Source organism: Setaria viridis, chromosome 2 (genome assembly GCF_005286985.2).
Source record: "Setaria viridis chromosome 2, Setaria_viridis_v4.0, whole genome shotgun sequence".
NCBI lineage: Eukaryota > Viridiplantae > Streptophyta > Magnoliopsida > Poales > Poaceae > Setaria > Setaria viridis.
Window position 1 is genome coordinate 39,185,203 of NC_048264.2, and position 131,082 is coordinate 39,316,284.

The window sequence follows — 131,082 nt, forward strand, 5'->3', positions numbered from 1 at the left end:
ATAGATTGAAAACATATGATTGGTATTGCTAGATCAATTAGGAAAAGTATTTCTATAATATATAACTCTTTTATTCCAATATAATATATTTCTATACATACTATTAATCAAGTATCGTATTAGGGACCATGTCGATGTCCTAATGAACTTATATTTCTGATCGGAGAAAGTACTATGATTAGCTAATTTGCTCTGTTGATTATGAGGTATTTAAATAATTAAGGACAAACCAGGAATCCAAAATCCAGGCAGGGCAGAAAGATTTTGCAATACGATGCATGGAATACGGAATTGCATTTGAATTCAAGTTTACAAGCAATACAGCAGTTTTGCGCAGACTGCTACATCTTGGTAAATATAGTGATGCATTGATACTCATATATAGGGTTCCGACTTTATCGTTTATCCACATCTGATCACCATGTTCTTTGGACCCATACATATGATCTATTCTATTCAGCTTAGAATAGGAGGGGTGCAGTATGGGCCGTTGAGCCAGGCGTCGGCGATCATCTTGTTCGCCGCCTCCGTTGGGTGGACGCCGTCCCAGATCAGGCGAGCCGACGGGTCTCGGCAGGCCGTGGTCGCGCCCGGCATGCCGCACCTGGCGCCGACGTCGAAGTTGTACTTCCCTCCTCCTGCTCCACAGCAAGTCTCAAAAGGATTGCTGAATCCTACAGAAATCATCCGGCTGTTTAGTTTCAAAATCTGCCACTGTGTATCTTAATTTCTGTGATCTTGGGGAGTAGAGTGGGAAAAGATTACCAAACTTTCGAGGCTGCTGGACCATTTTGTACACCTGGGAGTAGTAATCTGCGTACATGATCCTTGTCGACCTGTACTTCCCTTGGAGGATTTGCACTTGTTTTCGGAGCATCGAGTTGTGGTACTCTGTCAGACGGTTGTAACTTTTCAAGCAGCCGTACTGGTCAAAGTCAGACTCGCTGGAGGAACTAGCAAAGAACGTCAGGAAGAGTGGGAGACAGCCCGTTGGGAGGATGCCCGGGACAACGATGTGAACTGCACCAAGTGCAATCAATCTCTGCATGACAAGACGGCGAGCTTAGTTTCATGGATATTCTGAATAACTTGCACATAGTTTTTACGATGATGCATCATACCTCAATACCGTTGATAGTTGCATTGATAATCATTGGGGTGTTCTTCATTGCCTGCTCTGGGGTAAATCCAAGCTCAAGAAGCTGGATATTGTAGTCATTTCCTCCAAATCCACCAAACTGAAACATCGATTTCGCTAGGAATTCTTTGCAGTCTAGCATGAGACAACAAGCAGCTTAATTATATTGAATAGAGTGCTTGAGAGCTGTCCATCCGGCAAAATCGAACAGTGGAAACAAAGGAAGTACCATTAAGTATCTAAAGAGAATATAAGTCTTTACATTTTCGTATTTTACAAATAGAAAGATCTATAGTGGGCAAGATTAAGTTTTTATGAAGAAAATAGTGATCGAACTGCTCACTTTGTTTCGTCCCACACAAGGAAGGAATCAACTCCATGAACCACTGGATTTGCATGTATAGCGAGCCATGATTCCACACTGGGTCTTCAATTCCAAGTGATTGGTAGAAGGAGAAGTTCATCGCGGTACCACCAGTGATTGCCATATTTGCGCCACGACGGAAATCTTTGCCTTTGGATTTTGATGGTGGAAGTAGTGGCAGCCCAAGTGATTGTGCTGGCATGTGTGGTAAAAGTAAAACATGAAGCAAATTAACTTCTACCTAAACAAATGAAAATCAGCACCCCATTGGTTGTGACTGCGGGGTTCTGATTTTTTTTCTAGAAATGAGAGAATCTTTTAGTTCATTATATTCTTCCCTTTTCAAATAGCTAATGTCAGAGTTTGGGGAGCTCTTAATTTAACCCCATTCTTTGAAGCTATCATAATCCTACATTAAATATATAATTTCAATTACTTCAATGTCACAAGTGATGAAATCGAACAACTGATTTCAGTCTTTCAAATTACATATTAGTATAAATTACCTGCAAAATACATGGAAACATTTTTTATAACAATCACATGTATGGTTTTCTATACTTGTATGATTGTATAAATATTGTGTATTTGTTAGGAGTATAGTTAACTCTTGAAGAAGTATCTGCTTGCATTCTAAAATACTCTACTACATGGTCTTGTTTGGATCAGCTAGAGAATGTAAAAAAACTGGCTTGTGGCTTGTTTGTGAATTGTAAAAGTTGGATGTTGAAAGTAGGACTGGAAAAGCCGAGGGAAATTTGATCCCTGGAATGAATATAATGGGGTCTAGATTGCACCTTTCAGATGTTAATTGTCTATAATGCCCTTAGGTTTTTGTGTGGGGGTTGTTAATGCTATTGGTGTGTGATTTAGAGTAAAGTTCGGAGGGTATTTTGATTCTTTTGCAGAACCACTATATAAAAACTAGGAGGAAGTACCTTATCGGATTGTTACAATCTAGATTGGTGGATTAATTCTAGATCAAAAGCTAGCCTATTTGGATCAGCTAAAGATTATAAAAACAAGATTTCATGGTTTAGGATAGATCCAAACAATACCTAGATTCTAACTATTGCGGTATGTATCCCAACCGTATATAAATAAGATGTTCAATTTTTTTACATGTCCCCATTAATTTTTTCAGTTTTGACTATTGATATGTTAGTTACAACAATTTGCCACATAATTAGACATTAGAGGAGCATCTGATCTAGCTACCTTGCTAGCTGTAAACTTTTCGTCTAAATAAGCAATAAGATAGTATAAGATATATAGTAGCATCTCCAATGGACTAACTAAAGCATGTTCTTCCAAACTAATATGGGTACGTTTTAAAGTGTGTAGCTAAATTAGTAACTTCTCTCTTTTCTTTATTTCCTTCTCGATCTCCTCCTCTACATACTCCCTCCGTCCCACAAAGACTGTTTGTTTAGCCTTTAAAACTTGTCCCACAAAGAGTGTCCATATAACTTTCAGACAATCCAACAAAGGCTCCCATAATATCTTCTGGCCCAGTTAACGAATCAATCATTTACTCCCAACATCGATGCCTAAGCCAGACTCGCTAAATAAGGAAGGCTAATAGGTCCGACAATTACTGCAAGCGTGCATGCATAATTAATTATGCTCGGTAATCCATTCGATTAAGAAAAGTTATTAGGGGTACTTTGGACTTTTAGCATTGCTACTATCTCGTCTAAATTTTTCTAAACGAATAGTCTTTTGAGGTCAGGGATAATTGAGCCTCATCAACACTGAAGTAGACTGACAATATATTGATTTGTTTTGAAACACAACAGGAATAGCATTAATTTGCTCCAGAATGAGAATATACAGCTCCCAATGACCGATAGAGATGCTGGTAAATAATAATTGGCCATTGATATTAATTCTATAAGACTATTCTCAGTGAAAGTTCCATTCTCCATAAATAAAGTACCACACATAAGCAAATACTCTTTCTATCCGCAAATATAATCATTTATGGGTTTCTCAGAATAAACTTTTTTAACTTTAACTGTCAGTAGAAAGAATATTATAAGGTTTACTAACGTATATATGATATGTAACTCTTTGTATTTGAAATAATTTATTTTTATAGATATTATTGATCAAAGTAGCATATTTGAAGAATATGACAATAATGTTCTAATAAAATGCTTATATTTGTGGAAGGAGTATTTCTACAACTAGACTATTGGAGAAATATCCTTTATATGGTATCTGTTATTATTGACATGGGCAATCTTATAATTAACTAGGAAGCTAGCTGCTTTGTTCTCTGTTGTGGACACTTTACGAGAGAAGGAAATGCATGCATGCATGCATGCATGCATGTGTCTACCAATGAAGTCAACGACGACACGGCCATCGCTCCACCGGCAAGACGGCCTGCCGAAGTAGGTGGTACCGTACGGAGGATGCGTGCAGGTGAGCACGTCGAGCTCCGTCGCGTTCCTGCTGCTGACGACGCAGATGTTGCCGGTTTCGGCCACCGAGTCACCGAAGCTGAACATGGCATTGTATTTGGTGGCCTGCAAATTGCTACTGGTGCTTGCACTAACAGTGCTACAGCTCCCGATCACCGCGACCAGCAGCAAGAAGGAGGAGGAGGAGGCAACAAGGGGTGAGCAAAAGGAGCTGCGTAGGAACCTCATGTTGGCCTCACATGTATAGATGCTTATCAAAGGGCGATGATGGTATACACATATATAGCTCGCAAGTTTAGCTGCAGCTTTGATGATGGCGGCCCGGGTTAATGAGGACATGACAGGTCAACCTGGGGTGGTTAAGTTGTTGGCCTTCACTAATCAATTAACTGTTCTCAACCAACACCGTCAAATGATATAATATAATTAATGCATCCTCTGATGGTCGTTGATCTAATAGTCTAATAGTGTAGGGTGTTAAGAAAACGTGTTGGTGTAGGACTTTGTTAAAGACCTGCTCAAGTACAGCGCATGGCAATCCTGTCAAGGTACGTCGTACAACAAGGATTAGGCGCATGAAGCTATCTGGTTCAACGAGATAAAGACGTAGAATATTGTAACAATCTTGTAACAGATAAGAAGATAGTTAGAGATAGGGAGGTTTAACTGTGTACTTGAAAGACAAGCTGTAATCTATCTCCATGTAATTGTGACAGCCTCCGGCACTATATAAACGCGGAACCGTGGGATGCGAGTTTGCTAACCACGTTTACCAAATAGCTTTACATCGTTACATGGCAATCAGAGCCATCTTCATCTAAGAAGCGTCGACGTCATGGCGACATCCTCTTCCTCGACGACAGCATTGGCGCCGCTTGGTCCCCAAGTCACCGAGAAGCTTACCAGAGATAATTACGTGTTGTGGAAGGCGCAAGTTCTTCCACCCATCAGAGGGGCGCAGCTATTGGGAATCCTAGAGGGATCCGTCAAAGCCCCATCTGAGTTTCTGGAGATCGTCAGGGAGGACAAATCCAAGGAGATTGTCAGCAACCCGGCGTATTCCTCATGGCTGGCGCAAGACAAGCAAATTCTCGCGTTCTTGTTCAACTCAGTTACAAAGGACGTGCTCGGACATGTTGCAACCCTGTCCTCATCTGCAAAAGTGTGGGCGGCGCTGGAAAATATGTTTTCCGCCCAATCCCGAGCAAGAGTGACTCATCTACGGATGCAATTGTCAACTCTCAAGAAGGGAAGCATGACGACATCAGTCTACTTCAACAAGATGAAAGCCCTCGCCGACGAGCTTGCCGGCGCTGGAAAGAAAGTCGAAGATGATGAGATGATATCCTTCATTCTTTCTGGTTTGGACAGTGAGTATAATCCTATTGTTACTTCTGTCATGGGTCGTACTGATCAGATTCCTTTGAGCGAATTATATGCTCAGGTGATGGCATATGAAACAAGGCTGGAGATGTTGCGTGACAACTCTGGCAGCCAGTACATGTCGTCTGCCAATTCTGCATCCAGGGGTCACGGTGGTGGCTATAACCCACGTGGTCGTGGGAACTTTGGCCGTGGCCGTGGAGGAAATCGTGACGGCCGAAGCTATGGTGGTGCCGATGATGCTCGTCAATCTTTCAAGAGTGGCGGCCAGGGAAACAACAAGCCAAAGTGCCAAATTTGTGATCGGTCAAATCACACAGCAAGGGTGTGTTGGTATAGATATGATGATGACAATCAAGCGAACAGCAACAAGACATCCAACTTTGGCCCTGCTGCAGCATATGGGATTGGTACAAATTGGTATGCAGATAGTGGCGCCTCAGATCACATCACTTCCAACTTGGAGAAGCTGACTGTGCAAGAAAAGTACGGCAGTCGAGATCAAGTATACTCTGCAAGTGGTCAAGGTACGAGGATTAATAATATCGGTCATTCTATTTTGCAAACCCCTCTCGCAATCTGGTCTTGAGAAATATTCTTCATGTTCCAAGCTCACATAAAAATCTTGCATCTGTCCATCGCCTCACCCTTGACAATAATGTTCTTTTTGAATTTCATCCAAACTTTTTCCTTATCAAGGATCGGGCAACGAGGAAAATTCTTCATCGAGGAAGATGTGAAGGGGGTCTCTATCCCTTGGTGCCGCACAACTCAGATGGCAGCCCAAGCAAAGAAGTCCTCGCCGCAGTTAAACCGACGATAGAACGGTGGCATAGTCATCTAGGACATCCTGCTTTTCCTATAGTATCTCGTGTTCTTAGAGATCATAACCTACCTTTTATTAGCAATAATATTATCGATTCAGTGTGTGATTCTTGCCAAAGAGCTAAAAGTCATCAGCTACCTTATTCCACATCTGAGAATTCCGCTCCTGCTCCTCTTGTTTTGATCCACTCCGATGTATGGGGGTCGGTGCCTACATCTGTTGGGATGTTCACCTATTATGTCAGCTTCATTGATGATTTTAGTCGCTACACCTGGATTTACCACCTTAAAAACAAATCAGATGTGTTTAGTGTGTTTCTGGACTTTCAAAAATTAGTCGAAAGACAATTTGATAAGAAAATCCTCTCTATGTGAAGCGTCCCCACATAAGTAGAGACTAAATGTGATACAAATATCAGTCCTAGGAGGCTGATAACACATTTATTCGACAGATAATTCAGTTACCGTACAACTCCCGTGGGAGTGGGCGTGAAAGCCACGCAGCGATAAACAGTAAATAGATAACGGCGGCTAACCAAGCGACTGCCAAAAGACAGCACTCGGGACTACACGGCAGCAGCAGCATCTTGGGCAGGGCAACACCACAGGCAGCGTCGGGTGCGGACACAACCTCTACTCGAGGTCTTCTGCGACGAACTCAGGGTCTTCCTCTGTAGCAATGAAGCAAGGGTGAGTACTAACGTACTCAACAAGTCCAACCCCATCCACGGAGGGGATACAAGCAAGTTTATGCACAAGTATAACAAGGGTAGGCTAGGGTTTATTTTGCGGAAAAGCTAATTTTTAACACATGCAGGGGATCGTTTTCGAAAGGGTTTTGTAAAGTTTCCTTTAATACCCGAAACACTGAGTGGGGTTGATCCTACACAAAGGATCCAAGTTTTTATCGCTATCGGACTCCCCGTCCGTCATAGCGCACGGCACAACTGCCGGATTCCTCCAAAATTCCACACACACACACCCACACACGCACACGCACACCTGACATTCTTGCCCAATTGCTAGTTATGTGACCAAGCCGCAACTCGTCCAATGCCGTGGACACGGCTACCCGGATAGGTTTTAACTCTGCAGAGGGTGTACACTTTTCCCACAAGTAGGGTACCGTAGCACAATCACCTTAGTGACTGTACGGATCCTAACAAAGCCATTACCCACCTTAGCTAAGACTGGCTAGTTCTCACGGAAACACCCAAGGGGTTCACGGCTCGTTCTGGAGACCGTAACCGGGACTTAAGTCACCAAGATCTTACTCTTTTTCCATGGGTTCCCGTTGCTCACCAGCACTCTTGAGGACTAACCATCCAGCTAGTGGGATTTATGCTAAGCCGTTGCCCATACAACGGTCGAGTGGTTGCACGATAGTGGAATTAGGCAAGATGACACATCAACTCGGTCCTTAATCACGACAGGATGGATATCTCCCGACACTGCTCAACCACCAAGGTACGAGCACAACAACATGGCATCCCACACGAGGAACACCTCATCCATCCCGTCTACACATCCTTTTTTTCCCAACCCCAAAGCCATCTTTCTTGCGTGGACACACACACACATTCATTTTCCGAATACACTATTGTAATAATGATTGCAGTTGAGTAATAATTTCCTAAGCGTTCTAGCAGCGGCTATCATCTAAACAGAGCGAGTCATATTTAGAGATAAGCACAGGACAACAAGGAATGTTCATAACAATCAAGGGGTGGCTATCCAACCATGTCTTGCGGTGAAATAATATGCATTTTGTAAAACAGGGCAATAGGTTGTGTTTGAAAAACTAGGTATTAAGTATGCATCAAAGGGTGAGATTGGACTTGCCGTCTTCAAAGCCTTCCGGGAGTTCCGGCTCGCGGTACTGGTCCTCGGGCTCGGGCTCGCGGTCAAATTCCTCCTCGGGCTCCTCCTCGGGCAATCCACGATCTACGGCACACACAAACAGGCACACGAATAAATAAAAGAGAAAACGATTTTTAACCGTGAGCTCCGAACAGGAAACGCGAACGGAAAATAGGTAGAGGGATTATTTTTGGGAAGTTTGGATATGGATCGGCGAAAGTATTCTGGAGGATGACGTGGTGAATTTTGGGATTAATTGGAGGAAGTTTGGCGCATGAAATGACGGGTCAAACGTGCATTAGGGGCTTAAACGGGGCTTAAGGGCTGATTTACAGTAACCAGGGACCTATTTGTAATTTCTTTCGGAAGTGGAGGGGCCTATGTGTAATTTGGGGAAACTTGGGGGTCGGATCTAAAATCAAAGGTAATTTCCTTCTTCTTCTCCAGGAACTTGGAGAGAGAGAGGGAGAGAGAGGATGGGCCGGCGGCCGGCCGGCCGGGCGTCGCCGGCGGCGAGCCGGGGGTGGCGGGTGGTGTAGGAAGAGGAGGGGGCCCCGTTTTGCCCCTCACCTTGGGGAGGAGTGGACCGGGCGCCGGTCTTCGGGCGAAGGAAGGCGGCGGCGGCGGCTCACGGCAGCGGCGGTGGCTCACGGCGGCGGCGGTGGCGCACGGCGGCGGCGGCTTGTAGTGGGTGCGGTGGTGGTGATGGTGGGTGGGGAGGTTGGCCGGGTGCCGGGCCTTTTATAGGCCGGCGAGGGGGAGGTGGCCGGCGTGGGGTGGGGCCGGCGATGGCGTGCGGCGGTGGCGGGCGGCGCCGGGGAATCAGTAGGGGCCGGCGGTGGCGTGCTCCAACGGATGGCGGGCGGCGCCGGGAATCGGTAGGGGCCGGACGTTGGCGTGCTCCAGCGGGTGGCCGGGGCGAGCGGCCACTCCGGCGCTGGCGTCGCGCGGCGCCTGCTGGGGCCGGGCGGCCGGAGCTGGCGGCCACGCGCCGGGCGCGGGCGCGGCAGGGCCCGGGCGGCCGGTACGGCCGGCGGCCGGAGGAGTTAAGGCCGGGGAGGGGGGGCGGTCGAGGGAGTGGAATCCGGCCGGAGGGAGTGGCGCCAGTAACCAGGAAGAAGAAGGAGAGAGGAAAGAGAAGAAGGAAGAAAGGAGAAGGAAGAAAGGAAAAGAAAAGGGGAAAAAGGAGAAAGAGAAAGAGAGGGACCGGCGGTGATTTCGGCACGCGGTCGGAGCACGCGCGCGGCGGTCAGACGACGGCGCGCGGCGAGATTTACGGCACAGATAAAAAAAAGATAGGTGGGGGTCGGCATGGGTACCGGGACGGCGAAATCGCCGGGAAGGGTTCCGATTTCCTGGAGCTCAGCGGTAAAAGATTTTAAAGACGGTTTTTAACGGGTGATTTTAGTTAGTGATTTTTGCGTACGTTACAAACCTACCCCACTTAAATTGAATCTCGTCCTCGAGATTCGACTGAGTCCTGAAGAGATGGGGAAATTCTTTCTTTAACGCATCCTCGCGTTCCCACGTGGCCTCTTCTTCGCCATGCCTGCTCCATTGTACTCTGCAGATCCGGACTGCTGTATTCCTTGTCCTTCTGGTGACCGTGTCTAAGATCTTGACAGGTACTTCTTGATACCGAAGGTCCGGTTGTAGGTCTATTGTTTCCATCGGTACTTGTTCCTCCGGTACTCGCAAGCATTTTCTTAGCTGGGAGACATGGAATACCGGGTGTATATCCGACATTTCTTCAGGCAGTTGGATGCGGTATGCTACGGCTCCAACTCTTTTTAACACCTGGTATGGTCCAATATACCGAGGGGCTAGCTTTCCTTGTACTTGAAACCTTCGAGTACCCCGAATCGGGGATACCTTGAGGTAGACAAAATCTCCTTCTTTGAAGCACAATTCTCGTCTTCTTTTGTCAGAGTAGCTCTTCTGTCTGGACTGTGCAGCCCTTAACTTCTCTCGGATTTCTGCTACACGGTCTTCTGCTTTCTTGATAAAAGCTGGTCCGACCAGAGAACGCTCTCCCACTTCCGACCACATCAAAGGGGTCCGACACTTTCTACCATAAAGGGCCTCAAATGGTGACATGCTTAGACTGGCTTGGTAACTATTGTTGTATGAGAATTCTGCATAGGGTAGACTTTGTTCCCAATCCTTTCCATAGGTGAGGACACACGCCCTTAACATATCTTCCATGATCTGATTCACCCGTTCGGTTTGGCCATCGGTCTGGGGGTGATAAGCTAAACTAAAATCCAGTTTGGTACCCATGGCTTTGTGTAAGCTCCTCCAAAACCTAGAGGGGAACTGAGTTCCTCTATCCGAGACGATTCGGCTGGGCACACCATGCAGCTTCACTATGTTGTCGACGTAGAGTCGAGCCAATTTTTCTCCACCGTAAGTGGTCCGTACGGGCAGGTAGTGAGCAACCTTGGTGAGTCGGTCCACTATTACCCATATGGAGTCATTTCCCTTCTGGGTTCTGGGCAAGCCTACTACAAAATCCATGCCGATCTCATCCCACTTCCAAACCGGGATAGGCAAGGGTTGTAGCAAGCCGGCTGGCTTCTGGTGCTCGGCCTTGACTCTTTGGCAGGTATCGCACCGGGCGACAAACTGAGCTATGTCTGCCTTCATCCCGTTCCACCAGTATTTCTGTTTTAGGTCCATGTACATCTTGGTGGATCCGGGGTGAATGGAGTATGCTAAGTTATGGGCTTCATCCATGATGGCCTGCCGGAATTCCCCGTCCTTAGGGACACAAATTCTGTTCTTATACCATAAGGTTCCCATGTCATCTACCCTGAAATCCGGGGCTTTATTTTCTCCGGTCTGCTTGCGGATTTTTACTAGATCTTGGTCTGAAACCTGGGCTTCTCGGATTTTATCCTCCAATGTGGGCTGGACGCTTAGCCTACGGCTAGCATTTTGGGGAACGATATGCACATTCAACCGGGCTACTTCCTCTCGTAGACGGGCATTCTCGGGTCCGGGCTGTCCATAGGACTTTCTGCTTAGGGCATCAGCTACCACATTAGCTTTGCCGGGGTGGTAATGGATTTCCAGGTTGTAGTCCTTTACCAGCTCTAGCCACCTCCTCTGCCTTAAGTTCAGATCGGGTTGGGTAAAGATGTACTTTAGGCTTTTATGGTCGGTGTAGATTTCACACTTATTCCCAATCAGATAATGTCTCCAGATCTTGAGGGCATGCACTACGGCTGCAAATTCTAGGTCATGGGTTGGGTAGTTCTGCTCATGGGGCTTAAGCTGTCGGGAAGCATATGCCACGACCTTCCCATCCTGCATGAGGACACAGCCTAATCCTTGTCGAGATGCATCGCAGTAGATGACGAAGTCTCGCTGGATATCTGGCAAGATCAACACTGGGGCTGTTGTCAATCTTTTCTTCAGCTCCTGGAAACTCCGCTCGCATGACTCGGTCCAGGTGAACTTTTTGTCCTTTCTGAGCAACTCTGTCATGGGACGGGCTATCTTGGAGAATCCCTCAATAAACCTCCGATAGTATCCGGCTAAACCCAGGAAACTCCTGATCTCACTAACATTAGTGGGCTGCTGACAGTTGGAGACGGCTTCCACCTTCTCAGGGTCAACTGCTACTCCTTCCGCGGTCAAGATATGACCAAGGAATGCCACTTTCTCAAGCCAAAATTCGCACTTGCTGAATTTAGCATAGAGTCGGTGGGCTCTCAATTTTTCCAAGACCACCCGTAAGTGGTGTTCATGTTCTTGAACACTCTTGGAATAGATGAGTATGTCGTCAATAAAGACTACGACAAACTTATCTAACTCGTCCATAAACACCTTGTTCATAAGGTTCATGAAGTAAGCAGGTGCATTGGTCAATCCAAAGAACATCACTGTAAACTCAAATTGACCATAGCGGGTGACAAAGGCGGTCTTCGGAATGTCGCCCTCCTTGATCTTGAGTTGATGATACCCCGATCTCAGGTCTATCTTGGAGAAATATTTGGCTCCCTTTAATTGGTCAAACAGGTCATCTATTCTAGGGAGGGGGTACTTGTTCTTAATGGTGACCTCATTTAATGCGCGATAATCCACGCACATACTCATACTCCCGTCTTTCTTTTTGACAAAAAGCACGGGGGCTCCCCACGGGGATGAGCTGGGCCTGATAAAACCACTCTGTTGCAACTCTCCCAATTGTTTCTTCAGCTCGGCTAACTCTGGGGCTGCCATTCTATAGGGTCTCTTGGCTATAGGGGAGGTTCCGGGGACAAGGTCAATCACGAACTCTATGTCTCTGTCAGGGGGCATTCCAGGTAGTTCCTCAGGAAAAACGTCCGGGTATTCACTCACTACCGGGACTTCTTCTATGGTCTTGGTCTCCATGCTGAACACCATGGGGTCTGGGCCACTCCCCTTAGTGTGACAGGTAACTTGCACACCGTCTTGATTGGTCAAGTGCACTACCTTATCAGCACACCCTATATGACCATCATGCAGGCTTAACCAATCCATTCCAAGGATCACATCTATTCCCTTGGACTTAAGTACTACTAGATCCGCTAGAAACTCTACCCCACTTAAATTGATCCTTACCCGAAAACAGCCTAGTCGACACTGAATATCGGCTCCAGGGGTCCGGGTTAATAGGGGTAACTTTAGTAGTACTGTAGGTATATGATGTTTCTCCACAAAACTTGAGGATATGAAGGAATGTGATGCTCCAGAATCAAAAAGTACTGTTGCCAAGACTGAGCTGACTAGGAACTCACCGAGTACCACGCCCTGAGCGTCGCGAGCCTCCTGCGCGCCGATGTGGTTGACGCGGGCTCGACCAAATGACTGCTGGGGCGGCCTCATCTGCTGGCTATTGTTGTTGCTGGGGTTGCCACTGCTGCGGACTGGCACACGGTTGGCTCCTGACAATACGGCCCTGGGCCCAGCTACTGAGTTGGACAAGGCTGATGCTGCTGGCTTGTTGGCATAGGGGCAGTTGGCGATGAAATGCCCTGGCTCTCTGCAGTTGAAGCATGCCCTACCATTGTTGGTGACCTGGCTGGCGCTGCTCTGTGGGGTCTTGACAGAGTTCTGGCTCCTGAATGGGGCAGCAGTCTGATGCGAACCAGATGCTTGGGACTGGGTCCGATAATGCATGGGAGCTTGGGATCTGGGCAAGGGATGACCGAAGCTCCTTGGCTTCTGGAAGCGGTCCTGCTGGTGTGTCTTGTTTTCCAGGAACCGACGCTTGTTGTCCCTCCGCTCCTCTGCCTTGGCCCTCTCAGTCAAGATGGCCATGTTCATCAAGGTGTTGAAGTCGGGGTAGATCTGAGGAGTGAGCAGGGTCCTTAGCTCTGCGTTCAAGCCTTTCTTGAACATGTCTTGCTTCTTCTCATCCTTGTCCACCTCCTCTGGAGCATAACGGGCCAGCTCCATGAACTGGAAAGTGTACTCCTCCACAGATCGGTTGCCCTGGCGGAGTTCACGGAACTCATCCGCCTTGCGCTTCATGGTGGCTGCGGGAATGTGGTAGCGACGGAATTCCATCACGAACTCATCCCAGGTGATAGTGGAGGCATCCTGGGCAGCCGAGCAGTAGTTCTCCCACCAGGCTAGGGCAGTCCCAGTGAGCTGGTGGGCAGCCAAGAGAACCTTGTCCCTGCCCTCACACCCAAAGGGCTCCAGCTTCCTCTGGATGACGCGCAGCCAGTCATCCGCGTCCAGGGGGTTGACAGACCCGCCAAAAGTGGGTGGCTTGGTCCGGAGGAAGTCCGTCAACTTCTCATTCATATTCTGCCCGCGGGGCCTCTGGCGAGTCACGGCGTTGGCTAAAGCTTCTAGCAGAAGGGTCTGGTTGTTCATCACTTGAACCAGATCGATGACCGGTGGGGGCGGTGGCTGCTGCGTTCCCACTTGGCTTTCTCCCCTTCCTTCTGGCTGGCTTACTTCCTGCTCCTCAGGGAGTACCGCCGGGGGCGGCTCCTGCCTTTCAGGCTGCCTCTCTGCACTGGGGGAGGCATGAGCCTGACTTGGGGAAGTCCTGGTGGCACGCTTGGGCGGCATCTGCAGATTGAGTGAGACCTTTTTATGAGAGTATGATTTGGATTTTAGTGATCTTTAAAGTGGTTATTTCGTATTTTCGAAGAGACAGAATCCACCTCCTGTCGACAAACACACAGACTAACAAGCAACAAACACAAACGACTTTATTTATTTTGCCACGGGGGTACAACACTGCTGGGGTAAGGCCAAAACACGCACTACATGACCGGTTACAACAACACAACTGGAGGGTACAACTCTAAACTGCGGACCATGACGGCTTCATTCCTCGGGCAATACTGGCTGGGCACACTACTCGCGGGGCGAGTCTTCTCCCTGGACTGAGTGATCTTCTAATGGAATGAGAAGGGCCAGCACCTCATCCTTCATAGTCCCGCCCGTGGGAGGGGTCTCGGGAACCACTCCTTCCGACACCTCGGAGTTCCTTTCCGAAGGTGGTGGTGCCGGGGTGGCATCCGGGCTTTTCCGTTTACTGGGCCCTGGGACAATGGGAATCCCTTCAAGGATCGGAGCCTCGTCGTCCTCGATGGCCACCATCCTCCTTCTGGCACGAACGGTGAGGTGGGCATCCTTCAGCTCCTTGGAGTGCCGATCCTCAGCCTCCTTGAGAGCCTCAATGGCAATGGCCTCATTGCTTTGAGCGGCCGCGGCTCGGGCTTCGGCAGCGGCTAACTTCACCTGAAGCCTCCTTACCATAATTTCTGCGTCCTCGGCCCTACGGATTTGCTTCTTCAACTTAGCAGCCTGCTCGTCGTAGAGCTCATCCAAGGTGAGAAGGTAGGCAGCCATGTGTAGCACAGTGGGGTCGTCCTCGCGTTGTCCACGTCCTTCCAAGGTCCGTACCCGGGCCAGCCAAACCGGGCGGTTTTTCTTGACAGGCGGGTAGAACCTCATCGGAGTGCGGCCAATGTGCCTCTTATAAATCTGGCACAGGAAACGGAGGGCCTTCCGGGCTGCCACTTGATAGGTATCCTTGTGCCGGAAGCCGGTGGCAGTCACATTCCAAGGCTGGATGTCCGGATAGCGGTTACTCCGCCCGATGTAGATAATCATCTCACACCGAGGGGTCCCGCGGTCCTCGTACTCCCTGCTGGTGTACTCCGGACGCTCGTAAATCCCAAGGCGGTCCATGCAGGCGAACAGCAATCTGGGAAAACCAGGCTCCTCCAGGCAGTGGCTGTTGACCCATCCTTCCTCGGCCATCTGGAAAAGATCCGGGGCACAAATTAGTTTTACAATAGAGCCAAGGTAGGAAGAAATTTTGTAATTCTTTTGTTTTGGTCAAAAAGGGCTAATCCGGTCCTAAGGTTGCGTCCTACAGCCAACGACGGCTCTGATACCACCTGAAGCGTCCCCACATAAGTAGAGACTAAATGTGATACAAATATCAGTCCCAGGAGGCTGATAACACATTTATTCGACAGATAATTCAGTTACCGTACAACTCCCGTGGGAGTGGGCGTGAAAGCCACGCAGCGATAAACAGTAAATAGATAACGGCGGCTAACCAAGCGACTGCCAAAAGACAGCACTCGGGACTACACGGCAGTAGCAGCATCTTGGGCAGGGCAACACCACAGGCAGCGTCGGGTGCGGACACAACCTCTACTCGAGGTCTTCTGCGACGAACTCAGGGTCTTCCTCTGTAGCAATGAAGCAAGGGTGAGTACTAACGTACTCAACAAGTCCAACCCCATCCACGGAGGGGATACAAGCAAGTTTATGCACAAGTATAACAAGGGTAGGCTAGGGTTTATTTTGCGGAAAAGCTAATTTTTAACACATGCAGGGGATCGTTTTCGAAAGGGTTTTGTAAAGTTTCCTTTAATACCCGAAACACTGAGTGGGGTTGATCCTACACAAAGGATCCAAGTTTTTATCGCTATCGGACTTCCCGTCCGTCATAGCGCACGGCACAACTGCCGGATTCCTCCAAAATTCCACACACACACACCCACACACGCACACGCACACCTGACATTCTTGCCCAATTGCTAGTTATGTGACCAAGCCGCAACTCGTCCAATGCCGTGGACACGGCTACCCGGATAGGTTTTAACTCTGCAGAGGGTGTACACTTTTCCCACAAGTAGGGTACCGTAGCACAATCACCTTAGTGACGGTACGGATCCTAACAAAGCCATTACCCACCTTAGCTAAGACTGGCTAGTTCTCACGGAAACACCCAAGGGGTTCACGGCTCGTTCTGGAGACCGTAACCGGGACTTAAGTCACCAAGATCTTACTCTTTTTCCATGGGTTCCCGTTGCTCACCAGCACTCTTGAGGACTAACCATCCAGCTAGTGGGATTTATGCTAAGCCGTTGCCCATACAACGGTCGAGTGGTTGCACGATAGTGGAATTAGGCAAGATGACACATCAACTCGGTCCTTAATCACGACAGGATGGATATCTCCCGACACTGCTCAACCACCAAGGTACGAGCACAACAACATGGCATCCCACACGAGGAACACCTCATCCATCCCGTCTACACATCCTTTTTTTCCCAACCCCAAAGCCATCTTTCTTGCGTGGACACACACACACATTCATTTTCCGAATACACTATTGTAATAATGATTGCAGTTGAGTAATAATTTCCTAAGCGTTCTAGCAGCGGCTATCATCTAAACAGAGCGAGTCATATTTAGAGATAAGCACAGGACAACAAGGAATGTTCATAACAATCAAGGGGTGGCTATCCAACCATGTCTTGCGGTGAAATAATATGCATTTTGTAAAACAGGGCAATAGGTTGTGTTTGAAAAACTAGGTATTAAGTATGCATCAAAGGGTGAGATTGGACTTGCCGTCTTCAAAGCCTTCCGGGAGTTCCGGCTCGCGGTACTGGTCCTCGGGCTCGGGCTCGCGGTCAAATTCCTCCTCGGGCTCCTCCTCGGGCAATCCACGATCTACGGCACACACAAACAGGCACACGAATAAATAAAAGAGAAAACGATTTTTAACCGTGAGCTCCGAACAGGAAACGCGAACGGAAAATAGGTAGAGGGATTATTTTTGGGAAGTTTGGATATGGATCGGCGAAAGTATTCTGGAGGATGACGTGGTGAATTTTGGGATTAATTGGAGGAAGTTTGGCGCATGAAATGACGGGTCAAACGTGCATTAGGGGCTTAAACGGGGCTTAAGGGCTGATTTACAGTAACCAGGGACCTATTTGTAATTTCTTTCGGAAGTGGAGGGGCCTATGTGTAATTTGGGGAAACTTGGGGGTCGGATCTAAAATCAAAGGTAATTTCCTTCTTCTTCTCCAGGAACTTGGAGAGAGAGAGGGAGAGAGAGGATGGGCCGGCGGCCGGCCGGCCGGGCGTCGCCGGCGGCGAGCCGGGGGTGGCGGGTGGTGTAGGAAGAGGAGGGGGCCCCGTTTTGCCCCTCACCTTGGGGAGGAGTGGACCGGGCGCCGGTCTTCGGGCGAAGGAAGGCGGCGGCGGCGGCTCACGGCAGCGGCGGTGGCTCACGGCGGCGGCGGTGGCGCACGGCGGCGGCGGCTTGTAGTGGGTGCGGTGGTGGTGATGGTGGGTGGGGAGGTTGGCCGGGTGCCGGGCCTTTTATAGGCCGGCGAGGGGGAGGTGGCCGGCGTGGGGTGGGGCCGGCGATGGCGTGCGGCGGTGGCGGGCGGCGCCGGGGAATCAGTAGGGGCCGGCGGTGGCGTGCTCCAACGGATGGCGGGCGGCGCCGGGAATCGGTAGGGGCCGGACGTTGGCGTGCTCCAGCGGGTGGCCGGGGCGAGCGGCCACTCCGGCGCTGGCGTCGCGCGGCGCCTGCTGGGGCCGGGCGGCCGGAGCTGGCGGCCACGCGCCGGGCGCGGGCGCGGCAGGGCCCGGGCGGCCGGTACGGCCGGCGGCCGGAGGAGTTAAGGCCAGGGAGGGGGGGGGCGGTCGAGGGAGTGGAATCCGGCCGGAGGGAGTGGCGCCAGTAACCAGGAAGAAGAAGGAGAGAGGAAAGAGAAGAAGGAAGAAAGGAGAAGGAAGAAAGGAAAAGAAAAGGGGAAAAAGGAGAAAGAGAAAGAGAGGGACCGGCGGTGATTTCGGCACGCGGTCGGAGCACGTGCGCGGCGGTCAGACGACGGCGCGCGGCGAGATTTACGGCACAGATAAAAAAAAGATAGGTGGGGGTCGGCATGGGTACCGGGACGGCGAAATCGCCGGGAAGGGTTCCGATTTCCTGGAGCTCAGCGGTAAAAGATTTTAAAGACGGTTTTTAACGGGTGATTTTAGTTAGTGATTTTTGCGTACGTTACAAACCTACCCCACTTAAATTGAATCTCGTCCTCGAGATTCGACTGAGTCCTGAAGAGATGGGGAAATTCTTTCTTTAACGCGTCCTCGCGTTCCCACGTGGCCTCTTCTTCGCCATGCCTGCTCCATTGTACTCTGCAGATCCGGACTGCTGTATTCCTTGTCCTTCTGGTGACCGTGTCTAAGATCTTGACAGGTACTTCTTGATACCGAAGGTCCGGTTGTAGGTCTATTGTTTCCATCGGTACTTGTTCCTCCGGTACTCGCAAGCATTTTCTTAGCTGGGAGACATGGAATACCGGGTGTATATCCGACATTTCTTCAGGCAGTTGGATGCGGTATGCTACGGCTCCAACTCTTTTTAACACCTGGTATGGTCCAATATACCGAGGGGCTAGCTTTCCTTGTACTTGAAACCTTCGAGTACCCCGAATCGGGGATACCTTGAGGTAGACAAAATCTCCTTCTTTGAAGCACAATTCTCGTCTTCTTTTGTCAGAGTAGCTCTTCTGTCTGGACTGTGCAGCCCTTAACTTCTCTCGGATTTCTGCTACACGGTCTTCTGCTTCCTTGATAAAAGCTGGTCCGACCAGAGAACGCTCTCCCACTTCCGACCACATCAAAGGGGTCCGACACTTTCTACCATAAAGGGCCTCAAATGGTGACATGCTTAGACTGGCTTGGTAACTATTGTTGTATGAGAATTCTGCATAGGGTAGACTTTGTTCCCAATCCTTTCCATAGGTGAGGACACACGCCCTTAACATATCTTCCATGATCTGATTCACCCGTTCGGTTTGGCCATCGGTCTGGGGGTGATAAGCTGAACTAAAATCCAGTTTGGTACCCATGGCTTTGTGTAAGCTCCTCCAAAACCTAGAGGTGAACTGAGTTCCTCTATCCAAGACGATTAGGCTGTGCACACCATGCAGCTTCACTATGTTGTCGACGTAGAGTCGAGCCAATTTTTCTCCACCGTAAGTGGTCCGTACGGGCAGGTAGTGAGCAACCTTGGTGAGTCGGTCCACTATTACCCATATGGAGTCATTTCCCTTCTGGGTTCTGGGCAAGCCTACTACAAAATCCATGCCGATCTCATCCCACTTCCAAACCGGTATAGGCAAGGGTTGTAGCAAGCCGGCTGGCTTCTGGTGCTCGGCCTTGACTCTTTGGCAGGTATCGCACCGGGCGACAAACTGAGCTATGTCTGCCTTCATCCCATTCCACCAGTATTTCTGTTTTAGGTCCATGTACATCTTGGTGGATCCGGGGTGAATGGAGTATGCTGAGTTATGGGCTTCATCCATGATGGCCTGCCGGAATTCCCCGTCCTTAGGGACACAAATTCTGTTCTTATACCACAAGGTTCCCTTGTCATCTACCCTGAAATCCGGGGCTTTATTTTCTCCGGTCTGCTTGCGGATTTTTACTAGATCTTGGTCTGAAACCTGGGCTTCTCGGATTTTATCCTCCAATGTGGGCTGGACGCTTAGCCTACGGCTAGCATTCTGGGAACGATATGCACATTCAACCGGGCCACTTCCTCTCGTAGACGGGCATTCTCGGGTCCGGGCTGTCCATAGGACTTTCTGCTTAGGGCATCAGCTACCACATTAGCTTTGCCGGGGTGGTAATGGATTTCCAGGTTGTAGTCCTTTACCAGCTCTAGCCACCTCCTCTGCCTTAAGTTCAGATCGGGTTGGGTAAAGATGTACTTTAGGCTTTTATGGTCGGTGTAGATTTCACACTTATTCCCAATCAGATAATGTCTCCAGATCTTGAGGGCATGCACTACGGCTGCAAATTCTAGGTCATGGGTTGGGTAGTTCTGCTCATGGGGCTTAAGCTGTCGGGAAGCATATGCCACGACCTTCCCATCCTGCATGAGGACACAGCCTAATCCTTGTCGAGATGCATCGCAGTAGATGACGAAGTCTCGCTGGATATCTGGCAAGATCAACACTGGGGCTGTTGTCAATCTTTTCTTCAGCTCCTGGAAACTCCGCTCGCATGACTCGGTCCAGGTGAACTTTTTGTCCTTTCTGAGCAACTCTGTCATGGGACGGGCTATCTTGGAGAATCCCTCAATAAACCTCCGATAGTATCCGGCTAAACCCAGGAAACTCCTGATCTCACTAACATTAGTGGGCTGCTGACAGTTGGAGACGGCTTCCACCTTCTCAGGGTCAACTGCTACTCCTTCCGCGGTCAAGATATGACCAAGGAATGCCACTTTCTCAAGCCAAAATTCGCACTTGCTGAATTTAGCATAGAGTCGGTGGGCTCTCAATTTTTCCAAGACCACCCGTAAGTGGTGTTCATGTTCTTGAACACTCTTGGAATAGATGAGTATGTCGTCAATAAAGACTACGACAAACTTATCTAACTCGTCCATAAACACCTTGTTCATAAGGTTCATGAAGTAAGCAGGTGCATTGGTCAATCCAAAGAACATCACTGTAAACTCAAATTGACCATAGCGGGTGACAAAGGCGGTCTTCGGAATGTCGCCCTCCTTGATCTTGAGTTGATGATACCCCGATCTCAGGTCTATCTTGGAGAAATATTTGGCTCCCTTTAATTGGTCAAACAGGTCATCTATTCTAGGGAGGGGGTACTTGTTCTTAATGGTGACCTCATTTAATGCGCGATAATCCACGCACATCCTCATACTCCCGTCTTTCTTTTTGACAAAAAGCACGGGGGCTCCCCACGGGGATGAGCTGGGCCTGATAAAACCACTCTGTTGCAACTCTCCCAATTGTTTCTTCAGCTCGGCTAACTCTGGGGCTGCCATTCTATAGGGTCTCTTGGCTATAGGGGAGGTTCCGGGGACAAGGTCAATCACGAACTCTATGTCTCTGTCAGGGGGCATTCCAGGTAGTTCCTCAGGAAAAACGTCCGGGTATTCACTCACTACCGGGACTTCTTCTATGGTCTTGGTCTCCATGCTGAACACCATGGGGTCTGGGCCACTCCCCTTAGTGTGACAGGTAACTTGCACACCGTCTTGATTGGTCAAGTGCACTACCTTATCAGCACACCCTATATGACCGTCATGCAGGCTTAACCAATCCATTCCAAGGATCACATCTATTCCCTTGGACTTAAGTACTACTAGATCCGCTAGAAACTCTACCCCACTTAAATTGATCCTTACCCGAAAACAGCCTAGTCGACACTGAATATCGGCTCCAGGGGTCCGGGTTAATAGGGGTAACTTTAGTAGTACTGTAGGTATATGATGTTTCTCCACAAAACTTGAGGATATGAAGGAATGTGATGCTCCAGAATCAAAAAGTACTGTTGCCAAGACTGAGCTGACTAGGAACTCACCGAGTACCACGCCCTGAGCGTCGCGAGCCTCCTGCGCGCCGATGTGGTTGACGCGGGCTCGACCAAATGACTGCTGGGGCGGCCTCATCTGCTGGCTATTGTTGTTGCTGGGGTTGCCACTGCTGCGGACTGGCACACGGTTGGCTCCTGACAATACGGCCCTGGGCCCAGCTACTGAGTTGGACAAGGCTGATGCTGCTGGCTTGTTGGCATAGGGGCAGTTGGCGATGAAATGCCCTGGCTCTCTGCAGTTGAAGCATGCCCTACCATTGTTGGTGACCTGGCTGGCGCTGCTCTGTGGGGTCTTGACAGAGTTCTGGCTCCTGAATGGGGCAGCAGTCTGATGCGAACCAGATGCTTGGGACTGGGTCTGATAATGCATGGGAGCTTGGGATCTGGGCAAGGGATGACCGAAGCTCCTTGGCTTCTGGAAGCGGTCCTGCTGGTGTGTCTTGTTTTCCAGGAACCGACGCTTGTTGTCCCTCCGCTCCTCTGCCTTGGCCCTCTCAGTCAAGATGGCCATGTTCATCAAGGTGTTGAAGTCGGGGTAGATCTGAGGAGTGAGCAGGGTCCTTAGCTCTGCGTTCAAGCCTTTCTTGAACATGTCCTGCTTCTTCTCATCCTTGTCCACCTCCTCTGGAGCATAACGGGCCAGCTCCATGAACTGGAAAGTGTACTCCTCCACAGATCGGTTGCCCTGGCGGAGTTCACGGAACTCATCCGCCTTGCGCTTCATGGTGGCTGCGGGAATGTGGTAGCGACGGAATTCCATCACGAACTCATCCCAGGTGATAGTGGAGGCATCCTGGGCAGCCGAGCAGTAGTTCTCCCACCAGGCTAGGGCAGTCCCAGTGAGCTGGTGGGCAGCCAAGAGAACCTTGTCCCTGCCCTCACACCCAAAGGGCTCCAGCTTCCTCTGGATGACGCGCAGCCAGTCATCCGCGTCCAGGGGGTTGACAGACCCGCCAAAAGTGGGTGGCTTGGTCCGGAGGAAGTCCGTCAACTTCTCATTCATATTCTGCCCGCGGGGCCTCTGGCGAGTCACGGCGTTGGCTAAAGCTTCCAGCAGAAGGGTCTGGTTGTTCATCACTTGAACCAGATCGATGACCGGTGGGGGCGGTGGCTGCTGCGTTCCCACTTGGCTTTCTCCCCTTCCTTCTGGCTGGCTTACTTCCTGCTCCTCAGGGAGTACCGCCGGGGGCGGCTCCTGCCTTTCAGGCTGCCTCTCTGCACTGGGGGAGGCATGAGCCTGACTTGGGGAAGTCCTGGTGGCACGCTTGGGCGGCATCTGCAGATTGAGTGAGACCTTTTTATGAGAGTATGATTTGGATTTTAGTGATCTTTAAAGTGGTTATTTCGTATTTTCGAAGAGACAGAATCCACCTCCTGTCGACAAACACACAGACTAACAAGCAACAAACACAAACGACTTTATTTATTTTGCCACGGGGGTACAACACTGCTGGGGTAAGGCCAAAACACGCACTACACGACCGGTTACAACAACACAACTGGAGGGTACAACTCTAAACTGCGGACCATGACGGCTTCATTCCTCGGGCAATACTGGCTGGGCACACTACTCGCGGGGCGAGTCTTCTCCCTGGACTGAGTGATCTTCTAATGGAATGAGAAGGGCCAGCACCTCATCCTTCAGAGTCCCGCCCGTGGGAGGGGTCTCGGGAACCACTCCTTCCGACACCTCGGAGTTCCTTTCCGAAGGTGGTGGTGCTGGGGTGGCATCCGGGCTTTTCCGTTTACTGGGCCCTGGGACAATGGGAATCCCTTCAAGGATCGGAGCCTCGTCGTCCTCGATGGCCACCATCCTCCTTCTGGCACGAACGGTGAGGTGGGCATCCTTCAGCTCCTTGGAGTGCCGATCCTCAGCCTCCTTGAGAGCTGATAACACATTTATTCGACAGATAATTCAGCTACCGTACAACTCCCGTGGGAGTGGGCGTGAAAGCCACGCAGCGATAAACAGTAAATAGATAACGGCGGCTAACCAAGCGACTGCCAAAAGACAGCACTCGGGACTACACGGCAGCAGCAGCATCTTGGGCAGGGCAACACCACAGGCAGCGTCGGGTGCGGACACAACCTCTACTCGAGGTCTTCTGCGATGAACTCAGGGTCTTCCTCCGTAGCAATGAAGCAAGGGTGAGTACTAATGTACTCAACAAGTCCAACCCCATCCACGGAGGGGATACAAGCAAGTTTATGCACAAGTATAACAAGGGTAGGCTAGGGTTTATTTTGCGGAAAAGCTAATTTTTAACACATGCAGGGGATCGTTTTCGAAAGGGTTTTGTAAAGCTTCCTTTAATACCCGAAACACTGAGTGGGGTTGATCCTACACAAAGGATCCAAGGTTTTATCGCTATCGGACTCCCCGTCCGTCATAGCGCACGGCACAACTGCCGGATTCCTCCAAAATTCCACACACACACACCCACACACGCACACGCACACCTGACATTCTTGCCCAATTGCTAGTTATGTGACCAAGCCGTAACTCGTCCAATGCCGTGGACACGGCTACCCGGATAGGTTTTAACTCTGCAGAGGGTGTACACTTTTCCCACAAGTAGGGTACCGTAGCACAATCACCTTAGTGACGGTACGGATCCTAACAAAGCCATTACCCACCTTAGCTAAGACTGGCTAGTTCTCACGGAAACACCCAAGGGGTTCACGGCTCGTTCTAGAGACCGTAACCGGGACTTAAGTCACCAAGATCTTACTCCTTTTCCATGGGTTCCCGTTGCTCACCAGCACTCCTGAGGACTAACCATCCAGCTAGTGGGATTTATGCTAAGCCGTTGCCCATACAACGGTCGAGTGGTTGCACGATAGTGGAATTAGGCAAGATGACACATCAACTCGGTCCTTAATCACGACAGGATGGATATCTCCCGACACTGCTCAACCACCAAGGTACGAGCACAACAACATGGCATCCCACACGAGGAACACCTCATCCATCCCGTCTACACATCCTTTTTTTTCCCAACCCCAAAGCCATCTTTCTTGCGTGGACACACACACACATTCATTTTCCGAATACACTATTGTAATAATGATTGCAGTTGAGTAATAATTTCCTAAGCGTTCTAGCAGCGGCTATCATCTAAACAGAGCGAGTCATATTTAGAGATAAGCACAGGACAACAAGGAATGTTCATAACAATCAAGGGGTGGCTATCCAACCATGTCTTGCGGTGAAATAATATGCATTTTGTAAAACAGGGCAATAGGTTGTGTTTGAAAAACTAGGTATTAAGTATGCATCAAAGGGTGAGATTGGACTTGCCGTCTTCAAAGCCTTCCGGGAGTTCCGGCTCGCGGTACTGGTCCTCGGGCTCGGGCTCGCGGTCAAATTACTCCTCGGGCTCCTCCTCGGGCAATCCGCGATCTACGGCACACACAAACAGGCACACGAATAAATAAAAGAGAAAACGATTTTTAACCGTGAGCTCCGAACAGGAAACGCGAACGGAAAATAGGTAGAGGGATTATTTTTGGGAAGTTTGGATATGGATCGGCGAAAGTATTCTGGAGGATGACGTGGTGAATTTTGGGATTAATTGGAGGAAGTTTGGCGCATGAAATGACGGGTTAAACGTGCATTAGGGGCTTAAACGGGGCTTAAGGGCTGATTTACAGTAACCAGGGACCTATTTGTAATTTCTTTCGAAAGTGGAGGGGCCTATGTGTAATTTGGGGAAACTTGGGGGTCGGATCTAAAATCAAAGGTAATTTCCTTCTTCTTCTCCAGGAACTTGGAGAGAGAGAGGGAGAGAGAGGATGGGCCGGCGGCCGGCCGGCCGGGCGTCGCCGGCGGCGAGCCGGGGGTGGCGGGTGGTGTAGGAAGAGGAGGGGGCCCCGTTTTGCCCCTCACCTTGGGGAGGAGTGGACCGGGCGCCGGTCTTCGGGCGAAGGAAGGCGGCGGCGGCGGCTCACGGCAGCGGCGGTGGCTCACGGCGGCGGCGGTGGCGCACGGCGGCGGCGGCGGCTTGTAGTGGGTGCGGTGGTGGTGATGGTGGGTGGGGAGGTTGGCCGGGTGCCGGGCCTTTTATAGGCCGGCGAGGGGGAGGTGGCCGGCGTGGGGTGGGGCCGGCGATGGCGTGCGGCGGTGGCGGGCGGCGCCGGGGAATCAGTAGGGGCCGGCGGTGGCGTGCTCCAACGGATGGCGGACGGCGCCGGGAATCGGTAGGGTCGGACGTTGGCGTGCTCCAGCGGGTGGCCGGGGCGAGCGGCCACTCCGGCGCTGGCGTCGCGCGGCGCCTGCTGGGGCCGGGCGGCCGGAGCTGGCGGCCACGCGCCGGGCGCGGGCGCGGCAGGGCCCGGGTGGCCGGTACGGCCGGCGGCCGGAGGAGTTAAGGCCGGGGAGGGGGGGGCCGGTCGAGGGAGTGGAATCCGGCCGGAGGGAGTGGCGCCAGTAACCAGGAAGAAGAAGGAGAGAGGAAAGAGAAGAAGGAAGAAAGGAGAAGGAAGAAAGGAAAAGAAAAGGGGAAAAAGGAGAAAGAGAAAGAGAGGGACCGGCGGTGATTTCGGCACGCGGTCGGAGCACGCGCGCGGCGGTCAGACGACGGCGCGCGGTGAGATTTACGGCACAGATAAAAAAAAAGATAGGTGGGGGTCGGCATGGGTACCGGGACGGCGAAATCGCCGGGAAGGGTTCCGATTTCCTGGAGCTCAGCGGTAAAAGATTTTAAAGACGGTTTTTAACGGGTGATTTTAGTTAGTGATTTTTGCGGACGTTACACTATGCAAACAGATTGGGGTGGTGAGTATAAAAAGTTAAACGCCTTCTTTCAGAGGAGTGGGATAACCCATCGGGTCCATGTCCCCATGCGCATCAACAGAATAGATCTGTTGAAAGAAAACATCATCACATAGTAGAAGTTGGGCTAGCTCTCCTTGCTAAAGCATCTATGCCTTTGAAATTTTGGGATGAGGCGTTCCTCGCTGCCACCTATCTTATAAATCACCTCCCTAGCAAGGTCACTGATTATCAATCTCCTCTTGAGCTTTTATGTTGTGAACAACCAAACTATTCCTTTCTTCGTATATTTGGGTGTGCCTGCTAGCCGAACCTTAGACCCTTTAATGCTAAAAAGCTAGCTTTCCGCTCTGTCCGATGTGCTTTCCTTAGTTATAGTGCCTCTCCTCTTGAGCTTTTATGTCGTGAACAACCAAACTATTCCTTTCTTCGTATATTTGGGTGTGCCTGCTAGCCGAACCTTAGACCCTTTAATGCTAAAAAGCTAGCTTTCCGCTCTGTCCGATGTGCTTTCCTTAGTTATAGTGCCTCGATATATTGCTTGGGCGAGAGTATATCTCTCGGGATGTCATATTTGATGAAGCAGTGTTCCCCTTCGAAGCTTCGAAGCTTTACATGAAAGTGCCGAAGCAAGGCTCCGTCAAGAAATATTACTCCTTCCTTCACATCTTCGTTCTAGCTATGGGGAAGCAAATAGTGATGATCTGATATTATCTAATCCTCATAACAATTATTTCAGTGATGATTGTGATGCGAAGGAAGTCTCCGGGAATCAAACAAAGGCATCAGATCCTGTTTCAGGCACTGGATTGCCGTTTCTGGTTAACAGCCAGGGGGGCACGGAAGGCTAGATGGATCCGCTGGCGGACGGCTCCAGCTTCCAAGCGGATATGCCGTACCCGGCCGGCGTAGCGCCAGCGGATACTCCCGCTTCATCTGTTGGGCACGCTGGCATCGAGCGATTGGCGCCGAGCGTGCCTGTGCGGGACACAGCTGCCCCTACGTCAGCTTCTGCATCAACGCTAGGGGGGAACGACTCCGGATTCGCTGCGGAGCCTCCTGCAGACGACAGACCATCTGCGGACGGCGGATTTTCTACGGCTGACGGGCAACAGCGAGTTACAACCAGATCGCAGCGTGGAATATTCAAACCCAAAACATATAGAGATGGTACCATTTGGTATACAGGATTTTGCTCGACAGGAGAGCCTGATGGCCTAGTTGAGGCACTTGGTCATCCTCGCTGGACTCAAGCTATGAAGGAGGAGATTGGTGCATTACACCAAAATAAAACATGGCGATTAGTTCCACCCAAGCAAGGCGTAAATCTCATTGATTGCAAATGGGTCTACAAGGTGAAAAGGAAGTCTGATGGAAGCATTGATAGATACAAAGCTCGGCTCGTAGCAAAAGGGTTTAAACAAAGGTATGGAATTGATTATGAAGATACTTTTAGTCCTGTTGTAAAAATTGCTACGGTTCGATTGGTCTTGTCTATAGCTGTTGCCAGAGGATGGTGCCTACGACAGTTGGACATTCAGAATGCGTTTTTACATGGCGTTCTTGAAGAAGAGGTGTACATGAGACAGCCGCCACGCTTTGAGGATCCAAAACATCCCGATTTTGTGTGCAGGTTAGACAAAGCATTATATGGATTGAAACAAGCTCCTAGAGCCTGGTATGCTCGGCTCAGCTCAAAGTTGTATGATCTTGGGTTCAAAGCTTCAAAATCAGATACGTCGCTATTTATCTATTCAAAAGGAGGTGGCTCAATTTTCATGCTTATATATGTGGATGACATTATTGTGACTAGCTCGTCACCCAAGGCTATCACAGCACTGCTGACGGATTTGAAAGAGGAGTTTGCTCTCAAGGATCTTGGAAGCTTAAATTATTTTCTTGGTATTGAAGTGCAGCCAATGTGAGGTGGTATTCAATTATGCTAAGAAAAATATGCAAGAGATATCTTGACAAGAGTTGGTATGCTGACATGCAAAGAGTCACCAACTCCCTTGTCATCAATCGAAAAGATGTCAAGGGAAGATGGTGAGCTCCTGTCGCCGGGTGACTCAACTCGATATCGAAGTATAGTTGGAGCGTTGCAGTATTTGACTGACTCGGTCAGATATAGCGTTTGCTGTAAATAAAGTTTGTCAGTTCTTGCATGCGCCGCCGACATCTCATTGGAGTGCAGCAAAGAGGATTTTGAGATATGTCAAAGGGACAATCAGTATGGGATTGAGTATTAAAGCTTCAGATTCCGTCCTTGTTAGTGCATTCTCTAATGCTGATTGGGCAGGATGTGTTGATGATCGTCGGTCGACAGGAGGGTTTGTTGTATTCTTTGGACCAAACCTAATTTCCTGGAGTGCTAGGAAACAGCCTACGGTGTCAAGATCCAGTACAGAAGCTGAGTACAAATCTCTTGCCAATGCTACTGCTGAATTAATTTGGGTAGAGACGTTGCTAAAAGAATTGGGAGTAAAATATCAAATTCCTCGCTTATGGTGTGATAACCTTGGAGCAACATATCTGTCAGCAAATCCAGTGTTTCATGCAAGGGCTAAACATATTGAGATCGATTTTCACTTTGTTCGAGAAAGGGTTACAAGAAAACAGTTGGAGATTCGGTTTATACCCTCAGGAGATCAACTAGCGGATGGTTTCACAAAAGTGCTTGCTACACAGAAGTTTGAGATGTTCAGAAACAATCTTAACATGGTTAAGAAATCGGGTTAAGATTGAGAGGGGCTGTTAAGAAAACGTGTTGGTGTAGGACTTTGTTAAAGACCTGCTCAAGTACAGCACATGGCAATCCTGTCAAGGTACGTCGTACAGCAAGGATTAGGCGCATGAAGCTATCTGGTTCCACGAGATAAAGACGTAGAATATTGTAACAATCTTGTAACAGATAAGAAGATAATTAGAGATAGGGAGGTTTAACTGTGTACTTGAAAGACAAGCTGTAATCTATCTCCGTGTAATTGTGACAGCCTCTAGCACTATATAAACGCGGAACCGTGGGATGCGAGTTTGCTAACCACGTTTGCCAAATAGCTTTACATCGTTACATAGGGCACAATGGACAGCGCAGCCAAACCTATGTCCAACAGCGTGGTGCCCCACAACTAACACACTGGATTGGTGGGCAAACATCACTACAACACCAGACTTCCCCCTGAAGCTCCGAGAAGCCTTACACTTCTTAATTATATGGGAATACAGAAGCAACAGAATGCGCGAATCTTCAACCGGCGATCCTCATCAACGACGCTAATGACGAAAATAAAAGAAGAGGTGTCAGCATGGATAGTGGCAGGGGCAAAAGATCTAGCGGCCTTTTTAGTGCGAGATCAACCTCTTTGCTTTCTCACGGCTTTGCCGCTTTTTCCTGTATCATCTACTCTATCACTAAAATAGGCATAATCTCGTACCCATTCATTAAAAAAATAATATGGGGCAGTACATGTTTCGATCTGTGTTTGACTATTTGTAAATATGCCGTGCACGGTGCACGTACTATATTGTGGACTTGTAGTGGGAAGAGCATCTTTTATAACACTAGCAAATATGCCCGTGCGTTGCCACATGTGATGCAATGAAGCACCTTGCATCCTTATCTGCTTATTAAATAACATCATGGTAATTATTGATTTTCTGGTGACAACTTCCTTGTTCAAAATTCTTCTAAATATGTTTTTGGCTTCTAACAGTTCTTGACACTTCGCATACATGTCAACTAACGAATTCAGCAGCACATCATAATCAGATGTACCTCTATCGGTGAATTGACCTTCCCCTGGATGAGTTACCAAACTGAGCACAAGCTGAAATACAAATGCCATGGTAGCTAAATTTGGAACAATGCTTTCATACTTCTCCACAAGAAACAGCTGCCCGTTATGTATGTACCCTACAATCATCTGGTCCAAAGTACAACGTCAACATACTTGAGCTCATCAAAAACGCGCCGAGCATCCTCTTCCTCCCCACGCCTAACGTACATGTCCAGCAAGACTATGCAGTGATGATTGATGAAAGAGTTATAAATTAACCATATTTGACCACTGATCCATTCAACATGCTTAAGAATGTTGAAAATAAACATATCCTCTGAAAATACATTTTAATATGAATCTGATGAATTATACAAATGGTTCTTCATGGTGATGGAAACCTTACTCGGAGTGTTGTGGTGTATTGCATGACGCATTTTTTCATGATTTCTCTTTGCATGTTTTTGCGTAGATGTCATATTTGCATATTGCAACCTTTGGCAATCATGTGTATGGCATGTCTCTGCTTGGGTTTTAAATTTGCATAACTTATCCTAACATTTGCATATCTTGCTTCAATTTGCTTGGATGCGCGTTGTAGTTTTCTTGCACCATAGTGTTCTACATCGATAAGGTCGGTTATGATTTTCTTTTGCTGACGAGCTTCACGATGCTTTTTTAGTAACTCTTGCCTTTGCTAGTCAAACAGTTCGCAATCCCCTTCTTGTTGTTTCTTACGTTCTTTAGATTCTTGAGCAGTGGCCGGTCACTGGATGTCGTGCACCTATTGCCTAATGTTGTCGCCATCTTAGAAATATAATATGCATTTAGTTATGTAATATAAGATGAGAGTAATTGTTTATACATATGTCAACTTGTATAGTGCGCAAACTAATTAGTTCATACATAGACCCATCAATTAAAATAATCAATCACAAATTTGATCTTCTTATGCCATTTTGTGTTTTTTAGAGAATATGTTGTTTGTAGAATATAATCCAATCAGGATTGTATCGTTAATTGAATTCAAATGTTCTTATTGTGTACGTGAAGGACCTTTTTGTGAAAATTATATTTGAAAAGGATTGCACCATAAAAATGTAAGGAAAAATTATCTCTCCCCTGCACAAAAGAAAATCTCTCTCCCCCTGCTCTCTGTTCGTTCTCCTCGGCAAAGCAAACCAAGCAGCCCAGCACGCACAAAGCTTTTGCTCGGATCATTATTATTACATGCATGGGCGTTAGATTTTTAAACTCATTATTATTTAGCATTAATCCTTGCTATTTCATAAGTTTTGATATTTCTACTTTTGCGAAGAGGTGCTAAAAATATATGTAAATAAAATGATATAAATTGAGCAAAATTAATTTTGATGCAATTAGACATATATAATGCGTAGCTGGTTGTTGGCCAAATTGCTCTACTAACTACTGCCGAGATGCACAAACAATCGTACGTACTCCACAGTGACCTGCTCTGCAGCACCTTCTGGATCGTATTGTCGGCCTCCTTGCATACTTCATCGATCAACCGTAGGCCCAGATACTATTGGCCCAGGCACATGCGAGCCCGCCCAGCTGCCATGACCCATGGTCGACCGAAGGCTGGCGCAGGCCCAAGCTGCCACGGCCCAGGCACGCGGAAGATGCAGGATGACAAAGTGTTGCAGGCATAGATGTCCATTCGGGCTGCTCGGCCCGGTTCGGCACGGGCCTAGTATGGCCCGCTAATTTTTGTGCCGTGCCGCACTGGCCAACGGGCCTCACCGGTGGCCCAAGCACGGACCCGCAAGGCCTTTTTCGTGCCGGGCCGGCCTGTCAAGCACGGCCAGCTTCAAGCCACGCGAGGCACGACGGCCCGCCACTGCTACCATCCCCTCGCGCCGCCGGCCTCCCGTGCCGCCACCGCTGCCCGCCTCCCACGCCGCCGTCGCTCCCGGCCCCGCACGCCGCCGCTCCGGCTCCTCTCGGCCCCCGCGCCGCTGCCGCTCCCGCTTCTCTCGGCCCCCCGCGCCGCCGCCGCTGTCGCTCTTCCCGATCCCCCATGCCGCCGCCGCTCCTGCTCCTCCCGACCCCTGCGTCGCCGCCACTGCCGCCGCCGCTCCTGCTCCTCCCGACCCCTGCGTCGCCGCCACTGCCCCCGCCGCTCCTCCCGGCCCCCCACGTCCCCCCCTCCCCGCCGCTCCTCCTCCCGACCCCTGCGCCACCACCGCTCCTGCTCCTCCCAGCCACCCGCGCCGCCGCCACTCGCCCCTGCACCGTTGCCGCTCCGGCTCCTCCCGGCCCCCCGCGCCGCCACCCCTGCCACTCCTCCCCACCCCCTGCACCACCACCCCTACCGCTCCTCCCGACCTCCCGCACTGCCGCTCTCGACCTCCTGCAGCCACCACCGCTCCTCCCGACCCCCGTGTCACCGTCGCTCCTGCTCCTCCCGACCCCCCGCGCCGCCGCCCCTACCGCTCCTCCCGACCTCCCGCGCCACCGCTCCCGACCTCCCGCAGTCACCGCTGCTCCTCCTGACCTCCCACGCCGCCACCGTCGCTCCCGACCTCCTGCAGCCACCGCCGTTCCTCCCGACCCCCACGCCGCCACCGCCGCCGCTCCCTGGAGCCAGCCCCTGCGCGGAGCTATGGAAGATGCCGATGCGAGAGACACAGGGAGATGGCGGTGGGCAGCAGATAGGGAGAGGAAGGGTGACGGGTGAGAGTTAGCAGGCTGCAGTTATGTTGCTGTTGGGTCAGTAGGGAGGAGGTTAACAGGCCATTTCGGGCCAGTATACTAAAATCATGCCGATTGAGCTGCCCGTCGTGCCGAGGTGGCGGCCCACGCCCGACACGAGCTACCGGGCTGGGCCAGCACGGGCCCGAAGAATTTCGTGCCAGGCCGGGCTAAGTTCGAGCTAAAAAATGGGCTCCATGCCGGGCTAATGAGCCACGGGCTGCATGGACATCTATAGCTGCAGATTCAGGCACACGGTTCTCGTGCAATGGGCAGCCCGTTTTTCTATTAGGATTAGGGTTTTCTCCGGTTTTGCATCTAATTCGACGGTTCTCCTGTTTTGCACATGTTGTACTCGATTTTGACCCCAGCGACAGGTTCGACGTACTTTACCACAGAAACGGTCCTCCTTTTATATATCTTTTAGGGGGGTGTTACCCCTTTCTAAACTTTAGCACCTTTCACATCTGATGTTTGATACTAATTAGGAGTATTAAACATAGTCTAATTACAAAACTAATTGCACATATGGAGTCTAATTCACGAGACGAATCTATTAAGCTTAATTAGTCCATGATTTGACAATGCGGTGCTACAGTAACCATTTGCTAATGATGGCTTAATTAACCTTAATAGATTCGTCTCGAAAATTAGACTCCATCTCTGCAATTAATTTTATAATTAGCTCATATTTAGTCCTTCTAATTTGCATTCGAACATCCGATGTGACTTTGCTAAAGTTTAGCACTCGTATCCGAACACCCCTTATAATATGCATGCACATGTTGCACGGGCGCGTCGGTGGTTTACTGCTTCGTCGGCGGTGCGTCGTTTTGTTGTGGTGACGTCTCTGAGAGTGTCTGCTCAACCCCCTGGCGCGCATGCATGGCTTTATTTTCCGTGGCCATCGCCATGGCCCATGGGGCAGTAGTGAAGCATTGTTAGCTTAGCTATTCAGTGCTTGCCATGGCTTTGTTGTTGCGTGTGCTAATCTTATTTGTAGGACAGGAGATTCCATGAAGACGAAGGACTGCATGACACTGAGGCCGGCCGGCCCTATGCAGCAGGGTTTTGGATGGGCAAGACGGGAGATTCAATGAACACCAAGGACTGCATGATGGCAAGACTACGGAGACGGGCGCAACCAAGATTCGCTCGGTCGTGGTAAAGCCGGCTGCTCATCGGGTGCCTGTGATAGTTTGCATTGGTGGTGATGGTAGAGGCAGCAGTGGTCTACCTTCTCATGGCTTAACTTTTGTCAGGATCGAAATGGCGATCAGACGGGGATAAATGGGGGTACTGAAAACTCTTGTGCAAAGGAACAAGGCATGTGTATGTACCAAGAAAACCCATCAAGCTTTTCTCTAGCAATTGCCAAGGTCGTGTAATGATAAAGGTCCTGCTGAGCTTAGGAATAAGGCCATGAAGGAAGGATATGAAGAAAAGCGGAAACATATGAGGAAGAGAGAAAAAAATTCTTAGGTTGGAAACCACGGCTTCGATTGTAGGAACTTCCGGCATGGTCGGATATTTCCGTTACGGCGTTACGTTTGTCAGAAATCGCCGTTATTGATTATCGGAAATTAGAACATGGTCATAAATTTCCGAGTTAGAGGCATTTTTTTTTTGTCCCAATTACGAAATCTGAAGGGGCCATATTAATTTAGAGACCCTGCTGGTCCTCTCATCTGACGATTATAGAACTACTCGCTAGCTGTTGCTGTTCCGTATATTGAAAGCAAGAATACAGTGATGTGCGCCTTGGTGGTGTGACGGATGGAGGGCCACCCCACAGGGAGAGACGCGACACAACGAGTGAACCAGCACACAGGCTGGACACGCATTGCTAGCTGTTGCTTGGAAGCAAGATTAGGAGGGGAACACCCACACCTTGCTCTTGCGTGCCATCGATCTTTAGTTACGCGGTGCCCAAGTAGGTGGTGGCGTACGGCGGGTGTGTGTGTGCGCGCGCGCAGGTGATGAGCACCTCGAGCTCGATCCGTCGAGTTGCTGCTGCTGACGACGCAGACATTGCCGGTTTCTCTCGGCCACTGAATCTCCGAAGTTGAACAGGGCATTGTATTTGGTGGCCTGTGAAATGCTACTGGGTACCGTTTTTCCCATGACCTTGTCGTTGTATATATGTGCAGATCATCGTGGGCGATGGCCATTGAAGTAAGAACTGAAATGGCGATTAGAGGGGGTTGAGTGTGAGTCGTGCCTTAAGATCAGTATGTTCAAGAGAGATTATACTTTAAATAGACTCCAAGCGGCTGTGAATGAGCACCACAGCGAGATGAGGATGAATAAGAGGTTCCAGAGGAGGCCGAGCACCACCACGGGAGGTAGCAGCCCCAATCGGCATGCCGTACCTTCAGCTCCGCCTGCGAACCTCCTGTACCAGCAGCAACGGTGGCTCCTGCATTGAGCTCGGTGGGCCCATGCCCTCCCTGCTGCAGCAGCCGCGCTGCGTCTTAGAGCGAGCACGTCCCCATGATGTCCTTCGCTGAGTTCAGGAGCATGTTGCTCGATGGAGCTCTATGGAGATGAAGAAGATAAACGCTGTAGAAAGCTCAGGGTGAGAACTAGGGAACGGGAAGCAGGGAGGGAATGAGTGGTGGAGAGCGCACGTCGGCCCGTCGTTTCTGTTGTGTCGATGGAAATAAGTGGTGGAGAGCTGAGCGTCTATTTTTTTTCTAAACCCTTCGAACGTCTGGTTCATAGCATTACCGAATTATTCTAATGGTAAAAAATTATTACCATATTATATTGGCTGATTGTTCTAGCTGGGAAATTACTTGTCTTTTTGTCAAGAATTAAGATAGGTCTCTCACGAAGAGGAGAAAAAAACAATGACGATCATTTTATATTATTGTTAATTTAGTTGTTTGGCGGCATACAGGTTGACCACTTTCTCTAGTACAAGGAGTTAAAAGAAGATAACGTTTGGAACATATACATCATTATCCGCAGGAACTCGTGTACTCTGAACGTACCCGTTCCAAAGTTCTCTCGTGTGCGTTCATTTGGGTTTCTGCCATGGAGAGTTCACGTGAGTTTATTGCTGCGTGAGTTCGCTCCTTGGCTGGTTTCGGCATTTCCCTGGTGAGTTCGCTCTTCTTCTTCTTCTTCTTTTTTTTTTGAAGCGATGGTGAGTTTGCTCTTGTTTTTTAGAATTATACTTTAGATCTTTTATTGAAATATCGGTTCGAAGATTTAAGTTATTGTACTTGTATCTGGATTCTGGAACAGAGATCAGGGATTGTACTTGCATATGGATTCTGGAACAAAGTCCGGTAAAAAGAAAACCCAGTGTAAGTGTAAGAACCCCAAATTAAACATGGTCTAACTAACAGCCAGAAGTCGGTAAAAAGAAAACCCAGTTTGCGTAAGAACTCCAAGCATGGTCTAAGTCTAACACATATACTATAGGAGATCCAAATAACCCCTAGGTAAATCGACCAGCAACCCTCCCTCAAGGACGACGCAGAAGACATCCAGCCTGCATATTCACCAAGAGATCGACGATGGCGCCATCCAAGATCATGGTGGCCTTGTTGCTCGCGTTGGCGCTGCTCGCCGACGCGCCGCCGTCGGCAGCAATCAGGCTCCAGGCCGCCTTCAAGCCGGAGAACCCGGCGTCGACGACCGGCGCCGAAGCAACCGCCGAGAAGTTTTACCTCCTGCCTCCACGGCCAAATCCGTTTGCTGGGTGGAAAAGCTTCCCCAGCTCATCACCGGCGGGAGCTCCGACCCCATCGCCGTCTCTTGGTACGTAACTATAGCTCTTTGAGCAGCTGAGCCCTAGTGATTTTGATCTGGCTGTGTTCGTGTCGTACGTGGATTGTGGCATGCTTTTGTTTTTCTGATCTCGTATTGCTTTCCTTTCTTCCGCAGGATCATCACCGTAGGAGCAACAGGACAGAAGCAGAGGTGACGCTAAGAGATCAGTTTTAGATGGCTAGCTGCTTCACGAATCTATCTCCATTATTACTAACTTTGCTCCCGGAATCAGATGCCAGCTTATTAGCGGTACAGCTTTTTCCTTATCAAAGTAACGGTCTGGTTTCAGTTTTCAGAGCCAGCGATCAGTTTAGCAACAAACTTGAACAGCGAAAATTGCCATGAATCCTCGTTATCCGCCTAAAACGTTGTGCCATCGAATCGAATCAATTTCGCTGAGTTGCATGCGTGACTACATATGACCGGAAGGTGTGTTTCAAGTCTTGGATGCTGAAGAATCAAAGTCCTGGCCTTGAAGTCGGTCAGCATCAGGAGGCTGTCCGGCGCCACCGCGCGCGGCCCCGCCGCCGTTGTAGACGAACCGGCAATCCGGCATCGATCGCCACGGGCGGTGGCGTGTGCCCAGCGTACATCAGGCAAGAGCTAGGAGAAGTAGCAGGGTGGCCATCAACCTCACCATCGATTACGCATGCCGACGGATCACAGCTCCATTGAGTTCGTGTAGCCACATGCCCAACCGGGCGTTCGCCTCCGGCCTCCGCTTGTGAGCTGTGTGACTCCGTGCCGCTGACGCCAGAACTCTATAATTTGAATTTTGAAGGGCTACCAATTCGGCACCATGTCCTTTTCGGCTCGCCCAGCGGCCCAGCCTGCGAAGGGTCAAGCTGTGCCACCAGGTTGCTTGCTTTGTCTCCTTCCGTGTCGGAATGGGAGTCCAATAGGGCCCCCAGCGCTGGCGCGAAAAGCCCACCATGTCTTTTTTGTGCACCTGAATGGTGGCCCAACAGCTCGGCCTGGTTGTTATGTTGTCACCACTGCAGAATACATGCCAGGAGCAGCCCATTGTGACCCATAGTAATTTTTTTTCTTCTCCTTTCGTTTATTATTCTTTTATTATTTTTTTCTAATCCTCATGATTTTGTTCTACGGAATTAATACTCATATCATTCACCTATATTTTGGATTTAATCAGGTCTATATTTAATTGTTCGAGAAACTAATAATGCATTTTGAGAACTCAAGGATCTATTTAACACCACATCTATTTAACACCACACGACCTAGCTAGATGATGATTTTGGAAGGGGAAAAAAGATTTTATAAGGTTTTTTTGGACATAAAATCCTCTTTCTAGATTTATTTGACATTCCTTTCAGCAGAGATTTTGACTTGCATTTAGACATCAGTTAAAACTGAACTGATGCAGTTCCTGAGATCAGTTGTGCATGCAGGCTCATTAATTAGAGCTGGGGTGATTGGTGGTGCCGACCGACGGTGAGAAGACAAAAGCTAAAGCCCTCCCAAAAGCGGCGGCACATGCCGGAGGGTCACCGCCACGGCCACATGTGGAGGGAGGGTCGCGTGCCCGTGCACAGTAGGCCGCGTTCGTTCGCTGCCACAGCGCTCGCTTTTTGCCCATCTGGCGCGCCGCGCGCCCCGCGACGAGCACCGCAGGGTACGCGGCGCCGGACAGCAGTCAAACCGCCGGCACATGCGCAGGGTACGCGAGCCGTGTCGACTGGCGGCGGGTCGCCGCCGACGACGACGCGCGACGTGCCCGCTTGTTCACTGCCCAATCACCACCACACGTCTCGTACGCACGCCTGATGTGAGTGAGATGAGAAGACGATGGCCACCGTTCGGGTCAGCTGCAGCAAGTCGTCATGCGACCACTTGTCGGGCGGGGAGTCCCTCTGCCCCATGGCGCATGGCACCAGCAGCCGTGCCCCGTGCCCGTGGGGGCGTCCGCCGTAATCGCGGAATGGGCAGTCAGGCGGCCATGAAGTCCGGGGGTTAGAAACTTGGGAACGGAGTGTCATATCAGGTGCCACGAGCAGAGGACGCGGATGCAGCGCAGCCGATCGCGGGGTCTGGATTGGGGGAAATCCAGTCAACGAACTGTACTAGCTTGGGAACGCAAGGACGGTGCAGCGCATGTAGCGTAGCAGCGTGCCGGTCCGGTTAGGTTTCCCCCGGCGGGCCTGTGTCTCTGTTTTGGTCCAGCACGATGCAGACCTTTCTTTCGGAAAAAAAAAGGAAAAGAAAAGAAAAGAAATGGTACGGACGCTGGCTGCTGTTTTAATGCACTAGCTAGTACTCCTCCGACCTGGATGGCTGGACTCCTGATTTCCAGGGTGTACGTGTCAGAGTTTAGGGTTGATCTATTTGGTGTTAGCAGTAGTAAGTGTGACACGACCCAGACGCCGCGGCCGGGTTGGCACCGACACTCGTGTTCCCCAGCTCGCCGCATCATGCTTGCGCGTACATGCAGGACCAGAGATGCAGCACGAGCAGGGGAGAGGAGGAGACGCACATAACATACCACATGGATCCACCAACCGCACAGCTTAGCTTGGGATGAAAAGCAGAGTAGCAGGGGCTACACCTACACTAGGTCGTAGCAGTAGTACGTACTAGACGGAATAAGCACGACGATCCAAGGAGCTAGCACTAGCAGAGTGTCGGTGCCGCAGCCGCAGGCAGGCAGGGCCGAGTGCGTGACCGTCGGTCGCCCGCCCGCATGAGCGCACGGCGCGCGCAGCGTCACAGGCTCGCTGGAGCACCGTCGGTGGACGCCGCATGTGGCCGCATGATTGCGCGACGGAACCAGCCGGCCGCCAGCGACAGGGAGAGGGGAATGTTTTCCTTCTCATGCGACTACGCGACGCTTTTCATAGTTGCTTAGCTAGCGGCCGTCCGGCCGGGTCTCGGTGGCTGGGTGCGCGCTCCGTACTACGCACCGCCGCCTGGTGCGGCCACCCCCATACTTGCGATCGATCGCTTCCATCCCGGCTCCCCGCCGAGGCCGGGGACGGACGGTGCAGTACCGCCGGTCGGTGGCTGTCTGTCGACATGGGCTCGGTTGTTGTTGTTGTTGTTGCTGCGCCCAGTCGTACGCGAGGACGACGGCTAACGTAACGGTCTGACCAAACAGGAAGGTTTCCATCTCGTAGCAGGTACGTGCGTGCACGGCCGTTGGATTGGATCGACCCGGCTCCTGAGGGGAGGAAGTCTGAAAGCGCGCGCGCGCGCCATGAATCATGATGATGAGATTTTGAGAGGCGCATGTTACGGAGCCCGAAACCAACCGGACAGGGGGGACATGGCCGGCGGGCCTCCTTTTCGGATGCATTAGTGGAGCTCCTTTCCTTTCCTAGGCCATCGTCGACCTAGGGTCAACCTCCATCAGGCACCCGCAGCCGCTCCTTCTTTGCTCAGTGGTGCCACATGACATGCCCGCTGTTGCAATACGTACGCGATTCTATCATCTACAGACCGGCACATCAGAACACTAGTAGATATTTGTAAAACCTGAGGGCACGGAACATAGGATGGAGGGCACGAGCGAGTGTGAATTGAACCGATGTTGATGGCAGTATGCACCAGCTGACGTAGATCCGATCGATCCGCATCGACCGGCGTCAAATGATACGCCCTCCAATAATTCCACGTACCGTCGATCGAGTTGACAGATGCCAATGCACTCGCTATAACGCCCGCGTCCCGTCGCGGTTCAGGATTTCAGATAAGATACCGGCGATCGCCACCGGCATCATTGCGCCCGCCCGGCCGGGCGGCCGGCGCGCATCGGCTCGATCGATCAACAACGGCCGGAAAGCGACGGCCGCGCCGTGGACGATGACGACGCCTCACCTCACATGCGGAGCACACGCCGGTACCTGGATTCGGGGCGGCGATCCCGTCGAGCGACCAACCGCCGCTAGAGCTCCGGCCCCAGGCCGGGTGGTCCACCGTCCACGCACGTAGACCTACTAGGTAGCGACATCGACATGGGGGCGGGCGCGCATTTCGTGCGCCCTTCTCAACTCTACTCCGGCGCTTACTTTTCATTCAACCCTCAGCAGACTATTGGTTTGAGCGGAAAGCTTTGCGCATGTGCGCCGACGCCAGCCGTCGAGGCCCTGGGATGGTTGATTGGGTTGGCGGAAATGCTGGACTTGGCTTCATCCCCTCCATACACCCCCTGTTGATTTCATTACTCGCTCCGACATGAGTTCATACTATATTCTCTGATGAGTTGAATACTGGCTTCGGCTATGCCTTTGGGATCTACTACTACTTGTAAGCGCGCACAGTGGCGGCACTTGGCGAGACGCGTATGGCCGCTCCCAGTTTAGATTAGGCCTCGCATGCAGCCATGTGAGATGTCCCGTTTACTCCAATAATACTCCTACAAGGTATCCTCAAGTGCACCTATCTACATTAGGTAGTGTGTTCATTGCAACTTGGGGCCTGTGCACACTGTGGAGGCGCCTGCTGCCGTACACTCCCAAGAGCGGTGGCTGTAGCTTGGATTGAAAGCGTCGTCGGCCACAACAAGATGAGGATGCGCGGCAGCATGCGTGGTGTACGTACGTGATGTGGGGGTATCCGCGCTTGCTAACTGTGCAATTTCCAAGCGCGTACGCAAGCATGTCCACCGACGAGGATCAGGAAGGTCCTATACGTACGTGCGTCAAAAACAGCCTCTCCAGTGAACCTCCTTTTTTTTTTTACTACTGCCTTTAATTTGTTTCCCCAAGCACGAGATCTTTTATCCAAATTCCTACGGTTCCTATTTTTGCTGTGCACTCAAAACAACCCAGCATCTGCACCGCACATTCCACTCATCACCATTGTTTTTAATACCATGCAACTAACAAAACTGACTGTAATATGTACAAATGGTGTAGCAATTTTTAATGATGTATTCTAGAACAACTAGGTTTCTCCTCAAATACTCCGTACGATCTCGTTTTCATTTTTATAGGTTCATAAGTGTTTGTATACATCTAAATACAGTGTATGTCTAGATGCACATAAACACCTATGAACCTAGAAAAGCCAAAACGGCTATAAGATATGTTTGATGAGCTGGTGATTCATTATTGGAGATGAACTATAGATACCCCTCTCTTTAATATTATTAAAGCTATTAGCCCTTGAGGTAGCGTATGAAACCAAATCAAAAGCTATGCTAAACTTTAAACGTGTCATATCAGATGTTGGGATGCTAATTGGAAGAACTAAATATGAGCTAATTATAAAACTAATTGCAGAACCCTATGCTAATTCGCGAGATGAATCTATTAAGCCTAATTAATCCATCATTAGCAAATCATGGACTAATTAGGCTTAATAGATTCGTCTCGTGAATTACACTCCATCTGTGCAATTAATTTTGTAATTAGACTATATTTAATACTACTAATTAGTATCCAAACATCCGATTTGACAGGTACTAAAGTTTAGGCAAACACCCCCTAAGCCTCTTTATATCAGTACAGGCTCCAAGTACATTCAACACTGTTGCTTCAATTAGTTTTGTAATTAGCTTATGTTTAATACTTCTAATTAGTATCTAAACATCCGATGTGGTGGGTATTAAACTTTAATACCCTAAAGCCAAAAAGCCCTTTAATCATGCGTGGCAGGAAAATGCTAAGTGAGAGCGGCAGTGAGAGCGCGGAATTAGCGACGCAAACACCCGCATAAAACGAAAGTGCGACTGCGCCACTAACATGGGGCCGGCGCGCAAGACATGTGCTTCGCGGCGACATTCCACACCGAATAAGCGTACGGCCCCGGCCGCCCCTCTTTTAATTTCAAAACAATACTAATAACGATGCCGACACTGTCAATCATGGCGAGTTACCGCCGGCAGGCGCCCGCAGGAGCCCGGCCTGTTGCCCTGCTTCCCCAATTATTGGAGCGGCCGTACGGCGTCGTCACTTCCGATGTTTCACTGCAATTAAGGCTCGGTTTGGTTCTCTATGGACTAAATAAACTTTAATCCTCTTTAGTCCCTGATTAAAATTTAGTTCTCTGATGAAAATTTAGTTCTTTGATTGGTTCTAGTAACTAAAAAGCATTAAATAAGTTGAACAAATACCAAACTGCCCCTAATTCTCACTCCACTTCCTCCCAATCGCACTGCCGAATTGCCACCCCAAGGACCGCCGCAGCCGCCGTAAGGTTCCATGAGGGCCCCATTCACCCCAGTGTAGAGGTGGAGGTCCGCCAACCTGGAGGAAAGCCGCGGCCGGCAGCGTCCCGCTCACCGCCGCGTCCGCCCGCGACCCCTGCCTCCGGCATCCCCGCTGCGCTTCCTCCTCCACGACACGGTCGAGGTGTTCCGCAAGGACGCTTGGCGCGCTAGCCTCATCGTGTGCGCCTCCCCCTCTGCTGTCACCGTGGCGTTCCTCGTCACCCGCAAGGCCATCGATGCAGCGGCCTTCTTCGGCACGGCGCGGAGCGACACCACCGCGCGCTCGGTGGCGGGCGGCAGGGGCTACAACAGCGGGAGCCGGGCGGGAGGGAGGCCGGCGGCGGCAGGTGGGAGGGCAGGTTGGGGGCAGGGAGGGACGGGGCATTAATAAGGGGCACAGGACAAGGTCCCTTTTAGTCCCTTTTATCAATCCCTTGGGACTAAATTTTATCAATCCCCTAGAACTAAAGAGCTAAATTTTAGAGACTAAACTTTAACAACTTTTAGTCACCCTGTTTGGCAGTTTAGGGACTAAAAAGATCAAACTTTAGTCCCTAAAGTTCAGCCCCAAACACCCCCTGAGCATGCAGAAATGTTACTTCAATTACTTCGAGATGGATCATCATCAGAGGAGGTAACTTTATTGCTAACTGCCCATACCACATCATTTGGGATTTGGAAGTACACAGGATCGGAGGAGCATGCACGAGCTCCAACTGCAAACAGTGCCCGCAAACCGACCAGGAACCGGAAGCTTCGTTCCGCTGCCAAATTTAGCAAAGATCACGCGCATCTCACTCACTCACTCACCAAACAGTGCCGGTTGGTTGAGCAGCTGGTTGGATGCCGAAGCAAGCAAAGCAAACTATGGCAGGCAGCAGCCTAGTCTAGCACTCTAGTAGACGATACAGCTGAGTTGCGCAAGAGGCTACGGGAGATCAGCTTTGCCGCTGCGGCAGCTAGCTTGGCGCTTTGCCAAGGCAGGCCAGGCACCGCCACCGGCACCCGGCAGGTGACACCACCGGCCCGTGCTGCACCGGCCTCTTGTTCCCCTTCCCTTCGTCTTAACTTCCATCAACCTCCCCCGTGGCCCCCTTGCATGCGCTCCTCATTTACTCACTCCTACCACACTTGCCAACCCCGCCTTGTGAGCGGGTCCCACCTCACTGCGTGCTCTCTCTACCTGCTCATCTCTCTGTCATCCTTTCTATATAAACTCGCATGGTGGACTAACACACTCGCGCAGCACAGCGTTCCTCTTTCCCTCACTCCCAGCCGCAGCTAGCTGCCACTACCAGAGGAGCTCGGAGCTGAAGCTACAACTAGCAATGGCCGCAGCTCCTCCTAGCTGCGGCAGCAGTAGCATGTCACGGCGCGCCGCGGCCGTCGTGCCGGCGTTGCTGCTGGTGCTGGTGGTGGCGATCTCGGCCACCTCCGGCGCCGACGCGCAGCCTTCGCCGGGGTACTACCCGAGCTCGAGGTTCAGGCCCATCCCGTTCAACCGCGGGTACTCCAACAAGTGGGGGCCGCAGCACCAGACGCTCTCCGGCGACCACTCCGCCCTCACCATCTGGCTCGACAGGACCTGCGGTATGTGCGCGTGTCTACTATTAGTATCATAATCTACCAAAATTGATTATTCTTTGCTTTGCTTTTGTTTTGCCACACAAGTAAGCACTGTAGTGTGGCTGCACTGTGGCCATGCCCTTCCATGTGGCCCATTGACGTACGTGTTCAGACCTTATGTTGTGTTGTCTCGCTGCTGACAATGACACTGCTACTGGCCTGCTGCTGCCAATGTGAATGTGATGAGAGGCTGGGGCTGGGCACATGCGTTACTTGTCCTTTTCAATTGTTTGCACTAGCTCCCATTGATACTATTTGTACTGGATACCGGAATAGTAAACGATATCGAGATCTTGATTTGTCAGAATAACTATGGTACTGATTTTTTTTTATTTTCACGCAAGTCTTTGCAAATTGCAAGTTAGTAGTTTGATGATGATGATCTTTGCGGCCATGCAGGGAGTGGCTTCAAGTCGAAGCACGCCTACAGGAACGGTTACTTCTCCACCCGCATCAAGCTCCCCGCCGGCTACACCGCCGGCACCAACACCGCCTTCTACGTAAGCTACCACACTACTACTACACTCTGAGCAAAATTGCTTTGCTTCTGCACTTGTAATGTGGCAACAACAACAGAGTACCTGATAGCAAAGATGTCTCGTATTGCAGCTGTCGAACAACGAGGCGCACCCGGGTTTCCACGACGAGATCGACATGGAGTTCCTGGGCACCATCCCGGGCGAGCCCTACACGCTGCAGACCAACGTGTACGTCCGCGGCAGCGGCGACGGCCGCATCGTGGGCCGCGAGATGCGGTTCCACCTCTGGTTCGACCCCACGGCGGGGTACCACACCTACGCCATCCTCTGGAACCCCGACGCCATCACCTTCTTCGTCGACGACGTGCCCGTCCGCCGCTACGAGCGCCGCGCCGAGCTCACGTTCCCCGACCGCCCCATGTGGGTGTACGGCTCCATCTGGGACGCCTCCGACTGGGCCACCGACGACGGCCGCCACCGCGCCGACTACCGCTACCAGCCGTTCGTCGCCCACCTCGACCGGTTCGTCATCGCCGGGTGCTCCGCCGCCGCGCCGCCGGCCTGCCGCCCCGTGCCAGCGTCGCCCCGGGGCGCCGGCCTCACGCAGCAGCAGTACGCCGCCATGCGCTGGGCGCAGCAGGGCCACATGGTGTACTACTACTGCAACGACTTCCGCAGGGACCACTCGCTCACGCCCGAGTGCTAGGACGGCCGGTGGCGGATCGTCGCCGGCGGTCGAGAGCGAGATCTTGGCCGGTTGCTCTGCTGGGATCGGCGATGTGGTTGGTGCCTGCGTGTTTGTTTCCTTGCCTTGGCTGTTTGTTTTTACCCCGTGAGCGATCGATGGAAAGGGTCGTGAGATCGATCGATGGACATGGATGGGTGTGGCTGCCCTACCACCACCGCCGCTGGCTGTTTGTGAGGCGGGCTGAGCCGGGTGGTGGTTGAGGCGTTGGTCGTTGGCGTATTTTGCCAACAAAGGGGGGGGGGGGGGGGGGGGGGGGGTGTCGTCGTCTACCGTTTGCTCTGCTTTGTGTTTATTTTGTTGCCTTTTCCATTTGGTGATTTGGTCGCACATGCGTGCCGCCCCAAAGGGGCAAGCTTGCATGATTCATGGCATCATGCATGCCCACTGTAATACGGATCTAGTATACCACATATATATAAATATATATATGTTTATATATTATATATACATGTGTCGTGTCGGTGAGGATATATGATTATTTTTAATTCATTTCACGATTGCTCTTGCGCTCCACGTCATCGATCGTCGCCTGCTACTCGCCTCAGGCGTTAGTCTACAAGTTGTGGTTGCAACTTGGGAAAAAGAGCTACCGAAATCTTAAGGATACGAAACGGTATCAAATGTCACTGATTACATACAAGTTGTTGCAACTTGCAAGAGGTGTGCATTTCTCTCAGGCTGAACCTGAACTACAGCAAGTTGGGAAAGCTGCGCGCGTAGAAGCAAAAACAGTGACCTCTCTCTCAGTGGCCGTGCCACCAGCTGCAGGGTACCTCTGCCGGCCACTTGGGGACGGGAGGCTGTAGGGCCGGCACCATGCTTCCATGACGTGTGCAAGAGTGCTTAGTTAGTCTCCTGTTGAAGGAAAAAGATAAAACTTTCAACTTTCAAACTAATAACAGGGCAGAGCATGGCGCGACGTATTTCGATCTGCTGTCTGTCGTTGTCAGATACACACGTACAACAAGCATGCCGACGCAAGATGCCAAGATCGCGAAAAAAGAAAAAAAATGTTGCCTTCGTCGGTGGGCTGAATACTCGGCATCCTGGGCCTCCTACTCATCAAGGAACCACTTAATTATCAGAAAGCCCAAACTGTTTGAGGCAATGAGGCAGATGGCCGTGGCCGGCCTTCAGGGCAGGCTTCAGCCGCGCCGACGCGAAGGCCTGCCTCCTCGGCGCCGGCGAGGTCCCCGCAGCGAGCCATCGTTTCACAAGTTCAACACGGACTTCGTTAATAGGCCGGCCAGAATAACAAAACCAAGCCCAACAACACAACGCTTCAATCAAAGCTGTACGAATCTAAACAAGACCCCAGGTCCCCAGCCGCTAAAAACTGAGTGAAAACAGCAAATAAAATTACTCGGGAGATGTTTAGAAATCCTGTTCTAACCTTGCCAGCTGACTGCCTCTCCGGAGGAACGAGATCCTCTAACGTTTCGTCCTCATCGGTAGGGGACGTTCGGCTGCTCTGGGACGTCGATTAGGCATCCGACGGCGCACACGTATAGTAAAGAAATCCATGACCATGCGGCCCATATAGCAGCCCAATATCATCAACTGAACAGCTCAGTTGCCTGCACACACACGAGAGGAGATGACGTACTTCCTTCTGCCCGCAGGAAAAAAGGGGAGCGCCGGCAGCAGGCATCTAGTCGCCGCCACCATGCCGCCGGGTACCACGGCTCTCTCATCGCCACCTAGCACCACTGGGTGCTGCGCCTCGCTCTTCGCCGTCCATCGACGCTGGATGCTTGCCGCGCTCGTCCCCGTCACCTAGGCCATCGCGGAGTTGTTCTGACCGGCTGCCGCCGTCGCCGATGGGGCAGGCCATGGTTGGGACTCGCAAGGGGGTTCGCGTGCTGAGGAACAGAACTGCCACGGGGAGGGCCACCGGTGCTGCCAAGCTCGAACCACCGCGGAGGAAGGGCGTCCGCCGTACAGGAGGACAAAGGCAACAAGCTGAGATGCTGAACTTCAGATAGTAGCAAACATGTTTGGCAATTTGAGTCTGATTACTGTGTCAATTTGGGAGTATGATTATTGTAATTGGGTCATTCTATTGCTATCAATTTTAGGATGGCAAACTAAGGCCTTCAGTAGGGTTCTTAAAGTGCTTCTCCACCGGTTTTTGGTGAAACCTTTTGACTCCACCAGTTTTTGGTGAAACCCTGTCAAAGGGGCAATTTCAAAACGGCTCCACCACTGAAGCCGAGGAGAAGCCACAAAATGGCTTACACTAGAGAAGAGGAGAAAAAAAAAGTAGCTTCACCGATTTCTCCTCTCTCTCCAAGCATCAAGTGATCATAAAATTACCCATATTACTGTTGAGAAGCCGTTTTACCAGACATTTTGCAAAACGGCTTCAGCTCCACTAGAGAAGCCACTCCACTGAAGGAGCTGGAGCTGAAACCGTTTTGAGAGGAGCCGAGCTCTACCAAACGGATCTAAGAATATGACAATTGTTTTGTCAAACGTAAGAATATGATGATTGTTTTGTCAAACGTATTTCAGCACAGCTATAAGACATAATGCATTGATGAATCATCACAGGTATGGAATCTAATTTTCAGGTGGCACATTAGGCACAAGACTTCAGTGCTGTCATTTTGAGACAGTAGACATTCCTATTCAATTTATGCTTCAAGGACTGAACTCAATATGGCAAAATACTCCAGAATTGAACATTACAATGTCAAAAGTTGCAACATACTTAGACCAAGGATTGCTCAAAAACAAAAGTACTTCACCAACATCTAGTAAAAAAGATCTTCTGTGATTGGACCCTGTAATAAATGAAATAAAGAAGTAAGACTTTCTAAATTGTCATCTGAATTTGTAAAGTAACTATACGAGCAATATTAGCATTAGCATTTGAGTGAAGCTAAGTTCACCCATGTAATCTTTATAATTAGTACCATCTACAACTGGTGCTTGAGCTTGTGCTAGTGCTTCACCTCTACCTGCCTCTTCCCCACCCTCCTTATCAAAATTGGAGGGTTTTAAGAAATAATGGACAGAATGGTAACACTACAAACAAAACTAACAATATCCCCAAAGTGTGCATAGTCCACGATCATTTTAGCATCAGCTCAAAATATGTTTGTTATTTGTTCTTCACAATCCATTTGCAATGCATATTGGAATGATGGGTTTTCAACAATTTTGTCTTGAAAATCAGTGGTCCACCAACTTGGTGACTAGCCAACTCATGTGCAGTTTTGAGTCCAATTCCCACATCATCTGCTATTTCAATTTCAAATGCTTGTAAATCTGAAATTTTCCTTTGTGAGACCATTAAGTGTAAGGTTTCTGGAAGGTGCAGTTGATGATCGTGTTCCAAAACCAGATCAGTCACTTTCAAAATTTCCTTCTTTCGATTCATTATAAGATTTATGTGCACTTGACAATCAGTTCTAGTTCAGCTTGAGGGCACTTTGTTAAATGATCCCTTTTATCTTTCAATCGATAACCCTTATTTGCACAAACAAACTTACATGATGCAATCTTCCCATCAGATTGCCTTTTGTTTGTGTACCGTTTTCTGACCTCAAAGCCTTTCTGCCCACCATAACTAACCAAAATGCCCAACCCTCACCCGAATTTCTAAATTCCATGCCAACATGAGGTACAAAGCTAGGCAACATAGCTCTATAATGGAAAAAATAATGAGCAGGGCCTTGTGCAATTCCAGAGAACAAGCAAGGAGTAGCAATACTTGGGATTTGGATTTGGGATAACTAAAATCAATTTGATGTCACATAAAAAATAACAAAGTGGGGTTGTATTACTTACGTATTGAAAGCATGATGCTCTTTGTTAGCCTCTTTTTCCATATGAATGCTACGTAATACAGATTCAACCAACTGCTTCTTTCATGAGAAAAGAGAAAGTTCAATCGAGTTCAAGCTTCTATCAGTATCAGTGATCCTTTCATGTTGACGAGATGGCAGGAGAAGGTGGATTAATACTTACGTACAAGATTGATGAGCATAGCAGCTCTTCCCTCTAGCAATCAACTCCTCCACGCCGCTTCTCTCCTCCTTGCACTCATTCTCGTCAGTCTCATGCCCTTTTCCGTCAGCCTCGTGCCCTTTTCCGTCAGCCTCGCGTTGTTTTTCCTCCTCCACTTGCGTCCGGACTGGGCCGCATCGTGCTCCTGGGCCAAGGGGTCCATTCTGTTTCTTCTATTGTTGCTTCTTGCCATCGGATGCTCAATCAATGTTCCACAGTAGCAGAACGTCCCTCATGAGAACGAAACATTAGAGGATCTCGTTCCTCTTCGGAAAGTGCTCTATTCGATCCCAATTCCCAAATATATACCTGTTAGGATTGGAACTTGATCTGCAACATTTTTTCACCAAGTCTAACATGGAAATTTGACTAAGAATATATATAATTATGTTAAATATGTTTCATGACAGAATATAGCGATGTCATCCTTGCGTTATCAAACCTACTATTGATAGTGAAACAAGTTTGACTTACGTAAACCTAAATAGATTTATATTTAGCAAAATGGAGAGAAAGAAAAGGGGTCCAAAAGCCTGAAATCTTGGCCACATAACCGTGAGTCTGAGAAGGCAATATGCAATGCAAAACTGAAAACACACCCAACTCCTAAGGTTCCCGACAAAAGACAACAGCATTTCCCAAAAAAGAATCAAACACTTCAAAGAGCTGACTGACAATATGTTCTTCTCCTTCAAAATCCACAAAAACAGTATGATTTCATCAGGTTGATTGCATAGGCCACGCCATCCCTTGCTGGCACCAAAAAAATCTTTCGTCACCTCCTCTAGCAACCTTGCCCCCAATTGCACCACCTCTTGGTTTTGCTCCCTTTATCTGCAGAGTTGACCAGTTAGAAAAAAAAAGAGAAAATCAGCGATACAGGATCACAACTTCACAAATAGGGGTACTTTATTAAAAAGCCCGCACTTTGGATCTCCCAAATTGCTCATAAAATCGTGGTTCAATCCCAACTATTACCCACATATTTGTCGTGCCTTCGAAATTCTGAACCCATCCATTGCATAGATAGTGACCTCATGAATATTAACAGTTTGGAAGACAAAAAGAAACTCCCTTAACATCCCCAATTAAATCTAGCAAGAGGGCAGGGGGAAATAATGATGGATGCCTTCATCACTGCCACAGAACGAACGTTTCTTATCTCCCTTTCAACCAGTCCTAAGTTAATTTTTGTCAAAATGCTCTTTATTCAACACTAACCACAGAAAATCTTGGATCTACATAGGTATTTCTAGTAGATTGTATATTTTCAAAAGAATGATTCAGCACTGAGAAAAGAAAAAACAACCTTTGGACTGTATATACATGTGGCATATATACTGATCTGTTCCACATATTTGATCTAGTAATATTTTCTAACACAGTCCCAATGCTACCATCATGCCAAAATTGAGAGCCGAGGCTCATTGAAAGGTAGTAAAACCTATTCATATAATAGCAACACAAAACATTGATGAACTTGTCCAATGAGTCCAAGCATACTGACAATACTTGTTATATCTAGAGACGTGCTAATATGGATACAAAATCTACTTACCATATTTGCTGTAGACAACACATTCCACATCAGGATATTCCTTAAAAACGTGCCTGATTTTCGTGCACTCACTTTTACTTGGTGAAACCCCATCATACAACCTCACAGTCATTCTCTCAAGCTTTGTTGCACATCGCAGTAGTAGTTTCAGGAAATCAACTTCGTGATCTTTTCCTTTGAGACCCACAATTTCTATCTCTTCAAGACCAGTCAAAGCAACACTTTCACTTCTCCAGTTGTTAGGCTGTTTACACAGACAGTTTCTTGAGCATGGAAATTTTACCTGAAAGGAAGTTTGGAGCAAAATGTATCATTAATGATTTACGTTTAATGGCCATCTAAACAACATAAATAGATCTGGGGAAAAAATTGGTGAGTGTTTACCTTGCACTCATCATTCTCTTCCATGGATATCCTAAGCATTTGTATAACTGGTCGAATTCGGAGCAGATGCAATACCATTGGTCCAAAAACATGGCCCTCTGCCAAGATATCCAGCTCCAAAACAGAAAAATTGGGAAACCGAAGCTGTGCTATGGCTTTCGCAAAGTCCCAGAACCAGTCTTGATCGGACAGATCTGGCTGCAGCAATACGAAAACGAATCAATTAACATCATAGCAACTAACACATGTAGAACAATTTATTCATGAAAGCCAAGCAAAGGAGGCTGCAGATGGGACGCACATCTGCTTGCAACTGGATCTCGACGCACGGTAGGTACCCCTGTATGCGGAGCTCACGCACACTATTCATTCGCCATAGCCGACCAAAAGCAACATCAAACTGGTGGTATACGAGGACCCAGTCAAATAGCTCTACCATTGGCGCAGAGAACGACACGCTGAGCTCTTCGTCCACGAATACCTCCACCTCCACCTTCTTAAGCACCGGCGCATCGATGTCAATAGACTCCAAGAAGTCTTCTCTCAGAAGGAGCTCCTCCAGCAACGGCAAGTGAAGAACCGCGTGAGCCCCTAGCTCAAAGCACTTTTGCAAGTGCAGAACGCGCAGCCACGGGCAGAGGGGGAGCAGCGCCGCGACGTCGATGCAGGACCAGACGATGGAGAGGCTCGTGAGCGCGGCAAACTCGCCGGCTTGGGGCGGCGCCAAGGACATCTCCACCAAGCTAATCGTGAGGGAGGCAGTGCGGTCCAGGCAGGGCAGGTCGACAGCGCCCTCCCCCCGTGGTCCGTATTCACTGGCGATGGTGAGATTCTTGGGCGCCAGAGGCGCGGCGGCGCGGAGCAACGAGGAGATGCGTTCGGGGTTCACGTGCTCTTCCACACAAACGTTGAGGAGGTCCAGCGCGGGGCTGCCGGCGAGCTGCGCGAGCGCGGCCTCGACCGAGCCGATGCCGACGCCGCGGAAGGCCAGGTCCGGTAGCCGGGTCCAGAGGCCGCGCCACCGGTGGGAGAGGACGCTGGTGCAGGCAGCTTCGCGGGCGCTGCCGAGACGGCCGAGTATCTCGAGGCGCAGCTCCTCGGGGAGGTCACTGAGCCGGTCCACCCCATCGGCGGCGTATCCGTCGCCGCCCTCTGGTCGCCGGCGACTTGCTTGCGGTGGCATGGCTTGGGAAGACGAACTGGGAAGCAAGAGAACGAGATTCGTGTAATAAGGCGAGGCCCCTGGATCAAGACATTAGAGATCAGTTCAATGATAAATGGAGACGGAAGAATGGCCTACCAGCTTGTCTCTCCTGCAGGAGCGGCCGCCGCAGGTTTGGTCTCCCGTCGTGGTGCAGCAGCCGGCCGCCGGGCGCGACGACCGCAGATCGCCGCCGCCTCTCCTCCTGCCTAGGGTTAGTACGGTGCCGGTGCCGGTGCCGGTGCCTGATAAATAATACAGTAATGCCTGACGCCGCCTCCGCTGACTGCGCTGAGACGGCTGAGTTACCAAGTAGCGCAAGAGCCGGGGGAGAGTTGGGATGGGCTGGACTGTTGGAATTTGGAACCTCGATGAGGGAGCGGCATGGGCTGGGCTGGGCTGGCATCACAAGTTCGCGCGCCAAAGCTTACTTTCCAGTTCGATCCCATTCCCGCTTTCGTGATTCGAATTTTTATGCCAACACGCTGAAGTGCTATTTCAATAAATATATAACACTTCGATATGGTTAATCTCTTGTTCGGTCAATTCCAAATTATAAAGGTTTTTAGGAAAATCCCTCCAACAAGTTTGTTAGACGGTACTCCCTCCGTTCCAAATTATAGGTCGTTTTGACTTTATTAGATTTATAAACTTTATTATGCACTTAGATATACCCTATGCCTAGATGCATAATAATATCTATGCATCTAAAAAAGTCAAAACGATCTATAATTTGGAACGGAAGGAGTACGAATCAACGCATGGGGTGTGAACCGTTTAATAACCAAATTTAAAGGTTGAATTTAATAGCCGTTTCGATCCCAAACTTTACTCGGAGACTCGTTTAAGTCTCTGAGCTATAAAAATGCTAACATTAAACTGTTCGTTTTGTTCCAATCTAATGCCTGGGCTTGGGTGGCGTGCCACGTTGGCATGTGATGTCAAGTCTGACAAACGTCAATCAAATTTCTAAAGTGCCCTCCACACCAAATTACCCAACGTACGAGTACGACGTACCTCCCTCTAACCATGCATAATTAAGGTATTTACCCTCTAAGCATGTTTTTCTCCATATTTACCCTCGACAGCTCCAAATTAATTAGACATCGCGAGTTTTGCCGGATTCCATCTATGCGGTCATTAACAAGGGTAATGACTCCGCAAAAGAGATGTGTATTTGAAATGGATCAGTCTCTAAATATTGACATGCGCTCCATATAGCCAGATCGGTTGTGCTACTCCCTACTAGCTGCAGCTGCAGCAGCCACAAGCAAGCCGTTCGGAGTAGTTGTGCAGCTGCTATAGTGACTAAACGCTGGCTGCAGCAGTCGCAGCTGCAGCCAGCGGGAAGGAGCACAGCCGAGCAGGTGTCGCCATGATTCCCCTCATAAGAATCCAACATGAAGGTCAGGTGTCTCGATGGTGGCTCACGTGACGATGGCCATAGGCTTGTTGCTCTTTAATGCTTTTCGCATCGCCTGCCCAATGTCAACAGCATCCGCCGCAAAAAGAATAACCGTAGATTTCAGGCGGAACATTTGCACTATAGCATTTCCAGTCAAGATTCTTCACGGGTGCTTAGAAAGATACACTAAGTAAATCATCCGTCCGGGATGTACTGTACGTACGGGATCAAGTTCCTGCTTGGCTGATCGTACTAATCTATTAAATCTAATAAGTCTAATTAATATATGATTAGCACATATCATCAGATGTGCTGATCATGGACCAATTAGATTTAATGGATTCATCTCGCAAATGAACCCTCGTTTATGCAATTATTTTTATCATTAGCCTATATTTAATACTTCTAATTAGCATGTGACCTGAGCTAAATTTCAGCCAAAGATCAAACACCTCCTTGATCACCGAGTAAGTTTAAGCACCATTACCACTACCAGGTCCAGAACCGCTATGCCTTGCCTGCTGTCACGCCCTCCTTTATTTCGACGCGGTGCCGCGGCGAACTGTGAGCCTGTGACTGTGTGCTCGTTGACCATTCGAACACCAACGGGAGTTGCGTGCAGAGATGGCTCGGGCCAATCAGAGGTCTTGCCGCCGATGCCACCGGGAGCTCTCGGACTGCTGCTGCGGCGATCCGCCAGCAGGTCCCGCCGCGACCCGGCCGACGCCGACCGCATCAGCGCCCTGCACGACGACCTGCTGCTCCAGATCCTCGCCCGCCTCCGCTGCGCCCACGCCGCCGCCCGGACCAGCGTGCTCTCACGCCGGTGGCGCGGCCTCTGGACCCGCCTCCCCGAGCTCGTCCTCCGCGAGGTTTTACCCCACTCGCTCGACGCCGTGCTCGCGCAGTTCGTCGCTCGGTTCGATCCCCAGGCCCGGCCACAGCCCCAACTGTCCCTCCTCGACGTGCAAGCCCCTAGCTACCGCAGGTTCACCCTTGCCCAAATCTCCTCGCTATTCGACGCTGCCGCCGGCTGCAGCCGGCGAATCTCATCGTCGGCGTCACCGCGCGGCGGCCTGGCTTGGTGATGCTGCCCCGCCTCGACCACACCAAGTCAATCACGCTGGACATGCCTGGCGTCAGTCTGGGCCTGCCCCAGGAACCGGAAGGGGATATGCCGCAGCTTGAAAGCCTATCGTTTCGTCGCTACGATGTCGTCCTAGGTGGCTTGCTCCACTGGTGCTCCGCCTTTCCATTTCCAGTTTGCACCTTGACTCTATCATGAATTCACGATCAACCTGCCGTTGGTCGAGGAGCTATTTTTGTTGGCCAATGTGCGGCTTCGGCAAGTCTTCATCATAGCCCCTAGGCTTAAGAAGTTGATATTTCATGCCAGAGAGGGTTTCATGAATAATTTCACCGTGCTGTGCTTGGCACCAAAGGTGGAGGATCTCTCATGGGAATGCACTAATAACTACACGTCTGTTTACTTTGGTGATATATACATGGTGTCTGAAGAATGTGACCATAAAGACATCAGAGCCCCTAGGGCAGCTGATGCGGCACACCTACACCATACATGGTTCGAGTTGGCGTCACGCGCTTGTGAGGGTGAACAGAACAGGAAGCTAGGACAGGCAGTCGGCAGTCCTGGTCTCAAGATCGGCTGCTCTTCCTGCCCTGACGGCTAAGCCGATTAACTTCGCAGATATAAAATGATTGCAGTTTTATGGTTGAAGAAAAGAAAAATAAGGAATCCTACCCATTTTCTTTAGGGATCAGTTCAATAAACAGCCCTCTACCTACGAAAAAGGGGTGTTTTGATCCATGGACTAATTTTTAGTTCGGATCATATCGGATTTTTGGATACCAATTAGAGGGACTAAATGTAAATTAATTGTATAAGCCGTGGCTAATTCCCAAGACAAATCTATTAAGCTTAATTAATCCATGATTAGCACATATTTACTATAGCATCACATAATCAAATCATGGACTAATTAGGCTCAATAGATATTCATCTTGCAAATTAGCCTTCATTTATACAATTAATTTTGTAATTAATCTATATTTAATACTTCTAATTAATATCTAAACATTCGATGTGACAGGAAATTTTTGTCCCGGAGACAATAGCCGCTGTGATCATCCCCCTCTTAGCCGCGGAACGGAGCCAGCAGACGCCAGCGACCACTCCTCAGGCGCCAGTACCGGCGCCGTCACCGCCGCACGGTTCGCCGTCGGGGGCCCACATGTTCCTGACGGTGGTGCTGGCTCTAGTCGCCGGGCTGGCCTTCCTCTACATGCTCGCGTGGCTCTTCCGCTATGCGCGGCGGCGGCGGGTGCGCGGGAAAGGGCAGGAGCGTGTGGGCGACCTGGAGGCGTTGCCATCGAAGCACGCGCGCGTCCTCGTCCGGCAAGAGCTGCAGACCGCGGCGGCGGCCGGGCCGCCAGAGCAGCTCATGGGCCTGTTTGCTTCAGCTTATTCAGCCGGCTTATCAGCCACCAAACAGTATTTTTCTCTCACAACAAATCAGCCGTTTCAGCTTTTCAGCCGGCTTATAAGCTGAAGCGAACAGGCCACGTGAAGGTGAAAAGGTGATCGGCGCCTAGCGCGCGTCCTGCCTAGAGACTGAAATGTGGGTCTCTGTTGAGATCAGGCAATCTGTCTATCTGGCTTCCTCTGTCAGACTCTGATTGACTTTTTCTCTCGTTGCATGTACTACGTAGGTACTTGCCCTGAGCCTTGGATCGGATGTGAAATAAAAACGGAAAATTGTTTTATTTCTCCGGGCTTGATAAATCAATCGAATTTCTAGCTCCACAATATGCTGAGAGACTCGTTTAGTGATTGGATTAATGTTAAGGATAGTTCTGCATATATTTTTTTTTAAAAAATGGAATTGTTTCCGACCTTTGCGATAGCATACAACTAATCTTTTACAACAAATTCAGCTTTAAGGCTGGTCTAACAAAAAGTAAAGGATAGTTCTGCGCATGGACGTGGGAAAGAGACGCACCCTGCAGTCCTGCTCAAACAAAGTCCGGAAACAAATGAAAACTGAAAGAGTTGGTGTTAATTTGGCTAAATTTCCTTTTTCTTTCGCCAACTTACCTAGGGTTGTCAAGTGTAGTGTAGTTTTATAGCAAAACAGACAGTTTGGTCCCCAAACTTTACACCAAGGGTCAAGTTCGTCACTTAACTTTCGAATCGGTCAATTTAGTCCCTCAACTTCCATTTTTGGCTCAAACTCATCCTTGAGCTATTGTGGTGCTATATCTTAGTATGAGACTAATGTGAAAAGTCCATTTTACCCTTGGTTCATGTAGATCAAGTATATATATATATGCTCATACTCCCTGGATACATACACACAACAATATATTTTTTTTAACTAACATAAAATATAGTTTTAAAAAATGTATGTACTCGTACGTTTTAAAATCATGCATGTACTCATACGGATTAAATTTTGATATGCAAAATGTATGCACTCATATTCTTTCATGATATACACAATTTAATGGACATATATATACTCTAAAGTTGACATGTACTCATATACTCATGGTACAGTATGCATGCTCCATGTACGTACTCATACTCTCTCAATATCAGTGTATATATGTATATATTTGTGTGTGTGTTTTCATACATATATATTTTGGATAATGATGTGTTAATTCCGGTGGAAAATTGAGGGGGAGAAGGAGCCAAAGGGCAAAAATAACTTTTCGTATTAGTTTCATATTAATATGGAGTCCCATATCAGCACATCATGTTTGATAAAAAATAAAAGTTGAGGGACTAAATTGACCATTATGGAAGTTGAGGGATGAACTTGACCCTGTGCAAAGTTTAGGGACTGAAATGGCTATTTTACCAAGTTTTATCATCGTAAACCTTGCTCCGACCTTAAGTGAGAAACTTATTGACTAGTTCTCTCTTTTTTCTCATGTCATCCGGTGTTTGCTAGGTGGTCAGATGTGCCATTTTTCTGTATGTTATTTTGACCTTCCATCCAACCCTTTTTGTCCTAGATGATTTTAGATCCGGGACTAAAATGCCTTCAGTCCCGGGTCAAAAATGAGGTACTGAAAGGATACCAACGGGAGGGGCTTTAGTCCTAGTTGAAAAGATTTGACAGCGACATCCTCCTTTTATCCCGGTTGAAAATTCCAACCCGGACAAACCAACTAGGACAACCCACCTTTATCCCGATTGGTAATTCCAACAGGAAATAAATCTTGGAATTACCAACCAGAATAAAAGGAGAGCTTTTGTCCCGGTTGGTAATTCTAACCGGGACAACAGGGCCACCCGGCCCTCGAGGCAGTGCTTCCACCTCCTTATCCTCCCTCTCGGCGCTTTCCTCTCCACGTACTTGTCTTCCTTATCCATCCACTCCCTCTCCTCTTCTCTCCACCGCCACCCCCTTCCTCTCTACTCCTCTCCCCTTCCCGCTCTGCTCGCCCCTCACTAGCAGTGAGGAGCGGCAGCGGCGTGAGGGCGGGCGGAGCGGCACCGGGCGGCGCGGATGGAGTGGGATCGAGGAGCGGCGGCGGCGGGCCGAGCGGGAGTGGCGGGGCGGGTGCGGGAGGCGGCCGGCAGCGTCGGCGTGGGGTGGCTTTTTTTATTTTTTTTAAAACTTTTGTCTCGAAAAATTTATCTGGATGGTTTTTGATAGATTTGAGGCCTACCAACTGAGATAAAAGCTGAGTTTTCTACCTGTGATCGCGTTCGTATTATGTGTGAGCAACGTGTTTGCTTTTTTCTCCTGCTACTCCTTTTATATTTCGTTTCTGCTAGTCTTTTTATATTTGGGTGCTGCTACTCTTTTAGTATTTTGCTTAGTCCTCGTTGATAGGAGTGTTATGTGGAACCATGAAACCTTGTTGTGATTTTTCATCCAAGCGGAGGTCACATTGCCCTGAATTCGTCCATGCATCGCACTAAAATATTAACTAATGCGGTATTTACATAGTGTTCTCCAACGAAATCGTAGGCCTGCTACTAGGGAGGATATGGGTAAACTTACTCTTGTTCACATCCAAAATCATATAATTATTATCCATTCCTTACCCTCCTCAATCCCATCCATATCCAATGGATAATTAACTTTGTAATATATATATATATATATATATATATATCTAATTGATTAATTATACCTTCCTATACCCTACCCTACCCTCCCCATTAGGAAATGGGTATATAATCTTTCTCCCCATTTGAAATAGGTGTGGATTTGATGAGGTATGGATATTAGGACAGTACCCTACCCTCCTCCTCATTAGAAACTGAGTATATAACCTTCTACCCATACTCTCTATTAGAAAATGGGTATATAATCTTCTACCCATACTCTCCTATCTTCTGCTCATACCCTCCCCGTTTGATCCATTTGAAATGGGTGTGGATTTGGTGATTTAAAATGGGTGTGGATTTGGTGATTAGAAAATGGGTATATAATTTTCTACCTATACTCTCCTATCTTCCGCTCATACCCTCCCCGTTTGATCAATCCCCGTTTGATCACCTCCCCGTTTGATCAATCCCCGTTTGATCAATTTGAAATGGGTGTGGATTTGGTGATTTGAAATAGGTGTGGATTTGGTGAGACACGGATACCCTACCATCTGGCAATTCGATAGTTTGCACAACGCAGGTATTTTGGTCGATCGGAGCAAAATCACACATTCAGGTACAAGTGTAGGCGTGTAGCTAGCTAGCTATTTGAAGCATTTTCCTCTACTCTCTTCTTCGATTATTCACGTATTTAAAAGTAGCAAACCGATTTCCGACATGCAGCTCCAGTTCATTCCAAGATCATCACATCAGAAGGCAAAGGCATCCTGTTATTTCATCTGTACACTATATCACACATTGCCATGTTTTTCACACGATATCGATCTTGCCAGGTCAGGAATCCCAAGTCTTCCCAGTACATGCCGGCGGCAAACGGCCGTGGTGGTGATGGATTAAGAATTCACTTGTGGCGGCGCGACGGCGACGGCGGAGACCATGGTGTCGACGCCGCAGACGTTGCTGCCGCGGCAGAGGCGGTAGTACCCTTTCTCCCCCCACTGCTCCCCCCACGAGTTCTTGATGACCCAGTAGGGGCGGTAGCCCAGACGCAGAGCCGCGAACCCTCGCGCGCCGTAGCCGACGAGGAGCACGCCGTGGTTGACCCAGGCCCGCGGGCAGATGAGCGGGCACGACACCCCGCCCACGTACGTCTGCATGAACGCCGCGTTCAGCCCCACCGCCAGCGGGCCGTGGCGGACGAGCGCCGCCCGGATCTGACCCTCGTCGCCGGCGGGAACGGCGGTGAAGTTGGCCACACGGACGGCGGCCCTGGACGGGTCGAAGCGGCAGTGCCCCGCCGCGCCCGTGTACGGGTACGCGCGCTGCTCCATCAGCCCGCCGGACTCCATCAGGTACGCGTACGCGTTCGTCATCAGCCCGCCGCCGCAGCCGTTGTCGCACTCGTTCCGCGCCACCGCGCTGCACTTGTGGTCACAGTCGACGAGCTGCTGCTCGCTGAGGTCGAGGAGCTTTCCGGTGGCGAGGAAGTTGGCGCCCTCCACGGCGCCCGTCGTGCTGAACGCCCAGCACGACCCGCACGCGCCCTGCGTCTTGACGCCGGTGACGGCGCCCCTGTCGCGCCAGTCGAAGCTGGCGGGAAGCCGTGCCACCTCCTCCTCTGTCGCCGGCGCCGCGGCGGGCACGCTCCCGTGCACGAGCCGCTGGGCATCGCCGCCGTGGCGGACGCCCGTGAGGCGCGCCTCGAACTCCTCCCGCGTGAGGTCGGAGAAGGGCGTGACCCCGTGCCGCGCCGAGGGGTCCAGCGCCTGGTGCGCCGCGGCGCGGGCGAGGTTCGCCGCGAACACGCGCAGCCGCCGCGCGTACTCCTCGGGCCCGGAGTAGCGTCGCCCGTGCCGCCGCACGAACGCCGCGAACTGCGCCTCCGGGAGCAGCCCCGGCCTGCTGGCTCGGGAGCCGCCACCGTCGGTCACCTGCCGGATGAAGCCGTCGTAGTCGGACGAGCCGGCGAGTGGCAGGAGCAGGACGAGGGCGGCGACAAGCTTGGCAGCGGCAGCCATGGTGGCGAGATTCTTGGGCGGGGTAGCTCTGTGGCACGCGTCGTCCATAAAGAGAGGAGAACGAGGAGGAAGCTAAGCGAAGTGGCAGCCATGCAGGCGGGAGAGGTGGACGCCTGTCTCGTCGTTGAACGGCGGCGGGCGGCGCGCGCCGCAGAGCGACACGTGCGCGTACGTTGCTCTTTGTCTCTTTAGCGGCCGTCAGGAAGCCACATGTTCCAAGTCTACAAAAACTAGTATTGACTACTACAACAGCAATTGCCCTCCGTCACCCGAAGTCCAGAACAGTCGTTTTCGTTCATGCCCGACAGCCAGTGGCCAGTTCAATTTTGTTCTCAGTTTTGTATAGGGAGGTTACTGTATTCTCTTGGTATAATATACCGCAATTCGATCATTTGGACAATGCAGGTATTTTGGATCGCAGCAAAAGCGCACATTCAGGGGTGTTTTGGTTTCTTGAGCTAAAGTTTAGTCCATGTCACATCGAATCTTTGGAGACTAATTAGGAGGCCTAAATATGAGTTATTTATAAAACTAATTGCACACATGGACGCTAAATGGCGAGACGAATCTATTAAGCCTAATTAATCCACCATTAGCAAATGGTTACTGTAGCAGCACGTTGTCAAATCATGAACTAATTAGGCTTAATAGATTCGTCTCGCCGTTTAGCCTCCATCTGTGTAATGGGTTTTGTAAATAGTATATATTTAATACTTCTAATTAGTATCTAAACATTCGATGTGACAGGTGCTAAAGTTTAGGGGTGGGAACCAAACACCCCCTCGTTACAAATGGTACCTATGCAGCAATAAACGTTCCCTTGTGTTCACTCACATTCTGCTACAAATGGTACCTATGCAGCATGAACATGTATCGTCCTCTGCTGACGTGGAGCAACTAATTCGAACATAACTTATAACTTGTTACCCCCTTCGACAAATATGCGTGACACACGTGTTCCGGGGAAAACGAGGGTGGGCACCCTCCATTCCAAATTGCAGATTTTTCTAGATTTATTGAAAAAAAATCTATGCATCTAGAAAAGTCAAACCGACCTACAATTTGAAATGGAGGGAGTAACATTTAGAAACATACTATTGGTTGACAAGTAATTAACATGCAGTCGCATATGTTGCATTAAAGGGGTGTTTGGATATTTTGAGTAAAGTTTAGTCCTTGTCAAATCGAATCTTCGGATGCTAATTAGGAGGACTAAATATGAGCTAATTATAAAACTAATTACACAGATAGAGGCTAATTTGTGAGATGAATCTATTAACCCTAATTAATTCATGATTAGCATATATTTGTAGCATCACATTGTCAAATCATGAATTAATTAGGCTTAATAGATTCATCTCGTGAATTAGCCTCCATCTATGCAATTGGTTTTGTAATTAGTCTATGTTTAATACTCCTAATTAGTATCTAAATATTTAATGTGATAGAGACTAAACTTTAGTCCGTGGAACTAAATGGAGTCTTAGGTAATAAGTCTTACGTAATAGAAGGCCAAGTATACATCAGCATAGGTAATAGAAGAAAGCAAGCATCACTTCCAAATATGACCCCAAACAAAAGCTCAGAGACTGCTCAGCCCCTTTTTCAGTAGCAACACACAAATAAAAAAACAAAAAGAAAGAAAGAAAAAACAAAACGCATCCTGATCTCATATGGATCATAATAATAACGCTCCCTTTGGTTTGGCTTTCGGGGTGACGTGACTTTAAAAAAAAAAAGTCAGGAGCCAAACCAAAGAGGTAGGGATACTTCTTGACTTCCAGAGAAAGTTGGTTTCGTGTAGTTCATTTTTCACAGCAGGGGAGGGGGTGCTTTCTGGAGCTTTGGTTTTCACAAGTTGGAAGAAATTATCTACTATCACTGGTTATGTTGTACCGGTTCGCTTCTTTTTTCCCTGTTTCCCTCACCTGCCGGCTCTCCCCTGCCCGGCACCGCTCCTCCTATCCCGACAGCGGCGCCCCCTACTCTCCCGCTAGCTCTCCCCTAGCTGGTACCGCTCCTCCTCTCCCGGTGGCGGCGTCCCTCCTCCTCTCCCGGTGACAGCGGGGGTGGCGTGGTGAGCTGCGGATGCAGCGGCGGCATGGCGGGTGAGGAGAGGAGGAAGGAGGGAGGGGGGGTTGAGGGTGGAGACAGGGTGGAGACGAGCGAGGGTGAGAAGCTCGACCTCACGTTTGCGGCGCTCGACCTCGTGCTCCATGGAGGAGAGCACCTCCTCGACCTGGCGCGCGGCAGAGGACTCAGCCTTGTCGGGCTCATGGCCGGCGCCCCTTCCCCCGGTGGCGGAGCAGGAGGAGGATGAAGGGGCCGGCGAAAAGCAGCCACGGGAGGAAGAAGAAGATACTGACGAGTGGAGTCTGCTTGTCAGTGAGAGAGGAAAAGAGTTCAGTGGGGTAGACTGTGAATGACACGTGGGTCCGCTTGTAAGTGTTTCCAAAAAGCCACAGATGTTTCACCAAACGACTTTCAGCTTTCTCACCGCTCATAACCTACAACAATTTTTTCCACAGACCACAGCTCACAGCTACTTTTGCAAAAACTACAACTCAACCAAACACACCCTAAACTGACATGATTAGTGGCTACCGTGCGATGGAAAGCCTGGATACATGTATAAACACACTGCACATATCAGCCACATGCCCACATGCTTCTCCCTCAGTGATCTGAAACATCAGTCAATGGTAAAATTAAACATGCATGATGCTGTTGCCCTTGCAAGCATGTGTTCATTTACCATTGGTAATAATATATAAACACTACAGCAACCAATCTCAAAAGGAACATTGGTTGACGAACCACATTGCTCTAATACTGCTGGATCCTATCTCACGCCTCATGTGTCTTTGATCAAGAGGGAACAGACCCGACTAGGACCTCCAAAGTACAAATATTAGCATGTAGACACATTGCAAACAGTTAGCATACATGATATCATGAGGTTGTTTCATTATTAGCATCATTGAACATTTGATAGCGATAACAGCAAAGTATTATCAAATTTGGCTTACACAAGAACACCAGCATCAGATCCCAGGAGCAACATCACACGATTCAAAACAAAAGCTCAGGAAGACATCTCAACCTCAGATCATCTGGCTAAGTTTTGGCATACACATGTAACACTCTGCGTGGCCAGCCACATTGTCACTAGCAAGGTTATACTATTGATAAACGCCGAAGAGGAGCATGTTCCTCGCATCACTGAGGGAAAAGCCACGTCACTGGTGCCTTCTCACCCTTGAGAGTTCTTGCGGGCTTAGGCAAGTAGGTTTTCCCATCGCTCATGTTGTAAATAAGGAAAGGACTTGTCATACCCGCCCAGAACCAGCCACTAGTGCCATCATCAAGGATGAAGATATGGTTCCCCTCTAGCTTGTACTCGGACACACAGACAGACTGGGAGTAGCTTTTGCCCAGGAACAGTGCCTGGTCATCCCCCACGCTTGTCACAACCACCCACTGCGACGAATTGAAGTCTGCTTCAAACACCTTGAATTCAATCCCTACAGGCTCAATCGATGTTCCTTCCTCATCACTGTCAGATGGCATAGCGAAGATTGTTTTGCAGACCAGAAGTAGTGCCCCACGTGATTCCACCAGGAAGTGAATGATGTTAGTGGTGCCACCAAAGATCAAGCTGAAGGTAAAGGGTCATCCAACAAAAAGGCTCGACCTGAGAGATGCTTAGCTTGCCATTACCATTTTCATCAACAAGATCAATGGCCAAAAGGTCTTTGAATTTATTGATGGCATACAATTTACCTCCATAGAATATCATGTATATGAGCGGATCATTGCTGCAGAGTGCACTTACCAACCATGAGTCAGCACCTGGTCGGCACAAAGCAATAGTCTGTTAACGATAGCAGCAACAAGGAGTTCTGAGCACACGACCACCTTGTGCATCGACATCTCAGCTTCCATGTTCAACGATGCTTGAGGCATCTGTCCCCCTTCAGTGACACGGCCATTAATAATTTCCACAGGCTCGTCAATGGGGCAGACACAAGACAGGTTAGGCAGTGTAAGGTGATCTTGGAGAAGGGATTCTTCAAGGAGCAGGTGCCATCATGTGAGAAGACAAGCCATTCACCGCAGGAGCTGTGAAAGCTCGCGCTGTCATGGAACTGGAAGGATTCACTGTGGGGTAAGCTGACAAAGTTACCACCAGGGAACACTAAACATGGGAAAGGCAGGGGCAGGCGATGCTGCTTTGAGGAGAAGCTCCAGTGTCGGCATACAGCGCTGTTGGGAGATCTTACCACGATCGAGGTGGTCTGCTTGTGCCATTGTCCAGAAAGGAATCTGCTTCAGCAAAAAAAGAAAAGAAAAGAAAAGAAAAGAAAAAGAAAAAAAATAGGGTGAACAACATAGTGAAATTGCATTCTTGTATCACAGATTAATGGTAACTAGAATTATGGAGTATAACAGCGAATGGATGCAAAAGGCTATATGATTAACACATAACACAGTAGCAACATGGAGATGTGGTTCTTCGTTCTAAATTATACCAGGTGGTTTGTGGCTTCAAAAGTGACTAGAGGTGCTCCAGCTTGGTTCCCATGCTTCACAGGTAATGTCAATGCTATTTCTAGGTGGTTTTGCTGCCCAATGTCGGGTATTTGTTAAAGTCAAGCAAAACCTCAAGCATTTTTAACCCAGTTTCTAAGTTTTCGCCTGCACACTTCCCATCTTGTTGTCTATTGCAACAAATTAACATTCTATTCGTTTTCATCGTATGTCCACCACCATAGCTGACTACCTGAGTACCTGACTCCAAACATTAGATCAAATCCTCATTCCATACCAAGTATTTAAGCAGAATAAACCCATTATGCATCATTAGACAGAACATGAGATCCTAGACTGAGAACAATTTCCCAACATTTCTGAAAGGAGGGGGAAATATATATATATATATATATTTTTAAAAAAAGAGCACACAACACAATAGACTACCAAAAATCGATTTTTGGAGCAAGATCAGTAGGTAGCAACTAACATCCATTGCAATAAACCAAGTTGCACAACGGAACATCTGGAAACGAAAATCGAAAATGCACAACCTTTGGCAGTGTGGAGACGGGCGGTCACGGAACCCTAACTAAATCATAGGAAATAAGAATGGCCAGAGCACACAAATCCCCACCAAGATTGGAGCCTTCGCAGTTACCAGCTTGGGATCCGGGTCGCGGACGGTTACGGCGACAGGTCCGGCGCGGTCGCCGGCAAGGGAAGGCAGGCAGGCAGCGTAGTGGACTAGTGGTCGCTCTCCCGCTCGCCTCCGCTGAGTCGTCGCCTCGTCGTTGCGGGGGGAAGGGAACTCTGAACTGAAGCAGCGGCCCAGCAGAGAAACAATCAAATGTTCCGTTTTCTTCAGCAGAGGGAGGGGTTCACTCTGTCTCTGTGTGGCCCAGCCAAGGATAACAAAAGGGGGCCCATGGGCTGGCTAGCTCGCTCCGGAAGCCCAATTGTTCTGTAAAAGCCCATGAACTAGTCAAAATCCAGGGCAAGGTTATCACACACTACACTAGTAGTTAAACTACAAAACTGTATTCGACAGCAGGAATATCGTGCTCTCTCAAACAGTAATTGAATTGATCTGTTCAAATTGTACAATCCCCACGGTTTGATCTAGGCGAAGGATAGATACGGTGGTATTTTCTAGCAATGCATCAGGAATTATGTGCTCTCATGACCGTAAACCATGGGTGCATTACATTTGCCTTCTTGAGAAACCAGTAATCAATCCCAAAAGAACATTGGTTCAACAACCAACATCCACCTTGCACTTGCACTGCATTTGCCTTCTTTGTAGCAGGACCAGACCCAATTTGGACAACAAAGTACAAAATTAGAATGTAGATGCATTTAGCATTGCCAACAGCACAGAAACATGCAATTACTTTAAGCCCGACAGGTAGCACAAGATTCATCACATATTCACAAGTTCACAACATGAGCAATGCAGAATCAAGTCCAATTGAGTGCTTGACGTTTTTCACTGGCTGCATACGGCTATAGGCACAGCAACCACCATATTGCCTCAAAGTAGACTTGCCACCAGACTACGGCTGGACAAATACTTATGAAGTTAACATCTACTCCTTCCGTTCCAAATTGTAGGTCGTTTTAGTTTTTTTAGGTTCATAGATATTATTACGCATCTAGATATAGTGTATGTCTAGGTGCATAATAATAAATATGAACCTAGAAAAGTTAAAACGACCTGTAATTTGGAACGGAGGGAGCAACTAGGAGCAATTAATCACCATACAATGGTCAAAGACAACACCTTAATTTAGTCCCTTCTTCAGTAGCATCTTGGAATATGATATGGATATCATCAATGATTAACATGTCACATGTGACAGAGACTCCTGATGTAACACATCACGCCAATCAGCCAGTCACATGAAAGGTTACTACCTATAAACATTAATCAACTTGGAGCTTGACCAAACAGCACTTAAATTCTACTCCCTCCATTGCAATTCTCTCCATTTCAAATTGCAGGTTGTTTTAGTTTTTCTAGGTTCATGGATATTTGTACATATCTAGACATATATTTAGGTGCATACACACATCTATGCACCTAGAAAAGCTAAAATAACCTACAATTTTAGGATGGAGTATATAATTATATACTGCATGCATGTATGCATCTCGAAACACACAATCAACCAGCACACGTGAAGCACTGATGCATACACCCATCACAAGTCAAATAAGCCCAACTGGTAGCATAAGGTTCATCACAACTAAGCTCACAATTCAAGCACTGTGCGATCCAGAATGTTCTCACAGGTACCAAGCATGGATCGAACTACGGTCAGATAATTTAGTGTTTGCTGTACTTCATAGGTTGTACAGGCACATGGCTTACCACCATATTTTCCCCAAAGGGAAGTAGCCAACATACTAAGGCCACCAAAACACTGATGCGGTTAACAGTTAGCATAAGAGTAATTAATCAACACAGAATGGGCAGAGTAACTAGTAATCACTGCCAGGGCTGCATAGTAACACCTTCACTTTAGTCCCGAGGGAACAGCCATGTCGCAAGAATCATCTCATGCTTCCAGACCATCGGCAAAGGAGAGGAGATCTCGCCATCCCTCATGTCATAGACATTGACAGAAGTGTTCTCCTCATCAAAGGAGTAGTGCACAGCATTCTCCGTTACATCATCTAAGAAGAAGATTTGGTCGCTGGACATCCCATACTGAGACGCGGACACAGCCCTGGAGCATGATCGTCCGAGGAAAAGAATGTGGTCAACCCCAAGAGTTGTCACATTCACCCACCGTGAGTGCTCGAAGTCAGCCTCAAACACCTCAAACTCACTAATCCGTCCAGCAACAATCGTGTCATCTACCATTCTGCAGCAAACCTTCCTGCGTACCATCAGCAGTGCACCACGTGATTCAACTAGGTAGAGCTTCTTGCTGCCCGTAGTGTCATCTGGGAACCAAGCGTCAAACAAAGGGTCAGGATCACCCTTGATGACCTGTCCAATTCGAGAGACCTGTGGGTCGCCGGTGCTTGGATCTTGGCTGATGTTGATGACAAGGAGGTTTTCATCATCAGCAAGGGCGTAGAGCTTTCCCTGATAGAAAGCCATGTCTTCAAACATGTGACATGGATCATACGCACGTACAGACCATGAGGAAGCCCCTGGCTGGCACATTAGAATCTGACTTATTTGTCCAGTGCCAACAAATGCTGCGACGAGGTTCGGCGAGCACACGATCAGCTTGGTTAATGTGGGCACATACTCGGCGTCCCTGATATCCATCCACGTAATGTAATGTTTACCATTTGGTGTAACATGGTCCTGATACTTCACATATTTATCAGCTGCATTTGGTGGACGGAGCCGGACGCAAGACAGAGCAGGGAGCTTCACGGTGGCCCCGGCGAAAGGGTCGAACAAGAAGCAGCCGTTGTCCCGTGGGAAGACGAGCCAGCTGCCAAAGGCGGCGCCCTTGTAGCCGACGCAGCCAAAGCCAGGGAAACGGAACGGCTTGCCGTAGGGGAGGCTGTAGAAGGTGCCGTCGGGGAGCGCGAGCAGAGGCAGCGGCGGAGGCAGGGGGAGCTGCCGCGCGGCGGCACGCCACTGCGGGCACACGGCGGCGAAGCGGGCGCGGTCCGCGTAGGCCGGGAGGAGGCGGAGCACCATGCCGGCCAGGTCCCGCGGGATCTCTGACCACGACGACGGCTGCCAGGCCTCGGCCATCCGAGTTGATCTGGCAAAAAGATGAGCCAGCAAGACGCAATATTAGAATGTGCTACTGCTCCATCATCACGGTAAAAGAATGCGCCAGGATCCAAGAATCCAGAAGCGACACATCGCAGCCAGTGCACGCTGAGACAAATACGTCGAACACCTCGCGTGCACCGCCACTGCGCACGGCGAGAGCTGCATCTTTGCGGTCGTGGGGGGTGTGGAAGGCAGGGAGTAGCCAGCATGCGCCAGAGGAGGAGGAGGGGAAGGCAGTCGGCGTACCAGAGGTCCCCGCGGCGGAAGATTGATGCGGCGGCGACCGCGCAGCTGGAGAGGCGAGGTTCCGCCCTGCTGCCTGTGCCTGCTGCCTCCCGGGGTGGGAGGGGAGGGTGGAGTCAGGAGGGGGAGTGTCTGTGTGTGGGCAACGGCAACCTGCTGGACAACGGCAACGGCACCGGCACCCTGGTGATAAAAGGTGGGGCTTGTCCCGAAATTGGATGGAGTTGGGTCTGGGCCCACACACAAGTGACTTAACTGCAAAATGGTACTGCAGGCGAGTCTTATCTCGAAATTGTGCCCCGTTGGATCTAAGCATTGAGCAGCTGGGATCTTTTTTGTGCAATCAGTACCTTAGCTGCTATATTTCTGATATACTAGATTTATTTTGAGCTTATCAGAATAATTTAATGATTTTAGCATTTAAATCTGCTTTTCTATATTTATTTGCAGTTTTTGGAATATTTTAGTGAAGCCAAATTTTAAATTTGATAATTCTTAATTTGTTTTTAGTTTATTAAATTTTTCTAGTCATAAATAAAATCTTAACTTCGAATTTTTTTTGTTAATTTTGAACCTTTTAGAATTTTTGGATGGAAGAACCAACTATGGGCCTACTTATCCATATCAATCATCCGACTTTGAATATATAAATTGGAAACTTGGCGTTAAGCATTGAGTATATCCGAAATTGAATGCAAATTATCCATTTATTTTAGCATCTAAAATATATGGATTCAGATACGGATTATTTATTTAATATCTAAACCTTTCGGACCGAGAGTTGAACTTCTGATAAATAAAATTAGTGACCACCATAATATAACCCTTGTTCGGCAAAAAGTCTAGCGAAATGTATCCTCTTGTGTATCTCATACTCCTATTGCTGGCCCTTTCAGATACCAGTGGCGTAGGGGGCCAGGCCCCCCTATGACACCAATTTTTCCATTGAAAAATTTGAAATTCAAATAAATTTCAAATATTTAACATAGTTGGCACACCCCCTAACAAGCAAAAAAAATCAGTTTCTAGCTCCGCCCCTGCCCGATACTGATCCTATGGTGAACAATGGAATGTTGTTATGCTTGCGAGCATTTACCATTGCTTATGCACATAGACCGTATTAATTGAGACTGGAGTTCTGGACCAATTTGCTACTCCCTCCGATATCCAAAAATGGAAACAAACTTAAGGATCCCTTACAGCTACATTTAAATCGGACCCAAGTTCGAACAAACCAAATGGGCAAGATAACAAAACAGATTTAAAAGGAGATTGACCTAGACGCACGTTTAAAAAGAATATAGATGTTTTGGCCGAAAATAAGGAGCCATCAAGATAACAGATCGGATGGGAATCTAGAACTTACTTTCACACCAACTATAGACCTACAGCTCAAGAAATAAGGAGCCATCAAAGCATATACGTATCATGACAAAGAACTGTATTGGCCGAAAATCGGTGGATTTTGGTTCTACCTGTCACCACCAGTAAACACAAACGCAGTTCACCGAGGAAAAGCTTTTGTAATTTTCAGCATCCAAGACTGTCTCTTCCACCATTGACACTGCTTCTGACATGCTGTGATCATTGAAGCAACTTGTGTAACGGGAGCCATATTCCATCATGTTTATTGCTAGCTCCAGTATCACCCTCCTTATCCCAGGGCAGCAAGTGCTTGGTTCTATGCTTGCATTCAGCACATCAACGAGCCGCTTCGCAAATCTGTCCTTGGTAAGACCGTCTTCTATTTCTCGAGAGAAGTCTTCAGGAATAGCTCTACATATCTGTGAACGAAGACCAATGAGGATATCTAATTCTACGCCGTCTACAACCATTATTCTTTCCAACACCTGCAATGAGAACAGCAGCTTACCGTAAGTCAGCGATCATTTTAAAATCCTACTCCCTTAGAAATTAAAGTCGACATACTTTGATAAACTCTAGTTATACCAATTTTGTAAATCCCTAAACTAAAATGTTCCGATCCATTTTCTTAGTTTTGTTACTGCACGCTTTTACATATTGTAACAATTTATTATGGCATTGTGGAATAGCTGGACGAAGCTAATTCTAAGGCTGTTCTCTAAGAAAACAAAGTGCTAACTCTATGCTTACCTAATCATCACCTAAAATAGAGCACCTCAGCCAGAGTAACAGAAAACAGTTCACAAGCACAACTAGGACAACCAACACAGATTCAAGTATCCAGGTGCAGACAAACCAAGTTGAAAGATAAAACATATAGACCAATGGTAAATAACATAATCCACTTTTGAACACCGAATTAGTAGAGCTCACCTCTCTCAAGATGTAAGATAGTTCTTTCAGGTCTGACTCTTTAAGCTCAGGTCGGGCGTGCAGGCACATACTCCACAACAAACTAGCTGCCACACACCTGTACCTATCAATGTGGATCATAGCTGCGAGTTCCTTCATAAATACATGCCTTGTATCGCTTAACATAACCAAGCAGTTGTTCACACTATCCATTGCCAACATTGCCAATGCTTGGCCAGATACCTTCCGTAGCAACCAATCAGCATCAGTACTCGAGGGTCCATCCGGAGTGAGAAATGTCGTCATCAACCTGGTAATGATTACTTTTATGCGCCCAATCGCTTGCCTTGCGTTTACATCAAGGGCAAGGTTTTCTCAGGATTCCTGCCACCAACATCCTCAATTCTTGACTGCTCATGCTATCTCCGAGGATCTCTGCAAGGTTTCTTAGTAGGAATACATTGTGTCGCAGTTTTTTAACGACGTCCCCTTCAACGCTTATGAGCCTGTACAGAACCTTCAGTGATGACTTCACCAAGACCTTCCGCTGGGTGTCAGAATACGTGGTGTTACTTCTGCAGTGGTCTGTAAATCCTATGATTTTCACAATAAGGCCACTTGCTTTAACGATTTCCGCACAGTTGTCCTGATCACAATAAGGCCAGCAAGGTTGTGAAGAATTGACATGCCTAGTGCGGGCAGAAGATCCTGCTCTGTCAATGGTTCCTCCTGAGGCACTGACCAGAATTCCTGAATCCGTTTCCAACATCTGAATGCCCAGGAGTTCTGTTCGGAAATGATAATCTTCTGAGAGGTTGAGTGGCCTTGATTTTCTAACAGTGACAGGTAATTACCAGTTTCCAAAACTGCGTCTTGCTTTTCCTCTTGGCTGTCAATGGCACTCAAAAGTGGGTTTCCTATTTTCTGTTGGTTCCCATAATCCAAAAGTACGGATACAACCTGAATTGTCCCAGGAATAGTGACGACTCTGAGACTCTTTGCAACCTCAGCGGTGATCACTGCCACAGATAACCTGATAGTTGTGTCCTCTAGGGTTGCCCAGTCCAGCATGTTGATTAATGTGGCCATCGTCTTTGTAGAAGTGGTAAGCTTTGAAAGGAGACCTGTCCTGGTCGGCTCCCTTTGCAGAAGGCTGTGCATTATCCTGATCCCATGGAGCTGCATCTTGGGCGAGCCTGAGTTAAGGGAATCCATGGCAAAGCTGATGAGGCTGGTCTTCTTTGGAGCAAGAACATCCCTTTCCATGCATTTTTCCAAGGCATAGCGGTAGTAGAAGTCGATGGATTCTACTGCCCACTGGCCTCTGAATCCACCGCGGCGGATGAGGGATCTCCGAGGGATGAATGAGAAGATCTCGAGCGTGCAGGCTATGAGATAGAGTACTCCTTGGCCGAACACCATGACATAGAAGATATTCAGAGATGGCGCGAGGTTTGTATTGGCAGGATTGTTTGGATCACCATCACCGTACTCATGCCGTATAAGACGCTGCAGCGAGACCACGACACGAGTCGCTGCAGCTGGGATTTGCAAGTTGCCAAATGACACAACCACCACCTCTGACACTTGGTATGAGATGACGAAGTTTCTATAGTATCGATGATCATGCACGGTCGCCGTCATCACCAGCGCAGCAACCATGCACATGTCCAGCATTAGCCGACGCCAAAACACTCGCTTACTGCCCAGAGCACGATCTACTAGTTTGGTGATTCTCTGGAAGCGTAGGCGGCTGATTGTGAGTAGAAGCACTGCTAGAAACAGAAGATGAAACCCTATCCATTTGGCCATTGTGTTTCTCAAAGTGACCTTGGTCGTTAATCTGTTGCTGTAGCTGTAGCGATCTCGTCGTACAGAGGGAGCCAATAGGAGGACTGCCACTAAGGGGACACACAGAGATGCGGCACGGTGCAGCGGTGTCTTAGCCAATATTAGTTTCCAAGCTCTTGAGGACAGAAGCTTACTGATCGCAGCGGTTAGTATTAGCATGCTAACAATAATCAAGTAGTTAAGCCCTAGAGGGACGGGCAAAAACCTCTTCCGGATCATCACGACCAGGTAGTTCAGAATATCGGAAAGGAATACGATGATGAGCAGGCCATTCCAACCAAGAGGCCTAAGAGCACCTCTGGTATGGAAGAACAATCGGTAATCCAGTTTGTTGTTGCGGCTGAACATCCTGAAGTACATGTATAGTCCGCAGACTGACATAATGCATATTTTTTTTCGAGAAAAAAAGAAATGCAGATCAAGGCAGGCAGCACAGATCAAATGGCCGTGTATCATGCTTGTTGATGCTAGTTTCGCGTTCAACTACATAATAATTATGTAATGGAGCACGATTGATGAAAAGGAATATACGGTGCAAATTGCGGTAAAGAAAGAAGGGTGTTATGTCATACCTTGCGGCTTCAAGAAAAACTAATACAAAGTCGTCGATTGGGCGGAGCACCGTGGGATAGCCACCTAGCTGGACGACGGTTGCCCAGGTGAACGCCAGCGTGCCGAGCGCGTTGCCGACCCTTTCGATCACGGCGATCGAGCGAACGAAGCAGTTGAGCGGCTTCTCCGGCGTGGCTGCCTTGCCCTGATGCCCTGCGCCGCCGGTGGTGCTCTTCTGCGCCATGGCTTCCACTCTCGCGCGAGCCTCCACTCTATTGCGCAACGCCATGTAATTAACCCAGTGGCAGTAAGCTACTAAGCTTTCCTGAGATGGATCTACTTGATATTCTTAAGACGAAATTCCGTCAAAAGAACGCGTTCCGGGCAGTGAGCGTGACTGAGTAGCCATTTGGAGGATGGAGCTTCTTCAGCTCTTGAGTCACGGTCGGCCTGAAGCTGCAAGATTTAATTTGTTTTTTTTTGACCGGGACCATGTTACTTGTGATGTTCTGCACCGATTGGAACAGGTTGATCTCAGCCCAGAGGAAAAAGGCATGTTGCTGGCGCCTTCTTCCCTGGCTGTGGCAAGGTGACTGTTCCATGGCTCATGTAAATTCAATAGGAGTAGTGTATACTTTGGCCATTAATAACTTCATCAGCCTCCTCAATGTGGCAGTAATGACTACTAATGACACAGGTCAGGGGGCGCCAAGTTGACCTTCGAGGAATTGAAGTGTCACCAAAGTGCAGGTGCCAAGACAAGCCACTCACCGCAGAAGCTGTGGAAGTTGGCACTGTTGGGGACCTGGAAGGATTCAGTGTGTGGTAATCTGAAGAAGGTGCCACCATAGGTGTCATCAGTCATCACTTGCCCCAGAAACAGTACCTGATCATCCACTTGTAAGTGAAACCTCAATGTTGCTTTGCGGAGACGCACCATTTGCGGCCAGCGGCCTACATCAGTGAATCTGATGCGAGCAGTGTCGGATGGGTGGCAGGTGAGGATGTTGAGCTCTAATGGGAGGTCCTACCATGATTGTTCATGTGCTTTATGTGCCATGCTGTTGAAAGCAACCTGCTAAACAAAAGCGCAAGAAAGGGGTATCTTATAAATAAGAACAAAACAGGGAGACACTTTGCATGTTTGTAAATTGCATCACAATAATCAGGACTTAGGAATATATGACAAGACATGGGATGATACTGCCCCATTCAGGTTTCTTTTTCTTTTCCCTTTTAATTCCAGTTACCCCTGCCCCTAGGTTATTAGTTATAGGTCTTCCCACGCTATGCAAGTGAAGTTACTGTTTTTTCTGGATGCTTTTATATGTGGGAGGAGATTGTGATATCTATAGTATTCAAATTTCCCTTCTTGTGTTAAAGGATTTTTTGGCAACCAATTACGAATTTATTAGGCCGAATAATCGAATGTCATCCCATATCTTCTAGGAAATACAAGAACAAAACCAAGTAAAAAAGGACGCCCAACCAAACCATTTTTTTTTAAAAAAAAGCATTCCATCAATCTGCCAGAACAAATATCCCCAGATGAGCTTAGTTTACTCATGTTTATGAAAACTAAATTACGACATTATATTTTCTGTGATCTTTCGCATAATCAGATAATAATGATAAGGCCACCTAAGAATTAATTTCCCAAAAATAATAGAAAGACTTGTAATAGCATTTCTTCATGCTTTCTACCGACTAATGCAAAAAACTAAACCAGATTCAGCCAAACAACAACCAGAAGATCTTGAGTTGAGCATCTTGACTAAATAGACATGGTTTTGTGATCTTTTGCATAATCGGTTTAGAGCACGGTGCCCAAACGAATGGCGGCGCCCTTATCGGTCCAACCGTAAGGCAAGGAAAAACCTCCGGAGAAGAGAAAGAAAGGCTCAGCCAGACACACACGATGACATGAAGTGACGGAGGAGTAAGAAATCAAAGAAAAGAATCATACTAGAGAAGGGATCAAGGATTGTGCTCCTTGGTTACCAGTTCAGATCGCTGGCTCTCGATGGTGGTGCTGGCGTGTCCCGGGCAAATGCCGCCGCCGACCTCACCTCCGGTCTCGTTACCGGCTGCAGGCTGTGGAACTGCAAAAGGGCTCGAACCGCTCACTGGGGGCCTGATGGGCCTACGGAGCTTGCGTGGCCCAAGTGATTTTTTTTTCAGCACCACTGTTAAAGAAACTCCAGCTGTAATCTGGAGCACTTCCTGTAATTAAGGAACGTATGCATCTCAAAGCTCGCAATCAACCTTCACATTGAACAACTGACACATACACGCATCACAAGTTAACTAAAGTACAGCTGGAAGAACAAGATGCATCACAATTTTAGTTCATAACATGAGCATTGGACGAACAAACTCCAAGGTCCTTGCGAATACTATGCGTGGTGAACTACGGTTAGATGGCCAAGTACCGGTACTGATACCGTGAGCATTTCACAGTTTGCCCAAAAACAGAGAGGGAGCAAACACACAAAGTTCACACAGATGCTGATGCAGTTAACACCTTGCGTAGGAGTAACCACCTTAACATGATCCGAAAACTAGTGATCCACTGCCAAGACTGCATAGCGAAGCCTTGACTTCAGTCTCAAGGGAAAAGCCATGTCGCGAGAAGCACCTCGTGCTTCCAGACCAACGGCAGAGGGGAGGAGACCTCACCGGTTCTCATGTTGTAGACACCGACAGAAGTGCTCTCCTCATCAAAGTAGCATTGCGTGGCATTCTCCATTTCATCGTCCAAGAAGAAGATTTGGTCGCTCGACATCCCGTACTGAGATGCGGACACAACCCTGGAGCACTGCCGTCCAAGGAACAGCATTTGGTCATCCCCCAAGGTTGTCACACTCACCCACCGTGAGTGCTGGATGTCAGCCTTGAATACCTCAAACTTGTTCTGTCCAGCCACGATCATGCTGTCTGAAATTCTACAGCAAATCTTCCTGTGTACCATCAGCAATGTGCCACCCGATTCGACTAGGTAGAGCTTCTTTACACCCGTAGTGTCGTCCGGCCACCAAGCTTCCAACAAAGGGTCAGGATCACCCTTGATGACCTGTCTGACTCGAGCAACCTGCGGGTCGCCGGTGCTTGGGTCTTGACTGATGTTGACGATATGGAGGTTCTCGTCATAAGCAAGAGCGTAGAGCTTTCCCTGATAGAATGCCATGTCTTGAAACTGCTTACACTGATCATTCGCGCGTACTGACCATGAGGAACCCCCTGGCTGGCAAACTAGAATCTGACTGCTATCACCACCACCCTTCATGTAGGTGCTGCCAAAGAATGCGGCGACAAGGTTTGAAGAGCACACGGCTATCTTTATTTACTAGTGCCAACTTCTCCGAGAACTTCATATCCATCCATATGAAGCCAATGCGTGAAGTATGATCCTCACACTCAGCATACTTGACAGCTGCATTTGGGGGACGGAGCCGGATGCGAGACAGAGCAGGTAGCGTCACGGTAGCCCCGGTGAAGGGGTCGACCAAGAAGCAGCCGTTGTCTGATTGTCTCGCGGGAAGACGAGCCACCTGCCACAGGCGACGCCCCTGTAGCCGGCGCGGCCAAAGCCTGGGAAACGGAACGGCTCGCCGCAGGGGAGGCTGTAGAAGGTGCCGTCCGGGAACGCGAGCAGCGGCAGTGGCGGGGGCAGGGGGAGCTGCCGCGCTGCGGCGCGCCACTGCGGGCACACGGCCGTGAAGCGGGCGCGGTCAGCGTAGGCCGGGAGGAGGCGGAGCACCAGGCGGAAGGTTGATCTGGCGGCTGCCGCGCAGGTGCAGAAGCAAGAGCGACGCTGCTGCTCCTGCTCCGGTGGAAGCGTGGTGTATGGGACTGGGTCACTGGGAGTGGGAGCGTCTGCGAGACTGCGAGTGTGGACTTTGTTTTTAGGGACTTGTTACAAATATCTTAAGGCAGATTTAACAGCCAAACTTGCCTACCAAACTCAGCATATATAGCATTTCTTGTGATGGTGTGAGCATTCATATTGGAGCACCTGTTTCATGAACAAAATCAGCAATACCAAAATGTACTGTTGTAGCCTTTATCTCCCTGATGATATGGTCATGAGCGGCCACTCCCTCCTTGATTCCTTTGATCACATTAATATTGTTCGAGGCTAGCATGAAGTGTTGAACCATGAGGTCACTCGCCAACGCCAGGTCTTCCCTGCACGCAATAGCCTCGACGATCTCTGCATCTAGGAGTCCATGGGCTTCCAGAAAGTTTCCTGCAGCATCCCTAGCAATGATACTGCCACTACCTTTCTTGAATTCTTCGAAGTGGCTGCATCGACATTGATTTTAACAAGGCCCGATGGTGGACGGATCTACCGAGGTGGCACACCTTGGGTACGTCTCACCGACGCCGCATGCACTATTTTGATCATCTCTAGGTCAGCTATAAAATTGTTCACAAAACAGTGAGTAGATAAAGGATTCTGAAAAAAGCTCTCGTGGATCGCCTTCCTGCGAGCATACCAGATGGCCCAAAGAGTGACCACCATCCTCGTCAAATCCTCATGCTTTAGCAGGCTGATGATAGCCACTAACCATCCCCTAGGCTCAGTCTCTTGAGTTTTACTCATCAGCCGTTTAATTTCCTCGCGTTCCAGAATCCACACACATTTCGCCATCTTGCACTCTATCAATGAGTGCTTCCAAGAATCAGGCATACCACAGATCGAACAGGTGCTTCGAGTAGCCATGTTCCTATGATGCAATACATCACTTGACGGTAAGGAGTGATAAGCAAGTCTCCACAAGAACACATGTATCTTTGATGGTACCTTAACTTGCTATAGCGACTTCCATTTATTTTTCTCAGACCTTAAATCTGATCTCCCAGTATTATTCTCTAGATACGCTATAGCTCATTCTTTGTTTACAACCAACATCCTGTAAGCTGAATGAACTGAGAAAATACCCCTCTTTTCATGATGCCAAGCCTAGAAATCCCCTTATTTCTAAGTGCAGAGGGGTATATTCAGAATCGCGTCAACATCAAACGGATAGAAAACAACATGAAGCTTTTGAACGTCCCATGAGGCCGTCGTGTGATCTACCAGCTTGCTAATGCGGAGAATCTGTCAAGTCCATTCTAATGGAGCAAAGATAATTTGCTCCTAGAATCCAATTTATATTCCATATATGTGTTGATTCTCCGATTCCGATCCTCCTAATTAATCCTCCTAATTAATGTTGCACTTTGGTTTGATCATCTCATCCTAAGCAACCCAACATGTTCTCCTTTTTTCATCCTTGCTACGCCACCAGAAGTTCCTCAATAAACCATTGATGGCATAAACATATAAGAAGCTTAAAGCAGTACATCGAATAAGTAGGTATAGCCTGCGCAACTGATTTAATCAGTACTTCCTTGCCACATGACGAAAAGCACTGCTCCAGCCAGCCCTGGACCATTTTCCACCCATGATCTTTAATATATTTGAAAGCCCCGTTAGTGGAAACACCCACGTCTGTCAGCATGCTCAGGTATTTTTCACTCAGAGATTCATTATGGACATCAAGTGCTCTCTTGATCACCTCACGAATAGACAGTCTGCAGCCCTTCGTAAAATGAATCGAGGACTTGTCCATATTAATCCTCTGTCCACAAGCTTGACAGTAAATATTGGGTACCTCCTTCATCTCCTCTGCACTTTTCCTATTAGCTCTGAAAAATAGTAGGCTGTCGTCTGCGAAGAGTGAGTGAGACACCACCGGAGCCGATGGCGCCACTTTAATCCCATTGAGTACGGACGATTGATTCCTAGCTTTTAGCAGGCACGAAAGGCCCTCTGCTGCCAACAAAAATAGATAGGGAGAGATAGGATCTCCTTGTCGGATACCTGTCGACGGTTTAAAATTATCAAGTCTATCACCATTAAAAAGAGCTGAAAAAGAGACAGTAGTTACCAGGCGCATCACTATCTCAACCCAACATTGGTGGAAGCTCAATCGAAGCATGATCGCTCACAGATAATCCCACTCAACTCGGTCATAAGCTTTCCTCATGTCCAACTTCAGAGCACAACATCTCCTCATGTCCAACTTCGGAGCACAACATCTCGATTCACAAGGCCTTTTCCGCTTCTTGAAATGCAGACATTCATATACCAATATTATGTTGTTTGTAATAAGACGCCCAGGTACAAATGCAGACTGATCTTCTGATATAACCTCAGGCAACATTTGCTTCAGCCTATTTACAACAACTTTCGAGGCGATCTTATATAGAACGTTACAAAGGCTTATAGGCCTAAACTGGCCCAACTCCTCTGGATCTGCCACCTTGGGGATTAGAACAATAAAATTATTGTTTATTGATGTAGCGTCCTCCTCCCCTCTCAAAATCCTCAACACTATTGAGGTAACTTCAGTTCCACATAAGTCTCAATGTCGCTGGAAGAAGTGTGCTGGAAAACCGTCAGGTCCCGGGGACATTGTCGGAAACATGTAAAACAAAGCTTCTTTGACTTCCTTCTCTGAAAAGGCTGCAAGTAAGTTATTGTTCATTACTGCAATAACCTTTGTTGGGACTGTACTCAACACTGCCTCCATGTTATTGGTCCCTTAGAAGTATACAACTCCTTGTAGAAGCTAGTTGCTAGATCGCTCATCTCCTGGACATTTTCTATCACCTGTCCATCTGGTTTTTTCAACCTTGTAATCTTGCTTCTCCTCCTCCTTCTGTTAGCTTGGATATGAAAAAAACCTAGAATTCATGTCACCTGCAAAAAGCCACATAATTCTGGAACGTTGCCTCCATATTATTTCTTCTCTATGGTTCAGTTCCAAAATTTTCTTGTTAATCTTAAGCTCCACATGAGTTGGACTCGTCCTCTGCGGGTCATACTGTAGCCGCTCTAGCTCTTGTTTCAGCCCGTGCAACTCCCTGCATACATGCCCAAATGTGTTCCTGTCTCACATCACAAGGTGGCTAGAAACTTTCTTCAGTTTGCTATGCAATTCCCACAGGTCGTTGCCTCGTTCTCCTTATGCCATGACTCAAGCAGAGAGTTAGAGAACTTAGCATGGGATTCCCACATAATTTCATACCTGAATTGTTTCTTTCCTTGAGGCCGTGGCTCCTCCATCCTCCAGCTTAGCAAGATCAACACATGATTCGAGGCGGCTGCCGACATATGCTTGCACTTCACCAAAGGGAACGTATGCTCCAGTCCGGGGTTGCCAGAGCGCGATCCAGCGCACCCCACAATAGGAGCCCCCATCTACCTTCTTTCCATACGTCCAACTATGGCCTTCATAACCTAAGTCATTTAGGCCACATACATCCACCATCTCACGGAATTCGGCAATTTGAGCATGACTTCTCTCCTGTATGCCCACGTGTTCTGTTCAATGTAACACTTCATTGAAATCACCAATACACAACCATGGGAGGTGCAATGATGACTTGATATGTTTCAACATATCCCACATCTTGTGCCTCTCGTTTGTTTGTGCCTCCCTGTAAACACAAGTCAAACGCCACTGGTCACCATCCCCTTCCTGGACTAATGCATCAATGTGGTACTGAGAGTAAGGCAGCAAAGTCACACTTATATTATTATTCCAAAAAATATATAATCCGCCACTGCGGCCCGAACTACTGACAGCAAAAGAATTATCAAAACCAAGAGTCTGCTTCAGTCCTTCCACCCATATCTTGTGCACCTGAGTCTCAAGAACATAGACCATCGATAGGGCAACATCCTTCGCCAGCTTGCGAAGTTCCTTAATTGTCACGGCGTTGCCGAGTCCGCGACAATTCCAACTGAGGCAACTCATTGGGACTGGTGGCGCTCCTCACTAGAGGAGTTCATTCACAACAAAAATACCATGCTTAGCCCTTGCTGATGCCACCATCGCAAATAGCTTGAGCCTGAGGAAAGAAAATCAATCTGCACACACCCACGAGCTCCGAGAACTGTTGTCCTGCCAAGGCCGGGTAGCTAAGCTGGTCAGCCCCTTGGACTGGGCGACTGGGTGGTGTGGTTTGGTGAAGCTAGTTCTTGGGCTTAGGTCATAGCTAGTCCATATTGACCTTGCGCCGTGGCAGGGTCAGTTTTCGGCCTTTTCTGGCAAGTAAAATAAGATGAATATAGGCATTTCAAATATGTTCCCACTGAATCCTGATCACCTCGACCTATCCCCGTTCTTGCCCTATTCCTGGTTGGACTAGTCTCAATGCACAATTTCATTGAACTGTCATCAAGATTGGGAATTAGATAGATGTACCTGTTGAGTGTCATGGGATGAAATATGATGAAACTCCTCATTCTCTCTCCTCATAAAACCTTACCAAATCAGCAAAATTAATAATGTGGTATGAAATTTAATACCTATAAAACTTTTCATGAAACTCCCGTATAAAACTTAGACTAATCCCAGTGCAGGTTTCATAGAGGTTTCATGCACATTAATTAGGGTGCCATGTTAGCATTTTTGATGATGTGGCAGTGAGTTAATGAGGAGAGAGGTAAGAGGGGTTTCATCTAGATGAAACCATATATGCACAGTTATCAACACAGTTTGTGTCTTGCATGTAGTGCATATGAAACTACACCATGAAATTTTACATTGTAGAGGTAGTTTCAAACACAATTTTATTTTCATGTTACTTATGTGGCTATCTTGAAAACATCAAAATGAAACTCTCCATTGGAATTAGCCTTACAAAGCGGATGCAGGCGGGACGAGTGGTACGCTCTTCGTTTTCATCCCTTATACGTCCACACAGAGTGTCGTGCCATACCCATATGCATTGCATTAGCGCAACCGGCTTGCCACTCTGGCACGGCACGGGCCGGCGCACATCCACACGGATGACGCGTGACAGGCTGTCAGATGGACAGATGCTGCGTGATCTTCGCGCGCGTCCCGCCAGGAAGACCGGCGCGGCGGCCAGCTAATTAAGCGCTAATCTCCTTTGCTCTTCTTCCTCCGTCGTCGTCGTCCACCCAAAGCCCGACGCGCCGAATCCGCCCGCGAATCCCTTTTACGCGCCATTTCCTCTACAGCCAGGCTGCCCGCCACTGCATGCGCCGTCTTCACGGGCCGGGGCGCTGTGCGGCCTCCCGTACGGAAGCTCCTAGGATCCCTTGACGAGAGCGAGCGACGACTTGGACAGGCCGGAACGACGACGACGACTCTCGAGGGCAGGGACAGGTCAACGAGCCTCTCGCTCTCGCACAGCGCCGCCCGCGCACCGAGCGTCATGCTGCGATGGCATGTGCTCGCGTTCTTTTTTGACTACTCCCGCCGGCCGTCGCATTCGTTCCCCATTTCTGCGTGAAACCATTTATTAATTTCTCCCCATCCGCCGCGCCCGTTCTTGACTCTTGGGGTGTTTGGATCCTGAAGCTAAAGTTTAGTTCGTATCATATCGGATATTCGGATGCTAATTAGAAGGGCTAAACATGAGCTAATTACAAAACTAATTACAGAACCCTATGCTAAATCGCAAGATGAATCTATTAAACCTAATTAATTCATCATTAGCGAATGTTTACTGTAACACCATATTATCAAATCACGGACTAATTAGGCTTAATAGATTCATCTCGTGATTTAGCATAGGGGTTGTGAAATTGGTTTTGTAATTAGCCTATGTTTAATACTCCTAATTAGTATCCAAACATTCGATGTGACAGGAGCTAAAGTTTAGCCCGGGGGCGTTTGGATGTCAGGGGCTAAACTTTAACCCTGTCACATCACACGTTCGGATGCTAATTAGGAGGATTAAATATGAGTTAATTATAAAACTAATAGCAGAACCCCTGGGCTAAATCGCGAGACGAATCTATTAAGCCTAATTAATCCATCATTAGCGAATGGTTACTGTAGCACTACATTATCAAATCATGGACTAATTAGGCTTAATAGATTCGTCTCGCGATTTAGCCTAGGGGTTGTGCAATTAGTTTTGTAATTAGATTATGTTTAATACTTCTAATTAATGTCAAACATCCGATGTGATATGAGCTAAAATTTAATCCATCCCCGCCAAACACCGCCTTCAGTCTTTTTTTCCTTCATGCATCAGTCAAGGATGTCGATCCTAGAACTGCGCATGCTGCAACTATTTCCTCTACGGACACCGCGTCCTCTTCACGGGGGGCGCGCTGCCTCCCGTACGGAAGCGAGGGCTACAGTAGCTGCGACGACTCCGAGGGCACTGACCTCTCGCAACTCGCACAGCATGGGCGTACACCGGGTGCCAACTTCATGCATGGGTTCGTGTTTTCTTTGACTCACTCGCAAACCTTTGTCTTGAGTTGTGCATGTCCGTGCGAAAGGGGTCTCCGATTGCGGCTACGCTACTGGCCGGCCCATCCTCAGCTGACCAGCACGCAAGAGAGTGATCCAAATCTGCGGTCAGCGTACCGCAGATTAATTTGGAAGGATCCTGTGTTTCAACTTGCGAGGGCGGTTTTGTAAGAGTTCTCTTTCGAGATCCGGTCGTGAGGCTACTGCCTGCCACTGTAAAAAAAAATATGCCCTCTCTTTGGAAGTATGGGTGAAGACTTTGGGTATGTAGAGTCTACGTCCCTGAATGGACGACGTACGTCATTTCTCCATCTTTCAAACAATGCCTTCGAAATGTTTCTCAACCATTCTTTCTCCCTTTTTGTTTCGAAGGATTATAAACTGTGTCCTGAATGGATATCGTTTCTCGATATTTCAAACAGTGCCTTCGGAATGTTTCTCAGCCATTCTTTCTTTCTTTTTTTCGGAACGATTATAAATTGCCCCACCAACGACATATATCGATCGAAAGAGGCTCCAACGGAGACCATCGTACCGAGGGGATCGGAGATTACCAGGTTTTGAACGGTTTCACCGGTGAAGTTAAAGTCAGTGAAGTTAAAAATAGTGGCTTCACCTGATGTTCTAGTTCATTTTAATCTCGACTTACAAAAACGACTCCAAAAACGACTCCACATATAGTACCTCGTTTTGAGCAAAATAGGTAAAGCCGAAGTCAAAATAAGCCCTGCCAAACGGATTAAAAACTAGAGTTTACCCGATCATAAAAGTTCTCTTAAAATTATATAATGCTGTAGTCTCCGTGGACGCCGACTCCTCTTGTAAACAAACAAGCAGCCTTTCTTGCTCCCCAAGCGTTGAGGTTTGCCTCATCTCATCAAAGACAATATTCAGCTCAGATAAGCTATCATATTCCTCGAAGTTGTTCAGCACATCAGACAAAGATAAGTATTTTGTTGGCACTGGCTGATTGGGACATGCACCCACAGGGCCCCACAGCCCACCAGTGCATCGCGTTGACGGGCGAGCTGGACTCATCTCAGTGGCGCTGGCGCCATGCCCATGTCTAAACAGCCGTACCCGTTTGATTCCTCCCCCACGCTACAAACCCACTCCCCCACCCCACCCACCCACCCACCCACACACACACACACACACACACACCTGCCTGCTCATTCCTCGGCTCACCACCATCATGCATCTTCCTCACGTCCTCCTCCTCGGACTCCTCCTCTGCCAATGCCCGCACGCGCCATCGTGCTCCGCCGCCACCACGGATACGGTGTCCCCCGGCAATGGGCTCGCCGGCGGCAAGCTCGTCTCCAACAACAGCAAGTTCGCGCTCGGCTTCTTCAAGAGCGACAGTAAGTCCCCCAACACATACCTCGGCATATGGTTCAACAAGGTCCCCAAGCTCAAGCTGACCCCGCTCTGGAGCGCCAATGGCGAGAGCCCCGTCGTCGACCCGGCCTCGCCGAAGCTCGCCATCTCCGGCGACGGGAACCTGGTCATCCTGGATCGGGCCAACAGGTCCGCCGTCATCTGGTCCACCCGCGCCAACACCACGACCAACAGCACCGTCGCCGTGCTCCTCAACGACGGCAACCTCGTCCTCCGGAGCTCCTCGAACTCTTCCGAGATCTTCTGGCAGAGCTTCGACTACCCGACGGACACCCTCTTCGCCGGCGCCAAGATCGGCTGGAACAAGGTCACCGGCCTGAACCGCCGCCTTGTTTCGAGGAAGAATTTGGTTGATCAGGCTCCTGGCTTGTACTCCCTGGAGCTAGACTTCGATGGGGTTGGTCATCTCCTATGGAACTCGACCGTCCAGTACTGGTCCAGTGGGGACTGGAACGGCAATTACTTCGGCTTGGCGCCGGAGATGATAGGCGCCGTCATGCCGACTTTCAAGTTTGTCGACAATGAAGAAGAAGCTTATTTCATATACACACTGCGTAATGAGACTTCAATCGTGCACACTGCAATAGATTCCTTTGGCCGAGGCCTGGTGGGTGTATGGCTGGACAGCTTACAGGACTGGCTGATAAATTACAGGATGCCTGTGGCTCAATGCGATGTCTACGCAACCTGTGGGCCTTTCGCAACCTGCAACGACAACGCAGATCCAATCTGCAGCTGCATGAAGGGTTTCTCTATAAGATCACTCAAGGACTGGGATCTGGGGGACAGAAGAGATGGGTGCATGAGGAATACTCCATTAGACTGTGCAAGAGATGGAAACAAGACAGGTCTCACGGATAAGTTCTACCCCATGCGAAGTGTTAGATTGCCCCATGATGCAAACAAAGCGCAGGCTGCTACAAGTGGAGATGATTGCTCGCAGGTTTGCTTGAGCAACTGCTCTTGCACTGCATATTCCTATGGGAACGGAGGCTGCTCTGTTTGGCATGGCAAGTTGTATGATGTGAAACAGCAATCTGATGCTTCTTCTGATGGAAACCAGGAGATACTTTACATCCGTCTTGCTGCAGAAGAGCTGCCAGGCGTGGCCATGGAGAAGAAAGGAATTAGTGTTGGTGCTGCCATTGGTGTTGGCGTTGGTGCTAGCACTGCCGCTTTGATCCTGATGATCATCCTTGGTCTGATAATTTGGAGGAGAAAAGGGAAGCGGTTTACTCGCACACTCAAAAATGCTCCGGGTGGCATTGGGATCATTTCATTTCGATATGTTGAATTGCAGCGTGCAACTAAAAACTTCTCAGAAAAGTTGGGGGGAGGCAGTTTTGGTTCTGTATTCAAGGGGTACCTAAGCGACTCAGTTACTTTGGCAGTGAAAAGGCTGGATGGCGCCCATCAAGGAGAGAAGCAATTCAGAGCAGAAGTGAATTCAGTTGGAATCATCCAGCACATCAATTTAGTCAAACTGATTGGATTTTGTTGCGAGGGAGATAAGAGGTTACTTGTGTATGAATACATGCCCAATCACTCCCTTGATGTGCATTTATTTAAGACTGATGATACAGGTTTGGATTGGAATGTCAGGTACCAAATAGCTATTGGAGTTGCCAGAGGCCTAGCCTACTTGCACACTAGTTGTCGGGATTGCATTATACATTGTGATATCAAGCCAGAGAACATACTTCTTGATGCATCTTTTGTACCCAAAATTGCAGATTTTGGAATGGCAAAGGTCTTGGGGAGAGAATTTAGCCATGCAATGACTACAATGAGAGGAACTATTGGATATCTAGCGCCTGAATGGATTGCTGGAACAGTTGTTACATCAAAAGTTGATGTTTACAGCTACGGGATGGTTTTGTTTGAAATCATATCAGGAAGGAGGAATTCAAGTCCAGAGTACTTCAAGGATGGTGATTATTCAACCTTTTTTCCTATGCAAGCTGCACGCAAGCTTCTCAATGGAGAGATTGCAAGTCTGGTGGATACAGATTTGCACGGTGATGTGAACCTTGAGGAGGTCGAAAGAGTTTGCAAAGTTGCATGTTGGTGCATTCAAGAAAATGAGCTTGCCCGACCGACCATGGCGGAGGTGGTGCAGGTTCTTGAGGGCCTTTCTGAGCTCGACATGCCACCGCTGCCAAGACTACTCAATGCTGTCACAGGAGGGTCACCAATATCACGTTGACATTTAGTTTTACCGCAAACTTATTTGTACTTAAAAAAACTTTTAGCAACTAATGAGAGCATTGTAGTTTTTATCCTATATAAACTTTACCTTTTGTAGCATGCTAGATCTCTATGCAACAGAGGGGAGGTATCGTCTTACAAAAATAGCATGTATAATGCGTGTAACTTTTGGTACCTAAGGAGGAAATAAACTTGGTGACACTTCATTCTCATTTTGCAAAAAGGTTTGTGATTCAATAGAGTGGTACCTTAGTGTTCTCGTCAGAAGATGGTAGAGCTGCTCTTGAACAGCGCACAATCCGAGTCAAATCCGACAGAACAGCAGAGACACGAGAACAGCATGCGCGCGTCAGTGTTGCATCATCACGGCGCGTTGTGCCCAGAGGCAATACGTCGAGCACCTCGCGTGCACTGCCCACTGCACACGGCGAGACAGGGCTTCAGGGCATGAATGGAACTTGACAGAATGACAGGGAGGGATGAAGCAGTAAGCGTTCGAGGACGAGGAGAAGCGAGAAGGAGAAGCGAGAGGTCGGGGGCAGTTAACGTACCAGAGATCGCCGCCAGCGGCACAAGTTTTATGCGGCGACCGGGCAGGTGGAGACTGGAGAGGCGAGCCACGCCGCCGGTGCTCTGTAATGTGGAGTGTGGGGACTGGGGAGAGCTTGAGTGCTGGACAAGTGAGGCCGTCGGGTGATAAAAGCCAGGGAGGCACTTGACAGTAGAAGTATGAGGCACTTCATGAACTAAAAAGATCATAAAACGAACTGAGACGTCAGAAACACACAAAATTTGAATAGTATTTTGAACTAGATTTTTTATAAAAGAAAAAATTGAACTTTGACCTGGATAAACTGAACTAGGGATATTTAGCTTGAAAACATCATAAATTTTGAAAAGGGTGGCAAATGACCGAAGTGCCCTGTTCAACAATTACCCATCATCTATTATCTTAATACACTAGTGTTAAAAGAAGTCATCACGTTCGTCGAGAGGATCTAGAAATTCCCACGTTAATCGAAAAAAGAAAAGAACCTGCACCGTTAGATTTTATGAAGATCTAACAGTCTATATTAATAAAGAAATCCATACATAATTTAATAAATAGATAAATAAATCTGGAATAAAAATTTTGAAAATAGGATCTAACTTGCACATACAGAAGCCCACATAAGGAAGCCTAGAGCGGCCAAAAGCCCGGTGGCGATTGGAGATGTCGTGCAATGGAGGCTGACAGATTCAGCGGCCACATGATTGAGGTCAGGCGCATGGTGAGACAATCCGTTTTGGTTCAAGCAGGTAAGCAAAAACGTCACTGGCTGGTCGGGAGGAGTAGAAGAGGAAGAAGGTACATTCAAGACGAGGTAGAGGTCGACACGCTGGCGTTATTAACGTCTGATTGGACGGACGCATAGGGCAGAGGACAGGAAAGAACTCATACTCCTCGACTCAACGGCTGGATGAGCTATTTATTGGCTAGAGAAGGCAGCTGCAAGCCTGTGAGATGCGAGCTAAAACTGCCACTCTGCTTGACGGCAGAGGAGGCGCTAGGAATTGTAGCCGTACGTGTCGGGCATACGTCAGTGATGCCGTCGCGAGCGACCGGCTGCAAGCGGTCAGCATACTAAAATGGAAGCAACAAGGAGAAAGGAGAAAATCATAGGTTTAACGAAAAGAACCTTTTTGTAGGTATTTTCATGAAGGAAAGCTCAGTTTTCAGCCCACAGCGTTCCTAGAAAAGAAGCGCAGAGGACCAGGCCAGATTCTAGAGCTTGCTCAGCGTGGGTGCGGTCGAAACTCGCAGTTGCAAGCCCCCATTGATCCAGCAAGCAGAGAATTTGGAATGTGGAATAGATCGTCATCGTTGCTGAATTGCTCATGGACCAACAATTGTTCTTCCATTTACCGTCGATTGTTCCTTTACCATCAATCGTTCTTCTATTGCCTTCCTTCTTTATTAAATATACAAATGGTTCATTTACCGTCAATCGAAGGAATAAACAAGTGCTAACTACAGATATGTTAAATTGGTGAACAATGGCACCAAAATCTTATACTCCCTATACGTGCCTATACTGATGGAAGAGGACTATTCCCCAGTGTTTTCCTACATGCTACAACGACCATTAAAATGATAGGAGTAATAATTAAAAAAATAAGAAGCATGTCACTCGGCCAAAGACGCACGGCAATTATCACCCAAAAGCATATGCACGGCTGGATTTTCTTTTAGACAAAAGACCCATGCCATAAAGAATAGTATATTTGCAATGATTACTAACTATATTAATTAGGAGCAATAACTTTATACAAAATACCCAATATTACTCATGCATATTATAACGTATCTAGCTGTGCTATTTGCGTGGGCCACACCGCTACGCCGAGAGAGTTTAAAAATTCCCACGTTAATTAAAAAAGAAAAAGAATGTACAATGTTGGATTTTATAATGATCTAACATTTTATATTAATCTAAAGATTCCATACAAAATACAATTATTAAATAGCTGAATTTGGAATTTAAAAGAAATCCCAATATGGCAATAGGACTGTGGACTGCTATTGCCATGTCCGTTGGTTTTTTGGAGTCCTATTGGGATGACTATAAGGTTCACTATCACGTATTCAATATGTCAATTGGAGCAAATTCTAATATATCTACAAATGAAAGGAAATCTAGACTGAAAAAATCTAAACTATTACAATAGACACCGCGACGGAGAAGAACATCTTCATCGGCTCATCAGCTTGGTCGAGGAATTAAGAAGAAAATCAACGTTTGAACTAAAAAAAAGTCGTTTCGATCCTTGAGGTCGAGATAAAATAAGAGATTCAATTTTATCTAAAGGTGCTACTAAGACACAATCGGTATGGTATTACTCTGGTAAAGATTCAATCACCTTGGAACAGACAAATTGTTGTTAGAATCAACGTCCTCGCCATGGGGATTGAGCCCCTCACCACGAGCACAACGGGAGCAATGTGATATGGTTTCATATAAACGAACTCGATAGCACCGGTGGATGGTTTCGTCCATGAGGTTGATGATAATTATGTCGGTGTGGTATTGCTCGGGTAAAGATTCAACCGCCTTGGACAGGTAAATTGTTGTTAGAATGAATGCCCTTGCCATGGGGATTGAGCCTCTCACCATGAGCACAACGGGAGTAGTGTAATATGGTATCATATACATGAACTTGATATCGTCGGCGGATGGTTTCATCCATGAGGTCGACAGTAATGATGGATAGTTTCGTGCAAGAGCTCGACGATGGTAGCTAGATAATCCAATTTTGCTTGGCTTATATATTTATTAAGATACTGGATGAAAGTCAATTCTATATTTATTCACTATCATTGGCTAGCCAGTTGCTTAATTTGCTTGCAGCATGCAGGGGTAGTAGAGGCGATATATAGGGAAAACAATTCTGGATTCCGACCAGATTTGATCGAACAATTGAAATCAAGGAGAGAGAAAAGGAATGTTAAGAATAAAAAAGAATATACACCGTTAGAATTAATTACGATCCAATCATTTAGACTAATTCGATCAAAGAGTTACTATCAATGTGATTATTAATTATGTAATTTTGGAATCTAAAACATGAAAATTTTCTTTAAAACATCATATGGAATGGAAACAAAACATGTTTGAATCTTCCATGAACTTCATGTTGATAATATAAAGTATTGGATGCAAAAAAAAGTGTTTGGAAATTGGTGTTTTCTCAATTAAAGTATGTAACTTTTATGGTGTGACCAAAACTCATCCAATTTTAAGTCAAGGTAGTTTTTGCAACGAGCCTAAACTTGGCATTTCGATGGACTTTAGTTGGCATCTCAAGGCCATGAGACGGAACAATAGTGAGACGAAAGATCAGATATAAAGTGATGCCCCGTCAAGGGCAAAGTGCATAAACCAGACACCCAACAACGGAAGTGCGGATGCAGGCAGGAGCAGCTTGCATCACAAACACAGACTAGCTTTGTGCAACACCAACAGATGCAAAATCGCTACTTTGTGCGAGATTGCAAAGCCATAGTGTTGGCAATAGATTATAAGGAGAAAGAATTGTATGAAGGATCATGACGACAAAATCACCATGAAAGAGGGCCACACTGGAACCAACTATAGTGAAGCGGCCACCATAGCCATTGGGACGTGTGAGGAGGAGAACACTTGGTACATATCTGACCAGCTTCGCTAAGTGGTTGCACGATGATGAGACCACCGCGCTAGCCTCAAGCATTTCAATCCACTACTCCAGACTGGCCTATCACGGCCAACCTTAAACCCAATATCACTGCCTGCTCTAAACCCAATATCACCGTTGATTTGGCCTCCCATTCGATTTGGATCAGCAGTGATAGTGCTCCATCACCGCTGGACCATGAACCAGCGAAAGCCTATTAAAAAATGAAAAAGGCATCACTAGAGCCCTACCACGCTATCAGAGCCCGCCACCCACTGCAATAGCTTGGAGCAGGGAGGGAGGAAGGGAGGGAGGGAGGGATGGAGAGAGAGAGAGAGAGAGAGAGAGACCAAATGGAGGAGGGAGAGGGCAGCAAATGGAGTGGAGGGGGAGGGGAGGGGGCGAGAGAGAGGTGGGGAGGGAGAGTTACGCAAGCGGAGATAGAAGGGAGGAGGGGGAGGCTGGTGAAGAGAAGGGGACGGATGTGGATAAGATATAGAGGTGTTATGGTTATCAAACGGGTTATACCATGAACCGACGGTGAAAACCGATTCCAATTTTCACCACGGGTTCATGGATGGAACCGACGGTGATGTACATTTTCACCACCGGTTTCAACCTCCATTACGCCTAGCTACTTACGAACCAGACAGTGAAAATGTATCACCATGAGTTTTGATCAAACCGCCAGTGATGACCCGTACGTGATAACCCTTCTACAATTGTTATCAACGACCACCATCATCGCAGCAAGCTCCGTTGACATGCGTCCACATTGAGGAAGGATGACCTTGACCATCAAACAATCACATTGCAACCGGTTAAATTTTTTTATGTGCCTCGAGAGAGCAAGAGAGGACGTACTATATATGCAATAGTGTTGTTTGCTGCTAACCTTTGCCTCCACCAGCGAGTAGGGCTAGGCTAACAGCCGTAGCTAGACTAATGAGAAGAAAAAAATACAACCAACCCGTCTGTCCCTCGGTCCAAAACTCGTAGTTTTTGCCTGCGATTGGGCCACAGGATGCTAGCATGAGGGTGTCGATTAGATGGAATAGTGGTTGGATCCAGCAGCATAGTGGACGATCCGGTGGAGCAACTTGAGTGTCGCAACACCAACCACAAGGTGGCAATTCCAAAATAACCATATTCAATAGTGAATGAAATTGATGTTTGCCCTACGCGCCATAGCATGCTGCGTGTAATGTCTGACAAGAGGGAACAAAAGTCACAATTGAGGATGTGCCTTTGGTGACCACAACGTAGTGAACAACGCTCTTCAGAGCAGAAACAAGAGAGAGGTGATGAGCATAAAGACTAAGGATAAAGCTTGGTAGCAACAACAACGTATTTACTGACCCAAGGGCAGAGTTTATAATGGGAAAAGGTGGAACAGCCATAAGATGGGATCATGCATGTATGGGCTGTAGCAACTGGTGATTGGAGAAGAAAGGAAGGAAAGGAGATTTGGATGTACTAGCAACTAAAAAGGTTATACTCAAAATTGAATTCTAATTATTACTTCTATAGTATACATTGAACATTCTACTAAATATAATGATTTTTGTAATTGTAGCAAAAACTTATAAACAAAAATATAATCACAAATAAGAAATACAAAAAATTATATTCATGTGAAGACTGTATAAATCTTTATGTTGCTTCAATAAATATAAAAAATATATTTATATCTAAGGTATTACCTTTTCTCTTTAGTTCATGTTAAAAAAGATACATCAATATGACAATAACTATATGATAATATATTGGCCTGCTACCATTACATGACTAAATACAATTATTTATGCCTATTTATTTTGAAACAAGGCATCTAGATATTGGCATAAAAAAGCTAGCTACCCAAGTTATTTGCGCGGACCATCTTGCTAGTTCAGATGACTTTAGAGCTAGAAGTCTAGAAGATGATCAACCGAAAATGGGACACTGAGACAGTGAACTCAACGCATGATGTTGAGCCCTACACTGTTTCCACTGCTCTGTAACACATCGAAGTTCATCCTGCATTAATTATATATGTAGTAATGTTTTGATGGTTCTGAAGGGCATTTCTTCTTCAATAAGAGACAACATCTTAAAGAAACGGAGATGCCTTTGAGAAATGTAAGTGAAGTGTAACAAAAAAAACATGCAGTTGCATCAATATCAAACGGAATAAAACGTTGCTAGCAGTGGAGGCGGAGCCTTATCCAGCTTAGCTTGCAGAAGAACAGAAGCATCAGCTTCCATGAGCAACAACACATGACCCAAAGAAAAAAGGCTCAAAGAAGACGTCTAGGTCTCTAGGATTTTTAAGCTAAAAAACAAAAGCATCCTGGAATGTGAAATATGGAGAACATCAGCGATTAACATGTGATGGACAGTCTACGGATACACCACACCAGTCACCACGCCAATCAGCCACATCGTTACTTGCAAGGTTACTACTGGTATAAACATCAATCAAGCTGGAGCTTGGCCGAATAGGACCCAACCCAAGTACTGTTAAGCCTACAATGCATGCATCAAAAACACGCAATCAACCTGCACAATGAAGCACTGATGCATACATACATCACAAGTAGATAATCCCAATTGGTAGCACATGATTCATCCAATTCTGTTCACTACACGAGCATTTCATGGTCAACTCCAATGTTCTTACAGGTACCATTCATGGATCAAACCATGGTCAGATAACAGAGTGTTCAATAAATTTCACAGGTTGCATAGGCACGGGACTAGTGACCACCATATTTCCCCAAAAGAGAAGTAGCCAAGACACCAATACAAGGCTACACCAATACTGATGAAGTTAACATATAGAGGAGTAATTAATCACCGTGCAATGGTTAGAAACAGCACCTTCACCTTAGTCCCAAGGGAACAGCCACGTCGCAAGAATCATCTCATGCTTCCAGACCATCGGCAGAGGGGAAGAGACCTTGCCACTTTTCATGTTGTAGACACTGACAGAAGTGGTCTCCTCGTCAAAGGAGTACTCCTTGCAATAATTCTCCAGAACATCATCCAAGAAGAAGATTTGGTCACCTGGCATTCCATACTGAGACGCAGACATAACCCTAGAGCATGGTCGTCCAAGGAAAAGCATCTGATCATCGCCCAGCGTTGTCACATTCACCCACCGTGAGTGCTCAAAGTCAGCCTTGAACACCTCAAACTCACTCTGTTCAGCCATAACTGTCTCGCCTTCCAGTCTGCAGCAAACCTTCCTGCGTACCATCAGCAATGAGCCACTGGATTCAACTAGGTAGAGCTTCTTTTTGCCTGTAGCGTCACCAGGCATAATGGTCGAATACCATGGATCGCCACTGATGACCTGTCCAAATCGGGAGATCTGTGGATCACCGGTGGTTGGGTCTTGGCTGATGCTGACGATAAGGAGGTTCTCGTCATTAGCAAGGGCATAGAGCTTTCCCTGATAGAATGCCATATCTTCAAACAACTTGCAAGGGTCCTTGGCGCGTACCGACCATGAGGAAGCCCCTGGCTGGCACACTATAATCTGACTGTTTTGCCCAGCACCAGTGAGCGTAGAGCCAGCGAATGCAGCGACAAGGTTTGGCGAGCACATGATTATCTTATTTATCACGGGCATCTTCTTCGGGTCCTGGATATGCATCCAAGTAGCGTAAGGGTAGAACATACTGACCCCCGGAAGCTGAACATACTTAGCCGTCGCATTAGGGGGCCGGAGCCGGACGCGAGACAGAGGAGGCAGCGCCACGGTGGCCCCGGCGAAGGGGTCGACCAAGAAGCAGCCGTCGTCGCGCGGGAAGACGAGCCACCTGCCGCAGCAGGCGCTCTTGTAGCCGGCGCAGCCGAAGCCGGGGAAACGGAAGCGCTGGCAGTGGGGGAGGCTGTAGAAGGTGCCGTCCGGGAGCGCGAGCAGCGGCAGCGGCGGGGGCAGGGGCAGCTGCCGTGCGGCGGCGCGCCACTGCGAGCACACGGCGGCGAAGCGGGCGCGGTCCGCGCGGGCCGGGAGGAGGCGGAGCACCATGCCGGCCAGGTCCCGCGGGATGTTCGCCCACGACGGCGGCTGCCTGGCGCGTGGCGTCGCGTCCGCCATCGTGCGCCCGCCGAGGCAAGTCCTGCAAAGAGCAGAGAGACACCAGAATACAATGCGAGCGTTAGTGCTACATCATCGCCGTGAACGGACGCGTCAGGATCTACGGAGAACGGGAGCGATACGGCGCGGCCTGCACGGGGGCAATGCGTCGAACACCTCGCGTGCATTGGCATGGCAATGCCAGTGCACGCGTCGATGCAAGAACTGCATTGGTGCGGCAATGGGGGCCAAGCAGTTTGTGTTAGTGCAGGAGGGAGGGGGGGGGGGGGGGGGGGGGGGGGAGTACCAGAAACCGACGCGGCGGAAGGTTGCGACCGCGCGCGCAGGAAGACGGCGAGGCGAGCGCCGAGGGCGAGCCCCGCTCCTGCTGCTGCTCCCTGCTCGGACGGGAGCAGCCGGGCGGAGTGGGAGTGGACGAGTGGTAGGCACTGTGGGGCTCTGGGAGACTGGGAGTGGGTTTGGCAAAGCTGGACAACAGGACAAGGTCACAAAAGGAGTCAAGGCCGAGAGACTTGGTGAGGCTGTCAGATGACCAAAGAGGTGCTTTGACTGAGTCATCCAAGCAATCGTTGTACGGTCGAGTGTACCAGCAACAGCGATGGCAAGAACATCGCATAGAGTGATCACTGATCCACTGATCAAGCCCCGAGCAGCAGACTACAAGTTCAAGAAAAATTCAATTTTTTTTTTTTTTGGAATGGGCGCCGGTCGTCGGACTTTCTTCGGTCAAACGATATCCATTGAACGGATGCAGCTTTTGTTCGTCTTTGCAATGAAGCTGTTGAAAACGGAATGCTGAAAGAAAACAGAGCTCATGAGCGGGGTTCACAGGATCCAGGACGATGTCAGGCTGCCAGCGATGAAGAGACGATGGTGAAACGTGAGGAAGGTTGAACAGCTTCTTCGGTAATATTGTTGCCTCAGAAGCTTGACTGAGCTATCGAGGACAGGTTAATACGCAAAGAACATACAAAACAACTGCTTACCTACAAAGAAAGAATACAGCAGTACACTGGCCTACTGGGAAATGAACAGACAAACTAGTAGCTTGGCAAAAATAATTACTATCAGAAAGGTGATTTTGGGCATCATGTTTTACTAAAGCAGATATTAAAATCTTCCTGGTGCTATTTCAAGAAAAATGATGCATCTTATTCAAGAAATTGTAGTGATAGTTACTCAAGCGTTGAGAATACCTGGAACAGGAATGCATTATACAAACACATTGCCTTTACTGATTTTTGGGAACAACACACAAATACCTGGAATCCTGTAACAAGTAAGACAAACTGCCCAAAAACGCCTCTATATTACTATATACAACTTCTTAAGGCCATGCCAGCAAAGGTACAGCAGTTGCAGTTTATATGCCATACAGATGCCCAAACATATAAACCGATGCACCAGACAGTAGACACCATTTACATATTACTCTACTATCAGTACAAGCGACTTATGTTGCAGTATCCATTTGCTTGCATCAGCTCAAGTTTAGTGTACTATAATAATGCAAGGGAAATTAGTCTTATGTTTAGCTCAACTTTTGCTTGTAATAATGCCTTTGGTGTGCCGTTTTAGTCTTCAGTTTAGCAGTATGGAAGAGGTTGTATCTGAACCAAAACTCGTGTCACTTTTTCTTCCATGTCTCATCCCGGACGGTTATTTCCAATGCCTAGAAGATCCTGGGGAAGACATTTACAGCAAGAATGATTAAACCTTCACATATCGTTTGATTTCATATAATAAAACACAAACTGTGCATTTTGAATTTTGAACTAGAATATGATGGGCATGGTTCAAACCTACTTCCAAGGATTTTTCCAACCACAGAAATCATGTTGTTTTACATGTAAATTGGAAAAACTAGTACTCTAGAGTCTAGAGAAAATACAGTGAAACAATGTAACACATGCACATGCACACACTCGAAATATAACCAGTAAAAGTTCATGCTAATCCATCATGTCAATAGACAATGTTGGAGATTACATTCACATACAGTGTTCATTTCTGCAAGATTCCTGTGACCTTGGGTAATAATGATTTTACTAAAGATCTATAGGGAAAACATTACCAGCTCCTACAAAATGGGGCATTATCTCATAATGCTGTTTTGGTTGTAAACACACCTCATGCCCAACACAATACTTATCCATGATATAAGATTGATCACTCTACAAGATACAGTGACATTCTTTCTTGGACGATTGGAAACAGACCATCTGCTCACCCCCTTTCTACTTTTTTTAAATTCTAGCATCAATAGTTGTGAAATAGAATCACAACATGTAAATGACACAGAAGGTGGAGAAGTTCTGAAGCCTTCCATACCTGGCAAGCCTTGTTCTTAGCTCTAGTTTCAGCTGTACTAGGAATATCATGGTTTGGTTTGTTAAACCTTTTCTCTCGCCGATCACATGAGCCCCAACCATCTGAGAACCTGCCACCACTTTAAATACAAAAAAGAAGAAGAAAAGTTAATAGTGCTTAATAAATAACATACTAAAAGAAGCAGAAAGGGCAGGCAAGCTTTACAGAAAATAATTCTTGATTTCATTAAGTGACATACAGCATTGACGCTCGAACAAGAAATTCAGCACGCTTGACATTGCGGTCTTCATCAAACTCGATGGAGCGATCCTTGATTTCAAACGAGATATTGAAGAAGCAAGATATTTTTCTCCACCCTGAAAAGCTAGACAAGTAAGCACCACGATGGTTTCATCAACAAATCACAACTCATAGTAACAGTAGCGTAAAGTTAAGGACCTGATTTCTTGATGTATGAATTCCCACTGATAGAAGTATAGTCGCTTTTCTCCAAAATCTGTAACCAAACAGGGAAATCATGAATATAAGGTGAAGCAGCTATACTAATATTCGTTGTCATAAATCTAGGTGAAGCAGCTATACTAGGTTGTGTTCTTGAGAAGACAATTTCCCAGTACAGAAACATGACCAGAATACTTGCATTACGCAAGTATAATTGTATGCCATTTGTCTATCCACCCATTGATGCCATCTTTTGTTTTCCAATTTGACAGCGCATTGATCTGATTAACAGATTTCTCTTACTAAAACTAGTTCATATAATAGCATAATTTCTAAGATCAGAATGGTATGCTGGAATTTTCAAAAGCAGGAAAGACGCTGGATCCCAGGCTGTCCACATGTAGTCATACCGAGGCAATGAACATTAGTATCCATCAAGGAACAATTCTACAGCAGGTTGATAATCAAGTTTCTTGCTCCGTTTCCACAAGTAGCCTTACCGACACAATGAACATGGCAAATCTTAAAAGACAAAATAATGCAAAATCGGGTGCAGAAATCACATATGCAGTGCATAAATTGTTACTGAACAAAGTTACCTTGTCGGAGTACATAAGTTTGACATATGGTTTTTCCTAACGAGCGAATAAAATTTAGGCTAGACCATCCACACAATCACACAGATATTAACTGTATTTAACACATTATAAAACAGCTAAGTAACTACAAAACTAAGGGGGTCACTCCATTTAGTGGTAGGCTGGTAGCCAATTGAGTCTACTGGATATGTTTCGATATTGTAAGATGCTGAAACAACTCTAGCTTGTCTATTAGCTTGCTGATTGTTCGTGATCCTCAATAAACACACTGCTCATTTGCATCCAAACTCCAATGCAATGGCAGTTATGCAAATTACAATTCCAGGTAAGAGGCTCCCATCTCGGTAATTATGCAATTACAGTTTAGTATTTATAAAAAATGGGTCTGATGAAGCTTTCTCGGTAACTAAATCTCAAAATTAGTCTCTATAGCTTGCAAATTGCAAGTAAACGAGGAGCAGTAGTGTGATTTGACGTGTTAATGTAACGATGGACCGATCACGCAGGCACGGCAGATATAGAGGGGGAGGGAGGAGGAGATCGCACCGAGAGGGCTACTTCCTGGTACTTTCTGAAGTTGGCCACGGAGAGGCAGGGCAGCAAGCACCCGTCGGCAGGGATGGGCCCCCGAATTCCCCAGGGCTCAGGGATCGGGCTATCGACGACTACGAGCCGGCTCCTGGCGGCCGCCGCGGCGTCGGGTGTACCGCAGGGCGAGGCGTGAGCCTGGGGCGGGGGTAGAGGCAGGGGCACCGGCGCGGGCGGCGGCGGCGTGGCGTAGGAGGCGGAGGCGAGCCGCGGAGACTTGAACGGGCGGGCGGGCTGCAGCACCTCGCCGCGGTGTTCCTCGTCGCCGGAGGCGCAGCGGACGCGGGAGGCCCGGGCGGCGGCGGAGTCGACGGCGGCCCAGAGTGCGGCGGAGTCGAGGTCGCCGTCGTCCATGTCGTGCTGGTTCTGCTGAGCCGTTGCCGTGGAGGAATGGAATTGGTTGGGGTTGGGGATTTTGAATTCGGAAGAGGAATGGTTGGAATTGGAACTAATGATCGATCGCTTGGCTGGGCCTATCTTTGAGCCCAGCCCACGTAACCCATCGTAATGCAACAAGTAGCCCATGATATGTCATAATCCTTAATCCATACATACTCCGTACTTGAACTCGAACAGGTTGATCAAAATACCGAAATTTCTCAGTTGGATTGGTGTCCGAAGAGAAAGCGTTTGTGCTAGCGTACCGACGGAAGGACGACCGACGAGGGATTAAGCACGGCCGGCGAAGGGTTTTAGAGCGGCCGGCGGGGAATCAGTTCGCAGATGGAGATGCTCAAGGGCCTGCTGCAGCTGCGCGAGTGGCAGGGGCCGCCTCCGCAACGAGCGCCTCGGCCTCGACCGCCGCGTCCAAGGTCCTCCGATCCCCGCCTCCCTCTCCTGGCCCCTTTCCTTTTCCGTGTATGTATCCCCCCTTCAATCTCGTGCGTGAGCTCGGTCGGGGTCGGATCTGCGGTTGGGAGTTGATGATCGATCGGGGGTTCAGTTCACTCTCGCCTCGCGCGGTCCGTGGAGTTTTTTCGATTGATCGGCATCGTATTGTTCTGAGAACCGCTTGCGCTTGTGTTTCCGCAGAGGCGCCGAGGGAGGAGAAGAAGGTGGAGAAGGCCATCAGGGAGGCTGCCAAACGCAACGACATGGCCTCTGTCAAGGTGCGCTGAGTCTCATCTTATTCTTGTTCAAGCAAACACTGCACTGGGACCGATGCTTGGTGAACCTTTTATTAGATTAAACTGATCGGTAAATGCCAAATGTTCAAGTTCCTCGCTTCCACTCCTCAGTTCTCATGGGAAGTTGGGAACCCGTGCTTTCTGGTGCCCTGCATTTATATTGATTCTATATGCATTATAAGGATTTGAATTCTGATTGATCCCAATGTTGATTTCTTACCAGTAAGTGCAAATGATCTTGTATACCCTACTTTTACAATTGGCTTCCTATTTGTTTGCATGTGCCAGACTCTAGCTAAGGAATTGGTGAGATCAAGACGTGCTCTGAGCCGCCTTTATGAAAACAAGGCTCACATAAGTTCAGTATTCATGCGGCTTGGAGAAATTATTGGTACGAGTTATTGTTTTTTTATGAGCTCCTGGAAGGATAAGTACCTGAAAGTACCAAGTAATTTCTCTAGACAATATCCAATTGCAGGAATTTCCCAGTCATCAACAGTTACTTAAGTTGTTAGGAAATATGACTGCTCTTCATCCACTAATACATGAATGCCACTGGATTATTTAACCTGTTTCTTGAATCTAGTTTGCATCATCAATATTTTTCGCTTTTGCTCGAGGGTTTACTTTTATAAACTTGAGTCTACTGTGAGAAGCTTCTGAATGGAATGAGCGAACAGCTACAATACATGGTCTGTCTTAAGAATCATGTGTTTACTTCACCATAGAAACTTCTGCAATACCATTTGATTATGAGTGCATAATTCCAATCAGTTTTGGTGTTTTAAGTGAGTGCATGATTGTTGGATTATATGGACTTTTTATTGCTAGAGTTAAACTTGTTGTAAATTTTTAAACTTCAATCCATCAGCCAATCAAATACCGTGGCACTTCATATCTTTATCAGTATTCAAATCTTCATTTGGGTGGATCAAAATATTTGTGTAGTTTATCAGAATACTTCTAAGTGTATTGATTCTTAAGAGTCTTTCATCTGTTATTGAAGCTTGACATATCTGAACTCCAAAGTAATTTTCTCTTACATTTTGTATGAACTCAAAATTATGTTACTGTGAACTACAGGAACTAAAAGAACTAACGAGTGTTTGTCAAAGAGTGCTGAAGTTATGAACATTGTTAACGATCTAATGAAAGCTCCGGAACTGGCTGTTACAATGCAGCAATTCGGCAAAGAAATGCTGAAGGTAATGTATGTAGTGATATTAGCTGTTCTTAAACGTCTGCAGCCAGCACTTTTATTTGCATCTTTAGTTCAAAGTCTGTGAATCCTGCATTGAGGAAATCTTTATGTTCATGAGACAGTTGCCAGATTGATCTTTAGACCTTGGAACTTCTATCTAACCATTCTTAGTTTGGTCCATTTAGGTGGAGGTAATGGAAGAGATGGTTAATGAAATAGTTGATTCAGCTTTAGATTCCGAGGATCCAGAAGATGAAATTGAAGAGGAGGTTGACAAGGTTCTTGCGGCACTAGGAGCGGAAATTGCCTCACGGCTTCTAGCCGCACAGAGGATAAAGCAAGCTTCAATGAGCAGGGTTCCAGGACAACAGGTAGCCAGGTAGGTGCTTTGCCCTATATTTGTTTGCATGTTCAGATTGTGTATAAACCATAACAGTGGACAAAGGTTAGCAATGGCTAACAAGAAGCTATTTTCTTGGGTTTTCTGAATCTACTTACTGAACGCCATGGTAAAAAAACTGATCCATATGTTTATAATAAAGTTCAATCATCTTATACACCCAAAATGTACAGCCTAACTAGCTTGAATAGTGATCACTGTGAATTTCATTACTTTATTTGTAAGTAAATCGTTTATACATTTTGCAGCAACAAACTATCGATGAGGGTATCAATGGTGGCCAGGAAGATATAGAAGAGAAGAGAGCAAGGTTTGCTAAAGTGAGGACATGAACGATGACCATGTGACCTTCTAACCCAACTCAAGGAATTCAATTCTTGAGATGTGTAACATAGCCTTGTACGATTGTATGTCAGATTATGACAAGTAGTAACTAGTAAGAGCTCATCGATGCTTGATGTGTGGATCCAGCAGCTATTATAAAGAAGTTATGTGGCATCCACATATCTGATTATGGAAAATTGTTTGCCACCAACACTGGAAGGTGGTTATTGCATGGGCGTCCATTAGAAACCAAACTCATGGATGCTTGTCTTCTCCATGGCCAACAGGAAAAAATCATAATGTCAGAACCATCACATCCAACCAATCACATAAGAGCAGAAATGCCAAGAGTTTTCAACCCACGATATACCAAATCCATATCTACACTATCGTCAGATAAAATTTCAGAGATTATACTATATTTGTCAAACAAGTTCCTCTGCGATGTAGGAGTAGCAGTTGCACTTCTTTCAGCTGATATTAAACCTGCCCTTGGCAGTGTGACGCCAGTGAATACCTTATAGAGTTTAGCACGTTGATGCTTGTTGCTAGTTAAACTCCATCAATTACCTGAAGTACCCCTCCAACTCAAATTGTAGGTCATTTTGACATTTATAGATTTATAGTTTTTATTATGCATCTAGGCATTGTGTATATCTACTCCCTCCGTTTCAAATTATAGACCGTTTTGGCTTTTCTAGATTCATAGTATTTACTATGTATCTAGACATAAACATATATCTAGGTGCATAGCTAAAAGTTATGCATCTAGAAAAACCAAAACGACCTATAAATTGGAACGGAGGGAGTAGATGAATAGCAAAAGTTATGAACATATAAATGCCAAAACGACCTATAATTTGGGATGGAGGGATAGCCTAGACAAATCATAACACCAGAAAATATAGTACTGTCAAATAACAACCAAAGACGGAAGTGTCACATGAAAGGAAGCAAATCAGAAAAGGAAATCTCTGCTCTATTTCTCCATGCTCACCAGCTCAACTTCCATTAGGAACTTCAGAGATAAAAGTACACAAAATTGGCTATAGTAGAACATGATAATCATAAAACAACTATGTGGAATTAGATTCAACTTTGCATGATGAGTTTAAGTTTTGCAAATAGGAAGACTTGTTGAGACCTTACTGATGATGAAGAAGATCCACTTAATTTTCTCATATTTGAATTGGAGACAATAATATTACACCGATGCATATACGAATATATTATTTAATGCTGGACCTGTACAGTTGGTTATAGATCTGTTCTCAATTTTAAAGTTATCTAAATTCAAAATTAACTTGAAACACATTCATTTCTCAAGAAGACAAGTTTGTGAAAACTGAAAGGGAGCTGGTAAGTAGCATCGCGGTGTTGTCAAGCATCGGGGGCAAATTCATAATTAGTGATTAATTGTAAGAAATTCAATATTTAGATGGATGTCCAGCACGACATAGCGCATGATAGTAAAAAAATCATTTGCTACCATCACCGAAGGATTAATAATTTAATATGCATCCCTTACAATTTGCAAGCATACATAGCTAGGTTTCAACACCAGCGTATTGCAATTGCAAGGAGGCAGCCAAGTGACGATGCATCAAGCCCCATGGCCCTGAGCTCTATGTCTTCCCCTGCGCACAGACACACAAAGTCCTAGCGTTGCCGTTGGTGTGGTCATGTTCTTCTAGGTGAGGTTCTGACTTGAACGGGTGCCGATCCGCACGTGGACTCCTAAATCCTAGTAACACCATCGAAAGTATGAATGGGAGGTTGTGCACTCTCGAGTGCATTGAAACCAACATACCACCTGGTAGACATATAATAAGAATCATCGACTTTCTTGGTCTGGGCATGGACGTCGAACCCCATAACTCTATCCTAAAAAAATGTGGTTCATCTTGACCAACGGCAACATGAATGAATACTCTTCGCTGCTGATTTCTGCAGCTTTGCCACATCATTGGCAGCAAGGCGTTTTGAGTGGACCCACAACTACGCAAACGCTTCGATCAACTTCGGTGACCACAAATGCTCTTTCATGTTGGGTTTGGCTATTGGAAACTGAGCTCACAGGTGCACCTCTTCTTCATTGATAGCAAGAAGAATCTATAACCTCGAAATCATCACATCCAAACAATCACAAGATCATCAAGAGCATGCAAATACATGGAGTTTTAAACCCATCACATATTGAATCCAAGCATAAACATTGTCAAATGATTTTTTTAAACCTCAAAACAACAGAAAAAACTCCAAGGGTACCATACAGCCAAAGGCATTAATATTACACCATTTTTTTCATTACACAAGTTCTATCAAATGCCAGGAAACGGGTGGTGTTGTGGGGGTGGGAGGGACCACCCATTATGGATTTCTTCCAGAAGAGATGGATGTTGACACTGAAGCAGCGGCAGAATCTTTGCTAGATAATCTCTAGTCATCATCATCACTCGAAGTATCCTGCACATATCATAAAAATTAAATTTCCAAATACATCATATTTTTTTAGATGGCCAAAGCTGAAAATATGGATGTTTAAGAAAAATATCACATTTTTTGCAAGAGAGAAATGACACAGCTGGGTCGGCCTCCCTGGTCCTTGACTAGTTGAAAACATAAAAGTAGCATACTAATAAAATTAGCGAAGATGCCCATGGAAACTACTGATTACTCAATTAATAAGCGAACAATATAATAGGATTTAGTAAGCTGGTCATCAATTCAAACAAGAAAAGAAGATACTGCTTTTACAGTAGAGAAGGATTGGAAAAAAGCATGCATGGTCCATTCATTGTACTAGAATGCATAATTTAGCTATTACTCAATGCAACCATCAACATACTGTGAAATCATCATAAACAACACTCACAGAGCTAATAACTTAATTTAATAGCATTTCAGGGGAAAACAGCCCAACAGTTAGTGATAAATCACCAAGTTTAGTTATGGCTATATAAATATGATAAAGTATAGCATGTCTTGTTACCTCTAGGATTTCCGAATCCGAATCATTCATGCTAGACTCTTGGACATGATAATAGTTAAAGATATTAAATTTCACTGAAGGATGAGCTATTAAAATGCTGGGGATTTCCTTGAATGCACTGCATTCTAATGAGAATTTTTGATAGAACTTCAAGGTCACTCCTTCAAGCATTGTCGCCCTTCTGGTTATCACTTTCAACAAATCAACTTCATGATCATCTCCACTGAATCCCTCCACTTCTACTTCTTTAAGATTGATCAAGGTGATACTTTGACTTCTCCAATTCCTAGGCTGGTCACAAGGGCAACTTGCAGGGCATGTTCCTCTGCGTTTTCTCTCCTAAAACAAAATGAAGTATGGTAATGATGTTTCACAACATCATCGAATCTCAAGCATATAACTAGAACCACTGCATCTGTTATGAATATATCAATAAGTAACAAATACCTGACGTCGATTTAACACGATCTTAAGCCTTTGTATAGAGGTACAAAACCGAAGTACTTCCAACACCACCGCTCCATAAACATGCCGTCCTGTTGTAATATCCAGCTCCAAAATAGAAATTCTTCTTACTGGAATTCGAGATATATCACATCCAAAGCTGCGGAAGACATTTCTAGCATAACGCTGCAACAATTTAAAAGTACACCGTAAGAGATATGCTTAGTTATAACATGCAGTTGGGAACTGAGCAGCAGAACACACGTACACTTCTCCCCATCTTCAGCAAGAGGATGTTGTCATGGGGACGTTGCTGCAGCTGCAAACATGAGCTTTCCCCATTGCTTGCTAGATGCGTGCGCCCATGAGGCTCTACTGTCTTCAATTTCAGGGACCACAGGCGCCATAATGCACCAAACGAAGATAGACACCACCACTGCCATGATAGATCATCCAGCAATGGTGCCGAGAAGGACAAGCTGAACTCATCTTCAGTTCCTTCATTAGAAGCAAACCTCAACTTCTTAAGCTTAGGGGTCACAATGTCGATAACCCGAAGATTCGAAAGGGTATACACATCTAGCTCCTCTAGTGAGTTCGAGTGGACCTTTATCGAGTCAAGCGGCCCACAGGAAATCTTAAGCTTGCGCAGCTTAGGGCAGTAGGGAAGCAAACCACCGAGGTCAATGTTGCAGAAAATGAGGTATAGGGTCTCAAGCTTTGTGAAATCTCCTGTTGGGAGGAGTGTGGTCTCCAATGGAGGAAAAGATAGCTTTATCGAGGTGGCGCGATCAAAGACGGGCAGTTCAATGGGAACTGAAGTATCTGCGTGTTCGTCCATAAAGAACACGGCATGAAGGTTGGCTGGTTTAACAGGTGCAGCGGCACGGAGAATTGAGGAGACGCGGGCTGCTGAGAGTTTGTGGTGGATCTGGAGGTAGATGTTCAGGGATCCCGCAGGGCCGACAACCTGATGGAGCGCTGCAATAAGTGGGTCGGGTGCGATGTTGTGGAAGTCAAGCTTAGGGAGGCGTCTCCAGAGGCCTTTCCAGTTGCTAGATAGCAGGCTCATGCTGGCAGCAGCTCGGGCGCAATCTAGGTGAGAGACAATCTTTAGGCGTAAGTCATCAGGCAAGGCACTGATGTGGTCTGCTCCTTCAGTGCGGCGCCGTGTTCGGGGGCTCCGACGGAGAAGCCCTGCACGGCAGCAAGGAGATATCAACTGGTTGTCTCGACACTCCCGGCACGCACCACCATCCGGATTCATCTCGCATATACAACCCCAAGTCTCCCGGCTGCCGAGCCGGAGACACGGTAGGGTGGTGACGGCGGTGGCAACCTACAGATCAAATGTTAGAATGAAGAATTTGCCAAATTGTATCTATACTTACAAATTTGATTTTCTTACCTGCCCGATTTGTGGTGAGATCCACGGCTTGTTCCCTAACTTTAGTGTGGTTTCGACAAGATCTGCATACGGGGAAGTGAGGTGCAACGGATTTGTGGTGGTTGGCAGCCTACGGTGCGGGGACCACAGATCCGATTTTGCACTCTGACTTGTGACGCGATTTGGATGCTTCAACGAGATTTGAGTTGGGATGGTGGGAGAGGCGGTGGTAACCTACCGGGTCAAATGTTAGAATGAAGAATTTGCTATAATTGTATTCATACGTACAAATCTGATTTTGTTACCTGCCCGATTTGCGATAAGATCCGCAGCCGGTTTGTTCTCTAACTTTGATGTGGCTCCGACGAGATCTGCATCTGGAGATGAGGTGCAACAGTTTTGTGGTGTTCGGCGACTGGCAAGGGAAGTATCACCAGATCTGATTTTGCACTCTCACTTGTGATGCGATTTATGCTTAGGGAACCTTCTCTAACTTCAACGGTGCTTCAACAAGATTTAAGTTTGGAGTTGGTGGTGGAGGCGGGCATATGTGCGGTGGTAGGCTACAGCTGACGGCGCCGCCATAGTGTCGCCAGATCTGGTCAGGGGACCTGCGGAGACGAGGAAAGAGGGTAGGTGAGGGACGAAAGTCCGGGATGATATAGATATTTATGTCATTAAGAAATAAATTATAGACAAAAAGAGAAACAGCTTTCCATGTGTCTGTGGGCCGAAAAGAATAAATCAAGAACGGGATATTGCGATTTATATCATTGGACTAAAAAAAATAGTCTGATAACCAAGGCTACTATTATTGGGCCCCAAACGATATGATAACCAAGCCTAAATATTGACCAGGCCCAAAACCGGCCCCATTTTGCTTGTAGTACAGTACTAAATATACTCCTGAAATTAGGAGCATCTACTCTTGTTCTTTCTGATTCCCGGCATTGCTTAGGTTTCCGTATCAATTCGTTAACTTGCGTTATTTAAGGCATAAATGATATGGTGACTAAATGTTTATTTTTTCCTTTATTGTTTGACCATCAAAAGTTTCTGGACCATGCTACCATAAGTTACTTTAAATTGTAAGTAATGTTAATTCAAATATATATATATATATATATATATATATATATATATATATATATGAGCCAACACCATTAGACAGATTTAAGACAAAGTCTACGCATGATTTTCATATATCTAAAAAAAGTTCTAAACGGAAGTTTGACTATATAGGCACACATAATCTAAAGGTAGCAAGTTATGCCCAAAGAAATAAAGCATCAATTAAGGACTTTTATTTTGTTTTCCGCGGGATTTTTTCATTCACATATATTGGACACAGTCATGGATATCATTTGTTATGAAAAAGGAGCAAATAAATTAATGAACAGCTTATTGGCAAAAAAGAACTACCCATTTCAAACTTCATAGCCATGCCAAACTTTGTCTCTTTTTCGCCAATTATAGTCCTTTTTCGCGCTTGTTTGTTATTTGGGAAAATATCATAAGAAAACCACACCACACTTGCAGTCTTGATACACTCTATCCCCAGTCCACCAGCATCAAACTTTAACTTGATAGTCTGTTTCCAGAATCAAATTGGGAAAGCAAGGGTCTCAATCCTTAACACACGTTGAGCGTATCCCTAGCAAGGGCATGGGCAGGGCCTCAGTCCTCATCATATACCAGGAAGGAGAGGGAAGAGTATGCATTAGAGTTTCATGAAAATTAATAATTACATGGAAAAAATGTTTTTTTGACAAATAATGATACGCTGCATTTGCATAGTTCAGCCACATCGAAACATGACTTTGAAAATGTGGTTTCACAAATGGTCCATGCCTGATGTGTTGGGTTGGACGTGGTTGGATCTCAGGTATTGGATTGGTCAACAGCAATGAGATGGCGCGGGTGTGACCGTGTGAGAAGGGGATGGCGCTGCCTGAAAAACGCTGGTGCCAAAGTGCCATGACTAGTGTGACAAATGTTGCATTTCATAGAAGGATATACGCCTTCCAAATGTTATAAATTTTCATGCAATCCTTTATTTGTTTCTTGGTGAGACCTTACTAGATAGGCAAGTACACAGCTATTTTTTTAGGCATTCTTGCACTTCTGAATGTCGTTTTCATGACCTCCTTCGAAACTTCTGAATGTCTTGCACTTCTCCTTTGAAACTCATGGATAACACCAGGGACTCCCCGGTTGGGCTTTATGGGCCGCAGGGACTCCGTTTGGGTCAGCAGCTCTCGTCTTTGTTGGGCCCGGATGGGCCGGGCTGCCTTCCCCACTCCGAGAAAAGAAAGAGGAGCTCGTCCGTCGTGTCCACCAACGGGGACTGACTTGGGCTGCCGCCGGTTGCGGCGATGGAGTGCGCGGCGAAGGGGCTGGCCGCGGAGCCGTGCGCCGGCGACCTCGCCGACCGGCGGTGCGGTAGCTGCGGAGCTGTCGCCTACTGCTCCCGCGCCCACCAGGTAGCTCATACCCTTCACTCTGCTCTCCCGTTTGAGATTCTAGCGAGGGTTTTGGGGACCGGAAGGAAGCTGGAATGGGACGGCTTGGCCGCTAGGGTCCCAACGATGGTGGCAAACATGTCGTTGGAAACCGAAACCGAATAGGACGATCTCTGGAGCGGGGGTTGCTCCTGGATTCATGGAATTCCGGGGAGCCTATTACCTTTGAGGCTTAAAATTTTGCAGAACATTGTTGGAACTGAATGGATTCTGTTCAGTGTAACTAACTATGCGTCATGTAATGTTTTAGTCCACAACAAAACACTGGACGAGTACCTCTTGATTCCTCGATGCTCAGAGGCACCATTGTGATGAACTTAGTTTAACATTCAAAGCAGGTTGGATAGGTGGTTTTTTTAGTTCACTTAGCATTCTACAGTGAGTCACTGAAGTTTCATGGAGGGTAGGGTGTTGGTCACTTTGCATTTTATGAAGGGTCTGTAGGCTATTCATAAGGCACATAGCAACCCCCAAGCTCCACATAAAAGTCCCCATGATGTGGACTCCATCCACCAGTGACTGGGTCCAGAAAAGTCTAGTGCTTGAGGGAGAAATTTGAACTATGTTATTGGTCTTTCTTACTTGTATATACTATTTAAATCCTTTCAGACCATACATTGGAAAGTTCACAAAGAAGAATGTGAAAGGTTTGCAGAACAAATGAGGCGCATTGATCTTCTGAGCCAGTTTCCATTCACATTCTTGGAACATCCTGCTCTGGTACTTCTGTACCCCATTGTTTTCCTCAACTAAGATCTTTTCTCAAGAATTACTATTTTAGCTCCCCAGAAATGACATGGTGCCACTTTACCCGCATGAACTATCTATTTTTTTCTATTTATTATTGTAAGCTAATATATATAGCATGAATCAGTTATTTGATACAGAGTACAGAACTTATGCATTCTATGCTTAATGATTGTCTAGTTATCTTACAAGTTGTTCCTTTCTTTAGAACCATGAATTCCCAAGTACAAGGTGCTTCTTTTTTCAATCAATCGAACTTCACCAGAAAGGGCTCTGGAAACCAGAATGTATATGTGGCACAGATGTTGCTTCTGCGAAGGACTTAAGGTTTACTTTTTTTTTCTGAAATCCTATTACAAAAATCAACTTGAGGCACTTGACAACTTTAGTTTTCCTTTTTTTCCATTTTATTTTTCTTTTCGAGGAGAAGCATTTTGACAATTAGTCGATGTCAATTTATGAGCTTCCATGTTTCGGGAAGTAATCTAATTAACTTTGCACATCACCATGAGTAATTTAAAGAGAATGTGGTATATCGGAGAAGGAACTCCTGTGATCTATGTACCTGTTTTGAGTTGCAATGCTGCTGTGGAGCTTTTCCTCCTTATTTGATTGGAAGTTCTCTATCTTAAATTCAATTTCACACACACAAAACTGTTTTTTATGTGATCAAACCTGAACCAGAAACATGTTAAATGGTCATCTTGCTTTGCACCAGAAACACAAGGCACATGCTTGTTTTACCTCATTTTTTTTTCTTAATCATTTTGTCAGTTTTGTCTTTATATGGATCAATCTGAATAATCTTGATTTGTGGCTGCACGCTGCTCTCTTCTTCGCTTCACTAGGACCTGTGGTCTTAGAAATTTGATCTTGTGTATGTTAATATCTCAATGTCTTATTGTTCATGAAACAAACTATCACATTGCTTTTTGTTTATATTTTCTCTTATTTTAGTCTCAGCAACTATTGCAATTTCTGATGCTTTTCTGCTATTACACAGCTTAGCGGCTGAATGGAACTTGCAAAGCTCCCTCTGCCCATGTACAGGTGCATCTCTAGCTGTACTGTTGTGGCTAGCAGTATGTTTATCTCATTGTACTATCCCATTTTTGTAAATACCAGAGCCTGAAAATCCGGTGCCTGCGGTCCTGGCAAGCTGGGAAGACTATTATCAGTGGAGATCCCTTCCCCTGCATTCACCTGTTGCAGTTTTACTTCATTGGGTATGTTTACTGCAACATGTTATGGACATTGCTTTCAACTCTATATCCTGAGGTTCAATTTTGCAGCCACTTACTCTATATCATTGCCTTCAACTCTCTCGCCTCCAAACCTCCAGATATGACGGCCAGGACACCCTGTGCATTCACTATTTAGGTAACGTCGTTTCATCTTTTATGTTAGAGTACTCCTGTGCATGTGCGAAAGCATCAGTAGATGGCTCTTCTCCTTTTCTTGTTGAATGCTAATAATATTACAAAAAAAGTAAAACTCTCAAACTGACATGGAGGATGATAAGGTAGAAGCATTAGTACCTAAGGAAATCGTATGATGGTATCTCAAGCTGTAGCCTGTTTCTTGAGAACTTTTAAGATGTTTACACTATGCTAGGACTGGTTACAGATGATTACTTTTTCTTGCAGATTTTTTAAGTAGCCAACTCATCATTTTACTGCATTTGTTGAGAGAACTGTGAGAAAAGTCAAACTTCATTCGTATTGAATTTCACTGGAAAAGCAAGCCCTCTGTTGAATGAAATATGTGCCTTCTTCGCTGCATATTTTGGTTGGTACATGGTTGTTATTGGTGGCCACTATGCTGGCCATTAACTAGTAAGCAGTCTGGTATCAATTCAAGACATGAGCATGCCTGAATGCACTTTTTTACTGGTTGGTGGAGTTGAACTTCCTTAGACTGTTTTTTCACTTTTTCTTGAGTGTTACTATGCATATGACAGCAGACATTTGTAACTCTGGAAGCTGTTCAGTGAGACAAATTTTGCTGTTATCCTCTCTTTTGTAAAAGAAAAGGGACTTAATTTAGGTTGTTATGTGTTTATGTTGTCTTAGAAACATGGGACATACATTGGTGGTGAAGATTGCATTTTTATCGCTCAGGAATGAGGATGAACTGTATGCACTTATGACTTAACAATACATCATGTGTTAGTCAGTAGTCGCACCATCATTGACCAGTTTTACTTCATACCATCTCAGGTGATGGTCAAATTTATCCAGTGAAACTTTCTTCTGATTACTTTGATTCATAGCTCATTCATTATGATAGCAGCTACTGATTTTTGCTGTCTTTATGACATGTCCACGTGCAACTTAACTGACTAAAGGGCCTGAGAAGGAGCTACTACAGCTTGCAGCATTTGGGGAACTACGTGCATTATTTCCAGGTGTCCAGATTCACATTGAACTTGTGGGACCAGAAGTTCCAGAATCTAGGTAAGCAACACAAGCAGGTTTCATTTTGGCGCTAAGTTATAGGATAAACTTAATAGCCAGTTTGGTGTTTCCTGGTGTTTGTCTGGCATCCATAGTTTGGTGTTTTGCCTGACAATTTGATGTCATTAGCTTTATCAACTTTATCAATATCTATATATTTTATATCTATGAAGTAAAATATAAAAAGTGTTGTAGTAGTATTTTTTCTATCATCTTTTTATTTGTTTATTGTGTTCTTTATTAAAAAGATCTACATTTTAAGTTAGCTACTATATGCTCAATAAATATGATTGATTGAGTTCATGTTCTTTTTCCTGATTCTGGTATGATGATACCTATTGACAGGGATGGTGAGGTTGTAAACATTTCCAGATATGCATGTTGTTCTGATGAGAGCTGCTGTTGTAAATCTTCTATTGGTTCTGAAGACTTGAGTGGCACTGCAGTGAGACTCAAACTGTGGAAAGGGTTCTATCATGAGAGATGCGGTGATATAATGAAGGTTCTCTCTACAATTACTCCTATCACAAAAAAATGAGTTCCCCATCATATTATAGTCAAGCATGTCCTTGATTGAGTAAATCTAGTAGCGTTGCTACACTGGACAAACTTTAACATGCAGCATCTGTATTGACTGGTGGTATACATAGTTTTAGATTCAAGCTAGTTCTAGAAGTACTAAATTCTTCTGTGATGGATGCACCGGAAGGAGGGGATCAGGATCGATTTGATCCGGTCTCTTGATACCATTACCATGTAAAGAGGTAGAGAATGGGGAACCACCACACACCTGATGGGGGGGGGGGTTGACCTTTCATATATATATATATATATATATATATATATCTGCTTATGTTATAGCTTGAATTTCTTGCTCATTTTCTTTGTATGTTCAACTCTCCAATAATCACTGGAATATGTAGAGCTCATTTGCTAATTGCTAGCAGCTGTATTTCTGCTGTAAAAACCAATATTTTTTTTAAAAAAAAGTTGAGATTTTAGTTACAAAGAGATGTTCGTGAAAGTTATAAGTTAATGCCCCCAAGAGGAAGAAAGAAAAGAGCACCACCTACCCATGAGCCTGCCACCACTGCCTGATTAAAAACGATTTGCTCACCAGATAGTTCAGTTGGGCAGCTACTGCTTGAAGTATGTTTTCCCTTCATGCAGAAATGACTACCTGCTAATACTTTTTTCTCTTGGCAGGACTCAAACCCTCATCTCATTGTTGCCCCAAATGCTGGTGTGGCCGCATATCCCAGTTGGATGCCAACTATTGTAAGTATCTTGTTCTTAATTAACAGCATCAGGTCATATTTTATGAAATCATGTGATGTCAATTATTATTGTTACATTGACATTATATTGAAAATTCATTATTCAGCTTACCAGATAGTATCATGTATTGTTTTGCCTTAGCCTGCAATAGACTTTACTTACTGATGCTCGTTATCATTTGTATTTCTTTTCACTGAAGGAAATAATAAGGCAGACGGGGATTCCTGCAATTTTTACGGACTTCTGTGAAGAAGCTGCACACCTAGCGTCCTGCTGCATAAGCTCCATGACTGGTCAACCCCTCAAAATTCCAGTATGTGTTATGCTTTGTTGGCTTTGTTCCTTTCCGATTGTAGCTATTGAGCAATCAAATAAAACCTCTCAATCTATCATCTCTTTTCCAGATCCAGGTAAATCCTTTCAGGCAGCCAGTTGCAGCAGACAACAGTGCACTATACCTACCATGTTATTCAAATTGCTTTGTTTTTGGGATGTAAAATTGCCACTGTCACCAGGAAATATTCAGAGATTAATTTGTTGAGAAATGGCAATGTAACTTTCCAGACTTTCCAGAGAAGACAAGGGTGCCATGAATAAAATATAATAAATTTACATTGATGAAATTACCCCAAATTGTGCCAGTATATAAGAGAGAGAAAAACTTCTTGTATTGGGGAGTGAAGCCTTCAAAGCAGGTTGACAAGGACACCACAATGATTAAACGATGGGAGGTTTTCTTTTCTGAGAGATGATGGAATGGGTATTTCAATTTTGGTTTATGTGGGTACTTGGTTTTCGAGAAGACAGGGTGCACAAATGATGAGGAACATTGGAAGGGCTAGGAATCACATGTGTACCAGCCCATACAAGGAGGAAATCTACTCTATTTGAACCTCCCTGAAAATGTATTAGATGCTGCAATTGTAAGATATTCACATCAACTGATTCTTGAAAAATAGCTGTTGCATAATTGGAAGGTGTCACATATATGTTTTCTTATGGTAGAGCTGCATAGCTACATAATTTTGTTGCTAGCATCAATCTGGTGCATATAGGTCGTAAGAACTGGCTACAATTCATAAAGACGACCAGTGTTCTGTGTCCATGTCAGGATCATTTCTTGGTGTTCTTTACTCTAACTCTTCCAGGGCATGGCATTCACGAGGGAAGTAAAATGATTATTGTGTAGATTATGAAGAATATGTTCCAACAGCAACAGAATGGAACTCCCAAGTTTTTGGTTGCAACTCTTTCTCTCATCCATTATGATCTACATACATAGGTAATGAAGCTGTCGTACATTATTATATCTACCACACCACCCTATCACAACAATAAAACTGCACGCCACTCCAGGAAGGCAAACCACAAAAATTCTATGCAACATAATATATATGTATTTGTATATTAGTTTGCCATGCTCAGCGTTGTGGAGAAAGCTGGGTGAACACCTGCTTCTGCATCCTGATCTTGTGCCCTTTTTTCGCATTTTCATCGGCAATTAGGATATCATCTATCCATGAGACTATATTATGAGCCAAACTTTCCAGCACCCTTGAGTAGCTCTCGAGAATCGCCTGCCCAATGTCCTGCAAGCAGGTAAATTGAAGATCCAAGAACGTTACTTGAAATGCATTATGGTTCTTGAATGCAAAATCTGTTTATTTTGGTTCTGGGGCACTTGTAGTTACCGAAACAGTTAGTACATGTAGTTCTTTTTGCATAAGAATCAATTAGTATACTTGTTAGTATACTTGTATATTCCGTAGTGAATGAGCTTTTCTGGTACGAGGAAAATGTAGATGAACATGGATAGATCTTGAATTTGCATGCTTCTTATATACTCCCTCTGTCCCAAATTACTATTCGTTTTGGCTTTTCTAGATTTATAGCTTTTGCTATGCATCTAGATATATGGTATGTCTAGATACGTAGTAAAAGTCATGTACCTAGAAAAGCCAAAACGAATAATAATTTGGGACGGAGGGAGTATTAACCATTACCTTGTTATACTGAATCCTGCTTGTATCCAGGGTAGTCTGTGACAGGCCTGGGAACCTCTGCTTCAAGCAAAGGAGCAGGCTCCTGGCCCTACTTGCAAGGACCAGATTCTTGTCTCCATCAGCATTCAGCTCGGTAACGTTCTCCCATTTGGACACCACGTGTGTCGTGCTTGCTTTTCTTCGCCACACATACATAGCGGCTTCAACGCGGTCTGCAATCTCAAGCGCCTCATGTTCTGAGCTCAAATTGAGGAAGTTGAGGAGGTGCTCTGGAGAGAACTGATCCCCTGAAGACATATACCGGTAGATGGCATCACCTACACCCACCCTCCCACTCTGTGGAGTAACATAACATCTATCAAAATTGGAGCTCTTGACAGAATGAGACTGTTTGGACTTTGTTTGGGAGGATCAGATTATGCAACTGACATACCTTTGGAAGAGTCTCCAAGTATGACAGTGGAACTTGCATTTCAGATAGGATACCGCTGTTGATCTCCATGGCCATCTTGTGGATCTGGCTTGCTTGGTCTCTCTTTTGCTGCAGTTCACGGTGCATGTGATCAGACAGTCCAGAGTCTGGAACACATGGCTCAGGTAACCACCATTTGTCCTCACTGCGCTGGAATGACTTCTTGCTTTCATTGAAGGATTGGTTCCTCTGATCTGCATACCAGAACTCTGGCTTGTCAAAGCTGTCCAATATACCCTGTAAAAGGAAATTTTGTCATACATTTTGCTTCTAAAATTGATTGTTTGGAGCTTTCAGAATCATGTGAATCGAGACTAACAAGGAGCATGGTTTCTAGCTTCTCAAGTGCAGGAAGGTTCATCAGGATGTCTGATCTTGGTGAGGTCGCCATCACCTGTTGGAATCAGAAACATGAATCTCAGCAAGATATGCCATGAGAATGGAGATGAAGCTTATCAAGAATGTTTGAGATGATTGATGATCTGATGGCACTACATCGTGTGTGCTTCCGTCAGGCATGGACTGTACAGTCGGTGAGAATTCCACAATATATTCGCAAATGGAGAGGAGGCAGTCCATCTCCCTGTTCCACATCGATCTCTTCTCAGGTGGCAGTGGCTCTAATCTGTGGCAGGTCCCGAACACAGTTGCTGCAGCCAAGAACAACCAACGAAGTTAGCACACTGTATTCTGCATCAAAGTGAGTTTAAAGGATGAATCCACCTGGAATTTTTATAGATAGATACCATAGAGATTTGTGATGGCATTGGTGATGGCTACAGCAGTGCAGACACCTTTGCCGCTCCCTGACATGTCCTCCCCAAGCAGCAACTTGGTATACTTCTCCTTCATCAGCTCCATCTCTGAACAGAAGTCATCAAGCTCTATAAGAAAATACCTCAAGGACACATCAGGAAAACAGGCTACACTCCATTTACCTTCATCCTCCATTGACTTCTCATCGACAACTTGTTGCAGTTTCTTCATGCTCATCTTGCTCATTGACGGTGAGAGGCGCGATGGTGCTGCCCCCTTGTATGATGCTGTCCGGCTCATGCTCTGGCTGTGTCCCCGTGGTGACGCCGCATGTCGCTCCTGCTCATCGCCGCTGTCGGAGAACGAGGCGACGCGAAACAGGGGACGCGAGTAGTTGCGATCGTAGCTATGGCTGTGGAAGCCCGGGAACCCTGAACCATCGCTCATTGCTGTTCTTGTTCAGACAACCTGCAGGAGAGATGAGTTGCACAAGAATGGCGATGAAGCGCCAAGAGCAGAAGGCCTTGTATGTTGACCTCTTGGTGATTTGGATGAGGGTTGTTACATTACAACTATGGAGCTAGTCTGGCGTGCCAAGACAGGTCGTTTCAAAGATGTTAATTGTATGGCATGTGAGCCATTTGCCCCACAATCAGGACATTTTGATTGCGTTGGTGGTTGGAGTGTGGTCGTGCAAGTTCATGACTGTCGCCGTCAACACTCTGGAAGGTACACGAAAATTGCAAGTCTTGGTGGTAAACTAGCATTGATTTATGCTACATTTTCACTAAAATTACAGCTGCAACTATACACCATGGCTAATCGATATGTCGTCTCTTGAATACAAGAGTATACGTTTCCTCTGCTTCCCAGGTAAATACGTGATGTAGAAATTCAAATACCCCTTTCTTTCTTTTCATCTTTTTTTTTTGAGAATTGAGAATGTCAATCACCATTTCTTAAGAACAACACAACAGCCTGTGGCTAGAGAAAAGCATGTAATGACAGAGTGGCTGCTGTACATGCACGGGATAATTATCATCATCTCATAGCTAGCGGGCCAATGTACGTTTGGGAGTTTGAATTAGGGCAGGGAGGGGCACCATGGGACATGTTGCATGCATGCATTCCTACTAGGTGTAGCTAATTTTGCAGCTATGTGATCATTGGCCTTCTCTCTTGCATAAATGATACTCCTCTTTCCTCCTCTCTTTTTCCAGCTCATGAAGGCTATGTGCCTACCACTCTACCAGTCAGCAAGACAGCAACAATACATTATACATGTATGGTGTGTAGACTGTTTTTCCATTTTCTGCATTTCACTAGTCATTGTCACACTAAAAAAGATAACACATAACAGTAATCAATCTTTTTCTATCCAGTTGTATCCATCATCATTACGTACCTAGTGCGTAGATCAGTTTGGATATTATCCGGCCCAACAGTCCTGTCAAGACATGTTTGGGAAGGGAAAGGAGCTGCGCAGACATGCACTCCATTAGTTGAAGCTTCTAAGCTAAGCGAGATATAGTATATGTAGCTTCGTGCCTGCCATGATCGTCTACCTTCATTCTAGGCAAGGAAATGTTTATCGTGTTAGATCAGGCTAGGACTCTGGAGGATATGTAGAATAATGAGGAAGTGGCCGGTCAGTATGAGGCAACTAACCGTTGAAGTAGCACTCCAATTTGGGCCCTCCGATCGGCCATGTACACTGGAGAATCCATGATGAGATAACTCACGCTCACTAAAACTATTTGCGCCTAACTATAAACAAAATTACAAGTTCTGTGGGACTAGTTTATGTAACTGCAACTACTTATGCGTGTACAGCAGATTTGGATTTATAAGACATAAAACATTATTAGATATCTTTTTTAAGTATAAACTGGGAATAAAATGACTCGTCTACCCCAGCTCTAGCTCCCCAAATTCATGAAGCTGAAAAACTTCACTATGTTTTTCAAAAAAAAAAAACTTTACTACGCCAGAGAGATATCCAAACCTCAGCCCAAGTGGATGGCAAGAAACCAGGCCCGTTCTACGGCCCAAGTTATATTTAGGCCATGCATGAGTTGTGAGATCCGGCCCACTGCATTCTTGGCCCGGCTTTGGCTAACCACCGCTGGCCGCTGAACATCACGCAGTCAGGCTTTTGACATCTGAAAATCATCACATTGCATAAATGAGTACTCCAGTTTAGTTTTTCCCCCCACACTTTGGTGACAAGATTAGCCACAGCCAAATTTATAGTCTATGACAAATAAACCAAGTAGGTAAGAAGCAATAGCAATCAAACGCTAACTACAAAAATTTTGATTGACTAAGGGTAATCGTTTGCAACTCTATATTGCAATCTGTAGCAAATCCTAACAAACAAAGGTTATAATAACGGTGTGGTGTATTAGAAAGCTATAGCTGTAGCTGTAGTTCCAAATTGTATCAACAATTGATCCACTTGTGTTCAGCTACCTGCCTACCTCTGTGGCTCGCGCAATCAATACTCACTTTGTATGCAGAACTTGGAATAAAGAATAGTTGGAGGTTTGGAAGAATGGAAGCATCTATTGAGTGTGAGTTAAAGATGAGTTTTTCGCAAGACTTGTTTATAAAAGGAAAGGCTATCCTGCGTGATGTCACACTCGCGCCGAAGCGCGCGACCTCGCGCGGGCCGCTGCCGTGTTGACTTTTGACCTATTTCAGATGCGCACATGGGTTGTGTTGCTTTCAGGCTTTTAAAACTAACGAAGCAAATCACATGGGCTGTATGAAGTTTGAATAGGCAGTGAATCAAGTGGGTTGAATAGGGCTTTTAAAACTAACGAAGCAAATCACATGAGTTGTATGAAGTTTGAATAGGCAATGAATCACGTGGGTTGAATAGGCAGTGGATCACGTGCAGTCATGCACTACAAGAAATCCCTTGCCTGTTCAACACACATGATCGAGAGATTACAAGATTTTTGGGATTACAAGAAATCCCTTGCCTATTCAACTCACGTGATCGAGGGATTTCAAGATTTTTTGTAGTGGTGGGTTTCGTATTTTGTACTAAAGTTGATTAATTTTCAAGGCTCATCGTATCTCTTTCGTAGTATGTGATATTTTGATACCATTTACGTGACCTCTTCGCATAGCACTTTATTAAAACAAGGTCAATAATAGGTATATTTGTAAATACTATATATGATGTGCCATTTCTAAAAACTTGTGCGGTAATGTACCAACAAATTATATACATGTATCTATATAAGTTGACACCAACATACTTTAAAAAATTACATTTGGTTTTTCAGATTTTATTTTATTTTATACCATAAGTTGATTGTCCATGCATAAGTTGATAGTAGAACTGAACTGAACATAACTTTTGCACACTATCTTTACATAAGCTGAGCTGGTATATAGTCTCTGCATAAGTTTAATATACAATTTGATACATAGTCTCTACATAGGTTATTAGTACCGAAGCATAATAAATTGATAGAATCAATATGCATAAGTCGGCAGTATTCTCACCCACAAGACGTAGTTTTACTAACCATGAGATGTGTATGGACAATGCGTTCCTAAACACATAAATTGCTACATTTACAATTAATATAAGTTGCTACACGTCCACAAATTTGTTCTAAGATCTAAGACAACTTGCTATCTCCGAAATGTAACATAATCTGCTACACACTTTATACATAAGTTACTACTATCATACAATATAAGTTGACAGTTGTAATAAATATCTTCAAAATATATCCAATATGAATCTTATTTGATAGATCTCGTCGTAATGAATACAATAGTGCAAACGGATTTGAAAATAAATACTGAACGAGAGAGTAACGACCATTCTAAGAAAATATAAGTATTTTTTCTCACTTGCGTCAGCAACCTTCACTAACTTGCGTCAGCAACTATGACATTCGAAAGTGACATCTTCTTTCTTATACAGCTCCGTGTTAATTTCTGCTGTCCAAAGAAAAATGTGGTAGGAGAAAATAGGATCGTGCGGTCTCTAATAATACGACTGGTCGCGCTAGTCCTGAAAGAAAAAATCGAAATCCCAAACACGATAGGTATACCGTATACCGAAAAGCACACGTGGAGTTCAAAGGTAGGTAAAACAAGAGAAGAGGTAGCTAGCCACGTGCCATCGTCTTCCTGCAACCCGTCCGAACTCTCTCTCTTGACTTGTAGTTGCAGTAGTAGATCCTCCAAGCTCCCACCCTCTTTTACCTGACCGCGAAGAAAAGTAGCTGGGAAACGGCTGGGCTTGCCGCCGCCACTACCCCTGCCTCGCCGCGGCTTCACCCACTCGTCTCAGATGCCTCCCTCCCTGCGGCTTCAACACCAGGGTGAGATGAGATTCTCCTTCGCCTCACCATACCCTGCTTCACTTCCGGTTAATTGCTGTAATCAGTTGCCTGATTAACTGCGTTGATGACCCAAGATCCTAGACTTAGAAATCAGTAGTGAAGCTTTGTTCGGAAATATATTCGGAATTTTGGCAATAGGGTACAGTTGGGGTGTCGGCTGGTCAAGCAATACCCCAACTGAAAGAACCATTTTCCCCCCTGTATAAGATTATTAAGTACTGGTTCTTGTTTTTTTATTACGCGGTGCCTATTTTGCTCTCCGTTCCCCTGTGCAGTTGCCTCAATCGATCACATCCGTAGCTTAGTTCCTGAATCTGCCTAAAGTTCATTCAAATCGTTTATATTATTTGATCTGAGGCAGCCCATCGCGCCCATTGCTTGTTTCTGGAATCTGGAATCTCCCCTAGGAAATTCCTAGAAGATTCAGCCTTCACTTTTAATTTTTCTGTTGAAAATCTTGCCTCAACTCTTATTACAGAAACCCAATATTATCACTGCCCCAAACCCATCAAAGCAATTTTTTTTTTATAATTCCCCATCAAAGCATTTGGAGGGGTCTGTCTGAATAGCCCAACCTTTTCTTCTTCCCCCTTTTGCAGCCTGTCAATTATTCAGTATCGCATCAGTGGATTCTGAAGATCGACTAATCTGATGTCAATAGCGTGCTGTTTGCCGGTCGTCGAGTGCGTGTACTGCCTGGCGTGTGCGCGGTGGACATGGCAGCGCTGCCTCCACTCTGGAGGCTACGACAGTGAGACCTGGGGAATTGCATCGGCTGCCGAGTTTGAGCCTGTGCCGCGGTTGTGTCGGCTGATCCTCTCGGTCTATGAGGATGACCTTGAGAACCCCCAATGGGCGCCTCCAGGGGGTTATGGCATGGAGCCTCGTTGGGTGGTGCACCGGAGGACATATGAGCACACTCATGGTCATGCCCCGACATACCTGCTCTATGTTGATCACCGGCATTCGGATGTTGTGCTTGCTGTTCGGGGGATGAATATGGCTAAAGAGAGTGACTATGCTGTGCTGCTGGATAATAAGCTTGGGCAGAGGAGGTTTGATGGCGGCTATGTGCACAATGGCTTGCTCAAGGCCGCCGAGTGGGTGTTTGATGCTGAATGTGATGTTCTGAGGGACCTTTTGGAGAAGAATCCTGGTTACACGCTCACGTTCGCTGGACATTCTCTTGGTTCTGGTGTCGTGGCAATGCTGGCTCTAGTGGCAGTGCATAACAGGGAGCGGCTGGGCGGCATAGAAAGGAAGATGATAAGATGCTTTGCAATGGCACCTGCCCGGTGCATGTCCCTCAACTTGGCAGTCCGTTACGCAGATGTCATTAATGCGGTTATTCTTCAGGTAAGATTCCATCAATGGTTAACTACCACAGTATTGTACTTATGTATTGTGTTTGGGCATTGATTAGAATTCAGTTTAGTCGTTGCCGCTTCAAATCTGAACAAAGCATCATCTGTCCTTTCATTGCATAACTTCGATCCAGAATGAATGATGCCCTATTTCTAAGCTTATGCTGAAATTGTTTCTCGGTGTGTCATTGGCGATTTCTGCTATATTGTTATAATTAGTTATATTAAGAAGTTCAGCAGAAACCAAAGCTGTTATCTGATATTCTTATCTGATGAAACAGGATGATTTTTTGCCGCGCACAGACATTCCTCTGGAAGACATCTTCAAGTCACTTGTCTGGTAATAAGACTTAGTTCTAGAGTATTATCAACATGTTAACTCGTTTTGTAGTGGTTTATGATCTATGCATCTTTTCAGGGTACCTGATGTAGTCCTCTTTGTACAGCTTGCCATGCCTTTTGTGTGGAAGGTGTCTAATAGACACATGTATACCTGAAAGTGTGATGTTGAGAGATCCAAGGCGCCTCTATGCACCAGGTCGGCTTTACCACATTGTTGAAAGGCAACCTTTCAGGTATTCATTCACCTTGTGTTTCTAATATTTCTCGCTGTATTCACATGTCATCTGCAAAATACGGAAAATTTCCATTTTGATTTTAGTCTATTTGTTTTTACTGATTTTTCATGATAATGCCTCAAATGGTGGATTGATTAGCTTGTCTAGCTAAAATAGTGCAATTAACTGTATTCCCCTAAAAACATAGTCTAATTAGCATTGGATACCTACAGTAGAGGTCCAAGTATCAGTTTCTCCAGTTTTTTTTTAATTTAATACTACAGCTAGTTAAGAATCTTTCTTGAAGCTATTGCTGATTGCTGCAGCTGTGGAAGATACCCCCCTGTTGTAAGAACAGCAGTTCCGGTGGATGGCAGATTTGAGCACATTGTTCTATCTTGCAACGCGACATCCGACCATGCTATTATATGGATAGAAAGAGAAGCTCAAAGGGCGCTAGATGTAAGTTTATCAGCTGCTCATTACTATTTCATAATTAGTCGAGCTAAAGGTTGCGAGATGACTTCTTTTGGCAATCTCAAAAGGAGGGGAGATTTTCTATTTTGTTGACTGTGACACAGTCCTTTTGATAAATATGCTGGGAAGATTCACAAAAGCAATTGGCATGCAAATAACAGTTTTGTTAATTTCAGTTGTTGCTGGAGAATGAGAAAACCATGGAAGCACCTGAAGTTCAAAGGATGGGCAATGAGATCACCATATCAAGGGATCATGACGAGGAGCAGCAGGCGGCACTGAGACGTGCAGTTGCGCTAGGGGTTGCTGATGTTAATGTTCCATCAACATATGGTACGTTCGACGAAAATCCTACTTCTGAAGCCGATGAGTCCTCCCCACTCCTATCGGACAGCGGTAGGCGCAGAGCGGTCTGGAACGAGTGGATCGCAAGGATCTTCGAGAAGGATGAATCCGGGCAAATGGTTCCGCGGAGATGATGTGACAACTGCTCAAGACATGTTGGCTGGGCCGGTTCTTGATGCTAGCTGATCTTCCCACCTCTTCAAGTCTATATTTTGAAACCTTGAAACGGTGATGGAAGGGAAGTAGGAGTTATCAATTAGAGCAGATTTTTAGAGATTACAAGTAGTGTATAGCAATGAATAAATTTGCCCTCTGGTTGCAAAATGTCGTAGGCTACTGTATTTACATGAGCAGTTTTGGTAGTCTTACACTGACAAAATGAGATTTGCAGAGTATGGTGTCACCTCTGAGTAAGTGAGTATCAGGATGCGAGAAGATCTAGTATGTGTCAATGAAGATCTTGGACAAGAAGAACCTTTGGTAAGAGGGAATCACATGCAAATTCGGCACCCTAGTTGGAGATACGTGTCCTCCGTAAACAATGCCTGAAAACACCGATCTTTTGCCGTAACAATGTAGCGATCTGGCAACAAATTAGCTTGCTGTGTCAGCACAGCTTGCATTGCTTGACTGGGCTGGCTTTGACTTGCATGATCAATTACTTGTAATCACCGAGTTGAGTACCGTGATCAAATGAAATTCTTGCACGATTTGCATTGTCTTCGAATTACATATTCAGACAAATCTTTGGTCAAAATCGATAACAATTCGAATTGCTCGTATATCACATCGCCCAATTTTCTATTAGACGAATGATCCAAGGCTGCATCTCGGGACTGCCAGAATTTTTTTAATTAAATGTCAATCACAGAATCAATTGGTTAATTAAACAAGGTCTTGTTTAGTTCCCCTTTTCCCCAACTTTAGTACTATGCAAAAAGAAGATTAATCATCACATCAAACTTGCGGTACATGCATGGAGTCCTAAATGTAGACGAAATCAAAAACTAATTACACAATTTTGTTGTACTTTGCGAGACGAATCTTTTAAGCCTAATTAGTTAATATTTAGACAATAATTCACAAATACATGCTACAGTTACGTATTTATGGCAAAATGCAAACTTTGACATCCCCAGTTTGGGAACTAAAAAAGCCCAACGTGACACCCAGTAGCAGGCTAGCAGCTAGCATAGCAAGCGGCGTTGCTGGCGTCAGCTGATGTCGGCCACGATCATCCCGAAGTCTAAGTTGCCGCGCGTTGACTCCGCCGCGGTTGCGAGAGCCCTTTTCGTTTCCACCGAGGCATCCCGGCTCCGAGGCGCTGCCGTGCCGACGTCGCCGCAGCCATGATGATCGCGACCGCGGCGCTGCCGGCCGCGTCCCGCTCGGTGGCGGCGCTCCTCGCGAGCGAGGGCGGGGTCCCCGCGGACGAGCTGCGGCGGCTGGAGCGGAGGCTCACCAAGGCGCGGGGCCTGGCGGCGGACGCCGAGGCGAAGGAGGGCCGCGACGCCGGCGCCAGGGCGTGGCTGCGCGAGCTCCGGGACGCGCTGTACGAGCTCGGAGACGCCGTCGACGACTTCCGCCGCGTTGCCGCCCGCCGGCAGCTGGAGGGCCGGAGATCGGTAAGCCCCCTGCTCCGCGTTCCGTTCCCTTGGATCCGGTGGGTGATTGCAGAGAAAATTTGAAAAGATCGCTCGCATCGTCAGATGCTCGCAACGCATGATTCAGACCTCGGCTTGCTATGAAAATGTGGCCATGGGCTAACATGCTACTGATCTTAACTCATTTTTGTGACACATTTATGATCACAGCGCTCTAGTGGAAATGAAACATTAGGCGTCTCTGAAAGAACAACGTTTCATATGCATCAACCATACTGTAGGAACCAGTTCATTCATAATTTTGCCCTTACTAGTTCAAGTGCGGGGACGGAGGCGGAGACAATCACTGCCATGAACCCTGCGCACATAGTTTGCTTTCTCACCTACTGTCTCATGGCAGCCCAATTCCTAAGCGTTTGATTGCAATCCTGGCTATCATCATATGGTGAATCTTCACTGTTTTGTCATGTCAGGCAGACTCCAGAAAAGGAAAAACTAAAAAAAAAAAACTCAATCAGGACATTTGTATTCTATAAAGAAAGTAATGGCATGTTGTATCCAAGTTACATTTTAGAAAATTGGTGTATATGAAATTGGTAGTCTGTCTTAAGTTTTTTCTGTAGGTTACTAACAGCATGCACAATCTTAATTTGGACAGTTACGCCATTGGTTTGCATTACCATCCAGTATCGACAGAAACCAGTACAAGACTTTGAAAACCAGCATCAGCAACCTGAATGAAAAAATGACAGATATTTTGCAGAAAGGTTCTGATCTAGAACTTGAAGCAATCAACCATGAAGGCCAGAATGGAATGTCTGGATTTTCTTGGGAGATGGTGCGTGATGACATTACTTTAGGTGACATTGAAAATGAGAAAGATGAATTGATTGATGTGTTGATGGACAGGAAGAGCACCAACAAAGTTGTTACAATTATTGGGGGTAGTGGAGTAGGCAAAACCACACTGGCACGGAAAATTCATGAGGATCATCACACAAGAAATGCTTTCAGTATTGTTGTATGGGTGAGTGTTTTCAAAGGTTTTGACGATACTGGATTACTGTCTGCAATTGTAAGGGCTGCTGGCGGAAATCCCAAAGCACAAGAAAACAGGGTGCAACTTGAGGCAATGTTGGCTGCCATACTTAAAGGAAAGAGATTCTTACTGGTACTTGACGATGTGCATAGTCATCAGATTAATGAGAATTCACTGGAGGCTCACTGGCATATTTGTGGTCATGGAAGCAGAATTTTGATCACCACTCGTGATGAGAGTGTTGTTGCGAAAGTGAAGGATGCTCACATCCACTGGATTAAGAAATTAAGTTTTCAGGACTGTTGGTCCTTGCTTTGTCGTAATGCTTATCTGGATGAGAGTGTTCATGGTAACACTTTAAGGAATATTGGAATATCAATTATCCAAAAGTGTAACCAGCTCCCAATGTCTGTAAAGATTATAGGTGCTGTCCTAAGAACAAAGGAACGGACCCAAGAGGCCTGGCAGAGGGTGCAGGAAAGTGAAGGATGGTTTTTCAAGGACGTTCAAGATTACGTCCATGGCTTAACCGAGGCCATCTTTTTGGGTTACCATGATTTGCCATTGCATCTGAAGCAATGCTTTATTTATTTATGTCTGTTCCCTGAAGGCTTTCTCATAAGGCAGCAGTTTGTCAGTCAACTGTGGATTTCAGAGGGTTTGATTGAGAAACGAGATAACTGCAGTCTTGAAAAGACTGCAGAGGAATATTACAGGGAGTTGTTATCAAGAAATCTTCTGCAACCTGAAACTGGAAGTGATGACACAACAAGATGCACAATGCATGATCAAATTAGATCCTATTTGCAATTCTTTGCGAAAGATAAAATTTTCTCTGGTGATCTGAAGACTACTATAAATGGAAATTCCAGTGAAGCACTGCGACATGTGTGGATTAGAAACAACACACCAACAACTGCTGTGGAAGAAATGGGGACTGTGGCAAGCTTGAAGACAATTATTCTTTACAAGATCCCGTTGGGCAATCGCAGCTTAGATAAGCTTTTTAAGGGGCTCAAGTACTTGCAGTTGTTGGACCTTGGTGGTACTGAAATTACGTATGTTCCAAGGACACTGGAATCTCTATATCACCTTAGGCTGCTAAATTTGTCACTAACCCGAATTACAGACCTTCCAGAGTCCATTGAGTCTCTCACAAATCTAATGTTCTTGGGACTCCGGTACTGCAATTGGCTGCATAATCTTCCAAATGGCATTGGCAAGCTGCAAAATTTGCGAAATCTTGATCTTCGAGGAACCAATTTGCATCAAGTCCTGCCAAGTTTGGTAAATCTGAAGCAGCTCTCCACACTACATGGCTTTGTAGTAAATCGTAAACCCAAGCGCGAAGATGATCCGACTGGGTGGCCTTTGGAAGACCTAACATCTCTTGATGCATTGAGAAGCCTGCAGATTCTTCGGTTGGAAAGAGTCTCAGATTCTTCGAGGGTGCAAGAAGCCATGCTGGAAACGAAGTCACACCTTAAGGAGCTTGAACTATGTTGTAGCAATGATGATAGACAATCTGAAGTACAAGAGGAAGATGCTAGAACACTCAAAGACATATTTGATCGGCTTTCTCCTCCACACTGCTTGAAATCTCTCAAAATAATGAGCTATTATGGAAAACTTTTCCCTGATTGGCTACCTAATCTCTCAAACCTCCAGAGCCTTGTTCTTACTGATTGCAAATTCTGTGAGCATATTCCCAATCTGGGCCAGCTGATGGAACTCAAGTTTCTGACCATAACCAGCTGTACCAAGTTAGTTACCATTGAGCAAGATCGTACAAGTACCGGTCAGGCATTTCCGAAGCTGGAGCAGTTGCACCTAAGAGACATGGCCAATCTTCAATCCTGGATAGGATTCACACCTCATGATATGCCTTCGCTTGTGAAATTCCGTCTCGAGAATTGTCCTAAGCTGCATTACCTGCCATCTGGGATCAAGAATTCAAAAGTCCTGACAACCATGCAACTACGCCATGTTGATAGCCTGCAAATAGTTGAGAACTTGCCTGTGCTCAAAGAATTGGTTCTCCAAGCCTGCAATGGACTTGAAAGAATCTCAAATCTTCCATTACTTGAAGTTCTGATAGTCATAGGCTGCTCTCGATTGAAGGATATCACTGAACTCCACCTGCTTAGCCATGTCCGCATTGTAGATAGAGAGCTAAGAGAACTTCCAGATTGGTTTGCAACTAATGCGTTCATGCTGCAGACATTCACTATAGTTGGCACAGCTGAACTGCTTCAAAGATTACTTCCCAATCGTGAAGATTGGGAAATCATTCGTCACATCAGGAAAGTTTATGCAAATCTACCTGATGAATCTCCATTTTTCACTTATACAAAAAGCTCTGCTGATTTCCATGTTGATCAAAGAATAGGAGAACAAGGCAACCCACCTGTTCTGTCAGGAGCTGGAATTCCAAATGAAGCACTAAGCATTTCACTTGAC

At 46.9% G+C, this 131,082-nt stretch overlaps 13 protein-coding genes, 1 long non-coding RNA gene, 1 other non-coding gene and 3 pseudogenes across 16 annotated transcripts in view; 8 read left to right on the forward strand and 10 right to left on the reverse strand.

The window, feature by feature from the left end:
- Positions 1-275: 275 nt before the first annotated feature.
- Positions 276-4,190, reverse strand: LOC117842384 (GDSL esterase/lipase At5g45910). Of its 2 annotated transcripts, none has more exons than XM_072291543.1 (5): positions 3,847-4,190; positions 1,482-1,697; positions 1,122-1,273; positions 766-1,042; positions 276-667 (listed from the first exon to the last, which is right to left on the reverse strand). In XM_072291543.1, the coding sequence occupies exons 1-5, from the start codon at positions 4,157-4,159 to the stop codon at positions 552-554; spliced, it is 1,074 nt and encodes a 357-aa protein (XP_072147644.1). In that variant the 5' UTR covers positions 4,160-4,190; the 3' UTR covers positions 276-551. The 2 variants fall into 2 exon arrangements, with proteins under 2 accessions (XP_072147644.1, XP_034578695.1); XM_034722804.2 differs by having other exon boundaries at positions 276-674; positions 3,847-4,189.
- Positions 4,191-5,252: 1,062 nt separating this feature from the next.
- Positions 5,253-5,391, forward strand: LOC117846710 (small nucleolar RNA Z247). The gene has a single exon (XR_004638437.1). It is a non-coding gene; the product is annotated as a small nucleolar RNA Z247 (small nucleolar RNA).
- A 28,552-nt stretch (positions 5,392-33,943) lies between these two features.
- Positions 33,944-37,010, forward strand: LOC140221721 (uncharacterized). Its single transcript, XR_011897388.1, has 3 exons — positions 33,944-36,037; positions 36,185-36,703; positions 36,830-37,010. It is a non-coding gene; the product is annotated as an uncharacterized lncRNA (long non-coding RNA).
- Positions 37,011-44,109: 7,099 nt separating this feature from the next.
- Positions 44,110-46,178, forward strand: LOC117846640 (probable xyloglucan endotransglucosylase/hydrolase protein 32). The gene is made up of 3 exons (XM_034727876.2): positions 44,110-44,474; positions 44,910-45,010; positions 45,120-46,178. The coding sequence occupies exons 1-3, from the start codon at positions 44,213-44,215 to the stop codon at positions 45,693-45,695; spliced, it is 939 nt and encodes a 312-aa protein (XP_034583767.1). The 5' UTR covers positions 44,110-44,212; the 3' UTR covers positions 45,696-46,178.
- Positions 46,179-49,033: 2,855 nt separating this feature from the next.
- Positions 49,034-53,139, reverse strand: LOC117846097 (putative F-box/FBD/LRR-repeat protein At4g03220). Its single transcript, XM_034727199.2, has 4 exons — positions 51,995-53,139; positions 51,694-51,891; positions 51,310-51,592; positions 49,034-50,585 (listed from the first exon to the last, which is right to left on the reverse strand). The coding sequence occupies exons 1-4, from the start codon at positions 52,874-52,876 to the stop codon at positions 50,536-50,538; spliced, it is 1,413 nt and encodes a 470-aa protein (XP_034583090.1). The 5' UTR covers positions 52,877-53,139; the 3' UTR covers positions 49,034-50,535.
- A 6,998-nt stretch (positions 53,140-60,137) lies between these two features.
- On the reverse strand, positions 60,138-61,473 carry LOC117846551 (probable cysteine protease RD19D). The gene has a single exon (XM_034727763.2). It carries the CDS (start codon positions 61,452-61,454, stop codon positions 60,282-60,284), a length of 1,173 nt encoding a protein of 390 aa, XP_034583654.2. The 5' UTR covers positions 61,455-61,473; the 3' UTR covers positions 60,138-60,281.
- A 6,705-nt stretch (positions 61,474-68,178) lies between these two features.
- Positions 68,179-70,108, reverse strand: LOC117842711 (F-box protein At2g26160). Its single transcript, XM_034723214.2, has 2 exons — positions 69,937-70,108; positions 68,179-69,676 (listed from the first exon to the last, which is right to left on the reverse strand). Exon 2 carries the CDS (start codon positions 69,664-69,666, stop codon positions 68,464-68,466), a length of 1,203 nt encoding a protein of 400 aa, XP_034579105.1. The 5' UTR covers positions 69,667-69,676; positions 69,937-70,108; the 3' UTR covers positions 68,179-68,463.
- Positions 70,109-71,283: 1,175 nt separating this feature from the next.
- LOC117844383 (uncharacterized) lies at positions 71,284-74,857 on the reverse strand (annotated as a pseudogene).
- A 2,044-nt stretch (positions 74,858-76,901) lies between these two features.
- Positions 76,902-82,334, reverse strand: LOC140221943 (uncharacterized; annotated as a pseudogene).
- A 3,704-nt stretch (positions 82,335-86,038) lies between these two features.
- LOC117842196 (G-type lectin S-receptor-like serine/threonine-protein kinase At2g19130) lies at positions 86,039-88,726 on the forward strand. Its single transcript, XM_034722566.1, has one exon. It carries the CDS (start codon positions 86,101-86,103, stop codon positions 88,510-88,512), a length of 2,412 nt encoding a protein of 803 aa, XP_034578457.1. The 5' UTR covers positions 86,039-86,100; the 3' UTR covers positions 88,513-88,726.
- A 6,588-nt stretch (positions 88,727-95,314) lies between these two features.
- LOC117842774 (F-box protein At2g26160) lies at positions 95,315-97,272 on the reverse strand. Its single transcript, XM_034723286.2, has 2 exons — positions 97,082-97,272; positions 95,315-96,817 (listed from the first exon to the last, which is right to left on the reverse strand). The coding sequence occupies exon 2, from the start codon at positions 96,793-96,795 to the stop codon at positions 95,578-95,580; it is 1,218 nt and encodes a 405-aa protein (XP_034579177.1). The 5' UTR covers positions 96,796-96,817; positions 97,082-97,272; the 3' UTR covers positions 95,315-95,577.
- Positions 97,273-98,085: 813 nt separating this feature from the next.
- On the reverse strand, positions 98,086-101,174 carry LOC117842795 (uncharacterized). The gene is made up of 5 exons (XM_034723308.2): positions 100,713-101,174; positions 99,565-99,622; positions 99,365-99,482; positions 99,127-99,244; positions 98,086-98,477 (listed from the first exon to the last, which is right to left on the reverse strand). Exons 1-5 carry the CDS (start codon positions 101,106-101,108, stop codon positions 98,442-98,444), a joined length of 726 nt encoding a protein of 241 aa, XP_034579199.1. The 5' UTR covers positions 101,109-101,174; the 3' UTR covers positions 98,086-98,441.
- Positions 101,175-101,308: 134 nt separating this feature from the next.
- LOC117843289 (vacuolar protein sorting-associated protein 24 homolog 1-like) lies at positions 101,309-104,003 on the forward strand (annotated as a pseudogene).
- A 1,982-nt stretch (positions 104,004-105,985) lies between these two features.
- Positions 105,986-108,535, reverse strand: LOC117844384 (uncharacterized). Its single transcript, XM_034725099.2, has 4 exons — positions 107,511-108,535; positions 107,246-107,428; positions 106,799-107,137; positions 105,986-106,272 (listed from the first exon to the last, which is right to left on the reverse strand). Exons 1-4 carry the CDS (start codon positions 108,507-108,509, stop codon positions 106,246-106,248), a joined length of 1,548 nt encoding a protein of 515 aa, XP_034580990.1. The 5' UTR covers positions 108,510-108,535; the 3' UTR covers positions 105,986-106,245.
- A 2,417-nt stretch (positions 108,536-110,952) lies between these two features.
- On the forward strand, positions 110,953-116,602 carry LOC117843760 (uncharacterized). The gene is made up of 11 exons (XM_034724457.2): positions 110,953-111,112; positions 111,761-111,871; positions 112,107-112,225; positions 112,902-112,948; positions 113,024-113,124; positions 113,191-113,278; positions 114,246-114,354; positions 114,700-114,856; positions 115,561-115,632; positions 115,832-115,945; positions 116,037-116,602. Exons 1-11 carry the CDS (start codon positions 111,005-111,007, stop codon positions 116,127-116,129), a joined length of 1,119 nt encoding a protein of 372 aa, XP_034580348.1. The 5' UTR covers positions 110,953-111,004; the 3' UTR covers positions 116,130-116,602.
- Positions 116,603-116,798: 196 nt separating this feature from the next.
- LOC117843758 (rop guanine nucleotide exchange factor 3) lies at positions 116,799-119,503 on the reverse strand. Its single transcript, XM_034724453.2, has 7 exons — positions 119,046-119,503; positions 118,854-118,970; positions 118,603-118,757; positions 118,427-118,501; positions 118,069-118,344; positions 117,636-117,971; positions 116,799-117,221 (listed from the first exon to the last, which is right to left on the reverse strand). The coding sequence occupies exons 1-7, from the start codon at positions 119,308-119,310 to the stop codon at positions 117,054-117,056; spliced, it is 1,392 nt and encodes a 463-aa protein (XP_034580344.1). The 5' UTR covers positions 119,311-119,503; the 3' UTR covers positions 116,799-117,053.
- Positions 119,504-122,995: 3,492 nt separating this feature from the next.
- Positions 122,996-126,689, forward strand: LOC117843759 (uncharacterized). Its single transcript, XM_034724455.2, has 6 exons — positions 122,996-123,215; positions 123,836-124,592; positions 124,882-124,940; positions 125,047-125,175; positions 125,484-125,619; positions 125,811-126,689. Exons 2-6 carry the CDS (start codon positions 123,888-123,890, stop codon positions 126,111-126,113), a joined length of 1,332 nt encoding a protein of 443 aa, XP_034580346.1. The 5' UTR covers positions 122,996-123,215; positions 123,836-123,887; the 3' UTR covers positions 126,114-126,689.
- A 561-nt stretch (positions 126,690-127,250) lies between these two features.
- The window catches only part of LOC117843755 (putative disease resistance protein RGA3), a 4,596-nt gene continuing 764 nt past the window's right edge, over positions 127,251-131,082 (forward strand). The window contains exons 1-2 of the mRNA XM_034724450.2: positions 127,251-127,604; positions 128,242-131,082. The exon at positions 128,242-131,082 is cut by the window's right edge and continues 764 nt beyond it. Coding sequence (XP_034580341.1) covers positions 127,329-127,604; positions 128,242-131,082 — 3,117 coding nt within the window. The 5' untranslated portion in view covers positions 127,251-127,328. The remainder of the gene's footprint in view (positions 127,605-128,241) is intronic.

What these genes read in the sequence shown, in the direction of transcription:
- LOC117842384 (XM_034722804.2), bottom strand. Translation starts at nt 4,159, where the DNA reads ATGAGGTTCCTACGCAGCTCCTTTTGCTCACCCCTTGTTGCCTCCTCC. An exon ending in CAACTATCAACGGTATTGAG is followed by an intron (nt 1,043 to 1,121) that starts GTATGATGCATC and finishes CTTGTCATGCAG; the next exon opens with AGATTGATTGCACTTGGTGC. An exon ending in CCAGCAGCCTCGAAAGTTTG is followed by an intron (nt 675 to 765) that starts GTAATCTTTTCC and finishes TGATTTCTGTAG; the next exon opens with GATTCAGCAATCCTTTTGAG.
- LOC117846640 (XM_034727876.2), top strand. Translation starts at nt 44,213, where the DNA reads ATGGCCGCAGCTCCTCCTAGCTGCGGCAGCAGTAGCATGTCACGGCGC. An exon ending in CTGGCTCGACAGGACCTGCG is followed by an intron (nt 44,475 to 44,909) that starts GTATGTGCGCGT and finishes GCGGCCATGCAG; the next exon opens with GGAGTGGCTTCAAGTCGAAG. An exon ending in GCACCAACACCGCCTTCTAC is followed by an intron (nt 45,011 to 45,119) that starts GTAAGCTACCAC and finishes CTCGTATTGCAG; the next exon opens with CTGTCGAACAACGAGGCGCA.
- LOC117846097 (XM_034727199.2), bottom strand. Translation starts at nt 52,876, where the DNA reads ATGCCACCGCAAGCAAGTCGCCGGCGACCAGAGGGCGGCGACGGATAC. An exon ending in AGATCCAGTTGCAAGCAGAT is followed by an intron (nt 51,892 to 51,994) that starts GTGCGTCCCATC and finishes GTATTGCTGCAG; the next exon opens with CCAGATCTGTCCGATCAAGA. An exon ending in AAGAGAATGATGAGTGCAAG is followed by an intron (nt 51,593 to 51,693) that starts GTAAACACTCAC and finishes ACTTCCTTTCAG; the next exon opens with GTAAAATTTCCATGCTCAAG.
- LOC117846551 (XM_034727763.2), bottom strand. Translation starts at nt 61,454, where the DNA reads ATGGACGACGCGTGCCACAGAGCTACCCCGCCCAAGAATCTCGCCACC.
- LOC117842711 (XM_034723214.2), bottom strand. Translation starts at nt 69,666, where the DNA reads ATGGCCGAGGCCTGGCAGCCGTCGTCGTGGTCAGAGATCCCGCGGGAC.
- LOC117842196 (XM_034722566.1), top strand. Translation starts at nt 86,101, where the DNA reads ATGCATCTTCCTCACGTCCTCCTCCTCGGACTCCTCCTCTGCCAATGC.
- LOC117842774 (XM_034723286.2), bottom strand. Translation starts at nt 96,795, where the DNA reads ATGGCGGACGCGACGCCACGCGCCAGGCAGCCGCCGTCGTGGGCGAAC.
- LOC117842795 (XM_034723308.2), bottom strand. Translation starts at nt 101,108, where the DNA reads ATGGACGACGGCGACCTCGACTCCGCCGCACTCTGGGCCGCCGTCGAC. An exon ending in ACCAGGAAGTAGCCCTCTCG is followed by an intron (nt 99,623 to 100,712) that starts GTGCGATCTCCT and finishes GTTTGGTTACAG; the next exon opens with ATTTTGGAGAAAAGCGACTA. An exon ending in TTCATACATCAAGAAATCAG is followed by an intron (nt 99,483 to 99,564) that starts GTCCTTAACTTT and finishes CTAGCTTTTCAG; the next exon opens with GGTGGAGAAAAATATCTTGC.
- LOC117844384 (XM_034725099.2), bottom strand. Translation starts at nt 108,509, where the DNA reads ATGAATCCGGATGGTGGTGCGTGCCGGGAGTGTCGAGACAACCAGTTG. An exon ending in TCGTGTTAAATCGACGTCAG is followed by an intron (nt 107,138 to 107,245) that starts GTATTTGTTACT and finishes ATTTTGTTTTAG; the next exon opens with GAGAGAAAACGCAGAGGAAC. An exon ending in CGGATTCGGAAATCCTAGAG is followed by an intron (nt 106,273 to 106,798) that starts GTAACAAGACAT and finishes TGATATGTGCAG; the next exon opens with GATACTTCGAGTGATGATGA.
- LOC117843760 (XM_034724457.2), top strand. Translation starts at nt 111,005, where the DNA reads ATGGAGTGCGCGGCGAAGGGGCTGGCCGCGGAGCCGTGCGCCGGCGAC. An exon ending in TCTTGGAACATCCTGCTCTG is followed by an intron (nt 111,872 to 112,106) that starts GTACTTCTGTAC and finishes TCCTTTCTTTAG; the next exon opens with AACCATGAATTCCCAAGTAC. An exon ending in GTCAACCCCTCAAAATTCCA is followed by an intron (nt 115,946 to 116,036) that starts GTATGTGTTATG and finishes TCTCTTTTCCAG; the next exon opens with ATCCAGGTAAATCCTTTCAG.
- LOC117843758 (XM_034724453.2), bottom strand. Translation starts at nt 119,310, where the DNA reads ATGAGCGATGGTTCAGGGTTCCCGGGCTTCCACAGCCATAGCTACGAT. An exon ending in CTGACGGAAGCACACACGAT is followed by an intron (nt 118,502 to 118,602) that starts GTAGTGCCATCA and finishes TGATTCCAACAG; the next exon opens with GTGATGGCGACCTCACCAAG. An exon ending in GCAGGATTCAGTATAACAAG is followed by an intron (nt 117,222 to 117,635) that starts GTAATGGTTAAT and finishes ACCTGCTTGCAG; the next exon opens with GACATTGGGCAGGCGATTCT.
- LOC117843759 (XM_034724455.2), top strand. Translation starts at nt 123,888, where the DNA reads ATGTCAATAGCGTGCTGTTTGCCGGTCGTCGAGTGCGTGTACTGCCTG. An exon ending in TTAATGCGGTTATTCTTCAG is followed by an intron (nt 124,593 to 124,881) that starts GTAAGATTCCAT and finishes CTGATGAAACAG; the next exon opens with GATGATTTTTTGCCGCGCAC. An exon ending in GTTGAAAGGCAACCTTTCAG is followed by an intron (nt 125,176 to 125,483) that starts GTATTCATTCAC and finishes TGATTGCTGCAG; the next exon opens with CTGTGGAAGATACCCCCCTG.